This window comes from Jaculus jaculus, unplaced genomic scaffold, assembly GCF_020740685.1.
Source record: "Jaculus jaculus isolate mJacJac1 unplaced genomic scaffold, mJacJac1.mat.Y.cur mat_scaffold_45_1_1178333_arrow_ctg1, whole genome shotgun sequence".
In the NCBI taxonomy this organism is placed as follows: Eukaryota; Metazoa; Chordata; class Mammalia; order Rodentia; family Dipodidae; genus Jaculus; species Jaculus jaculus.
The window spans coordinates 158,231-302,409 of record NW_025423498.1 but is presented as its reverse complement, the minus strand read 5'-3'; the positions used below and the strand labels follow the sequence as shown (position 1 = coordinate 302,409).

Here is a 144,179-nt window from a genome sequence, read left to right as displayed (position 1 = left end):
ACATTTTCTGGACCCTCCCATTGTGAGAGCAAAGATGAGTTTACATGGCAAATCCACTCCAGCATTCCAAGTTCTCTGAGCTTTTTAATCCCTTCATCAACATTAAGCCAAGGGATATCATCAGGCAGCTTGAGCTCATTCATAGTAGGCCATTTTTGGATATATTCTTCAACCAACCAATCAAATAAACTCTTGACATCCCTTCCAACTGCATGAGCTGCAGTGTTAAATCTACAATCTCTGCTCATGAGCCTATTTCAGTAAATTCATCCTGGTCTAATCTTATGTTCCTTCCTCCATCCTCCCATACCATTAAAACCCATTCCCACACATATTCCCCATGCTTATGCCTGTACAATTTAGAAAAATACTGAAGTTCTTTAGGGGTGTACCTCACCTCCTCTTGTGTCACATTTTCTATATCTTTAAGGGCCTGTCCAGTATTTTGTCTGGTTATAAGCCTAGAGGCATAGATGGGTGGAAACTGAGAAGCACCAGCACCTCCTGCTAATTCCTCAGACAAAGAGGGATGAGTTCCCTCAGGCAAGGATGGGGAGGGTAACACTTATGGGTGTGGACGTGGGGATACAACTGCTGCTGAGGGAGGGGAGGTCATAGCTTCAACCAAAACAATATCTTCAGAATCTGACACTTTGATGTCTCCAGGTTTTTCAGGGTCTTCTCACACATCACCATCCCAAGTCACAAGATCCCACTCTTTTACAATGAATGCCCTCACTTTAACTTCTGATAGCTAGTGAGGCTGGGACTTGAGTTTACTTTGCAAGGTAGCCAATCTCACAATGAGACCTTGGGTTTGGTTTTCTGCAATCTGAGCCCTGTTCTGGCTAGAGAGGAGACTCTCTTCCAGGGCACCCTTAGAAATCTTGAGATCATGTACATGGGTCTTAAGCTTAGAATTTTCCTTTTTGAGTTTCTGCTGTTCCCTCACTAGTTTGTCCAGAGATGCTAAAAGCAACCAACCAGCCTTATCATTGGTCTTACTTTTCCACAAATATTCAAATGTGTTAAGTACAGAGTCACTAAATTCCTTGCTTTTCATAATACATGACTCAGGGTCACCAAATACATGTATCTCATAGAGTTCTTTAAATAGTGCACAACATTGATTATTACTGCCTTCCCTATTTCCAGGAAAAGTGCTCTCCTTACCACCAGTAGGGCATTTCATAGCATTGAAGTTGGAAATCAACCCCAAGTAGCACCAAGCCCACTAGAGAAATCCGTCCTTACAATTCTGTTTCTCTAGAACCACACCTGGTACCAAAATCTGTATTATTCAGGGTTCTGTAGAGGAACAGAACTGCTAGAATGAATTATTCTAAAAAGGGAATTTATTGGATTAGTTTATGGTAGTCCAATAGCAGATGCAGGCTCAAGAACCAAGGAACCTGGTATCTGCTCAGTCCACCTAGGCCAGATGCCTCAGCAGTCCCTATCTGGCACTCGAGATGGTGCCAGAAGGCCTGGAGGCTTCCTGAGGAACTGCTGGGTTTCATTCCATGTGGGTTTTCAGTTAACTCTGGTCTTCAGTCCGTGCTGGTCTTCAATCCATGCTGGAAGGCAGCAAGCAGCTCCAGCGGCCAAGTGGGAAGAAGAAAGGGGCTCTTTTCACCCAGAGCTTCCTTATATGAAGTCCCCCTCTGAGCGGGGCCACTCGCTCTGGGGAAGGGCTTACTCTGGGGAAAGGACTTCCTCCTACAGTTAATCCTTCCTGAAAGCAACCTCAAGGATCCACATAAAAGGGATTTCTGTAGGTTACTAAACAGATCAAGTTGACAACACCTTAACTATCACACCCACTGCGATATTACAATGCTCCATTATGACATCAAAATGACTCACTGTCTCATGATAATCCCCAGCTGTGACATCACAAGTTTCTGATATGACATAATAAAACCAACTTGTTCATCACAATCCCCCACTGTGACATCACAGTGTCCAATTATCAGTAACCTTCACTGAGATATCACAATACCCAGTATCACAACTCAATGCTCAACTGTGACATCACAAAGGCCCACTGTGATTTCACACATCCCACTGTTCATCACAAAGTCCATGGTGACATCAAAATGCCCCACTGTGATATCACAGGGCCCTATTATGACACCACAAAGAGCCACTGTGACATCACAAAGTCCCATTGTGACTTCACAAGACTACAATATGGCATCACAATGCCCCACTATGATATCACAATATTCCACTATGACATCACAATATCTCTCTGCCTCATCACAATGCCCAACTGGGACATAACAGTGACTGAATCTCATTACAATGCTCCAATATGATATCATAATTCTCAACTTGATCATCATTGTGTCCCATTCAGATACCACAATGCCTCCATGATTTCACAATGCTCCACTTTGATACCACAATACACCACTCACATCACAAAGCCCAACAATTATATATCAATGTCCCAATGTGATATCACTTCCCCACTGTCACACCACAATATCCTACTATGACATCAAAATGCCCTACTGTGACATCAATAAGCACCACAGTTTCTTCTAATGCCCCATGTTGGTATCACAGTGCTCCACTGAAACATCATGGTGTTCTACTGTGACATCATCATGCTCAACTGTAACGTCACAATAACCCAATGTTATAACACAATGTCCAATGTGATATCACAATACAATAACGTGACATTTAAAATCCCCATTCTAAATCACAATTCTCCACTATGATATCACAATGGTCCACTCTGTAATGGTCCAACTGTGACAACACAGAACCCCACTGTGACATCACCATGACCCACTGTGATATCAATATGTTCCACGTGCCATCACAATACCCTAGTGCCAGATGATAATGTCCAACTGTGACATCACAGTGACTCACTGTCTCATAACAATGCACAGCTATGACATCACAATGCTCCAATATGATATAATAATACCATCACCATTCCCCCTGTGATATAACAATGACTCATTGCCTCATCACAATCCTCAACTGTTACATCACAGTAATCTGTTGTGACATCACAAAGCACCACTATGATTTCACAAAGCCACATTGTGACCTCATAAAGCCTTGTTGTGACATCACAGTGCCCCACTGTCATATCAAAATGCTGCACTGTGATATAACAATGCTTCATTGTTATATCACAAAAGCCTAATGTGACATCACAAAGCCTCATTGTAATTTCACAATTCATCACTCATATGCCAATGCTCAACTTTGACATCACAACACTCTATTGTTGACATCAAAAATCCCTACTCTAATGTCACAGTGATGTTTGTGACACCATAAAGCTCTATTGTGACATCAAAGTTCCCCACTGTGACACCACAATGGTCCACTGAGATATCACAATGCTCCACTGTGACATCATAATGACTCACTTTTTCATAATAACAACTATGAAATCACAAAGTTCCATTATGACATAAAAACAACTTGTTCATCACAATGCCCCAATATAACATAACAATGCTATACTGTGACATCATATCATCCCACTGAGACATCACAGTATTCCACTGTGATATAACAGTGCTCCACCATTATGTCACAATACCCAATGTTGCATCACAATGCTCAGCTGTGTTATCACAATAACTTATTGTGACATCACAAAGCCCCATTCTGATTTCAGAGTGATGCACTCTGCTAACACAAAGCCCATTGTGAAATAACAGTGTCCCACTGTGACATCATAATGCTGAACTGTGATAAAGCAATGCTTCACTGTAGCATCACAGTCTCCTAGTGTCACATGTCAAAACCCCACTTGGATTTTACAATGTCACACTGAGACACCATAAATACCATTTGTGACATCACAGGGCCCCAATGTTGCATAACTGCTTCATTGTAACACTGCAATACCCTAATGTGACATCACAAAGCACCACTGTGATATTACAATGTTCCACTGTGACATCACAATGAATCACTGTCATGATAATTCCCAGCTATGACTTCACAATGCTCCCATATGACAAAATAAAACCACATTGTTCATTGCAATGCCACAATGTGACATCAAAATGCCCCACTGTGATATCACAGTGACACAGTGTGATATAACAGTGGTCAACAATGTTTATACCATTGTCACATCAAAATGCTCAAATGGTGCTGGAGAGATGGCTTAGCAGTTAAGCACTTGCCTGTGAAGCCTAAGGACCCCAGTTCAAGGCTTAATTCCCCAGGAACCACGTTATCCAGATGCACAAGGGGGTGCACACGTCTAGAGTTCATCTGCAGTGGCTGAAGGCCCTGGAATGCCCATTCTCTCTTTCTCTGCCTCTTTTTCTCTCTGTCTGTCACTTGCAAATAAATAATATTTCAAAATGTTCAAATGTGACATCACAATACACTGTTGTGACATTACAAACCTCACTCAGTGATGCATAGTGAAACCACAGAGCCACATTAGGATATCACAGTGCCCCATTGGGACATTAAAATGCCCCACTGAGAAACAAAAATACTCCAGTATGATATCACAGTACTCTAATGTGACACCACAAAGCCTTACTGTGATTTCACAATGCCTCACTGTGATATCACAATGCTCCACTATTCATAACAATGTGCAAACTGTGACATTACCATTACCCAGTGTGATATCACAGTGGTCTACTGTGACATCACAATGCCCAAATCTCTCATAGTGTCCCATTGTGTTATCACAGGGCTGAGCTATAGCATCGTAATGTTCCACTGTGACAATGGTCTATTGTGACATCAAAAAGCTTCACTGAGATTTCACAATGCCCCACTGAGATATCACAATGACTCACTGTCTTATGATAATTCCCAGCTATGACATCACAATACTCCCATAAGATATAATAAAACCAACTTGTTCATCCCATGCCCCGCTGTAACAAAACAATGCCCCACTATGACATGACATTTCCCCATTGTAACATCAGGTGTCCCACCATGATGTAAAAATGCTTCATTATGACATCAAAATACCAATGTCACATCACAATGCTCAGCTGTAAGTTTACAATATCCTATTGTGACAACACAAAGGCCCACTCTGATTTTACAATGCCACAGTGTGACACGGCAAAGCCCAATAGTGACAACACAGTGCCCCACTGTGACATCAAAATTCCCCACTGTGATGTCACATTCTCCCCTGTGAGACCACAACTTTCCTATCACTCATAATGTTGCACTGTGATATCACACTACTAAACTGTAATATCATGTCCCACTATGACATCATAATGCCCTGTTGTGACATCAAAAACCCCACTGAGATTTCAAAATGCCCCACTGTGTGATTACAATGCTTCACTGTGACATCACAATGATTCACTTTCTTAAAAAAATGACCAGCTATGACATCACAATGCTCTAATACTACATAATAATATCAACTCGTTCATCAAAATGACCCAATGTTACATCACAATGTCCAACTCTTACTTCACATAGCCTCAATATGACATAGGATACTCCACTGTGGCATCACAATACCTAACATAACATTGCAGTTCTCACCTGTGACATCGCAATAGGCTATAGTGGCATAAGAATGCTCAACTCTGATTTTACAAAGACACATTGTGATACCACTAAGCCCACTTGTGATATTACCATACGCCACTGTGTCATCACAATGCCCCACAGAGACATTAAAATACCCTATTGTGACATCACATAGGCCCAAAGTGATTTTACAATACCTCACTGTTCATCATAAAGCCCCTCCAGCCCCTCTATGACATCACAATTCTCCACTGTGACATCACACAGGTCCACTGTGACATTGCAATGCCCCATCTCTCATCATAATGTCCCACAGTGATATCATAATGCTGTACTGTAACATCAAGAAGCACCACTGTGATTTCATAATGCCCCATTGTGATATCAAAATGACCAACTGACTCATGATAAATTCCAACTATGATATCACAATTTTCCAATATGACATAATAAAACCAACTTGTTCATCACAATTCTCCACTGTGACATCACAATATCCAATTGTGAGTAACAAAGTTCCTTTGTGATATCACAATGCCCACTATCATATCTCAATGCTCAACTGTGATGTCACAATTAACCTCTGTGATATAACAATGCTCCACTGTAAAGATAGAAAAATCCTAATGTGACATCACAAAGCCCCACTGTGATTTCACAGTGTACCACTGTGACATCACAATGACTTACTGTCTCATGATAATGCCAACACAATGCTTCCATATGCCATAATGAAAGCAACTGGTTCATCACAATCCCTACTGTGACATAGCATTGCTCCATTGTGACAGCTGTGTCACACCGTGATGTAACAAAATCCACTGTGACATCAAAATACCCCACAGTCATATCACAATGCTCAATGGTGATATCACAATACCCTATTGTGACATCACAGTGCCCCACCCTGGTTTCACAATGTCCCACTGTGACAACAAAAAGCACCCATGTGACATCACAATGCCACACTGTGACCTCACAATTCCCCACTTTGATATAAGAATGCTCCACTGTGACATCACAATAACTATTGTGACATCACAAAGCCCAACTGATTTCACAATGCAGCAATGTGACATGACAGTGACCAATTGTCTCATGTTCATGCCCAGCTATAACATCAAAATGCTCCTTTATGACATAATAAAATAAACTTGTTCATCAAAATGCCCAATTGTAACATAATAATATCCCACTGATACATCACTTTCCCCACTGATACACTTCCCACTATAACACAGTGCTCCACTGTGACAACAAAATACCCACTGTCACATCACAATGCTCACCTGTAATGTCACAATACCCTATTGTGACATCCCAAAGCGCTACTATGATTTCACAGTCCCCTATTGTGACACCAAAAAGCTGCATTTTGACCTCACAGTGCCCCACTGGGACATTGCAGTGCCCCAATGTGATATAGCAATGTTCCCCTGTCACATCACAATACCCTAATGTGAAATCGCAAAGCCCCACTGTAATTTTACAATGTACCACTGTGATATCACAATGCTCCACTGTTCTTCACAAAAGCTTTTTGTGAAATCAAAATTCTCCACTGTGATACCACAGAGGTCCGTTGTGACATCCCAATGCCCAGTCTCTCATCATAATGTCTCACTGTGACATCACAAGGCCCTATTGTAACATCAAAAGTGGCCACTGATATTTCATGACGCCCCTCTGTGATATCACAGTGCTCCATTGTTTATCTCAAAGCTTCTCTGTGACAACTCAACTAACTACTCTGATAACACAGTGGTCTACTGTGACATCACATTTCCCTACTCTCACCATAATGTCCCACTGTGACATCACAGAGCTGAACTGGAACATCATAATTCCCACTGTGATACCACAATGCTGTATTGTGACAATAAAATTGCCAGTGAGATTTCACAATGCCCCACTGTGATATCAACATGCTCCACTGTGACATCACAATGACTCATGTTCTCATGGTAATTCCAAGTTATGGCATCAAATGTGCCCATATGACATAATAAAACTTATTCCACAAAATGTCCAACTGCAACATAACAATGCCTCACTGAGACATCACATTTCATTGCCCCACTTTTGCATTACAGTGTTCCAAGATAATATAACAATGCTTCACTGTGACATCACAATTAACTTCTGTGATATAACAATGCTCCACTATGATGATACAATATCCTAATGTGACATCACAAAGCCCCACTGTGACTTCACAGTGCCCTATTGTGATATGACAATGATCCAGTATTCATCACAAAACCTCTCCATGACATCACAATTAACCACTCTGATATCACTCTGATCCATTGTGACATCACAATCCACCAATTTGATAGCACAATGCCCCACTTTCCCATCCTAATGTCTCACTGTGACCTCACCGAGCTAAACTGTAACATCATAGTGTTCCAGTGTAACGTCACAATGCCCTATTGTGACATCACAAAGCCTCACTCTAATTCAGAATGCACAAGTGTGACATCAAAATGAAACACTGTCTCATGATAATTGCCAGCTATGACATCACAATGCTCCTACAGAACATAATAAAACTAACTTGTTTATCAAAATTCCCAACTGTAACACAAAATTGCCCCACTGTGACATCACATTTCCCCACTGTGACATTACAGTGTCCCACTCTGATATAACAGTGCTCTAATGTGATGGTGCAATATCCTAATGTGACATGACAAATCCCCACTGTGATTCCACAGTGCCCCACTGTGATATAACAATATTCCACTGTTCATCACAAAACCCTTTTGTGACATCACAGTGCCCCACTGTCAAATCACAATGGCTCACTGTGATATCACTATGCTCATCTGTGACAGCACAATGGCCCACTGTATCACCAGAAAGCCCACTGTCAAATCACAGTGCCTCACTGTCTCCTCACAATTCCCAACAGTGAAATGCCAAAGCCCAAGTGTTACATCACAATGCTCACTGTCTGAACAAAATGCACCAAAGTGACATAAAAAATTCCCACTTTTACATACCTAAGTCCCAGGAAGAAATAACAGTACTCCAAAATAATTTAAATAATCTCATAGTGACATCACAATGCCCCACTGTGACATTATATTATCCCACTATTATGTAACACACTTATGGAATTTTGTTATCTGGATTTTGCAAGACCCCTTCTCCCCCAAGATGCTCCACTGTGACATCACAATGCCCCACTCTCATCATAATGTCTAACTCTGTCATCACAGAGCTGAATTGTAACATCATAATATCCCAATATGACTTCACAGTGTCCCACTGTGATATAACAATGCTCCACTATGATATCACAATTCTCCACTGTACATCACAGAGCCCCTCTGTGATAAGACATTTACGGTGATATCACTGAGGTCCAGTGAGACATCACAATGCCACATTCTCTCATGATAATGTCCCATTTTGACATCACAGAGCTGAACTATAAAATCATAATGTCCCACTGTGACATAACAAGGCACAACTGTGACATCACAAAACCCGAGTGTGACTTCACAATGTTAGACTGTGATCTCACAATAACTCACTTTATCATGATAATGCCCCACTGTGGCATCACATTGCCACACTGACATCACAGTGTCTCACAGTGATATAATAATTCTCCACTATGATATCACTGTACCCAATATCAAATCACAATGCTCAACTGTGACATTACAGTATCCTGTTATGATACCGCAGAGCCCCAATCTATTATCACAGTGTTGCAATATAACAACACAAAACACAATTTTGACACTACAGTGCCCCACTGTGACATAAACATGCCCCACTGTGATATCACAGAGGTCCATTGTGACATCACAATCCACCAATCTCTCATCATAATGTCCCATTGTGACATTATAGAGTTGAGCTGTGAGGTCATAATTTCCCACTGTAATATCACATGGCCCTATTCTGATATCAAAATCCCCCATTGAGATTTAACAATACCCCACTGTGATAATTATAATGACTCATTTTATCATGTAATGCCCAGCTATGATAACACAAGGCTTCAATATGACATAATAAAACCAATTGTTCATCACAGTGCCCCACTGTAATATAACAATGCCCCACTGTGACATCATATTGCAGCAATGTGACATCACAGTATCCCACTGTGATATAACAATGCTCCAAGATGACATCACAATACCCAAAGTCACATCATAGTGGCCAACTTTGAGTTCATAATATTCTATTCTGTCATCACAGATCCCCACTCTGATTTCACTGTGACACCACAAAGCCCTATTATGACACCATAGTGCCACACTGTGACACCTCAATGCCCCACTGTAATATAACAATGCTTCCCTGTGACATCACAATACCATAATGTGACATCACAAAGCCCCACTCTGATATCATAATGACACACTGTCTCATGATAATGCCCAGCTATAACATCAAAACGCTCCCTTATGACATAAAAACACCAACTTGTTCATCACAATATCACATTTTTTTTCTCTGCAATGCTCAGCCATTTTACTGGAATCATAAAAAAGTAGTTGTTTTGTTTTTCTTTCGGTTTAAACATTCCTGAGCGGATGGGGTCGTGCTGTGCTGTGCTGTGGTGTCTGAGTGGCAATGCTGGTCAAGGTCCTTCAGACCACATACTGGTATGGGTCTGTCTTCCCCTGGTCAGGTGTGGCAAAGAGGCTGGTCCAGCCTAGAGAGAAGGGGTGGCAAAAAACGGCTTTCATGTTCATCCACTTTGTTTTTTTAGCCCATCTTCTCTCTTCCTTTTTCAATTGTTCTATTCCCATCTCGTCCATGCAGATGGAGTGCACCTGGGTCCCGAACATCACTGATGTGAATATGAGGAAGAGCAGTGCCTCAAAGCACAGCAGGATGAGCAGGATGACCGTGGTAGGTGGAGAGAAAGAGCTGCATTTTGTCCAGTCTTCTTCAAAGCAATGCAGGAAGTGGAATCCCATCATGATGAGGGCGTGCAAGGACATGAGAGCTATGTACATTGTAAACAGGACGAAGTACTTCTGGTTCTTCTCACCAACACAGTTGTTGACCCAGGGACAGTGGTGGTCCATCTTGCAAATGCACCACTTGCAAACACTGCAGTGGTGGGCTCGATCAGGCTTGATGCTGCAGTACTTGGGGCACTTGTATACCACCTGTCCGGGCTTCAGCTGAAGGCTCTCGATGAACTCTTTATTGGCATTTCCTTTGGGCACTGCCCCGGGGTCCATCAGCATGGCCCAGCAGTGGGAGGCCAGGGCCAAGAAGGCCAGCAGGTTGAACACAATCCCATTGATGATGCTGTACACGTAGTCTTGGGATGGAATCAGCATGACAAAGAGGACCACAAACTCTGCATAGAGAACCAGAAGCCAGATGACAACAGCACAGGCAATGCCACAGCCATCCCGGATAAACCACATGGTTCCCGCACGGCCTTGGTAGGGAGGTGGGATGCACTTTTCTGGCTGGAGGTATTCTGGTTTCTGCTCAATATCTCAGAAGTGGTGGGTGGGGATAAGCATCACAAGCTATTTTGTCCATACTGGCATCTTGCAGACATCCCTTCTGGATATCCAAAGCCCACACTACCATGTAGCCACCACAGGAAGTTGTTGGTTCTCTTTTGGGCAGCTGTCCACAGTCCCCAGAGATTCCCTGCACTCAGAGCTTCCAGAAGCCCGGGAGCCACCGGTTTATCATGCCCCTCGCTGGCATGGGCTACCAAGCCTCTGTCCCTGGGACAATGCTCCGGCCACCGAAGCATGGGGCTTCGGCAAGGTCTTGGGTCACCATGAAGCCAGAGGCAGCTCATAGTCCCAGAACCCCGGGGAAACCCCTGATGTAGTCCCCAACCCGGGGTCGGGCCTCGAGCTGCGGCGATGGCTCAGGTACGATGCCCCGCGACTTGTCCAACTTGGCCAGACAACCAGCGGCCCACAGGAGAGACCCATGGAGCTCCAGTGTGGCGGCTTCCATGGCTGTCCAATGTCACATTTTGATATCACAATGCCCCACTGTAACATCATAGTGTTCCACTTTGATATAACAATGCTGTACTCTGACATACCAATACCTAATTTTCTGGAACAGTTATGGGCTCTAGGCCACTGGAGACTAAAGTAGGCCTGAGCTGTCAGGCATGGCTAAGTGCCCCAGGCCACATGAGGTTGAAGCTGACCTTGAAAAGGCTATAGAAGAAATTAGTAAAAAAAATTACTCCAGACTTCCCTATGCCCTTTATCCACCCCTACCAACTTACACACATTCTGATACAGGCTGCTCCCCTCTGGACTCATGTGACATGGGCCAAAAAAATCCCGTCATGATAAATTCCCCTGACTAGGACATTTCTCCAACTGCCCCCTCACTGATAATCACACAACTATGCAAGCTCTAAATAACAATACAAATACATATGATCAGAGAGTCACATCTTTTCCCGTTAATGTCCAACCAACTCGAGCTCAGCCCCTATAATGCTATCCAGATCAGTCTAATGACCTAAAAGAACTCAGACAGGCAGTTAGGGAGGATGGGATCCATGTGCCATGGGTTAAGCCCTTCCTCCAGAGCCTAGGGGCTCCCTTAAGAGCCCCCAGGACTGGGGTGATATCTGATGGTCTTTGCTGCCTAGCCTCCTATTCCTTCAATGGGAAGCCCCCTATCCATAGGAATGCCTCCAACAAATAAGAAGGAATCAAAACCAACAAAACATCCCATGGGTCCTTGATGAGCTGTTTGAACAGGGTTATTTTTTTCATAGGCATCCAGCAGGCCCAGCAGCCCCCAGGGTACTATGACCAAGTCCACCTCTGTGCTCTTAAAGCATGGGATAGAATAACAGCCCCTTATAGCACCCAAGATAATACCTTTTCCTTACTGTTCCTCTGTCAAAAACTAGAGGAAACCCTTTCTGACTTTATATTAAGAACAACAACGAACCTAGAAAGAAAAAAGAAAAATGTGAAAAATTAAAAAAATATATTAGATCCCTGGGATGTACGCTGGGTATGGGTGACAAGAAAACTTTAGGTTCTTGGCCTCTCACTATCTCCCTCTGCCAGCCTTCATATCTGTAGACAGCTTGTCCCCACTTCTTGCAGGATTCTTGTTCACCACTACATTCTTTCACAGGTAAAACAAGTCATGGCAAAGATACAAGCCACCATAACCTGAGCACAAAACATGCAACATGTGGCCAACCTCCTCTTTACCAATCACCCCAATGCTTCTAACTGCTTCTTTTGTGTATCCACCACCACCCCTCTGCTAACCACAGTCCCTATTAATGCCACCCTTGAATACTCCACATCTGCAATAAAGTATTCCCAACCATGCCTTACTGAAATTCCCCTCTTTGATGCCAGTCAAGGTATGCTCCTTTGACTGTCCAACTCCAAGCTGACCAGAGCTCAATGCCTCCTAAAACTCAATATTTCCATAACCAAGACCACTTGTGTGAAGACACCTCTTCCTATGGTGCCAAGGGTAAATTACACCTTTCATAAATATTTCCTCTCCCAATTATTGTTCCCAAGTCTTAATTGGTCCACATTTGTATCTCTACAAAGAAGAAAAAGTGGCCCACAATCCCTGCCTGTGTCAACAGAGGGAGATTTTCATCCCCCTACTGGTGGACCTAGGTGTGACACTATCCCTTGGTGTGTCTGATGCTGCAGGAGCTGCTCTTTTTCAAACCAACCACCTTGCAGGGGACTTCTGAGACAAGTTTGACCAGGCCATGGTACCCACTACCAAAAGCCTTGAGTCTGTTCAGAGACAATTAAGCTCTCTCATGGGTGTGGTACTCCAAAACTTTAGAGCCTAAAACCTCATCACTGCTGAACATGGGGGTGGGGCATGTGTGGTTTTGGGAGAATTTTTTCTTTTGTCAATGAATAAAATGTTGTTAATGAAAATGTTAAAATCTTCAAAAAACTCTGCAAGGAGACACTTGGCTGCTATAAATCTGATGACCCCGCCACCTGGTTCTCTAACTCCTTAGTCACTTGGCTCCTCCCCTTCCTTAGCCCCCTTCTGGCTATAGGAGCTCTGTTCCTTGTGGCCTCCTGCTTTATCAAATTTCTCAGATGACAAATAACTAACATTGCTATGGTGGCTACCCACCAGGCTCTCATGCATCACCTAGATCTGTCTGAACCTGTGATAAAGTACAAGGACCTCACTCAATGTGATGACATTGCTCCATTATAAAACCAAAGAGGGAGCTGTCAGGCACATGCATGGGCCCCAGGCCATATGCAGGCCATTTTGTGTCTGGGCAGAGCACGTTGTAAGGAGACCAATACTTCCTTTGGCTCTTACATTCTTTCCGCCACCTCTTCCACAATAGACCCTGAGCACTGGAAGCAGTGATAGAGATATTGCAGTACTGACTGAGCACTCCTGTCACTTTTTTCTAGCACCATGATGCCTTCTGAGTCATACCAAGTTCACTGCCATCTAAAAAGAGAAGATTCTCTATGAAAAATGAGAGTAGCATTAATAAAAGGGTATTAACATTAAGAGAAGACCTTACTGGGAAGTATGATAAGCACAGTATATACATTCAGCCAGACAGCAGCAGACGTTACACCCCCAGGACTCATGACTAAACCTGTTTTAAGTTTTTAGTATCTGGGAAGTATTCCCTCCCATGGAGCAGACCTCCAGTCCAATTAGAGGGCAGTTGGTTTCAACAATGATAGATATGCCACTATTGCACCCGTTGGCTTATTTGGTGTGGCTGGCAAAATGTAAGGCTTGAAGTGTCCACTGTTGAGTATCTTCATTGGTGATTTCTCTTCCTCCCATTGAATTTCATGAAGAATGGCTTCTTCCAGCTTTCTGTCAGCTGGTCCACATGGAGGAGGTTATCAGCTCAGTTCCAGCAGGATATCTCAGTGGGCTTATAGCCCAAGTATGTGTCAGCAATAGGGTCTTACAATCTATTCCTGGTGGGAAACCAAGGGCCTAAGCAATGGCCTATAATGTTTTGGGGGCATCAGTGACCTCTCTGGCCAACAACTCACTGGAAGGTATCCCATCCCTGGTACTAAAAATTTTCTAGCAACTATCTACAGCTCCTGAGTGTTCCATTATCTAAAACAGCAGGTTTCCATATGCTTTACTTATATCCTCTTAGATTTTGATAAGCCCTCCCTCCACATTTCCTTTACTCAATCTGTTCTGCTGACCTGATTTTGGGTCTTTTCACCCCCATTAATCTATTCTTCTACTTACAAATATTAAACACCATCCTATTAAGTACATCCCTCCCTCCCTTTCTCTTCCCTTTATATCTCTTTTCTAGCTTACTGGCCTTTGCTACTGAGTTTTCTTCCTACTCACACAGAAGTCCAATCATCTGTAGCTAGGCTCCACATATGAGAGATAATATGCACTGCTTGGCTTTCTGGGTCTGGGTTACCTCACTTAGAATAATCCTTTCCAGATCCATCCATTTTCCTTCAAATTTCATAATTTCATATTTCTTTACCACTGAGTAGAATTCCAGTGAATAAATGTGCCATATCTTCATTATCCACTCATCAGTTGAAGGACATCTAGGCTGATTCCATTTCCCAGCTGTTGTGAATTGAGCAGCAATATGCATGTTTGAGCAACTCTCTAACATAATGAGTTGAATGCCTAGTAGTGCTGTAGCTGTGTCATATTGCAGAGCTACTTTTAGCTGTCTTAGGAACCTCCACACTTATTTCCACAGGGGCTGGACCAGATTTCATTCCCACCAACAGTGTAGAAGGGTCCCTCTTTTTCCACATCCTCACTAGTATTGTTGGTCATTTGTTTTCTTGATGGTAGCCAATCTGACAGGAGTGAGATGGAATCTCAACATAGTTTTAATTTGCTTATCCCTTATGAGTAGGGATGTAGAACATTTTTTAGATGCTTGTATGCCATACGTATTTTTTTTTTCTTTTGAGAGCTCTCTATTTAGTTCCATAGCCCATTTTTCAACTGGCTTGTTTGATTTGTTATTATTTAATTTTTTGAGTTCTTTGTATATCCTAGATATTAATCCTCTATCAGATGTATAGCTGGCAAAGATGTTTTCCCATTCCGTAGGTTGCTTCTTTCCTTTATTCAGAGTCCTTTGCCATACAAAATCTTTGTAATTTCTTGAGGGCCCAGTGGTTAACTTGTGGTTTTATTGCCTTAGAGATTGGGGTTGTATTCAGAAAGTCTTTGCCAAGACCAGTATGTTGAAAGGTTTCCCCTACTTTTTCCTCTAGCAGTTTCAGAGTATCAGGTCTGATGTTAAGGTCTTTAATCCATTTGGACTTAATTCCTGTGCATGGAGAGAGAAAAGAATCTATTTTCATCCTTCTACAGATACATATCCAGTTTTCTCAGTACAATTAGCTGAAAAGGCTGTCTTTTCTCCAATAAGTATTTTTGGCATTTTTATTGAATATCAGGTGGCAATAGCTACCCAGACTTACATCTGGGTCCTCTATTCTGTTCCATTTATCTACATGTCTGCTTTTGTGCCAGTACCATGCTGCTTTTGCTACTATGGCTCTGTGTAGCATAGGTTAAAATCAGGTATGGTGATACCACCAGCCTTATTTTTTTTGCTCAGTATTGTTTTATATATTCGAAATTTTTTGTGATTACAAATGTATGTTTGGATGATTTTTTCTATTTCTGTGAAGAATGCTGTTGAAATTTTGATGGGGATTAAATGTGTAGATTGCTTTTGGTAAGATTGCCATTTTCACAATATTGATTCTCCCAATCCAGGAACAATGAATGTTTTTCCATTTCCTAGTGTCTTCTGCAATTTCTTGCTTGAATGTTTTAAAGTTCTCATTGTAGAGATCCTTCACTTCCTTGGTGAGGTTTACTCCGAGGTACTTTGTTATTATTTTTTATGCAATTGTGAATGGGAGCGATTCTCTGACTTCATCCTCTGTGTGTTTGTTGTGAGCATGTAGGAAGGCTACTGATTTATGTGTATTTATTTTGTATTCTGATACATAGATATCGATGTTTATCAGCTCTAACAGTTTTCTGGTAGAGTTTTTAGGGTCCTTTATCTATAGAATCATGTCATCTGCAAATAATGATAACTTGATCTCTTCCATTCCAATTTGTATCCTTTTTATGTGTGCCACTTGTCTTATTGCTACAGCTAAGACTTCCAGTACTATATTAAATAAAAGTGGGGTCAGTGGACACCTTTGTCTTGTTCCTGATTTTAGTGGAAAAGCTTCTAGGTCATTCCCTATTTTGTAATATGTTGGCTGTAGGCTTGTCATAAATAGCCTTTATTATATTGAGATATGTTCCTTCAATTCCCAGTGTCTGTAGGACTTTTATCATGAAGGGATGTTGGATTTTGTCAAATGCTTTTTCTGGATCTAATGAGATGATCATGTGATTTTCATCCTTCAGTCCAATTTATAATGTATTATATTTATCGATTTGTATATGTTGAAACATCCCTGTGATAAAGCCTACTTGGTCAGGGTGAATGATCTTCCTGATATATTCTTGTATTCTGTTTGCCTTTATTTTGTTGAGAATTTTTGCATCTATGTTCATGAGGGAGATTGGTCTGTAATTTTCTTTTTTGTTTTATCTTTGCCTGGTTTTGGTATCAGGGTGATGCTGGCTTTGTAGCAGGAGTTTGGATTCCTTTTTTTGTTATTTTATGAAAAACTTAAGAAGCAATGGTGTTAGTTCTTCCTTGAAGGTCTGGTAAAATTCACCAGTGAATCCATCTGGGCCTGGACTCTTAGTTGTATGATTTTTGTTGACTGCTTGGATCTCTGTACTTGTTATAGGTCTATTTAAGTGATTAATCTCATCTTGATTTAATTTAGGTAGGTTATATAAATCAAGGAAATCATCCATTTCTTTCAGATTTTCATACTTACTGGAGTAAATGTTTTTATATTATGTCCCTATGATTTTTTTAATTTCTCTGGTATCTGTTGTGATTCCTTTTTCATCTCTAGTCTTATTTGTATCTCTTCTTTCTTTCTTTTGGTCAGATTTGCTAAGGGTTTGTCAATCTTGTTTATCCTTTCAATGAACTAACTCTGTCTTTCATTGATTCTTTGGATTGCTTTTTAGTTTCTATTCCATTAATTTCTGCCTGAATCTTTATTACCTCTTCCCATCTACTGATTTTTGGTTTGCCTTGTTCTTCTTTTTCCAAGGCTTTAAGGTGAAGTATTAGGCCATTTACTTAAGACCTCTTTAATTACTTAATATAGGTACTTAGAGCTATAAATTTACCACTGTACTGCCTTCATTGTGTCCCAAAGGTTTTGGTATAATGTGTTCTTAGTATCATTTAACTCTATGAATTTTTTTATTTCCTTCTTGATCTTTTCATTGACCCATTCATCATCTAGTAATTTCCATGGTTTTGTGTATGCTCTATAGTTTTTCTTGCTATTGATTTGTAGTTTGATCCCATTTTGGTCAGATATGCAAGAAATTATTTCAATTTTCCTGTATTTGTTAAGATTTACTTTGTTTCCTAACATATGGTCTATTTTAGAGAATGTTCCATGTGCTGCTGAAAAGAATGTGTATTCTGCAGCATTTGGAAGAAATGTCCTGTATATATCTGTTAGGTCCATTTCCTCTATGACCTCATTTAATCCACATGCTTCTCTGTTTATTTTTTGCTGGGATGACTTGTCAATTGGTGAGAGTAGGGTGTTGAAGTCACCCACTACAACTGTGTTTGGTAATATCTGTGACCTTATTTCTAATAGCATTTATTTGATGAAGTTGGGAGCCCCCATGTTAGGTGCATATATGTTTAGGATTGTAATGTCTTCCTGTTGGACTGTGCCTTTAATCAATATAATGTGACCTTCCTTATCTTTCCTAACTAATGTTGAACTGAAGTCGACCTTGTCAGATATTAGGATAGGAACCCCTGCTTCTTTTCTAGGCCCATTTGCATGAAACACCGTTTTCCAACCTTGCACTCTAAAATAGTGTTCATCCTTTGTAGAAAGGTGAGTTTCTTGGAGGCAATACAAGGATCCTGCTTTTTAACCTGGTCTGCAAATATATGTCTTTTGGTTGGGGCATTGAGGCTGTTGATATTAAAAGATGTTATTGAAAGATGTGTATTTACTTTTGCCAATTTTTGCAGTTCTTCCAGTTTTACTTTTGCTCTCTTGTGTTAAATAGTATTTGAGTATTGTTTGTTTTTCCAGGTCCTTTATATGTGTGCTTTTCTTTCTCTTCAGCATGGAGGATTCTTTCAAATATTTTCTATAGAGCTGGTTTTGTGTTCAAATATTCCTTTAGCCTGCTTTTTTTGTAGAATGTCCTTATTTCTCTGTCTGTTTGAATGGATAGCTTTGCAGGATAAAGTAACCTTGGTTGATAGTTGATATCTTTGAGAACTTGGAATACATCACTCCATGTCCTTCTGGCTTTTAAAAGTTTGTGTTAAGTAATCTGCTGTGATCTTGATGGACTTGTCTTTGTAGGTAACTTGATTTTTATCTCAACTTCTTTCAATCTTTTGTCTTTGGTTTCTATGTTTGGTAGTTTAGTTGTAGTATGGCAAGGAGAGTTTCTTTCCAGGTTTTGTTTGTTTGGTGTTCTAAGGGCTTCCTGTATCTGTATTGGCACCTCTATCCCAATTTGGGGGTAGTTTTCTTCTATGATTTTGTGAAAAACGCCTACTATGCCTTTGGAGTGAAATTCTTCTCCTGCTTCTATACCCTGAATTCTTATGTTTGATCTTTCAATAGTGTCCCTGACATCTTGAAATTCACATTCATACTTTCCTATTAGTTTGTCTTTGTCTTTGTTGGGCTGTATTAGATCTGCCACATGGTCTTCCAGTTTAGATATTCTGTCCTCTCCTTCATCCACTCTACTAGTGAGATTTTCTACAGAGTTTTATTTCATTAACTGTGTTCTTCATTGCTAGTAATTCACTGACTTTTCTTTATTATTTCCATTTCCTTATTTATGTCTTGCATTGTGCTACAGAGGTTATTAAATTGGTGTCCTGTGTCTCCTTTGACTCCTTTGATTTCCTCTTTCATTCCTTTGATTTCCTCTTTGACTTCTTTGAGAATTAATCATTCTTTTGAAAAATTTCTGAGGCATTTCCTCTTACTCATTCTCACTGGAGGCCATTTCTGATGCATTAATACTTTTCAGTGGATTTAAATTGTCTTGATATTTGGTGTTTCTTGTGTTATAATGTACATATTTTTGCATCTTGGATTAATTCAATGCTTGGATTTCCTAGTTAGCTGCAGTATTATTAGATGTATCAAACAATCTGATATTGTATATCTTCAGGGTAGGAGCTTAAGGTGCTAGGTGAGACCCTTCCCTAATGTACAACAGAAGAGCAAACAAAGCCACTATAAATCAAGAAGCATTAAATAAAAAGCCCCAAATATAGTTTGTTTAAGAATGGTAAGCTGGGCATGGTGGTGCATGCCTTTAATCCCAGCACTCGGGAGGCAGAGGTAGGAGGATCACCATGAGTTCAAGGTCACCCTGAGAATACAGAGTGAATCCCAGGTCAGCCTAGAGTTAAACCCTACCTCAAAAAAAAAAAAAAAAGGCAAATCCAACCACCCATGAGATTTAACATATAATTCATCCTTTTATGGAAGATGCAATTAGAACTTAGAGTTCAGGCCTATATATCAGGCTTATTTGGCGGGTACTGACCTGGTGTAATCCCAGTTACCTTTTAGGATGATTTTGGTGTCAGTTATACTGTGTTTCTGCTTGGGTCCCTCTTTGGTGCACTGTGGGTTCAAGTAGGCTGCCTAGGTCATTGGATTGCTGCTCTGGTCACCAGTTCTGGGTGCTGTGATCTCCTTTCCCCTGGTCTCTGGTGCTTGCTGGTGCTTGAGCTGGTGTGAGGGGAGGGAAGACTGTGGATGGTGGCTCTAATTCTCCCACTGGTCCATGTGATCCTCTATCTCACGATCTGCTCCTCTGTTGTTTGCTGCAGTTCTCCACATTTCTTGAGTTTGAGAAGAGCTTACATGTAACTGGAAAATCCCCTCACCTGGCTTTTCTTGTGGCTCAAGCCGAGCCTTACAACTGTGGCCCCACAGATGTGGTGCCAGTGCTGTCAGAGCCACTTCATCCTGTATATGTGGACTCTGGGTTCCCTGGATCTCTCCTACTTTTCTGCTGCTGTTGGCATTTTCTTATACACCTTACTTTTTAGCAGAAGAGTGTATTATACTGTGGATTTTTGGCTTTTTCTTCCCTAGGTGGCTTCTTTGGCATGGTTCCTACACTGCCATTTTAACTGAAAGTATGTTCTTCCCTTTACTAACCACCCCAATGCTTTTATCTGCTTCTGTTGTGCATCCACCACCCATCCCATGCTAACCATGGTTCCTATGAATGCCACCACTGAATATCCTATATCTACAATGAACTATTCCCAACCCAGTATAAAACTAATGACCCCACAACCTGGTTCTCTAACCCCTTACTCACTTGGCTCCACCCCTGCCTTGGCCCCCTCCTGATTACAGAAACCCTTTTATCTTGTGGCCCACTGCCTTATCACAGTTCTCAGAAAACAAATAACTAACATTGCTAAGGTTGCTACCAATCAGGCTCTCATGTATGTCCTAGCTCTGTCTGAACCTGTGATAAACTACAAGGACCTCACTGAATGTGATGATACTGCACCATTATAAAAAAGGGGGAAGGTATCAGGCACAATTATGGGCCCTGGACCGTTGGAGGCTAAAGTAGGCCTCAGATGTCAGGCACAGCTAAGGGTCCCAGGTTGCAGTGTACCTACACCCTGATAATCTTGCCTTGGGACTGGCAGGAGTGGGACCACTCCCTCCCTTTGCCTGGGGCACCTGGATATCCTGATAAGACTTGGGTTTTGGTTTTCCGGTGGCCATGTGACATTTCACTGCTCACCCAGAAGGTCCCTATATGTTAATAAGGTATCAGCCAGCAGCCTTCACACAGCCAATCCTCCTGTGACCCATACCATATAACTTTACCCACCATTAGATGAACACTTATAAGCAATACCCCCCCCCAAAAAATAAATGAGCTGCCCTCTGACACAGTCTCCTGATTGTCTCATCACATCACAGTAATGGTCACTCAAGACCCTGCTCCACAGTTGCCCGGACAACCCTGGGAAACCAATGTGCAGTGGCCTCAGGGCAACCAGCAACCACACCAAATGTCATATCAAAAAGCTAAACTGTGGCATCACAAAATCATTCTCTACACCAAAAAGACCTATTGTGATATCAAAGTGCTCCATTGTGATATTACAACACTCCACTGTGATATAACAAAGCTCCACTGTGACATAACAATATTCTAATGTGACATCACAAAACCACACTGTGATTTCACAATGCTTCACTCCTCACTCCTTCATCATAATGTCCCACTGTAACATCACAGAACTGAACTATAACATCATAATGTTCCCATGTGATATCATAATATCCTGTTGTGACATCAAAAAGCCCCATTTCCCTTGGCTTCCCACTAGGAATAGATGGTAAAACCGTATTGCTGAAGACTCCACATACTTGGGCTGCAAGGCCACTGAGAAATCCTGCTGATAACCTCCTCCATGTAGACCAGCTGACAGAAAGCTGGAAGAAGCCATTCTACATGTAGTTCAATGGGAGAAAGAGATACCATCAGTGAAGATACTCAACAGTGGACACTGCAACCCTTATAATTGGCCAGGCAGGACAAATGAGCCAATGGGTACAACAGCGGCACGCCTGTCATGGTGGAAACCAACTGCCCTCCAATTGGATTGGAGGCCTGCTCCATGGGAGGGAATACATCCCTGATACTGAATACCTAAAACAGGGGTAGTCATGAGCCCTAGGGGTGTATATACCCCTAGTATATACTATGCTTATCAAACTGCCCAGTTAGCACTCTCTTAATATGTATACCCTTATATTAACGCTACTTTTACTTTGGGTAGAGAATCTTCTCTTTTCAGATGCAGGGACCTTGGGATGACTCAGAAGGTATCATAGTGCTGGAAAGAAGTTACTGGAGTACTGAGTAACATCTTGATCACACCTTCCAAGGTTCAAGGTCTAATGCAGAAGAGGTGGTGGAAAGCATGTAAAAGCCAAAGGAAGCATAGGACTCCTTACAACATGCTCCTCCAGACACAAAATGGCCTGGATATCCATGACCTCACAGGGCCTGACACTAACTACACAAGACCATCATAAGAAGAGGAAAAGATCATGACATCAAAATAAAAGAGAGACTGATTGAGGTGGGGAGGGGATATGATGGAGAATGGAATTTCAAAGGGGAAAGTATGGGGGAGGGAGGGTATTACCATGGGATATTTTTTTATAATTATGGAAAATGTTAATAAAAATTGAGGGGAAAAAAAAGCCCCACTGGATTTTATAGTGCCCCATTGTGATATTCCCATGTTGCACTGTGACATCACAATAACTCACTGCCCCATGATAACACCTAGCTATGATATAAGATTCAGATATGACATAACAAAATCAACTTGTTCATCACAATGCCCCACTGTGACATCAAAATGCCCCACCATAGCATCACATTATCCCACTGTGACACATCAATGCTCTACTCTGATATTGCGATACCCAATGCCACCTCAATGTGCTCAGCTGTGATGTCACAATACCATATTGTGACTTCACAAAGCCCCACTCTAATTTCACAATGATGTACTGAGATATCACAAAACCCCATTATGACATCACAGAGCCCTACTGTGACATTACAGTGCCCTACTGTGTTATAATAATGCTCTCCTGTGATATCACAATACTCTAATCATCACAGAGATGAACTGTAACATCATAATGTCCCAATGTGGCATCACAATATTCTATTGATTTCACAAATCCCCACTGTATTTCCACAATGCCACACTGCCAACACAAAGCCCTACTGTGATACTACAATGCCTTACTGTGATATAACAATGCTTCACTCTGAAATCACAATACCCTAATGTGACATCACAAATCCCCACCATGATTTCACAATACCCCACTGTACTATACCAATGCTCCACCATGAAATCACAATGGCTCACTGTCTCATGATAGTGCCCAGCTATGACATCAAAATGCTCCCATGTGACATAGTAAACCAACTTGTTCATCACATTGTCCCATTTTTACATCACAATGCCCCACTGTGACATCACATTGTCCCAATTTGATATAACAATGCTCCACTGTGACATCACAATACACCATGTCACATCACAATGCCCAGCTGTAAAGTAACAATACCTATTGTGACATCGCAAAGTCCCACTCTAATTTCACGATGATCCATTGTGACACCACATCATGACTCACTGCCTTATGGTAATGCCCAGCCATGACATCACAATGCTCCCATATGACATAATAAAACCATTTTTCATCACAATTCCCACTGTAACATAACAATATCCCACTGTAATAGCACCATAATTTTCAGTGATATCACAATACCCTATAGGCACAACAGAAATCTCAACAATAACATCACAATTACCCACCTTTCTCACCACAATACCCAACTGTGTGATTCCAATGCCTAACTGTCACAGCACAATGACCAACTGACTGAACAAAATACCCATAGTGATATAACAAATGCATAATTTACTTCACAAAGCCCCACTCTTAAAATCACAGTGTTCCACTGTGACTGAACATTAGCTCCCTGTGACATCACAATGCACCACTGTGACATCACAGTGACACACTGTGTTATAACAATGCTCCTCTGTGCCATCACAATACCCAATGTCACATTACAATGCTTAACTGTGACATCATAAGACCCTATTGTGACATCACAAAGCTGCATTCTGAATTAACAATACCACAGTGCGACACCACAAAGCCCAATTTTAACAACATATTAATCCACTGTGACATCACAATGCCCCACTGTGATATAACAATGATGCACTGTGACATATCAATACCCAATGTGACATCAGAGAGCCTATCATTTCACTATGCCCAAATGTGATATCACACTGCTCCACTCTTCATCACAAAGTTCCTCTATGACATCACCACTCCTCATTGTGATGTCACAGTGGTCTACTGGGACATCACAATGACACACTCTCTCATCATAATGTGTCTCTGTGACATCACAGAGCTGAATTATAACATCATAATGTCCCAGAGTGACATCACAATGCCATATTGTGATATCAAAAAGCTCCACTGATACTTCACAATGCCCCACTATGATACCAAAATGCTCTACAGTGACATCACAATGACTCACTGTTTCATAATAATGACAGTCATTACATCACAATGCCCCCATATGACACATATTAAAACCAAATTGTTTATCACAATTCCTCACTGTGACATCATAATGCCCCACTGTGACATCCCAATGCCCAACTGTGATATAACAATGCCCTATTGTGACATCACAATATTCTAATATGACACCACAAAATCCCACTATGATTTTATAATGCCCCACTGTGATATTGCAATGCTCCACTATTCATCATAAAGCCACTCTATGACATCACCATTAACCACTAAGATATCACAGTGGTCTATTTGATATCACATTGCCTCACTTTACCATCATAATTTCCCACTATGACATCACCAAGCTGAACTGTAACATCATAATGTTCCAGTATAACATCACAATGCCCAATTGTGACATCACAAAGCCCCACTGTGATTTCAAAATGTCCCACTGTGACATCACAATGATTCATTGTCTCATGATAATGCCCAGCTAATACAACACAAAGCACCTACATGACATAACAAAATTAACTTGTTCATCAAAATTCACCACAGTAACATAGCAATGTCCCACTTTGACTTCATATTACCCCATTGTGACATCACAGTGCTCCACTGAGATATACAATACTCCACTGCCACATCCATCACAATGCTCAACTGTGACATCACAATACCAAATTGTGCAAACACAAAACCCCTCTATGTTTTTACAATGTGACACTGTGACACCAAAAAGCCCATTATGATATCACTGGGCTCCACTGTGACATCAAAATGCCCTAATGCACTATAACAATATTCCACTATGACCTCACAATTCTCTAATATGACATCAAAAAGCTCAATTATGATTTCACAATGTAGCAGTGTGACATTACAAACCCCAATATTGCTATCAAAGTACCCCACTGTGACATCATAATGCAAAACTCTTATATAAGAGTTCTCTATTATGAGATCATAAGGCCCTAATATGACATCAAAAAAAACCCCACTAGAATTTCACAATGCCCTACTTTGATATCACAATGTCCACTGTTCATCACAAAGCCCCTCTGTGACTCACAGTAAAGGATTGTGATATCACAGTGGTCTACTGTGACATCACATTGCTTCACTCTCTCATCATAATATCCCACTGTGACATCACCAAGCTTAACTGTAACATAATGTCCCAGTGGGACATCACAATGCCCTATTGAGACATCTCAAATCCTCAATGTGAATTCACAATATGCCACTGTGACATCACAATGACTCACCATCTCATGATAATGAGCAGGTATGACATCAAAATGCTCCCATATAACATTATAAAACCAGCTTTCTCATCAAATGCCCCATTGTAACGTAACAATGCCGTACTGTGGCACCACATTGTCCCAATGTGACATCACAGTTTCCCACTGTGCTACAACAATGCTCCATTGTAATGTCACAATATCCAATGTCACATGACAATGCTGAGCTGTGATGTCATAGTATCCTACTGTGATATCACAAAGCCCCATTCTGATTTTACAATGTTTCACCACAGCACAGTGATACAAAAAAGCCCCATTGTGACATCACAGTGCCACTTTCTGACATCACAATGACCCACTGTGATATGACAATGCTCCATTGTGATGTCACAATAACTTAATGTGACATCACAAAGGTCCACTGTGGTTTTACAAGGTCCCACTATGATATCACAATGCTCTGTTGTTTATCACAATTTTCTCTATGACATCAAAATTCCCAACTGATATTCCACAATTCAATACTGTTATATCCCAATACTACACTGTGACATCACATTGTCCATCAGTCTCATCACAATGCCCCACTGTGATATCACAGTATCCCACAGAGACATTACAAAGCTGAGATGTGATTTTACAAAGCCCCACTATGACATCACAGTCCATGGTTACATCAAAATGCCCCTCTGTGTTATCACAAAGCCCACTGTGTAATCATTGTTACCCACTGTAACATCACAGGGCCCCATTGTGACATCACAAAGCTACAATATGGCATCACAATGCCCCACTATGGTATCTCAATATTTCACTGTGACATTACAGTATCTCACTGTCTCATCACAATGCCCAACTGGGACATCACATTGACTATCTCATTACAATGCCCAGCTATAGCATCACAATGCTACAATGTGATATCAAAATTCTCAGCTTGTTCATCATTGTGCCCTACTCTGATACCATAATGCAACCCTCCCCCCCTGTGATTTCACAAGGCCCGACTTTGATCCCACAATGCATCACTGACATCACAAAGCCCAGCTATTTTATAACAATGTGCCACTGTGATATCATATTGCCCTACTGTGACATCACAATACCTTACTGTGATGTCACAGCATCCCGCTATGACATCACAATATCCTACTCCCACATCACAAATCCAACTGTGATGTCACAATACACTAATGTGACATTTCAAAGCTCTACTAAATTACAGTTCCCCACTGTGATATCAAAATGGTCCACTGTAACATCACAATGCCTCACTCTCTCCACTCTCTTGTCATAATGTCCAACTGTGACATCAAAGACCCTCATTGTGACATCACAGTGCCAGGAGCATGGTTACATAAAATGGGGCAATATGCTGCCATATTAGGACACTGTGATGTCACAATGGGGCTTTGTGGAATCATAGGCTTTGTGATGTCACAACAGGTTATTGTTAACAATGATAACAATAACAATGAAAGGTGATGTCACAGTGGGATATTATGATGAGAGAGTGAAGCAATGTGATGTCACAGTTGAGGATTAGAATGAGACAGTGAGTCATTGTGATATCACAGTAGCCATTGTGACAAACAAGTAGAGTATTAATATATCACATTGGAGCATTGTGATGTCATAGCTGGACATTGTTATGAGACAGTGAGTCATGCATATAGGAGTGGTAAATATTTTTAACCTCAATTATTAAAACAACCTCATCAATGAAATATAGCTGTCTGCATAAGGGCTATTTCGAGATCCCTATTTCATGACATCAGTTTCTGAGCTCCATCATGCCTACTGTGAGACTCATGAATTCATTGCTGAAGCCATTGCACTACATCTCCACACACATTACTTTACAACATAGGCTAAGTACTGTTTATTGGAATCAAAATGCTTACAAGCTTTAGTTATGTATATCTACCTAGGAGAATTAAAGGAGATCAATGATTTCCTTCTCTTGGGCCAAGCAATAGCAGACTGAGATCTTAATGAAAGTTAGCACTTTTATTCTAGTCCAAGAAGATGTTGGTGGTTGTGTAAAATGACCCTGAAGGTGAACAGATTCTTCACAATTTATACTCTGCAGCAAGAGGGAAAAGGCTAAGATATGCTTGTTCCCTCTGGTGGTGAAAATTGGGAATTTACAAATATACAAAAGATGTGTTCATAGAAATACAAAAGATAAAAAAAATGCAGCAGTTTAAATATTTGCTTAACCTAGACTTATGCTTGACACTGCATGTGTGCATGCTTCGAAAACAAGTCTGCCCTTGATAACAGAGCTGCAGTTCTTTTCTCCAAGCATCTGCTCTTTTTCATCCAGGGCCAACTTGGCTTGTACTAGCTCACTCACAGGTCCTGACACCACACTTTCACAACTTTGATTACACCAGGACCTGGGAGGTGCTGTGCAAAGCTCCTGGAAGCCTTTCCTCAGGCTTACTCTCCAACTGAAAGACTGTGAAAAGTAAAGGAGTAGCAAAATATAAAAGGCAAACACCCTGATAACAATGAAAGGAAATGTTTAGATTGGACAATATCATTAGAATATTTATATATTGACTGTATAATTAACATGTACTTTTCATATGAGGGTTTAAATTACTTCTGGGATATTTATTTTTTCTATGCATGGTCTCAATCTAGCCCAGGCTGACCTGGAATTCACTATGTAGTCTCAGGGTGGCCTCGAACGCATAGTGATCCTCCCACTTCTGCCTTTCAAGTGCTGGGATTAAAGGTAGCACCATCACACCCAGCTATGAATTTTTTATAATGTATTTTTTATTTCTTTGAGAGAAAGAGAGGCAGGTACAGAGAAGAGGGAATGGGTACACCAAGGCCTCTAGCCACTGCAAACAAACTCCAGATGCATGTGCCCCCTTGTGCATCTGCCTTATGTGGGTCCTGGGAAATTGAACCATGGTCCTTAGGCTTCACAGGCAAACACCTTAATCACTAAGCCATTTCCCCAGCCCTACTTCTAGGATTTTCAGCATGCACTAATACAGTATATTTATAACTATCCTAATTGATGCTAGCTTGTACAGCAGAACTTGTTTAAAACAGGGAAATGGGCCTACAAACACAAACTCCATAACTAAAATTCATTTTAAGGATGCATAAAATAAAGACTAAGATTTTTAGCTTCAAATGTAACAGTTTAAATTTAAATATGTAGTTGATTTGTAGTTTTCAAACAGATAAAAATCCCATGTTTCCTTCAAAAAATCCTAAGAGTTGGTTCTTGTCCCTTCACAATCTACATCCTGACCTAACATTCTTTACAGGCTGATTTCTCCAGATTCATCCTATTTCCTTCAGCTTACAATTACTTTGTTGAAATAGAACTCATAACACATTATGGAATTGATGAGCACTGAAGAACCCTCATCCTGTCATCAGTCACTTTCTACTTCACTTCCCACTCCTCAATCACTCAGCAATTTTGTCTCTAAACGTTTGCCTGTTCTGAACATTTCATATACATGGATTTATACAGTGTTGGGCCTTTTGTGGTTGGCTCTTTTAAATTTTATTTATTTATTTGTGAGCGATAGACACATAGAGAAATACAGATAGAGGGAGAGACAGAATGGGTGCGCCAGGGCTTCCAGCCTCTGCAAACGAACTCCAGACGCATGCGCCCCCTTGTGCATCTGGCTAACGTGGGACCTGGGGAACCGAGCCTCAAACCGGGGTCCTTAGGCTTCACAGGCAAGCGCTTAACCGCTAAGCCATCTCTCCAGCCCTGGTTGGCTCTTTTAAAAATAATGACTGGGTCCATCTGTATTGTAGCATGTACCAACCAGTACACCATCCCTATTATGGCTGAATGAGAAATCATTTCATGGATACACCACCCTTTGTTTATGTACTCATTAGCTGGTGGACATGTGGTAGTTTTCAATTTTGTCTTTTATGAAGAATGCATTGGTGAGCATTTGGAGGAATCTTTGTGTAAAGATAGTTTTCAGTTCCTTGGGCATATATGTCAGGAGAGGAATTGCTGTTACTCTGCTTCTACCTTTTCAGTTTTATTTAGCATAGTTTGTATCCTAGTACCCCAGACTATTTATGACTATATGTTTACTAGACATTCGTAGAAATAATTTAAAGTTAGAATATTGCTATCTTCTTTTTTTTAAAAAATTATTTATTTATTTGAGAGCGACAGACACAGAGAGAAAGACAGATAGAGGGAGAGAGAGAGAATGGGTGCACCAGGGCTTCCAGCCTCTGCAAACGAACTCCAGACGCGTGCGCCCCCTTGTGCATCTGGCTAACGTGGGACCTGAGGAACCGAGCCTCTAACCGGGGTCCTTAGGCTTCACAGGCAAGAGCTTAACCGCTAAGCCATCTCTCCAGCCCGCTATCTTCTTTTAGAGAACATTTTCCCCTATTTCTTATAGGTGCTATGGCCTTGAACAGTCTAGAAAAACAAAAAGCTAAATTAAGACTAAAAACATAATAGGACATTCAAATAATTTGAAGTTGAGCTGAAAGTGTGTGTGTGAATGTGTGTGTGCATGTGTTAAGATTGTTGTACTCCCAGTTCTCTCTTACTCTTTTTAAAAAATATTTTTGCTCATTTTATTTATTTACTTGAGAGCTACAGACAGAGTAAAAGAGGCATAGAGAGAAAGAGAGAGAGAGAGAGACTGGGTTGCCAGGGCCTCCAGCCACTACAAACTCCAGACACATGTGCCCCCTTGTGCATCTGGCTAACTTGGGTCCTGGGAATGGAGCCTCGAACCAGGGTTCTTAGGCTTAACAGGGAAGTGCTTAACCGCTAAGCCATTTCTCCAGCCCTCTCTTACTCTTAACCTGTAGCCTTTTGAAAGTCTTTCTAAAATCAATGCCTACCAAATCAGAGAGCCAGAGCCCCAGAGGCCCCCAACACTTCATCACTGGAGCAGACCAAATATGAACCCAACATGGCTCAGGGAAATTTTGCGGAAGAGGGGGCGGAAAGAATGTCAGAGCCACATGTTGGGTCATGATTTGCAGAGACATTTATCATACCAATAACTGGGGGCTAACGCCACAATGCACGACCCATTTTCATTAACAAGGAGGGTCTAATGGGAAGGGGTACATCACAGATGAGCCTAAATAATGGTACCAAACTGCCTGTATTTACTGAAAAGAAAACTAATAAATTAAATTAAAAAAAAAACAGAACATATGAGTTGATTAAACAGGAAAAATAAATAAATAAATAAATAAATAAATAAATAAATAAATAAATAAATAAAAAGTCTTTCTACAGAGTCATTAGTCCAGGGTTTCAGCCCTTGTGGGGCCCAAGTGCTCATCTTGCAATCTGTCACTGCTCTCTCTCTCCCTCTCAGCCTCTCACTTCAACTAAGAAAAGCACTCCTGGGACAAAGTGGCCCAATTTGCCAGGCTTGCCATTCTGCTTTTCTGTCCTTCTCCATGGACACTGCCATTCTTACACATTGCTCTCTGTGTGATTAGTTCTTCTCAACAACTTTCTAAAATATACCAAAGTTTTATGTGATTTTACAGACTATTCTCAGTGAGAATGTTATTCTAAACTTTTAGTCCCCATTTACAAGAATAGCTTTCTTGCCTTTGACTGAGTTACACTATGAAGCCATCATTGAGTAAGTGTTAAAAATAAAACTGTACTAAACTGCTATTTACTGTCATTCAGTGTTATCATTTCTCCATTGAAATATACAAAAGGAAAATTCTGAAATTTTAGCAGAAGAGGAAAAGATTCTAGAACAGACAGCTCAATCCAGGCACAGTGGTGTACACCTATAGTCTTAGCACTGAGGAGGCTGAGCTAGTTGAAATGCCTTGAATTTGAGACCAACCTGTGCTACAGAGTGAGTGGCAGGTCAGCTTGGGCTCAGAGTTAGATTATGACTCAAAACAAAAGAAGAACCAAACGAACATTAATATTGATTGATTGATTAGTCTACTCAGAAACCAAATGTTAATTTATGTCAAGTATGTGGAGGGCAGTGTATGAACCAAATTTTATGCTAGATGATCATGTAACACAATGAAGACTTTGAGAGGTTTTGTAAATTGGATTACATTTAAGACCTTTTTAATGTTAAGGGCCTTGCTTTGGATCTGAGGTATCTTCCACTGTCTCAGACCTCGGGGAAGTGGTGGAACCTTCAGAGGTATGACCTGGTGGAGGAAGGCTGGGCAGTGGAGGATTGTCTTTGAAGGGGATGGTGAGACTCTGACTCCACTACCTCCTTTTAATAGACACCAGCAGACAAGAAGCTTTGCTAACTATGTTAACTATGATGCTCTTTCTCCTGCACAGCAGGCCCTGGGACCACAGCCCAAACTAACTGTGGGTTGAAACCCCTGAATTCATGAGCAAAAATAAATCTCAGTAGGGATAAATCTGAATAGTAGAGTGTTTCCCTAGCAATTCCAAGTAGTGAAAAAATTCTTCCCTTTACATTGATTTTCTCAGGTACTTTGTCAAAGTGACAGAAATCTAATAGTCATTAATTAAAGGCAACCACTGGAATAAAATGATGCAGACCACATTTAACATAAAAAATTCATCATAACAATAAAAATTCATAATAATACATCATATGTAAATAGAATGCTTTTCACTTAAAATTGTGCATATTCCTTTTTAGACACTTGAAGCTCTTCTGATTTTTGTTTACCTGGGGAAAGTATTTCTTTCTTTGGGACAGAATGAATGACAAGGTACTTTTATGAATCTTGTTAAAGCAGATATACCAATTGTGAGAAAGATGAAAAAAGTAAATATAATTTAAAAATTGGAATGGAATGAACATTTTTAATTTTTTTTTATTTATTTATTTGAGAGCGACAGACACAGAGAGAAAGACAGATAGAGGGAGAGAGAGAGAATGGGCGTGCCAGGGCTTCCAGCCTCTGCAAACGAACTCCAGACGCGTGCGCCCCCTTGTGCATCTGGCTAACGTGGGACCTGGGGAACCGAGCCTCGAACGGGGGTCCTTAGGCTTCACAGGCAAGCGCTTAACTGCTAAGCCATCTCTCCAGCCCTGGAATGAACATTTTTGCCTTAAAAATATATCACCCAAGTTAAACAAATAGAATCACATAACTCTTCTCTATCAAGAGGCTGTGCACCACCTCCAAACAAACCTTTAAAGAGTCCCCTGTTTGGTGTTTCTACAGGAGTGAAGCGTTCACCCAATGTCTCCTTTATCAAAACAAAATGTAATTGTTAAAGCTTCTGGGAAAAAGGAAACTGTAATTATCAAAGTTACCACTGTAAGCTCTTTAATGTGACACCATGAACGTTGAGCATCACAACAATTAACAAGCATATTTCAAATGATCAGCTCTGGTATTCCCTGACTGGCTCAGTAAGTTTCTAATATGAACTTGCTATTTACAACTCTTACTCCATTACCTTTTGTACTTCAGGCAAAGATGGCATTTCTGCTGAGACGATATGGAGACTTAATTTTTTGTTTTGGAGGTAGGGCCTCTGTATCCTAGGCTGGCCTTGAAATCAAGATCCCCTTGCCTTAAGGCCTCTTAAAAGCTGGTATTACAGACATGTACTACCATCATCAGTGAGATTTTGATTTTCAAGACAAAGTTTTCATTTAATTCTATAAGAATTGGTAACAGGATAAGTAATTAGGCCTTCTTACACTAGAAATTACATTTTATACATGTAGTTCAAGAAGTTCAGTGCAAAAATGACAATGTGTATCATAATCTTTAACTGAATCAGAAAATTAGTGACTTAGAGACATCAATTTCCCTTTGCATAGACACATGCTGTAGAGAGAATTATAGGAATTTTGAAAACCTGCCAGGAAGATAGGAGGATTTTGCTCTCCACTATCAGATTTCTTGAAATTAATGCCATCAGTCAATACTCTTCAGAAGTAGAAATGATAAAACCAGTGTGGAGAGAGCAAAGATGGCTGGCATGACAGTTTGTTGACAATACAAGAGGGAAGAAGAGAAAGATGTTAGTGCCACAGCCTTCATGGCCCATGAGCTGTGGGATTGGAGCTCTACCCATTAACAGAAGCAGACAGAGGCTCTGTTGACTCTAGGCAGGAGCTCTGCTGCGTCTGTGCTTCATTAAAGTAGGATGAGAGCTTGTGTTTTCGTGCTTTCTTCCTTATGGCTAGTCCCTGAAAGGCAGCCAAGGATGTCCACAGTCTCCCCTTTTATACGCCATATTAAAGTATGACCTGGCCAGACTGCAATGGAAGAAGAAAACTCTCACTTGGAAGAGATCACCTATACAGTGATGTAGGCTGAAGGCCTTACATTGTCACTTCTTCAGAACTTCTTTAGATTATAGTAATCCTAGAAAAAAAACTTCACAAGTTCAATAAATCAATCTTATTAAAATTCACCACAGAATTTGCTGAACCCATTATTATAGTGAACATACACTTGAGTTTACACCAGAGAAAATGTTGTGTTTCCAGTTATTTTAAACTGTATTTCAGATTTAAACTGTGCCTATTAAATTCATAGACCCACAAAGACAATGGCAACATCACCGCCATCTTCCTTCTGCTGCCAGAAGAGTAACACGGCATAAACGAGGAATGGTGTGCTAGGACAAAGGTTTCAATTGCTTCGCTTTAAAAGTATGTGTTGCTTTTAAATCCATTAATAAGCTTACAATTTATAAGACACATGGAATTTTAAATGAGATACTTAAAGATTACTTAGCATGTCGTAGAATGAGTGTAAACTTTGGAGAGTGTAGTCTTGGGCTTTATTGTCACTTCAGCCTTTACTGGAGGAGAAATCTTAGGTAAGTCAGTTTGTCTGGAAATACTTTTTATTTGTTTGACTTTAAAAGGAGGAAACAATGGTACTCATCTCTCCTACAGTTAGGAAATCACTGACTGTTCTACTGGGTGTTTAATGGAATCTTACTGAGGTTTCCAGCTGCAGTTTTCTCACAGTGAACGAAGCCTAGCATTTCTCCCTAGGAATGTGTCTTGTAGAATATTGAGCCCAGGTTTTAATTGTTTTTCTTCCTTCTGGTGAGCTTTAAGACTCCTTTATTTGTTCTGGACCAAAGATTTTATTGGAAAAATACTTTCCCAATATTTTAATTTGGTTTGTGGCAGACCTTGACTTCTTATATATTTTTTTGAAAAACAGAAGTTTTACACTTTGCTGAAGTTATTACCAATTTACATATTCATTTACAGGTGATGCCTTTGATGATACAGCTAAGAAATCCATGTCAAACCCAAGGAACAAAGACTCTTCTGTTTCCTTTTAGAAGTTTTCTAGTTTTGGAGTTTATATGAAGGACTCAGCAGGAATCATGAGAGAAGGTCATCATGTTTTTCCTTTTTTCTCCTCAATATCCAATGATCTGGAATCAATTTGCAGGGAGTTCTTTCTTCACTGCATTGTCTTGTTCAAACCCAGCTGTTCATATGCATGCAGTCACCTCTAATGACTTCACTGTTCACCTGATACTCATACCATATCTTCTTGATACCATAACAACTTTATAATAATTCTTAAAACAAGTTAACATTATTTAGTTTTCTCTTTTTAGAGTTATTTTGTCATTTTAATATGCTTTAATTTCCATATGCATTTTAGAAGAAACCCGTCAAGTCTCACAAAAATACTACTTTAATTCTGATATGATTGCCTTAAATCTAGCAAATACTGAGTTTTCTAACCAATGAACAAGGTCCATCTGTATTTGAGTTTAAAACATTTTTCATCAATATATATTAACTTTGCAGTGTAAAGGTCTTCACTTTAAAAAAATCAGTTATATTCAAAATATTCTAAGTTTTGTTGCTACTACAAATACTATTGCTTTTAAAGTATAAATTTTCAAATGTTTATTACTAGTACATAAAAATAGAAATACTTTTTGTATGTTGATTTTATATCCTGTACCTGTGTGAAGCTCATTCTACTGGACTTTGGGATTAATTTTAAGATTTCCTAAACATAAATGGCATATATATATATAGCAATTTTACTTTACTCTTCTCAAAAGGGACTTTTTTAATGCACTAACTTTAGTAAAACACTGAATATTACATTGAACTCTATCTATTTTGGGATTACAGTATTTCACTGCTAATGTTAAGTGTGTGCTTTATATAATTCTTTAAATTTTCTTCTATTCTTTGTTTTTTGAATTTTTTTCTTAAAAAAGATTGGGTATTGAATTTTGTCAATTGCTTTTCATTTCTTCTTATTTTCTCAGGACCATGCATTACACTGAATTTCAGATGTTAGGTTAACTTTGCTTTTCTGAGACAACCTTACTTTGAGATAATGAGTTATCCTTTTGACATATTGCTGAACTCAATTTGCTAACTATTGTTGTATATATATTTGTAACACTGGTGTCTGTGTGGCTTTCTGTGACTAGGAGCATGAGTGTGCATATGTGAGAGCTTGTGAATGTGCATGTGTGGAGTGAGAAGACATCTCTGAGTGTTGATCCCTGCTTGCCACCTTGTGTTGAGCAGGGTCTCTGGTTATTTATTACCATGTCCCCAGGGTGGTTGGCCTGGGATCTTCAGGGTTCTCTGGTCTCTCTGCCTCCCATGTCCTGTAGTTTCCTGGGGTCACAGTGGCTTGCACTTCTGCATACACCTTGATGGCAAAGAATTTTGCTATCTCACCCAGGCCTATGACCTAACCGGGTTTGGTTTCTGTAGTTCTTTCGTCTACTGTCACTCCTGATGAATGAGAACATGTGTGGGTGGCTGCCTAGGCTCATGCTGATGAGGCTCAGTTAACTGATAAAACTTTCCCAGTAAGGACACTGGCTGTTCCCAGAGAGGACCCTGACTGGGAACACTATGCTCCTGCTAACTCCCAGGAAGGGCGGCCCATGATAGAAATATTCTTTGCCTCTTGGCTGGCCTCAAAAACACATCCCATAAGTTTGTTAATTTTGACAAATTCCGTACCCTTCCCCAGAAGCCTCATGAAAAGGCACCGGAGTTTATGTGATGCCTAACTGAGGCACTCAACAAATACGCTTGCCTCAGCCCTGCTTCCCAAGAGGGCATGATAGTTCTCAATACCCATTTCCTGTCCCAACCTGCCTGTAACATCAGGAAAAACTAAAAATGTTAAATGCTTAGAAGAGGGCCACCAAACCCCTCAGAGAGATCTGGTTGACCTGGCATTTAAATTTTTTAATAACAGAGAGGACCAGGAACAGACTGAGAGAGTGGCCAGAGACAGGCAGCAATTCCAGCTCCTGGCTGTGGCCCTGAGGCCTCCTCCAAAGAACTCGCTCACCACCAACACCCTGCTTCAAGTATGGCCACACTGAGAAAACCTGCCGCAGTGCACACTCACCTCCAGGACCCTGTCCTCATTATGAAATTGCTAGAGGTTGATTGTCCTTCTGTGCTTTGACAATATAGGCTAGCCCCTTTCTCTCGTCCACCACAAGATGCAATTGCTGGTCTTCTGAGCCTGGTGGCTGAAGATTGACGGTGGCCTGGGAACACAGCACCACCAACACTCTCCATATCACAACAGAGGAGCCCAGGGTCACAGTCCTGCTGGCAGTAAGGCCTATCTCATTTGTGATCCACACAGAGTCCAGTTGGTCAGTCCTACTATCCTACTCTGGTAAGACATTTTCCTTGCAGATCTCCGTGTTGGGTATTGACTGCCTATCCCACTCCCCATACATCACTCTCCCCTTGACCTGTGTGGCCTGGGACAGTCCCCTTTCCTATTCATTTCTTTTTTTCAACCTTTAAATTTATATACCATATATATATATATATATATATATATATATATATATATATATATATATATATACACACACACACACACACACACACACACATACATGACTTCTATACTTAGAGGAAACAATCCATGGTATTTCCCTCCCCTCCACTGCTTTGCTCTTTATAGCTCTGCTCTCTGTCATATCCTGTATGTCTATCCATTAGTCTTTCTTTTAATTTGATGTCATCATTTTATTTCTCCTATTATAAGGGTCCTGTGTAGGTATTGCGAGGCACTGGGAAGTCTTGGATATCAAGGCCAATTTCTGTCCAGACAGTTGTATTTAAGGAGAAGTATTCTTCCTTTGGCTCTCACATTCTTTCCTCCACCTTTCCACAATGGTCCTGAGCCTTGGAGTGTGTGTGATGTTTCAGTGCTGGACACTCCTCCCTCCCTTCTCAGCACTATGTTGACTTTTGGATCATCCCAGTGGTCATTGCCATCTGAAAAGAGAAGCTTCGCTAAACAGAAGTGAGGTTAGCATTATTATATAAATATGAACATTAAAATGTAGTGCTTTCAGGGCAATTTGGTAAGAGTAATATATGCATTTATCCAGACAAAAGCAGGCTTTATACTCCTAAGGATCATGATTTCCCCTGCCATAGGCTTTTGATTAGGTTTTCAGTACCAGGCATGTATTCCCTCATATAAAGTGGGCCTTCAGTTCAATTAGAGAGCAGTTTGTTTCCCCCAGAGCAGACATGCCACTATTGCACTTGTTCAGTCATTTGGCCTATCTGGCCAAACTTGAGGCTTCCAGTGTCCAAGTTTTTTCAACACTGATGACTTTTGTCATACATAAGGCTACATACAGTGCAGATTTTTCAAGCTTTCAGCTGGCTGGGCTACAGGGAGAAGGTTTACTGCTCAGCAACAGCTTGATTTTTCCGTGACTCTGCCACTCATGCATGTGAAGTCTTCAGCAATAGGGTCTTACCATCTCTTTCTTGGGAAACCAAGGGTCTTGGCAATAGCCTATAATGTTTTGGAGGCAACAGGGACCTCCCTGGCCAACAGATCACTGTAAGGTATCCCATCTCTGGCACTTAAAATTGTCTAGTAACAATCTATGGTGTCTGGATGTGCCATTATTCAAGAAAGTAGATTTTCATATGTCTTATTTAGAATATCTTGAATTTTTATTGACCATCCCCCTACCTTTCTTTTATACAATCTCTTCCCCTAACCTAGCTTAGGCCTTTCCCCTCCCTGTAACCTGTTTTTCTACTTACATATATATTATACCATCCTCTAAAGTCCTTCCCTCACCTCCCTCCCTAATAGCCTTTTATTCTACCTTATGGGCCTCTGCTACTGATTTTGGTTCCAGCTCACACACAGTCTATTCATTTGTGGATAGGATCCTAATATAAGAAAGAAGATGCAATGTTTGAATTTTTGGGCCTGGGTTACATCACTTAGTATAATCCTTTCAAGATCCATCTATTTCCCTATGAATTTTATAATTTCATATTTCTTTAATGCTGAATAGAACTCCATTGTGTAAGTGTACCACATCTATATTATGCATTCATCTGTGGATGGGCATCTAGGCTGGTTCCATTTCCCAGCTATTGTGAATAGAGCAGCAATAAACATACTTGTGCAAATATCTCTAAGGTAGTGAGAAGAGTCATTAGGATCTATGCCTAGGAGTGCTATAGCTGGGTCATATAGTAAATCTATTTTTAGCTGTCTCAAGACCCTCCACTCTCCTGTCCACAATGGCTGTACCAGATTACATCCCCACCAACAATGTAGAATGGTCACCATTTTACCACATTCTCACTAACATTTATTGACATTTGTTTTCTTGATGGTAGCCATTCTGAAAGGAGAGAGATGAAATCTCAACATAGTTTTAATTTGCATTTTCCTGATGGCTAAGGATGTTATGTTTTTAAGTGTTTATATGCCATCTGTATTTCTTCTGATGAGAACTCTCCATTTAGTTCCATAGCCCACTCTTTAATTGGGTTGTTTGATTTCTTATTGTTCTGTTTTTTTGAGTTCTTTGTATATTCTGGATATTAATCCTCTGTCAGATGTGCAGCTGTCAAAGATTTTCTCCCATTCTTTAGGTTGTCATTTTGCTCTATTCACAGTGTCTTTGCTGTACAAAACTTCTTAATTTTATGAGATCTCAGTGGTTGATTAGTGGTTTTATTTTCTGAGCAATTGGGGTTATATTCAGAAAGTCATTACCTATGCCAATATGTTGAAGAGTTTCCCCTACCTTTTCCTCTAACAATTTCAGAGTTTCAGGTCTGATATTAAGGTCCCTGATCCACTTGTATTTGATTCTTGTCCATGGAAAAAGACGACGATCTCTTTTCATCTTTGTACATATTGATATCTAGTTTTCCCAGCACCACTTCTTGAAGAAGCTGTTTTTCCTCCAATGAATATTTTTGACATTTTTCTCAAAATTCAGGTGGCTGTAGCTGCCTAGATTAACATCTGGGTCCTCTAGTCTGTTCCATTGATCTACATGCCTGTTTTTGTACCAATACCATGCTGCTTTTGTTATGATGGCATTGTAAGATAGCTTAAAATCTGGTGTAGTGAAACTACCAGCTATATTCAAGCAAATTGGCCTAGCAAACAAGCAGGGATTGCTATCCTAATATCAGACAGAATAGACTTCAAACTAACATTAGTGAGGAAAGATAAAGAAGGTCATGTTAGATTGGTTAAAGTAACACTCCAACACAAGGACATTACAATCCTAAACAGATATGCACCTGACATGGAGGCTCCCAGTTACATTACACAAACACTATTAGACTCAAAGTCACAGTGAGGATTTCTGATGTTACATTAAGGTAGTGTGATGTCACAGTTGAGCATTCTTATATTGCAGTGGGGAAGTGTGAGGTCACAGGGGAGATTTGTGATGAACAGTGGAGTAGTGTGATATCACATTGGGGCATTGTGAAAAAAGTGGTGCTTTGTTGTGTCATATTAGGGTATTATAATGTCACAGTGGGACACTGTGAGGTCACAAATGGGCTTTGTCCTGACACAGTGCAGCATTTTGAAAACAGAGTGGGGCTATGGGATGTCAAAAAGCATATTGTGATGCCACAGTGGAGCATTGTGATAGGAGAGGATGACATTGTGATGTTGCTGTGGAGCATTCTTATATCACAGTGGGGCACTGTAATGACACTGTGGGGCACTGTGGTGTCACAATGGAGCTTTGTGATGAAAAAGTTGATTTTATTATGTCATATGGAAGTATTGTGATGTCATATGTGGCTATTATTTTGAGACAGTGAGTCATTGTGATGTCATAGTTGGGCATTGTGAAATCACAGTGAGGGTTTGTTATGTTGCAATAAGGCATTGTAGTGTCACTCTGGGAAATTATACTGCTGTAATTCAGGTCTGTGATGTCACATTGGGACATTATCATGAGATATTAGAGCATTGTGATGTCACAGTTGACCACTGTGATATCACAGTGTGGAATTGTGATGTCACAGAGGGGCTTTCTGATGAAGAGTGGAGTACTGGGTTATCACAGTGGGTTTTTTTTATGTTACATTAGGGTACTGTTTTGTCACAGTTGAGCATTGTTATATCACAGTGGGGCACTGTAATGTCAGAGTAGGGGATAGTGATGTCACAACGGGAGATTGTGCTGTCTCACTGGGGCTTTGTGGTATCTCAGTGTGGCATTGTGAAATCAGGGCGGGATGTTGTATTGTATTGTAACATCACACCTATGCATTGTGATGTGACATTGGGTATTGTGATGATTCAGTGGAGCATTTTTACATAACAATGGGACACTGTGAGTCACAGTGGTGCACTCTGATGTCACATTGTTATGCTATAGTGTGCATTTTTATGAACAAGCTAGTTTTATTATGTGATATGGAAGCATTGTGATGTCATAGTTGGGCATTGAAATGAGACAGTGAGTCATTGTGTTATCTCAGTGTGGTTCCTCAACAATTTAATGATCAGTAAAAGAAGAGAAGGAAAGAGAGAGAGGGAGGGAGAAGAGAAGGAAAGAAAAAAATACTTTTGAGTTTCATCAAATCACAACTGATATGATCCTTAGCGGTCCCATTTTTTAAATTTTTAGATATTTATTTATTAGAGTCAGAGAGGAGAGAGAAAGAGTGAATGGGTATGCCAGGGCCTCCAACCACTAAAAATAGTGTCCAGACGCATGTGCCACCTTGTGCATCTGGCTTACGAGGGTCCTGGAGAATCAAACCTGGATGCTTAGGCTTCGAAGGCATGTGCCTTAACTGCTAAGCCATCCCTCCAGCCCATGGTCCCATTTTTTTAAGCAGGGAAGATAATGTCTCCACAGAGATTGTTGAGAGAGGACTGCAAATAATACATGTAAAAATGCATGCGTTTTAAAAATTCTTTTTTTAAATTTTTATTTATTTATTTGAGAGCGACAGACAGAGAGAAAGACTCAGATAGAGAGAATGGGCGTGCCAGGGCCTCCAGCCATTGAAAACGAACTCCAGATGCATGCACCCCCTGTGCATCTGGCTAACATGGGTCCTGGAGAATTGAGGCTCAAACCAGGGTCCTTAGGCTTCACAGGCAAGTGTTTAACTGCTAAGCCATCTCTCCAGCCCAAAAGTGTATGCTTTAAATAGAATTATATTGCTCTACAAATAAGTGACACCAAAGAAACTGGTCTCTGTTCCTCAATTTCCTTCTCTGTAAAATTAAGGGTTGAATTAATATCCTTAATCTGCAAGGTTTTTTTGTTGTTTGTTTGTTTTATGAGGTAGGGTCTCAGTTTAGCTCAGGCTGACCTGGAATTCTCTATGCAGTCTCAGGGTGGCCTCGAACTCACAGTGATCCTCCTACTTCTGCTTCCAGAGAGCTGGGATTAAAGGCATGCACCACCATGCCTGGCTCAGCAAGTTTTTTTAATTTGCTGGTATTTGATGAAAAAACCTGAAATATCTTCCTCAGTTTACAAAATATTTTTTTATAATTTATTTGTAAACAGAGAGAGGGAATGGGTACACTAGGGTCTCTTGCTGCTGCAAATGACTCCAAGTACAAGTGCCATTTGGTGCACCTGATTTTACATGGACACTGTGGCATCCAACTCAGACTGTTAGGTCTTGCAAGCAAATGTTTTTAACCACTGAGACATATCTCCATCCCTTGTTTTTGTGCCTCTACAGATTATATATTCTTATTTTCTTAATTAATTGACATTCATATTAATAATTATGCAGGCACAGATGAGGCAACAATATATTCAATACATAGGAAAAAGATTTGAGTGACTCTTGTATGACATTAAAAGTATTTAGACATTGGAGAAATATGTAGTGGTTAAAATGCTTGTATGCAGCTCAATAAATGCCTTAGTGGTTAAGTTACTTGCCCGTGAAGCCTGAGGACCCAGGTTTGATTCTCCAGATCCCATATAAGCTAGAGGCATAGGTTGGCACATACATCTCGTGTTTGTTTGCAGTAGCTTAGAGGCCCTGGCAGGCCCATTCTCTTTCTCTCTCTCTCCTTCTAATAAATGCATAAAAATCAAAATATATGAAAAAAATAAAAAACCTTGCATGCAAGCCTGTCAACCCCAGTTTGATCCCCCATGTTAAGCTGGACACAAAGTGGTTTGCAACCACTGCAATGAATTCCAGAATCATGTGCCACCTTGTGTATTTGGCTTATATGTGTACTAGGGAATTGAATCTGAGTCCTTAAGCTTCACAGGCAAGCACCTTAAACACTAAGGCATTTACACTTCCCACTGCCCATTTTGTAAGTTCTTGAGCTCTGAGCCACATCTTATCACCAGCAGCATATTAGTAGGAGTTAATTCCCTTAGTAAAGAAAAAAATTGTTCACTACAAGTGGTCATAAAAAGGGGATGTTTGTTTTGTCTTTACAATATACTAAGTTGCATTGAAAATGTGTTTCCAATACATAACCATGCTAACAAACAACCATTATTTTAAGTGTGGAAATCCAAATATGGGTTAGTGCTAGATATGGTTTAGAAAAAAATGATGTAAATTTATGAAGAACCTGCAAAGAAAAGAAGCTTGGTAAATGTAGTAAGTACAAGACTAGAAATCAGATTCAAGACCACCTGAATAAGAATTTTAAAGGAGAGTCCTTATTAGCTGGCCAGTGACTGTTACCTCACAACAGATGACTGAGGAGAAGAGCAGCCCTGTCCTACCTTTACAGTGAATTATTATAGGCAAAAACCACATTCCTGTACAAAGATCAGGAAACAAAACCACACCCTTTTGCAATGGTCAGGGAAAGTCCCCAGCATTCCCCATAATCCTATTTTGCAATGTAAGCAAGCACAAAAAGTGGAATTTGTCAGTTTGCATAGGGTTGGAACAAATATCAGAAATATTTAATAACACTACATCTTCATTGTTGTTTATATGGCTCTGTATTGAGCTTTAATCTAGATGGGGTCTTCTTTTATTATAATGAAAATGGCTGGGTGTCTTAAAATTATTTTCTTCAGGTTAAGCTATCTGGGTGATTTATAAACAGGATGAAGTGATATATAGAAAATGTAACTAAAAGAAGCAATACAAAAGAGATAAGAGGCTGACTTGTATGGCCAAAATAAAATGTCTATAATAGGAGTACAGAGAAGCCCGGCTGTCTATATGAAGCAGGGAACTGGGAAACAGTGCCTTCTTCAGAGTAAGTACTATTTTGGACACTCTCCTACCATTCTTTGATAAGTAGGGTTGCTCTTGGTAGCTTAGGCTAGCCTTGAAATCCTGATCCTCTTACGTTAACCTCCAAAGCACTGAAATGGCCAGCTTGTACCACTATGCTTGGCTCTTCCACTTCTGTGGCTTCTCCCCAACTATTGCTTTGGGTTTCTTTCCTCGCTTAAATTAACGTGTGGACCTGAGTTTTGTTTAATTTGTTTTGCAAAACAAATAAAGACATAAAGGAGAAATGAGGCAATTCAGTAGTCATAGATAAAAAACTTCAGTCTTTACATAATGGACAGAACAGCTAGATAACAGTCCAACAGTGTTGAGCACTAGATCGAATAGATGCCTGCAAAGCATTGTGTCCACTATTAGCAGAATGCACACACTTCTCAAGTTCACATGTAACAGTCCCACCTACAGGGTATGTGTTAGATCTTAACCAAACATCCATTAATTTTATAAGATGGAAATAATAATACATGTTCTCCAAATGCATTAAAATGAAATTAGGAATCAATAATGACAGACTGGCAAATCATAAGTATTTAGAGACTAACAGTGAAAAAAAAAAAAAACAGGCAGTGGATGAAAACTCCAAAGAAAAAGTAGAAAATGCTTCTAGGTGGATAAAAATATATCAGAATTTATGGGATTCAATTAACACCATGACATGCCACCTTATAAAACTGGAGAATGATGAGGGAGGTAAATCCACTTAGACAATAATTTAAGAAACTGTTAACAGTAACAAGTTAACATGGATGTAAGGTAATTGAGAACTTCATATTCTGCTTTGGAAAACAAGGAGATCTTCAAAATACTTAGTATATGTGGTGTTACTTGCTGTCACTGTGTGGGTGGATCCTAAGGTCCAGGGTGCAGGGGCAGATTTGGAATTGCAACCTAAGATATGCAGAGTGTTTCAGTTCTGTCTGGGGGTACCTGGAGTGTGCTTGCTTTTGGTGGTGGTTGCTTTTCTCACTGTATGCATCTGTGAAAGGGACCAGCTTCTTCTTCAATTCTAGAACTTGCTGTTGATCAGTAGGCTTCAAATAAACCCCATTCCTCCCATAACTTTGGATTGGAAGTTCATCCAGCAACTGAGTCTGACTAATGGAGTATAGTTAACATATCACCCAACAATTCTACTTATACATATAAAGTAAAGAAAACCAATAGAATATGTTCACACAAAACCTTGTGCCAAAACAAAACTTGCTCATAGCATAATACCCACAAAGTACTATGGTGTTTTGAATGTCACTCTGAAATAAATAAATAAAGATAAAATAAATAAATAAAAATTTAACTTTGTCCAGTCTGGTAGCTCATGCATATCTTTAAACCTACACTTGGGAGACTGAGGTAGGCAGATCACCATGAGTTCAATGCCACCATACATTGCAGGTCAGCCTGGGCTAGAGGAAAACCTTACCCTCAAAAAAACAAACAATCCCTCAAGACATAAAATGGCCTTGATATCCATGACCTCATAGGGCCTGACACTACCTACACAAAACCATCATAAGAGGAGGGAAAGATCACAACATCAAAATAAAAGACAGACTTATTGAGATGGGGAGGGGATATGACGGGGAATGGAATTTCAAAGGGAAAAAAGGGAGGAGGGAGAGAATTACCATGGGATATTTTTTATAATCATGGAAAATGTTTTAAAAATTGAGAAAAAGTAAAGTAAGATTAAAAACAAACAAACAAAAATAATCAAAGAAAACCATAGAACCATAAGACATGTGAAATAGCCAAAGTGATTGTGAATAAGAACCAGCTAGGGGAATCACACTACTTCCTGATTTAAATTATACAAAAAGTTTAAATGGAACACTCAGGAGCCATACATTTTTAGTAGAAAATTTTCAGTGCCAGGGATGAGATACCTTCCAGCAAGTTATTGGCCATGAAGGTCCATGATGCCCTTAAAACATTATTAGCCATTGCCAAGGCCCTTGGTTTCCCACCAGGAATAGAGGTTAAGACCCTATTGCTGAGGACTCCACATACTTGGGCTGCAAGGTCACTGAGATATCATCCTAGAGTTGAGCTGGAAACCTCCTCCATGTAAGCCAGCTGACAGAAACCTGGAAGAAGCTTTCTGTACATGCACTTCAATGGGAAAGAGAAATCACCAATGAAGATAATCAACATTGGACACAGCAAGCCTTATATTTGGCCAGCCACACCAAATGAGCCAATGGAGGAAATAGTGGCATTTCTGTTGTGGGAGAACCAACCACCCTTTAATTTGACTGGAAGCCTGCTCCAAGGGAGGGAATGCATCCCTGATACTGAAAACCTACAACAGGGGTAGTCATGAGACCTAGCTTTGTAACTTCTGCTGCTGTCTTGTTAAATGTCTACATTATGCTCACCAAACTGCCCAGTAAGCACTTTTCTTAATGTTCATATCCATATATTCATGCAACTCTCACTTTGGATTAGAGAACCTTCTTTTCAGATGGCAGTGACATGGGGATGACTCAGGAGGCAACATGTTGCTGAGAAGAAGTGACAGAGGAGTGTTCAGCACTGAAATATCTCTATCACACCTTCCAAGGATCAGGGTCCATTGCAGAAGAGGTAGGGGGAAGAATGTAAGAGACAAATGAAGGGTAGGACTCCTTACAATGTGCTCTTCCAGACACAAAATGGTCTGGATATCCATGACTTCACAGTTCCTGACACTACTTACACAAGACTATAATAATAGGAAGAAAAGATCATGACATCAAAATAAAACAGAGATTGATTGAGAGGGGGAGGGGATATAAGGAGAGCGATGGGGGAGGGGATATGATGGAGAATGGGCTTTCAAAGGGGAAAGTGGGGGGGGAGGGAATTACCATGAAATATTGTTTACAATCATGGAAGTTGTCAATAAACAACAAAATAAGAAAATACAAAAATTCCAGCCTGGCAGATCAGCACTCATGAGTCATCCCAGCACTTGGGAGGCACAGGCAGGAAGATAAAGACTTTAAGGGGCCATCCTCAGTCACACAGTGAGGCCAACTGGGGCAATGTGAGATCTTGTCTCCCAAAACAAAGCCAACAAACAACAATAGAGAGAAAAAAGAATCTATAGTAGCACATTATGGTACCTGCATAGGAACACTCAGTTCATGGACCAATGGAAGAAAATAGAGATACCAGGAGTAAATTCACTCATTCATTGCCAAATTATTCTCAACCAAGTTGCCAAGGACACATGTCAGAAAACTGCTGTGTTTTCAATGAATGGTTTTACACACAGGATGTATCTACATGTAAAAGAATAAAATTGGTCCTGAACTCACCCCATATATAAAACACAACTTAAAATCAATTAGAGCAAGGTGTAGTGGCACATATCTTTTATTCCTGCACTTGAGAGACAGAGGTAGGATGACTGACATCAGCATGAAACCAGGATGATACTACATGGTAAATTTCAGGTCAGCCTGAGCTACAGCAAGACCTTTTTTAAAAAATTAATTAAAGCCTGAAACATAAGAATGGAAACTGCATAATTACCAGAAGAAAACATTTGTGAAGTTTTGGGTATGTGGACAATGATTGTTTTAAAGATTGGACAAAAAGTACAACAAAAGCAAAAACATAAAACAAAACAAAACAAAATTAAAAAAAACCTAATGGGATTTTGCTCACTAAAGAGCTTCTGTACAATGATTAGAAATTACCATCATAGTTAAAAGGCAATATTTATTTTTTCTTTTAAGATTTAGAGAGACCTTATTAGATTAAGAAAAGGAAGTACAAACAGCGCTGGCTATGTGGATGGGAGGAGTGGGTAGAGAGTCCCGAAAGCAATATTCTTAATGGAAGCAAAACTGCAAGTCATATACCTAATAAAGATAAACAGCTCAAGCACATGAGGAATGGATACACTGAATAGCCAGCAGCAAAAATCCAAATGGAAAATGGGCTTGAAAGACTTCTCAGTGGTTAAAGCCATTGCTTGCAAAGCCTACTGGCCCAGGTTCAGTTCCCCAGTTCCATGAAGCCATACAGGCATTCACTTGCAGTCACAAGAGACCTTGAAACATATACATAACTAGATAAATAAAATATTTTACCTGTGGAAAATATGACTAATATGCAATATGTTTATACAGTAAAGGTCACTAATGATAAAAATAATTGAAGAACACTGAAAAGTATAAAAATAAAGGTAAAAACATCTCTTGTACCAGTTACGGTCCTTAAACTTATTTTTACTTACTGTGAGAGATGTTTGCAATCTGGTGCTGGGAACATGAGGTATAGTACTCTTGGTCTCTTGATACAAGTACAAACATTAAAGGGGTATGGGATGTGAGGAACAACTGTCAGAACATTTAATAAGAGTAGTCTGATCATAGAAAGAGCATGGAGTGTAAAGTGACATCACTCCATCCCCCTCCCCACCCAGTATGCAGCCTGGACATGGGCACTTCAAGCACACAAGAGGGGAAAGAGGAGCAGCACAGAGTAGAAGAGGAACTTGTAATGTTCTAAGAATGTGAAGCTATCAACTAGCTTTTGTTTCTTTCTTATTCCACAGTCTGCAAGAAATACTATGGTAGTAATAGCAAAAATCCACAAAAGGTGGTTTGAACTCACTAAGAAAGAAAAAATTCTCCAAGCAAAGGATTGCAATGCTTTTCCCTCCTTTCACTCTTTCCTTTTCTGTCCTCACACAACTTGAGCCCAGAAGCAGTTGTAATCACAAAAGTTTGTGCTAGAGAAGGTTAAATAAAGCTCCAAATTTCTGACTATTGGAGTCAAACTTACAGCCTTAGAAAATCAGAAAGTGCCAGGAAAGAAAAAGCTGAGATAAAGTAACCCTAAGAATTTGTTTAAAGACTCTTGGGCTTATCTCTGGATTGAGCATGCATGAATCTGATCAGAACAGAATACAAAAAAAAAAAAAAAACCTTAAAGAATGTAAATAACAGGTAACCCACTGTCCATGTCCCAGAAAGAAGATATGGTGTGCACTCAGAATATATGCAAAGTCTAACAGATGCTGGAAGCACAGATCACAAAGTGTGAGATGAAACTTATCTATTCCAAGCTAGCTTAATTATTTGCTAAACAACAAGAATACCAACAAATCCAATTGTCCACAGGATTCACAAAAAGATCCATGTCTCATTCAGGATACATAAAATTCATCCCAAAATTCCATGGCTAAGGAGAGACAGGGAAATCTCAATAGAAAAAACAAGGAATACCAACCAAAAGGCAGCAAAGGTAGCAGCTGGAGGCAGAAGGGAGGCCACTAGGTTGCTGAAGAGACAGATTTCCTGGTTGAAGAAGTGTGCAGGCCTGTAAGGAAGGTTGTAAAAAGTGCTGCCAGTGGTAAAGCTGTCCAGCACAGCAAAGTCTATCAGTGGCCCACAAATGTAGAATGAACATTAGGCCAACTCACCAAGCTGGGGCAACCATTTAAATACATTGTGACCTATGTGCAAAAGAATGGAGGTGGATTACACACAGCAAGTTCCTGCTTCTGGGACACACACTACTGATGGGTTGTGCTCTGTGCAATGGGCGACCAAGACCATGGACCTTACCATCAGTGTCTTTGGATTGTCCTTCTGACCTCCGTGTCAGCTCATCGCCTCCTTTCATTTAACATCTCTATTTTATTTTCTTTTTAAAAATATTTTTATTAATTTATTTAAGGGAGACAGAGAGAATGGGTGTGCCACAGCCTCCAGCCTCTGAAAAGGAACTCCAGATGTAAATGCCACCTTGTGCATCTCGCTTATAGTCCGGGGAATTGAACCTTGGTCCCTTGGCTTTGCAGGCAAGCACCTTAACCACTAAACCATCCCTGCAGCCTCTATTTCATTTTCTTAACCACAGGATGTGAGAGTGGTCAACCCATTTGTCCTGTGAGTATATGTTCTGTGGCATTCTCAAAATGTGGAGGAATAAACCAAATGACTGCACTATAATATGTGCTGCATACTTTTAGTCAGACGAGCAACTCTGCAGGAATCTGAACGTGCATTGCCTCTTGTTTCTTTTCAAAGGTAGCATAAATTGAAATCTGTTAGTGGGAAACTTTCAGTACTTTAAAATAACTCAAATACATCAATTTGCCATATATTATACTTTTGTTACTATAACAAATGATTTCAATTTTTAAAAGATGTTTCTTGAAATGGGGAGATTGCTCGGTGGTTAAAGGTAGTTACCTGTGCACTCTATAGGCTCAGGTTTGATTCTTCCATTTATCCATTCCTGTTATTCACTCATGTCAGTTTCATAATCAATACTTGACAAAAGGGTTTTGCCTCACATTTGGAACCTATCTGAAAATGCATGTGCAACTTGTGGTATTTCATGCCCCACCATACGCAGAGAAAGGAATGTGATGCACTCTGGGGATAGATTAGCTATCTTCTCCTGAAGAGATTATATTAATACCAAGGCCTGAAAGCCCAACTCCTTGTGAGTCTGATGCAGGAGGATCATAAGTTCAAGTCCTGCAAGGGGTATAGATCACATTAAGATCCAGTCTGGACATATTAGCAAGACTCTATATCAAAATTAAGAGGTATTTAAAAGGCAGCAGATGTTGCTCAGTGGTGCAGTACTAGCCTAACACACATGAAGCCCTAGGTTCAATCCCTAGTAATACACACACACACACACACACACACACACACACACACACACACACACGGAGAGAGAGAGAGAGAGAGAGAGAGAGAGAGAGAGAGAGAGAGAGACAGAGAGAGAGAGAGAGAGAGAGAGAGAGAGAGAGAGAGGGAGAGGGAGAGAGAGAGAGAGAGAGAGAGAGAGAGAGAGAGAGAGAGAGAGAAGAATTGTTTCTCTAATAAAGGCACATAACTAAAACAAGCATCAGGCCACCAAGAATTACACAGTAGACTACACCATGGTAACGCTGGTGCTTTTATAGCACTGAGGTCTCCTGGTCCCTTGCCAGGTCATAGTCCTCATTCTATAAACTATCCCACTACTTCCTTCCCTGCAAGGCTCTGTCACTGCACCTCCTTATACAGTCTCTGGGATGTGCAACCTGTGGACCACAGGATTTTAAAGCTTTCTCTACTCATGCTTTGTACTGTGAGGTGGGAGCAGCCTCAGCAATGTTTCCACTCCCTCTTGGATCTCCAAAGCTGTGACAACTGCCTGAAACTCATGGGGCTTTGATGGGGTGAAATCCAAGGACAATAGTGATGAATATAATCTCTCACTTGGCAAAGATAATTTAGAAGCCATGTTCCAGTCCTAATGTTTAGAACAATTACCAGCAAATTTACTTAGGCTCACACCCTGTCCTCATTCAGTTCATTATATTAGTTCCATTGAATTCTAGCTGGCATTACTTGGCCTTCCCTGTCTTGACTGCAGAGCCCTGTATCTTCAAACCTGCCTCACTCTCAACTTTGCACCCAATTCTCCCTTCTTGCCTGGGTTACTCTGATTTTGAATACTACTCTATATAATGATCACACCTCTCTTTTTTTTGCATGGGAACTCCAGCCTCAATACCTTGTAATGTCCCTGCTTCAATTTCACTCTCCCAAATGAGTTGTGATGATTTGAAATATATATGTATGTTTAGCTTCCTCTGCACAACCATCTCCTCAGTGCCTCTCCCTTCATTCTTCCCTGGGCCTGTTATTCATCCTCCCACCTCTGTCTTGGCAGCAGCTCTTGGAGCACCACTCTTCTCCTTGCAAACCTCATTTCCAAGTAGTCCAATTGCTAAAACAATTACTTTGTTTTGCTGCCTATTTTCTTCCCATCTATTTTTTTTCTATTCCATATTTTAACAAAGAAAGCAGCAAAGCCATCCATAAAAGACACAAATGCTACCCAGTGTTCCCTATTGATATTCTACTATTTTATGAGAAGGAATTTAATGAATGGATGTCGTGGTATGGGGAAAATGTATGATGTCCTTTTCAATGTTAAATGGCTTATAAGGGACACAATTTAGATTTGAACATGCGCCTACATGATTCTCAAGCTTCTATAGTCTTTCCATCAAAATACTTCCCCCAACATTATTTATATCAACAATATTAAATTTGGTCCACAGAAATATTACATTTAATTTTAAGTAAACCTGTCTAGAATCCCAGTTAGAAGACTTGGTGCAACATTGAGAGCTTGACCTTTACAACCATTCATTATAGTCTGGATATCTAGAAATGGAAAGAGCATGACAGATCACTTGCTTCATTTAAGTGGGGAATCCAGACACCTAGTGTTTGCACAGCTTCCACTGTGACCATCTGTGGGCTGGCTATCCTCTTACATGTATCCAGCTTTGTGAGTGCTAAGGATGCTCACACTACCATCAGGTCAGGATTTTACTCAGCAACCCCACGTCATGAGTAAAGCCTCTGAAGTGAAGATGCAGTGGTGGCCCATCTTCTGAAGAGACTCTTAGGACTAATCCCTCCCACAAACATGTCTCTTCACCTCTGCATAACATGATGCCAAAGCTAGATATTCATCATCACCAGGATTCTATTTCTGTAGTAATTCTCTCATGTCTTCCAGACAGTCTCTTCTACTGTATGCATAGACACCTTCCAATCACTTCCTCTGTGCCCCTTAAAGCTCACCATCATTAATACATTGCCTACATCTCAAATGGTCCACTCCCTTCACTTTGTGCTATAATCCCACCCTAATAACACTTCTGGGTACAACTCTTTCCAAATCCCAGAGGGCCCAGTAAGAACTAGACATCTAGTTTAAAAACATTCCTTCTTGTTTTCCTCCCATATTTTTTTACTTCCATATTTTTAACAGAGAAGGCAAGCAAAATATAAAATATACCAAATGCTGTGCCAGTGTTCCATATTAATATTCTCCTATTATACAAGAAAATATTTACTTCCTTGAAAAGAAACAAGTAGCCAATACATCAGAACTTCTCATCTTTCCTTCTTGGAGTGGACCTAACTGCTTGTACCTAACTTTTCTACCCCTGTGTCTAATTAAATGTGTGCGGGATCCAAGTGGGTTCATTCCCTTTGCTCTCTGATTCTCTCTTCCACCTCTGTGAACACTTTGCCTCCGTAATTTCATATTACTCCTGTATCACATCTGGCTTCTGGATCCTCATACAATAGAGTCTAGGACCTCTTGTGTTTGAAACAATTGCCCAGACCACACCTCTTTAGTAACACCCCCATCTCACAACAATACACTTGAGTTATATGAACTTACAGACTCTATACCTAGTTTTCCTTAATACTTCATTTCATTACTTCTAAAACTACACAAAGCCTCTGGTCACATGTTGATGGTCTGTTTTGAAATAGAGTGGGGTCTGTCCTGCTTTTCTGTCTACAAGGTACTTTGTTCAGATAGGCATTATGACACAGTGCCTGTTTTTAGCTCAGCACATTAAGCCATGTCTCCAGCCCCTAATATTCCATATCAATAATACATGTGCATGTAAAAATGAAACTGACTAAAGAAAGAACTATGCCTAAGATTATCTTATATGCCTGTGGGAAAAATCTCAAATAAAAAAGTACATTATAATACAGTTCCATGAGGCAAAAAAAAAAAAAAAATCAAACAGAGAAAACACATGTGGTCATATGCTTATGAGTAACTGGAAAGGTTGTGGAAAGTTATACTTCAGATTGGGCATAGTTTTTATATTGAAATTAACTTGATTACATCTTTAAAAACTTTAAATAAAATTACACAAAATGAGAAGAAAATATATCATGCTTCAATATAGCAGAATAACTATGGAATTTTCATTTATATTTCAAGCATCTTTATTAATAATACCACCTCGTGTCCTTAATAAATAAATAAGTGAACTGAAGATTATTTGGTTATTGTGGTGGTTTGATTCAGGTAACCACATAAACATGTGTTCTGAATGCTAAGTTCACAGCAGGCGACAAGTTTTGAACAGAGCTTCCTGTAGGTGACATATTGTTGGGGTCATGCTTATTGTTGGGGGATATTAAAGCCAGCTTCTGCTTGCCAGCATTTCCCACATGCTGCTCCTACTGTTGTCCACTCTCTGTTCATGCCATTGCTTTGCCTGCCATCATGGAGATTTTCCTCAACTCTGTAAGACAAACCAACCTTTTCCTCCCACAAGCCGCTCTTGGTCAGGTGTTTTCTGCCAACAATGTGAAGCTAGCTGCAAATGTAAAATTGGCACAGAAAATGAAGTCATGTTGCTAGAAACCTGATTATGACTTTGGTTATTTGAACTAATTTAAGAGAGGAATGTTGAAAGATATGAAACCTTGATCTAAAAGATGCCTTGCAGTGCTGTAAGTACAGCTTGATGAACCATTCCAATCACATTTGAAAGACATGATTGCAGTAAGACCTATGGACTGTGAGATTTGGTTTATAAGGCTTGGCTTATGAGAAAGAGCTTTGCCTAGACTGGACTCCAGAAGCAGTATGAGAGGCTTACTGTTATACTCATGTCCTGAGAATTTATGTGGGATTGCATTGCATAGAAATGGCCAGGTGTGAGCAGAGGGATATGGCACAGAAGGAAGGGCAATCTTTTGGCTGAAACTACTGCCTGTTCAGTTGCAATTATATCAGAGATTATAACTATTGAGATTGGGTCAGCTGACCTGCATTGGGACAAGATGAAGAGTGCAGACTCTTTTGAAGGGATCGGAATGCTGAAGGATTGTCTTGCTTTTCAGAGTCTGCTTTATTCCCTCCTTGATTAATAAGTTGGTAGTGTACCTGGCACTATGGGGTATAACAAATGCAGGAAAGAGAGGGTCATTGAACTTGCAATACAGTTTTGTTTTATGGAACTGGCCATGGGCATTATGGAGCAGGCTTATTGGATGACCTGTGTGAAGACCCAATGGAGCCATGAGAATGAATATTGGGCCATGGAGACCCAATGGAGACGCCACAGCTATGGGATGGTGGCAAAGGAGAGCTTCCAGCACTGGATGAAGTTTTCCAGGACTGTGAGTAGCCTAACTGGAGGGGCAGAATTGGAACTCCAATAAGCTATCACTGGTTAGAATTTTTGAACTTGGAGACTAGAGTTGTCAGACTTGGACCTACAGAATTTTATGTTTGTCCTATTTGTTTTAAACTGTGTATACTTTGATATGCCCAATGCCATGTTTTGCAGTGTGAATGTCTATTCTGTTCCATTTGTTATATTATTATTATTAATTATTATTATTAGTTATTATTATTATGGCTTAGTTACATGACCATGGATTGTGGGGATGCTTGAATATCATTAAGATTGATAAAAACTTTGGTAACTTTTAAAGTTGGACTGAATACATTGCATGTTACATTATGTATGGTTATCTGTTTAGGGGGGTCAGGGGCAGAATGTGGTGGTTTGATTCAGGTGTCCCCATCAACTTATATTTTCAGATTTCTAGGTCCTCATCTGATGAAAATTTGGGAATTGGGTCCTCCTAGAGATGATGTATTGTTGGGGACAGGCATATGGGTGTTATACCCAGCTGCCCCTTGTTTGGTGAGCTCTCATGCTCCAGTTGTCCACCTGATATTGGCCTGGTGGCACTGTCCACACCATCCTCATGCTATCATTTCCCTCTGCCATCACAACTTTTCCCTTGAGTCTGGAAGCCAAACAAACCCTTTCCTCCCTCAAGCTGCTCTTGATTAGGTATTTTCTGCCAGCAGTGTGAGAGAGTGGGATATTGTGATGCCACAGTTGGGCAATGTGATGTGACAATGTGGCATTGTAATGCAACACTGGGCATTTTGATGTGACAGATGGGAATTTTGATGTAAGAGTGGGACATTGTCACGAGGCAGTGGGGTATACTGATGTCACAGTGGAGTATTGTTATATTACAGTAAGGAATTGTGCTGTCACAATGGTGTATTGTGATGAGAGAGTGAGGCATTGTGTTGTCACAACTGTACATTGTGATGTGATAGTAGGGTATACTGCTGCCACAGTGCAGTATTGCTTTATCACAGTGGAGCATTGTGCTGTCACAATGGGGTATTGTGGTGTCCCAGTGGGACATTATGATGTGACAAGTAGGCAATTGTGACAGTGGATATTGTGATATCACAGTGGAGCATTATGATGTGAGAGACGGGTATTGACATATCACAGTGTGGCATTGTGGTGTCCCAGTGGAACATTGTGATATCACACTGGGGCATTGTGATGCCACAGTGTGGTATTGTGATATTGCTGTAGAGCATTACAATCAAGAATGTGAGTTTTATACTGTCACACTGGGGCATTGTGATGTCACTATGGGGTATAGTGAGCATTATGATCAAGAAGTTGTGTATTATAATGTCACATTGGAGAATTGTGATGTCATAGTTGAGCATTGTCATGAGATAGTGATTCACTGTGATGTCAGACTTGGGGATTGTGCTATGGCAGTAGGGTATTGTGATGCCACAGGGGAACATTGTGTTATCACAGTGGGGAATTATGGTGTCATATTCGAGTAATGTGATATCACAGTGGGGCTTTGTGAAATTACAGTTGGGCTTTATGTCACAGTGTGGTATTGTGGTATCACAGTGGGGCATTGTGATAAAAACAGGACATCATGATGTTACAGTTGGGCAATGTGATGTGAATTATGAACACTGTGATATCACAGTGTGGCATTGGGATATCACACTTTAGAATTGTGATATAACTGTTGGGGATTGTGATGCTATAGTGGAAAATTGTGATGTGAAAGTTGGCCTTAGTGATGTCACTGTGGAACATTGTGATATGACAGAGAGGTACTGGGATCTTACATTGGAGTATTGTGATGTCAAAGTGGTGTGCCATTGTGTCATAGTTTGGCACTGTGCTTTCAAACTTGGCGTTATGATGTCTTTATGGATCATTTTGATATGACAGTAGGGAATTGTGTCAGAGAAGGTCTCTGTTACATCACAGTGGGGCATTACGATGTCATTTTGGGGCATTGTGGTGTGACAGTGAGCCATTGTGATGTCACAGTTCTATACTATATTGTCACAGTGGTGCTTTGTTATGTCGCAGTGGCACAATGTGATATCACAGTTGAGCATTGTGATGGGACAGTGTGGTATTATGATGTCACATTGGAGCATTGTTATATCACAATGTGGCATTGTGGTATCATAATGGGTTACTGTGATATCACAATGGGGTTTATGAGGTTACAGTAGGGCATTGTGAAATCAGAGTGGGGCTTTGTGTTGTCACAATAAGTTACTGTGATGTCACAGTTGAGCATTGTGATATGACACTGAGGTATTGTGATGTCATAGTGCTGCTTTGTTATATCTGTGTGTTGCACAATGATGTCACAATGGGGAAATGTGATGTCACAGTGGGGAATTTTGGTCAGACATTTGGACAGTGTGATGTGGCAGTTGGGCATTGGGATTTCACCCATTGGCTTTATGAGGATACAGTGGGACCTTGTGATGTCACAGTTGAGCAATGTGGTTTGACAGTGAGCCATTGTGATGCCACAGCTGTGTACTATATTGTCAAAATGTGGCTTTGTGATTTCACCGTGGCATATTGTAACTTCACAGTTGAGCACTGTGATGTGGAAGTGTGGTATTGTGATGACACACATAAGCATTGTTATATCACAATGGAGCTTTGTGTTGTCACAGTGGGGAATTGTGAAATTAGAGTGAGGTTTTTGTGATGTTACAATAGGGTACTGTGATGTCTCAATTGAGCATTATTATGTAACAGTCGGGTCTTGTGATGTCACAGTGGGGTATTGTTATAGCAAAGTGGGGCACTCATGGTGATGTCACAGGGGAGGCAATATGATGTCACAGTGGGTCGTTGTGATGTCACAATGAGGCTATATAATTCACAGGGGAGCATTGTGAGGTAAAAGTGGGGATTTGTGATGTCACAGTGGTACATTATGATGAGAGAGTAGGGCTTGTGAAGTCACAGTGGACCATTGTGATATCACAGTGGGGAATTGTGATGTCACAGTGGAGCTTTGTGATGAAACAGGTGGACATTTTGTTGTCACAGTGGGGCTTTTTTTTTACAGTGAAGTACTTAGATGTCACAGTGAACTGTGAGATCACAATGGGGCATTGTGATGAGAGAGTTGAGCATTGCTTGTTCACAGTGGAGCACTATGAAGTCACAGTGGGATGTTGTGATGTCACAGTGGGGCTTTGTGATCGTACAGTGGAGCATTGTGATGTCACACTGTTGTATGGTGAATCCACTTTAAGGCATTGTTATGAATCAGTTGAGTACTATGATGACATATTGGTGCACTGTGATATCATAGTCTAGCACTGTGATGAGATGAGACAGTGGGTCATTGTGATGTTATAATTGGACAGTATACTGTGACAGTGGGGTATTGTGATGTCATATCAGAGAATTGTGGTATTATAGTGGGCCATTGTGATTCACAGTGGGGTATCGTGATGTCACTGATGGCCATTTGGTTTGATAATTTGACATTGACATATCATAGTGAAGTGTTGTGATGTTAAATATGAGGCATTCTTATGAGACTGTGGGGCATATTTATGTCATTGTGGACCATCATGAAGAGACAGTGGTGCAATGCTATGACAGAGTGAGACATGGCGATGTCACAGTGGGGCATTATGATACAGAAAGTGTGTATTTTGATGTCATATTGGAGCATTGGGATGTCATAGTATGTTATATCATGAAACAGTGAGTCATTGTGATGTCACAGTTGGAATATTGTGATATCATAGTGGGGCATTATGAAATAAGAACAGGTTTGTGATGTCAAAATATGGCGTTGTGATGTCACAGGGTGTATTAAAATTTTACAATGTGGCATGGTGATGTCACAGTAGAGTACTATGATTACACTGTGGGGCATTATGATTTTAGAGTGAGACTTTTTGATATCACAGTAGGGTCTTATTATGAGAGTATGTGGCATTATGATGTCACAGTTACCATTGCCATATGGTAGTGGGGCATTGTGATATCACAGGGGGCACTTTAATGAGCAAGTTGAGAATTATGATATAATATTAAAGCATTTTGATGTCATAGTTGGGCGTTGTAATGACACTGTGAGTCATTGTAATATCCTAGTTGGCATTGGGATGTGGCAGTGAGGAACTGTGATGTCACAATAGAACACTGTGATATCAAGGTGGGGCATCATGATGTCATATTGTTGCATGGTGATGTCACCTGGATGTAGCAGATAGCTTCAAGTTTGCTGAGATGAACTTATATACCAGACAGTTATGGAGGAAAGGATTTGTAGAAGCCTAGAGATCCAGGAGATGCTCCATAATGGCAGAAGAAGCTGTCCTGCTTTTACAGTACCCAGTACAGAAAGAGAAGACCACACCAAAAGCCACAGAGCACACTTCAGAAAGGCCATCTAGGCATTTTGCATATCTTTAGATTGGAATCTCAAACCCTCCACCACACCCAAAAGCTGCACCCTAAAATCCACCCAGTAACACTGCCTACAGCTATGTGGCTATTTATGCAAACCACAAACTAATAAAAACTGAATGTATTGGGGGCCATGTATTCAAACTACCACATTCTGCTTCTGAACCCAGTAGATTCATATCCACCACACATTGTAAGTTGTACTCAGTCCAATTGTAAAGGTTTCCACGGTCTTTACAAACTTGAGATAGTGAGTTTGTAAAGTCAAACAAGTTAAAATTTTTTGACATATAAAGGCAGAGTAAACATTTTCAACTGGTATAAGGCACACCAAGGAGAAACTAGAACAATGCAAACTCAACCACCATCAAGCAATTATTAAGCTTCTGCAGTTCAAGTTCAATATAACCAGAGACTAACAGTCTCCATGTTTTCCAATTTCTCCCCTTCAGCTCGAAAGAGTAGCCAAGGAACACTTTCATCATAGGCCAACAGTGCACTCCATGGCAGCCGTTGCAGTCCTGGCATACCCAAATCATCTTTGGGTCTCCATGCAAACCATGGTCCATCTTCCAAAGGCTCTTTCAGTCTGTCAGAGCATCATGCCCTACTTTATGCCACATCTCACCAGTGGCTCCTGGAACCATGTGTAATTCATGACCACTTCATGCATTTTTTCATGCTTCCAAAACTAATAGCAGGTGTGCAAGACACAGCCTTATTCTTAATTCAGAGATGAAATAAATAATAACCTTGAAAAGCAGGTTCTTTCTCCAGTCAACTCTTTCCAAAAGTTTGCATTTCTAATAGTCTTTCCTCAGGTATGTTTTCCATTGTTTTAATGTAAAGAAGTTGGGTCATCTTCCTTAAGATTCTTAATGTGTTGACAATAGCAGCTTTACTAACCTAAAACAAACCTCAGTGCCTCCAATTTTAACTTGCTTGGAGTTGTCTTACTTAAAATCGTAAATCTCTCAGTCTAATATCTTTAGCCAAGCACATCAATCCATTGCAAATTTAACCCTCTGGGCCCAGCCAGCTCTTATGTCAGTATCCCAGTTCCAACAAAGTCCTCTGCAGTCTTTCTTTCCCCTTAGAAACCTCATAAGCTAAGCCTAGAAATTCAATATTGACTAAAATTAACATTCTCAAACTTATCAGAATAGTCCATAGAACTTGGCTTACCACTCCAGAATGTGTCTTCAGTTGAAGGACCAAGTCCATGCCCATTCCTCCAAACCAAAGCTTCTAAAAGACCAAAATCCACAAGGTCAGGTTCAGCACACCCCACTCCTGGCACCAGCTTCTGTAGACAGAATTTGCAGACAACTTCAGGTTCACTGAGATAAAGTTCCAGACCAGACACAGTTATGAAGGAATGGATTTATTGAAGCTTAGAGAGCCAGAAGAAGTTCCATAAAGGCAGAAGAAGCTGGCCTGTTTTCACAGGACCAAACAGTGAGAGAAGTCCCAAGCCAAGAGCCACACAGCACACTTCAGAAACTCCAGCTAGTCATTTTGCATATCTTTAGGTTGGAATCTCAAACCCATCACCACACCTTAGGGCTGGACCCTAAAATTTACCCAGTGACACCACCTCCAGAGAGATGGCTGCAGCTGCAAACTACAAACTATTTAAACCCTAAAATATGTTGGGGGCTATCTATTCAAACTACCACAGTGGAGCACTATGATATCACATTAGGGCATTGTGAAATCACACTGGTGCTTTGTGACATCACAATGGGGCATTGTGATGTCACAGTGTGGCATTGCAATATCACAGTTTGGAATTTGTGGTATAACACTTGGGGATTGTGATGTTATACTGGAAAAATTGTGATACAGTGGGGCTTAGTGATGCACTGTGGATCATTGTGATATGACAGTGGGGTGGTATTGCGATACTACAATGGAGCATTGTTATATCAAATGGGGGAATGTGATGCCACAGTGGGACACTGCGATACCACAATGGGATTTTTGAAATCATAGTCAGGCTTTGTGATATCACAACAGGTTATTGTGATATCACAGTTGAGGATTGGAAAGAGACAGTGAGTCATTGTAATATCACAGTGGGCTTTGTGACAAACAAGTTGGGTATTATTGTATCACATTGGAGCATTGTGTTGTCATAGCTGGACATTGTTATGAGACAGTGAGTCATTGTGATGTCACAATTGGACATTATGATGTGGCAGTGGGGTGTTGTGATGTTACATGGAACATTTTTTTAAATTCACATATTTTATATACACATATAATTAATGTTTGGGAAAACCAGTTTTCAAAGAAAGTACAAATGACTTAACATTTTTTTCAGTCAAGTCTGGTAGTAAAAAAAGAATCAGAAAAATGATAGAGCACCTTTTGGCTACTGCACTGGGCAGTATTAAAAACATTTTCAAGGCTATATGGAACATAGTGTAAGTTGAAATACTATTTGCCTCCAATTTTCTTCTCTGTCTTTCCAGTCCAATTAGCTTGCTTCTTGGAAGATTTTAGTATTGTGTACCTTAGTAGCACAAATGAGTGGGTATTTATTTTAAATCATTTACTAATTAGTTTTATAAACTTTTGCACCTCAGTTTTCTTTTATGACACATATACATAATTAAGAAACTTTTAAGGTATTGTTTACAGACACTGGGCACATTAACACATGCCTGTAATTCCAGCACTTGGGTAAAGAGACAGAAGTTCAAGGTCATCCTGGGTTACAAAGCAAGTTTCAGGCCAGCTGGGCTACATGAAACCCTGTCTCAAAAAACAAGTTTACAGAAACAAAAGAATTTTTAGAAAAATGAGCTACTTTAGAGAGGAAAAAGTATCTATATACATATGGGGGGGGGAGTGTTTCTAGGGGTCATGCATAAATCTCAAGAAGTGACTCTCACTACTTTCTTGACATTTCCCAAAGGTGCCCCTATATTGTTCTCAGACAGTGAAGAAGAAGTGATCATTTTGGAACAGATAACCCAAAGAAAATAAGATAACAGGTTTCTGGGTGTTTTTTAAACACATACATGTATTTACATACATATACTTAGGTGTTTGGAAATCTGTCCTTTGGTTTTGCTCTGATCTTAATCCTGTTATCACATTCGCTATCTATTCAGCTATTCTTTCTGCTTTCTTTACCCTGTCTCGGTGATCCAAAGTTCAGCAAGCATGTAGTGAGCTACTAACTTCACTTTATCCACAGAACTCAGACTACCAATGAAAAACCAGAAAAAAGCACCAAGTAAAAGTCTAGTGAAAAAGAAGAAAAAGAAGAGGACTGCTAATTAAAGCCCAAAGTTGTATGTGTATATAATTGTTAAAAGTATATTTATTCAGTATCAACAACTCTGGGTATTTTTTATTCAAAAGTCAGTTATAATAATGGTTGAATCTTTAATAATCTGCCTGCTTTTTTTTTTTAATTTGTTGCTTTCCATATGTTCTGTAACCTGTTAAATTTGTAAAGGTTGATGAGGAATGAAAGATTTCCATTAAAAATTACTTCCATTAGCTACTGCCACATGTGTAAGAAACAGTTTGCTCCACTGCACTGAAAACTAGCTTGTCTCAGCCTTTGCTTACTTTATGACCAAGTCAACAAGTTTGTCTAGTTGTTTCCCTGAACTATTTTAACATTAGAGGAAGGTTTCCTACTCCTCACTGAATAATACAAAACAAGTTGGCTTTTCTAAATGACACACTGAAGTCACAATTTTATCTCAAATTAACTTTGACTTAAAGCTCTCCAAATCAGTTTATTCTTAATTATTCTGACAGCTGGCATCATTAATACCTTAACAAAGACACTTAAAATTAGCCAATATCTAAGATACATATATAAACGACACACAAATTTAAAACCATTAAAAGTAAAAGATTACCATAATTTGAGTGTGGCTATAACATTGACATTCAGAAATAATTGTGGAATCAAAACCCAAGATAATAACTATACAACCTTGGCTTTGGATTATTTTCATTTTAGCAGTCTTTCACTCTTACACATTTAGTGTCTCTGGTGGGTTGAGGAGAGAAACACCGTGATACTTTGAGTTCTTGTACTTTTCTCTTATTGATTGTTGTGCATGCTGTGGTGCTTTGAGGTAGGCCTGGTAAAGGTCCATGAGACAAGGCTTAAGACTTTCTTTCCAGGGTACATCCAGTTTTTTGTACAAGTGATTCAGGCCAGCTTTGTCCTGTGACTCTGTAGAGTGCTTGGTGAAAGGCAGCTCCAGCAATAAGTGATGGCAAATACTTCAGTTATGGGTCAGCATCTATCAAATTTAATTCTCCCAAAAACAATGCTAAACTTTCAACTTTGCAGTTTGCAGGCTGCTGATGCAGAAAATATTGGGTAAGAAACTGACTTACTGTTGGTGCAGCTAAGTCAAAAGCAAGGACTTTCAAAACTAAGTGCTCCATTCTCAGCACTTGTTTCTTGGTATAGGTATCATCTGTAATGTACACGAACTCTGCTACTTCTGGGGGGTATATTTGTTCAAACTTTGAAGTCAGCAGCATAGCAGCAGTGCCTACAAGCTGAAGCTTGACTCTCAACACAGACATGGACGAGAGGAACCGATCAATGTAGTTCACAGCCAAATTCAGGGTCTCTTTCTGGAGTTTACATTCTTCTCCCACTTCAACTAGCCAGTCCACAAGTTATGGCCTGCATACTGTTAGTGATGTCTGGTTGCTTCTTCATATACCCAACTTTAGGTTTACATTTGAGCTCCATCCAGTGGACCATTTTGGAACTACAGTGGGGAATTGTGATTTAGAGTGGGGCTTTTAAATGTCACATTAGTGTATTGTGACATCACAGTGGGCATTGTGATGTGGGAGTAGGATATTGTGATGTCACTGTGGGATGTTGTGACATCACTGTGAGGTATTGTGAAATCACAGTATGGCAATATGATATCACGGGGGGAGGGTGATGTCCCAGTTGGGCATTGTGATGAGACAGTGAGATATGGTGATGTCCCAGTGGAATATTGTGATATCATAGTGGGGCATTGTGATGTCATTTTGTAGCACTGTGATGTCAATGGGGCGGTGGGGCATTGTAAAATCAGAGTGGGGCTTTCTGATGTCACAAGAAGATACTGTGACATCACAGCTCAGCATTGTCATGTGACATTGGATATTGTGACAGCACAGTGGAGCATTGTTATAGCACAGTGGGAAACTGATGTCACATTGGGGCAATGTGATGTCACAGTGGGCATCGTTATGTTGCAATGGGCATTTGATGAGAAATCTGGTTTTATAATGCTTTAGAGGAGCATTTTGATGTCATACCTGCTCATTATCATGAGACAGTGAGTCATTGTGATGTCACAGTGGCATATTGTGAAATCACAGTTGGCTTTGGGATGTCCCAATAGGGCATTGTGATGTACCACTGGGATATTATGATGTTACAGTTCAGTTCAGTGATGTCACAGTGGGACATTATGTTGAGAGAGTGAAGCAATGTGATGTCACAGTAGACCACTATGATATCACAATAGTTTACTGTGAGTCACAGAGCAACTTTGTGATAAACAATGGACATTAGGATATCACAGTGGGGCATTGTGAAATCCTAGTGGGGCTTTGTGATGTCATGTTAGGGTACTGTGATCTCATAGTAGAGCATTGTTATATAAGAGTTGTGCATTATGATGTCACAGTGGGGGTACTGTGATATCAAAATTGGACTTTGTGATGTCACACTGCTGCTTTGTGAAATGCAGATTGAGTTTTGTGATGTCATATTATGACATTGTGATGTCAAGTAAGGTATTTCTATAGTGCATTAGGGCATTTTGATGTCACAGTGGGTCACAGTGATATCACAATGTGCTTTTTGGTGTCACAGGGGCACATTGTGAACATATAGAGGGGCTTTGTGTTTTCACAATATGGTATTGTAAAGTCACAGCTTAGCATTGTGATGGATGTGAGTGTAGTATTGTATGTCACAGTGGAATACTGTGATGTCACAATGGGGCAATGTGTTGTCAAAGTGGGAATTGTCTGTTACTGTGGTAAACTTTGATGAATAAGTTTGTTTCGTTATGTCATATAGGTGCATTGTGTTTTATTAGCTGGACATTATTATGAGACAGTGAGTCATTGTGATATCACAGTGGGACATTTTGAAATCACAGTGGGGCTTTGTGATGTCACAAAAGGGCATTGTGATGTCATACTGGATTATGATATTACAGTTCAGTTTGGTGATGTCACAGTGGGATATTATGATGGGAAAGTGGGGCATTGTGATATCAAGTAGACCACTGTGATATCCCAGTAGTTAATGGTGATGTCACAGAATAGCTTTGTGATCAATAGTGGAGCATTGTGATATCACAGTGGGGCATTGTGAAATAATAGTGGGGCTTTGTGGTATAATATTAGTATATTGTGATGTCACAATAGAGCATTGTTATAGCACAGTTGGGCATTGGGATGTAACAGTGGGCACTGTGATGTCACAGTGAGGCATTGTGGTTAACAAGGTGGTTTTACTATATGTCATATGGGGGCATTGTGATGTCATAGCTGTGAATTTTCATGAAACAGTGAGTCATTGTGATGTCATTGTGGAGCATTTTGCTAGCACATTGGGACATTGTGAAATATCAGTGGGAATTTTGATGTCACAATATAGCATTGTGGTGTCACTCTGGGACATTATGGTGTTATAGTTCAGCTCTGCGATGTACAGAGACAGTTTGATGAGAGAGTGTGTCATTGTGATGTAAAAGTAGACCACTGTGATTTCACAGTGAGGAATTGTGATGTCATAGAAGAACTTTGTGATGAAGAGTGGAGCATTGTGATATCACAGTTGGGCATGATGAAATCATAGTGAGGCTCTCTAATGTCACACTGGGTATTGTTATGTCACTGTGGAGCATTGTTATATCACAGTCCGGCAGTATGATGTCACAGTGAAGTAATATGTTGTTACAATTGGGCTTTGTGGTGTCACTCTGTGGCATTGTTAATTCAGACTGTGCCTTTGTTATGTCATAATAGGGTGTTATGATGTCACAGTGGGGCATTGTTTTATGACAGTGGGTCACAGTAATATCACCGTGGTGCATTATGATGTCACAGAGAGGTTACGTTCAGTCATAGTGGAGCAATGTGATTTAAGAGTGGGGCTTTGTGAAGTAAAGTGTACATTTATTATATCACTATTGGGGTATTTTGCTCAGTTGGTTTGTCATTGTAGTGTGACAGCTGGACTTTGGAATCTCATAGTTGGGTACTGTGGTGAGAAAGGTGGGTAATTGTGATGTTACTGTTGAGATTTCTGTTGTGACAGTAGGGTACTGTGATATCACAGAAAATCATGGTGATATTACAGTGGGGCATTGTTATGTTACAGTGGGAATTGTGATGAAAAATGGCTTTATTATGTCATATGGGAGCATTGTGATGTCAAAGCTGGGCATTACCATAAGAGAGTGAGTCATGATGTGTCACAATGAGTCATTGTGAAATTAAGGTAGGGTTTTCTGATATCACAACAAGGGTATTGTGACTTCACAGCTGAGCAATGTGATGTGACATAATGTATTGTGATGTCACAGTACAGCATTATTATATCAAATTGAGACAATGTGATGTCACAGTGGGGCACTGTGATGTCAAAATGGGACAATGTGATGAACAATGATGTGGTGTCACAATGAGTCATTGTGAAATTAGGGTAGGGCTTTCTGATATCACAACTAGGGTATTGTGACTTCACAGCTGAGCAATGTGATGTGACATAGTGTATTGTGATGTCACAGTACAGCATTATTATATCAAAGTGAGACAATATGATGTCACAGTGGGGCACTATGATGTCAAAATGGGACAATGTAATGAAAAAATTAGTTTATTATGTCACATGGGAGCATTTTGATGTCATAGCTGGGCACTATCATGAGACGGTGAGTCATTGTGATTTTATGGTGGTGCATTGTTATAGCACAGTGGGGCATTGTGAAATGACAGTGGAGCTTTGTGATATCACTTTAGGGTATTATGATTTCAGAGTGAAGCATTGTTATATCTCAGTGGGGAATTGTGGTATCAGATGAGGGCTTTGTGGTGGCATAGTGTGGTATTGTGAAAACACAATGGGGATTTGTGATGTCACATGGGAACATTATGATGTTACAGTTCAGCTCTATGATGTCACATTGGGACATTATGTTGAGGAAGTGGGACATTGTGAAATCACAGTGTGAATATGTGACATCAAATTAGAATATTGTTATGTCACAGTGGAGCTTTTTTACATCACAGTAGAGTGTCATAATATTGCAGCTGAGCACTGTGATGTCATAATGGGTCTTTGTGTTATCGCAATGTGTAATTGTGAAATCAGAGTGCGACTTTGTGATGCCACAGGTTAGCATTTTGTTGTGACATTGGGTGTGGTTGCTGGTTGCCCTGTGGCCACTGTGCATCAGTTTCCCAGGGTTGTCCAGGCATCTGTGGAGCAGGGTCTTGAGTGACCATGATTGTGATGGGAAGAAACACGGGAGACTGGGTCAGAGGACAGCTCATTTATTTGTTGGGAGAATAGGCTTATAAGTGTTCATGTAGTGTTGGTAAAAATTATGGGGTATGGGTCACTGGGGGACTGGCTGTGTGAAGGCTGCTGGCTGATGTATCTTTAACATATAGGGAACTTCCAGCTGAACAGTAATAGGTCACATGGCCACAGGTAAACCAAAACCTAAGTCTTATCAGGATGTCCAGGTGCCCCAGGCAAAGGGAGGGAGAGGGCCCCACTCCTATGGTCCCAAGGCGAGATTAACAGGGTCTAGGCCTGCTGCAACCTCCTGTGGCCTGGGGCCCTTAGCTGTACCTAACAGCTCAGGCATACTTTAGCCGCCAGTGTCCTGGAGGTGATACATGAGAGCCTGATTGGTAGCGACCTTAGTAATGTTAGTTATTTGTTGTCTGAGAAATGTGATAAGGCAGGGAGCCACAAGTAACAGGGTTCCTGTAGTCAGGAGGGGGCCAAGGAAGGGGATGAGCCAAATGAGTAAGGGGTTAGAGAACCAGGTGGTGGGATCATTGGATTTATAATGGGTTCAGAAAAGTTCACTGTAGATGTGGGGTATTCAAGGGTGGCATTAATAGGGAACATAGTTCATAGGGGATGGGTGGTAGATGCACAAAAGAAGCAGATAGAAGCATTGGGGTGGTTGGTAAAGGGGAAAAGAGTGGCCATCTATTGGATGTATTGTGCTCAGGCTATGACGGCTTGTCTCTTTTCTGACTTGTTTTTCCTGTGAAAGAATGTGGTAAGAACCAGGTGAGAAATGGAGCCAAGCTCTCTAGAGATATGAAGGTTGGCAGAGGGAGACAGTGCAAGGCCATGAGCCTAAAGTTTTCCTGTCACCCCCATCCACCAGTGTTCATCCCAGGGGTCTAGTACATTTGTTTTGTTTTTTTTTTTTTTCTAGATTCATTCTTGTTCTTAATATAAAGTCAGAGAGTGTTTCCTCTGGTTTTTGACAGAGGAACAGCGAGGAGGAGGTATTATCTTGGGGGCTAGAGGAGAGTATATTCTATCCCATGCTTGAAGAGCACAGAGGTGGACTTGGTCATAGTACCCTGGGGGTTGTTGGGTCTGCTCGACTCCTGTGAAGAAATAACTCTGTTCAAACAGCTCATCAAAGCCCTAGGGGGTGTTTTGTTGGTTTTGATTCCTTCTTATTTGTTGGAGACATTCATCTCTATAGAGGGCTTCCCATTGAAGGAATAGGGGGCTAGGCAGCAAAGACCAGAAGATATCACAGCAGTCCTGGGAGTTGTTAAGGGAGCCCCATAGGCTCTCAAGGAGTGACTTACTCCATGGATTATGCATCCCATCCTCCCTGACTGCCCATCTGAGTTATTTAAGGTCATTGGCCTGATATGAATAATATTTTAGGGGCTGAGCCCCAGTTGGTTGGACATTAACAGAAAAAGTTGTGATTCCCTGATTGTATGTGTTTGTATGGTTATCCAGAGCTCACATAGTTGTGTGATTGTCAGTGAGGGGGTGGATAGAGAAGGGTCCTGGTCAAGGGAATTTATCATAATGGGATTCTTTTGGCCTGTGTAACATGAGTCCAGAGGGGGACAGCTTGGTTCAGGATATAGGTAAGGTTGTAGGAGTAGATAAATGTGGGTGAGCATAGGGGCGTCTAGAGTAATTTTCTTACTAATTTCTTCCATAGCCTTTACAAGGGAACTCAATTCTGCCACTGGCTGGTCCTTGGGTTCTGCCTCATTGGAGTCATCATCTGATTTTGGCATGGTGATGGTCTTAGAAGGACCAATACAGTGTCTAATAGCCACTACAATTGGAAGGAAAGGGGGAGGAGGGTTCCTTCCTGAACTTCCCATCTCCTGGCTAGATAAGCTATGTCAGGGTCATATGGATCCCCAGAAATCATGCAGGGGGAAATCTAGAGGACTTATTCCTAAAAGGAGATGGCTTCCTTCTGGGAACACTTAAAGACTCTAGCCTTGTGATGTGCTGGTAAACCTCAAATTTGTGACTCTTTTTGGTGGGAGGTGATATTACTCATTATAGAAAAAGAGTAAAGACACCAAGACCAAAGGGAAATATTCCTGAGGGCTGGATAGCACCATGGAGAATTCCCTAAAGGTCCAGACACAAGCCCGCCTGCAAGTTTAAGAGGCCAATGACCATCCTACAGGCTTTTAAGAGGTTGTTGTATTACCAGTTTCTTGTTCAGGAGAGAAATAGGGGATTGTTACCAACACCCATGTGGGATGTGGGAGTCCAGAAAGAGGTCTAGGGGCCTTTAATCAATCCCAAAGAGTGGCCTCATCCAAGAGACATAAGGTCCCCTTTCACTTTATTTGGTCTCTAGTGATAGTGCAAACTGAAAGTAAAGGAGGAAAGGGGAAAACCTGCCAGCCCTCAGTGGTGGAGGCAATGCCACAGAGGCTGATGCCCCTTGGTGGGGGGCACTCACCTATCCTGGTGCATCAGAGTGTCCCTGTTCAGGTAGCAGTTGTGGTTCCTGCTCACCCTGGGGCCACTCACTATGTATTTGTTTCCTAGGCTTTGCAGGCAACTGTGGAACAAGGTCTTGAGTGGCCATGAGTGGGCAGGAAGAAACACTGGGGGACTGTGTCAGAGAACAGCTCATTTATTTGTTGTGGGAATGGGCTTATTGTCATGAGCATGAAAGGACCAGCATATGGTCCAGGGACAGTTTAGATAAATAAGTTTGTTTTTCTTTGTGTGTGAGAGTAAAATTGCAAAGTCAACCTTTGTAAGCAAAAATCTAAGAGTAAGCTGAGTACAATGACATAGTAAGAGATTACCAGAAGGTGTGTGTGCAACCCTAGATAAGTAGTGGAAAATACAAAAAACCCAGCTGCTCAGCAGCCGTTGTCCCAGTCCTCCCGACACTATGACTGACTGAACGGCTGCTCAGCAGTCCATACTGAGACCTCCGCGAGACGCATCACCGATCCGAATTCATCTGCCCGACATGCTGTCCGAACGACCGAGACGACCGAGACTCGCCTTGAAACACCGCAAACCGAGGAAAAAGTCGGAGCATGGACCCGCGCCACCAGGTTGTAAAGTCAGAAATCTCGCAGACCGAGTCTCGCGTTGAGAACGAGTCTTGCGATACTGCGTCCCAAGTCTCGCGATATCAGGTTGTATACATGTTAGACTCGTTAGAAATATTCTTGTGTTAGTAGTGATGAATACAATTTGGATATATATTATATTAGCTATAATATTAGTTGTGATAGTTTGGACTTGCTTGTGTGTGACTTTCATCCCAGTAAACTCCTTTGCGAGTACACCAGCATCTGAGTATTATTGACCTTCGTGGGTGGAATCCTCTCAACCAATCATCTTTGAGAGTGCTCGCAACAGCTTATAAGAGCTGTGTGAAGGCTGCTGACTGATAAATCACTACCATATAAGGACCTTCCAGGTGTGTGGTAGAAGGTCACATGGCCACCAGGAAACCCAAACCTAAGTCAGGATGTCCAGGTCCTCCAGGGGAAAGGAGGGAGTGGCCCCACTCTTGCCATTCTCAAGGCGAGATTATTGGGGTGTAGGTCTGCTGTAACCTGAGGCCCTTATCCATGCCTGACAGCTCAGGCCTACTTTAGTCTCCAGTGGCCTGAGGCCCATTACTGTGCCCAATAATTGGGTATTGTTAAGTCAGAGTGGTGTATTGTTATGTCAAAGTTGGATATGGTGATATCACAGTGGGGCATTATGATGTCAAAATGGGACATTGTGATGAACAAGTTGGTGTCGTGACATAAGAGAGCATTTTGATGTTATATCTGGGCATTATCATGAGACAGTGAGTCATTGTGATGTCACTGTGGAGCACTGTGATATCGCAGTGAGGCATTGTGAAATCACAGTGATGTCACATTAGGGTATTGTGATGTCACAGTGAAGCATTGTTATATTACAGTGGGGCATTGTGGTGTCATAGTGTGGCACTGTGGTGTCACAGTGAAATCAGAGTGGGGATTTGTGGTGTCACAATAGAATATTGTGAGGTCACAGTTGACCATTATGATGTGACATTGGGTATTTTGATGTCATCCTGGATCATTGTTATGTCACAGTTGAACATTATGATCTTACAGCTCAACTTTATAATGTCACATTGGGACATTATGATGAGAGACTGGTGCATTGTGGTGTCACAATGGACCTCTATGATATCACAATGGTGCATTTTTATGTCACAGTGGGGTACTTTGATTTCAAAACTGTCTTTTGTGTTATTACACTGTAGCATTGTGAAATTAGATTAGGGCTTTATGAGGTCATAATAGGGTATTGTGATGTCACAGTTGAGCATTGTAATTTGACACTGGGCATTGTAATGTCATAGTGGAGCATTTTAATATCACAGTGGGACACTGTGATGTCACAGTGGGGCATTTTAATGAGAAAGATAGTCACTGTGATGTTGGTCTATCATTGTGAATTCACACTCGGGTTTTGTGATGTCACAGTTGTGCCTTGTTATGTCACAGTGGGACATTATGATTTTATAGTTAAGCTCTGTGACATCACAATGAGGCATTATCATGACAGAATATGGCATTGTAATGTCTCACTGTACCTCAGTGATATCACAGTGAGGAACTGTGATATTACAGAGGGGCTCTGTGATGAACAGTGGAACACTGTGAAATTACAGTGCGGCATGGTGGAATCAGCGTGGGGCTTTGTCATGTCACATTAGGATATTGTATCATCACAGTAGAGCATTTTTATATCACAGAGGTTAATTGTGATGTCACAGTGGAACACTGTCATATCAGAGTGTGACACTGTAATGTGACAGTGGGGAAATGTGATGTCACAGTGGGGCATTTTTGTGTTACAGTTGAGAATTTAAAAAAAAAAATTTTTTTTTTATTTATTTGAGAGCGACAGACACAGAGAGAAAGACAGACAGAGGGAGAGAGAGAGAATGGGCGTGCCAGGTTTCCAGCCTCTGCAAACGAACTCCAGACGTGTGCGCCCCTTTGTGCATCTGGCTAACGTGGGACCTGGGGAACCGAGCCTCGAACCAGGGTCCTTAGGCTTCACAGGCAAGCGCTTAACCGCTAAGCCATCTCTCCAGCCCAAGTTGAGGATTTTGATGAACAATTTGGTTTTATTGTGTTGTGGAGGAGCATTGTGATGTCATAGCTGGTCATTGTCAAGAGACAGTGAGTCATTTTGATGTGAAATCACAGTGGGGCTTTGTGTTGTCACAATAGGACACAAAAGGACATCGTGATGCTATACTCAGTGAGGTAACAGTGAGATATTGTAATGGGAGAGTGGGGTATTAGACTATCAAAGTACATCACTGTGATATCAGAGTGGTTAATTGTGATGTCACAGAGAGGCTTTTTGATAAACAGTGGAGCATTGTGATATCACAGTAGGGCACTGTGAAATCACAGTGGGGCTTTGTGATGTCACATTAGGATATTGTGTCATCATAGTGGAACTTTGTTATATCACAGAGGTTAATTGTGATGTCACAGTAGAGTACTGTTATAGTATCTTGGGACAATGTAATGTGAAAGTAGGACAACATGATATCTCAGTGAAGCTTTCTTATGTTACAGGTGGGCATTTTGATGAACAAGTTTGTTTTATTATGTCATATGGAAGTATTCTGATCTCATAGCTGGGAACTATCATGAGAATGTGAGTCATTGAGATGTCACAGTGGTAAATGTTGATATCAGAGTGGAGCATTGTGAAATCTCACTGGCACTTCTTAATGTCATGATACAGCATTCTGATGTCACAGTGGGACACTATGATGTTACAGTTAATATCTGTAATACTGTGACATTATGGCAAAAGAGTGGGGAATTGTGATGTCACAGTAGACCACTGTGTAATCAGAGTGGTTAATTGAGTTGTTACAGAGAAACTTTGTGATGAACAATGGAGCATTGTGATATCACACAGGGGCATCGTGAAATATCAATGGGCCTTTTGATGTCAATATAGGGCCGTGTGATGTCACTGTGGGATATTATGATGAGATAGTGGGCATTGGGATGTCACAATAGACCTCTGTGGTATCACAATGGGGAATTTTGATTTCATAGAGGGTTTTGTGAAGAACAGTGGTGCACTGTGATATCATAGTGGTACATTGTAATATTACAGTGGGGCTTTGTGATTTCACATTAGGGTATTGTGATGTCACTGTGGAGCATTGATATATCACATTGGGGCACTGTGATGTCCCAGTGGGGCACTGTGAGTTCAAAATGTAGCTTTTGGTGTCACAGTAGGGCATTTTGAAATCATAATAGAGTTTTGTGATGTCACAAGAATGTATTCTGACACAGATGAGCATTGTTACAGTGGGCTATTTTGTTGTCACAGTGGAGCACTGTAATATCACAGTAGGTAATGTAATGTAACAGTAGGGAAATGTGATGTCACAATGGGGCATTATTATGTTATAGTTAGGCATTTTGATGAACAAGTTGGTTTTATTATGTCATATAGGAGCATTGTGATGTTATAGCTGGGCATTAACATGAGGCAATGAGTCATTGTCATGTTACAGTGGTGTATTTTGAAATCACAGTCAAGCTTTGTGATGTCACAATAGGTTATTGTGATGTCACAGTGGAGCATTCTTATATCATAGCGGGGAATTCTGATGTCACAGTGTGGCATTGTGATGTCACCTTGGTGCTTTTTGTTGTTACAGTGGGGCATTGTGAAATTGGGGTGGAGCACTGTAATGTCACAGTAGGATATTGTGACATCACAGTTGAGCATTGTGATGTGACTGTGGGTTATTTTGATGTCATGTCATAGTGGATTTTGTTTCATCACAGTGTGATACTGTGCTGTCACAATTGGGCAATGTTATATTACAGTGGGACATTGTGATGACATAGATGGTTTTATTAGGGCATATGGGAGCATTGTGTTGGCATACCTGGGCATTATCATGAGGGAGTAAGTCACTGTGATGTACAGTGGTGCACACGGGGGCTTTCTGATATCACAATATGGTATTGTGATATTATACTGGAACAGTATGATGTTAAGTTTCAGCTTGCTGAGGACACAATGGGAGAATGGGGAATTGTGATGTCAAAGAGGACCACTGTGATATCATAGTGGCTAATTGTGATGTGACAGGGAGACTTTTTGATGAACAGTGGGACATTGTGAAATCACATTGGGGCTTTGTGATCTCACATTAAGATTTTGTATCTTCACAGTGGAGCATTGTTAAATCACAGATGTTAATTGTGACATCACAGTTGATCATTGAGATGTGATAGTAGATATTGTGATGTTGCAGTGGAACTTGGTTACTCACAATTGGACACTGTGATGGCACAGTGGGAAATTGTGATGAACAAGTTGGTTTTATTATGTCATATTGGAAAATTGTGATGTCATAGTTGGTATTTATCATAAGACATTTAGTTATTTTGGTATCACAGTGGAGCATTGTAATATCACAGTGGAGCATTATGAAATGTCAGTGGTGCTTTTTGATGTCACAATACAGCATTATGATGTTACTGTGGGACATTATGATGAGAGGTTGTGACATTGTAATGTCACAGTGGACCTGTGTGATATCACAGTAGGGATACCATTGTGTGATGAAGAGTGGAGTATTGTGAAATCACAGTGGGCCTTTGTGATGTCACAATAGGGCATTGTGATGTCACAGTAGAGCATTCTTATATCACAGTGGGGAACTCTGATGTCACAGCGTGGCATATGTTGACACATTGGTACTTTTTGTTGTCATAGCGGGGCATTGTGAAATCAAGGTGAGGCATTGTGGTGTCACAGTTGAGCATTGTGATGTGACAGTGGAGTATTTTGATGCCACAGTGGAGTTTGTTACATCATAGTGGGACACAGTGCTGTCACAGTGGGGCAATTTTGTTTGGCATTGTGATGAACCACTTGGTTTTATTATGTAATATGGGAACAATGATGGCATACCTGGGCATCTTCATAAGACAATGAGTCATTGTGATGTCACAGTGAAGCATTGTGGAAACATAGAGGGGCTTTATAATGTCACATTAGGGTATTGTGATGTCACTGTGGAGCATTGTTATATTACAGTGAGGCATTGTGATGACACAGTGAGGTATTGTAATATCTCAATTGGGCTTAGTGGTATCACAATGTGTCATTGTAAAATCAGAGTTGGTATTTGTGATGTCACTATAGCATATTGTGATGTCACAGCTGAGAAATGCGATGTGACATTAGGTATTGTGATGTCCCAGTGGAGCATGCTATGTCACAGTGTGGCTATGTGAAGTAACACTTGGACATTGTGATGTAACAGTGGGGCATTATGATGAACAAGTTGGTATTATTATATAGTATTGGAGCATTGTGATGTCATAGCTGGTAATTCTCTTGAGAAAGTGAATCCTTGTGATGTTACAGTGAAGCCTTGTAATGCCACAGTGGGGTATTTTGAAATCTCAGTGCGGCTTTTGATGTATCAACAGGGCATTATGATGTCACAGTAGGACATTATGATATTACAGTTTAGCAGTGTGATATCACAGTGTAACATTATAATGAAAGTTTGGGAACTTGTAACATCACAGTGGGGAATTTGATGTCACAGTGGGGCACTGTGATTCCACAATTGGGCTTTGTGGTGTCACAGTATGGCATTGTAAAATCAGAGTGGGGCTTTGCTATGTCACAATACAATATTGTAAAGTCACAGTAGAGCATTGTGATGTGACATTGGTATTGTGACATCATAGTGGAGCATTTTTATATCATATTGGGGCATTGGTAAATGTCATGAGACATTATGATGAGAGAGTAGGGCATTGTGATGTCACAGTAGAACACTGTGATAGTACAGTAAAAAAAAAAAAAAGAGGACCTCAATAAACAGATGGCTAAGTTCAATTAAAACATAAAGAAAAGCAAGATGAATTCCTAGAAGCATTAAGAGAATCAGAAAATGACAAAAAAAGGGAAATCAACAGAGGAATGAAAATAATACATAAAATACAGTAGAAAATATAAACCAAATACAACAAGCCCAAAATTCTATAGAAGCTCTCAAGAATAGAGTCAGCCATATGGAGGACAGAAAGTCAGAAACTGGAAGACAAAGCAGAAGAAACAGTTTTTGAGTCCAAAAGTTTCCATAAGTTCAATTTTTTTTTTTGAACAGAACATGAGGAAACTGTGGGATACCCATAAATGACCAAACATTTGGTTCACAGGAATACCATAAGGGGAAGAAATTCAGACCAAAGGCATGGGAAACTTATTCAACAAAATTATCAAAGAAAACTCTCTTCAAAGAAAGTCCCATCAAGATATAAGAAGCTAGCAGAACTCCAAACAGAGTGGACCAGAGAAGAAATTCTCCAAGGTATATTATCATTAAGACTCTAAACATTGATACCAAAGAGTAAGTCCTACAAGTAGCTAGGGAGAAACAACACATTACATATAAAGGTAACCCCATCAGAATTACTTCAGACATCTCAATGGAAACCCTGAAAGCTATAAGGGTCTGGAATGGAATACTGCAAAATCTAAGAACCTATGGTTTCCAACCCAAACTACTCTACACTGCAAAAGTATCTTTCATAATAGATGGTGAAAGAAAAAACTTTCCATGATAAAACTCAGCTTTACGACTATATGAACACAAAGACAAATCTTCAAAGACTACTCCACGGAATTCTTCACACAGATTAATCAAATAATCAACATCAAGTGTCTACAAGAAGCAGATTACAATAGCCAAACTCATAGAAGTCACAAAAACTACCAAGTCCAAGAAAACACCAAACCACATAAACCATCATGATGTGGCAGGGATTAAATCAAACCTCACAGTTGTTACCCTAAATATCGATGGCCTTAATTCACCCATCAAGAGACATAAGATAACAGGGTGGATCCAAAAAGTAGACCCCTCAATCTGATTTCTTCAAAAATCCCACCTCACCACTAAAGACAGACACCTCCTCAGGGTGAAAGGGTGGAAAATGTTATTCCAAGAAAATATAAATAAGAAACAAGCAGGCACACCTATACTAATATTGGATAAAATAGACATCAAACAAAAAGTAATTAAAAAAAGGACAAAGAAGGCCATTTTGTACTTATCAAGGGAACAATCCAACAAGAGGATATCAATCATCAATCTTTATGCACCAAATATAGGTGCGCAACAATTCAAAAACAAAACCTACTTGAAACCAAACTGAAAAAAACCACCAACACCCACATAGTTTGGGACTTCAATATTCCACTATTAACAATAGATATATCATCCAAACAGAATTAACAAGAAAGTGAGAGAGCTCAACAAAACCATAAAACAATTAGACCTAGTGGACATCTACAGAACATTCTATCCAAAACTAACAGACTACACATTTTTCTCAGCAGCCCATGGAACCATCTCTAAAATCGATCGTGTGCTGGGTCATAAAGGTTGCTTCCATATATTTAAGAAAATCAACATAATTTCCTGCAAAATATCAGTTTGCATGCTGTATTTCTAGAAATTAACAACAAAAGATGTGCCAGGAATCCCATAAGCTTCTTAAAATTGAACCACAAACTCTGAAACAATAAATGGGTAGTGGACAAAATAAAAACTATTAAATTGTGGAATTTCTAGAAATGAATGGCAATGAGAACACATCATACAAAAATTAATGGGACAAAATTAGGGTGGTCCACAGGGGAAAATTCATTATGCTAAATTTCTTCATAACAAAGACAGAGCGATCTCAAATCAATAACCTAACAATCCACCTTAAAAAAAAAAAAAAGTGTAGGAATTCTGGCCAAGATGGCGACTGCCTAGCTGGGCTGCAGATACTGGGGAAAGGCAAGAAATTAAGGGTTATCAGGGTCTTCTTGCCAGTGGGAGGGCACAGAGTGGGGAAAAACAGGGAATCACTGATCCCCTCTCGGGTGGGTAGTCTACCCCACCATACAGCCACTGCGCCCCATGCCCCAAGTGGCTGTGCTCTGATCGCGCGCCCACCAGCCCATCGCAGGCCCGCCAGGCCACTGGGCTGACCGTGCAGGGACATCCACCATTGTGCTATGCTCATGCGCACTGGCCACACTGTGCCCGGTTCACACACCCTCTGCTTTAATTACACCTCTGCTGTAATTAGGCGGCTGCCAGACCCACTGCTGCTGTGCTCCAATTGCTTGCCTGCTGGCCAGCCTCTGCTGTGTCCCAATCCCGTGCCTGCATCAGCTGCCTCTGCACTATAATTGCACATGCAGCGTTCCCAGTCCCACAGCAAGGGCCACTCAAGCTTACACTGAGTCACTAGCACCAGCTCAGGTGCCATCCCAACCTGTCCATCGCCACCAATCCCCCACTCCCCTGAGGTGGGAGAGTGCAGACTGTTTGCAGGTCCCAGTGTTCCCAGCCAGAGTTTGGGCAGCCTCAGGGCTTGCTACCTCAGTCCCCTTTCAAGCTCAAAGGCAGGAAGATTTGGTGCATTACTGGGTGAGAATTCAGGCAACTTTGGCGCCCCTGTCAGGCAGTAGATAGGCAGCTTTGGCAAGATAGAGCAAAACCCAGGCTGCTTGCAACTGCCCAGGGTGCCTTGGATTCTCATTGAGCTAGAGCCCAGGCTGCTCCACCCACCTACCTGCCCATACACTGACATGGGTAGACCACAGTGCAAAAGAAATAACATGAAAAATAAAATGCAAGAAAATCCAGAAAGATCACCCAGTCCAACAAGGATTACATCTAACCAAAACATACAAGGGTGTTTAAGATCAGAACATGAAGTGGAAGCTATGAGCAATGCAACCCTGACCAACCTGCTGCTAGAACTTGCAGGAAAGCTAAAAAGGACACATAATCATGTGGATGCTACCATCACTAAGCTAGAGCAATATGATAAGACACTGGAAGGAATTCAAAGAGAGCTAAGAGAGTTGAGGGAGAGTGAGAAAAAAGAGGACCTTAAAAATCAGCTGGGCACACTAAATGAAAACATAAAGAAATGCAAGGACGATTTCCAAGAATCATCAAGAAATTCAAAAGATGAGATGAAAAGGGAGCTGAACAGAGTGATCGAAGTGATACATAGGAAAGTAGTAGAAAATGCAAACTTAATTGAACAAGTCCAAAACACCCTAGAGGCTCTCAAGAATAGAGTCAGCGAAATGGAGGATAGAAACTCTGATCTGGAAAACAGGATGGAAGAAACAGTTCGAGAGTCCAAAAATTTCAGTGAGTTCAAAAGTTCCTGTGAACAGAACATGAGGGAATTGTGGGATACACTTAAACGTGCTAATATCAGAATCATTGGAATATCAGAAGGAGAAGATTTTCAGACCAAAGGCATGGAGAACTTATTTAACACAATAATTGAAGAAAACTTACCCGTCTCTTAAAAGAAAGGCCCATCAAGATACAAGAAGTAAACAGAACTCCTAACCGACTAGACCAAAGGAGAAATACCCCAAGACATATTATCATTAAGACTCTAAACATTGACACCAAAGAGAAAATCCTAAAAGTAGCTAGGGAAAAACAGCACACCACTTTCAAAGGAAACCCCATCAGAATTACTTCAGACTTCTCAATGGAAACCCTGAAAGCTAGAAGGGCCTGGAATGAAACTCTCCAAACTCTAAGAAACTATGGCTTCCAACCCAAACTAGTCTACCCAGCAAAAGTTTCCCTTATAATAGATGGTGAAAGGAAAACTTTCCATGACAAAACTCAGCTCTACAATTATATGAACACAAAACCAAACCTACAGAAAGTATACCAGGAAATTCTCCACAGAGAAGAAACAAATAACCAAACTCAAATGCCTACAAGAAGCAGATCACAGCAACCAAACCCAGAGTAGACAGAAAAAATTTCAAATTACATGTAAATGCCAACACACCTCTACCACCACAACATGGCAGGGATCAAATCAAATCTCCCAGTCATCACCCTAAATATTAATGGCCTTAATTCACTCATCAAGAGACACAAGCTAACAGGATGGATAAAAAAAATTAGACCCCTCAATCTGCTGCCTTCAAGAAACTCACCTTACCACTAAAGACAGAAACCTCCTCTGTGTGAAAGGGTGGAAAACAAGCAAATGGGAAGAAGAAACAAGCAGGTGTAGTTATATTAACATTGAGTAAAATTGACTTCAAACCAAAAACAATCAAAAAAGACAATGAAGCTGGGTGTGGTGGTACACGCCGTTAATCTCACCACTTAGGAGGCAGAGGCAGGAGGATCGCCATGAGTTTGAGGCCACCCTGAGACTCCATAGTGAATTCCAGGTCAGCCTGGGTGAGAGTGATACCCTACCTCGAAAAACCAAAAAAAAAAAAAAAAAAAAGACAAAGAAGGCTACTTCCTACTTATAAAGGGAATAATTTGTCAAGAGGATATTACAATCATAAATCTGTATGCACCAAACACAGGGGCACCACAGTTCATAAAACAAAACCTACTTGACAATAAAACAGAAATAACCACCAACACCAACATAGCTGGGGACTTCAACACACCATTATCAGTAATAGACTGATCATCCAAACAGAAGGACAACAGGGAAGTCAGAAAGCTCAACAAAACCATAGAGCACTTAGACCTAACAGACATCGACAGAACTTTCCATCCCAAATCCACAGACTACACATTTTTCTCAGCAGCCCATGGAACATTCTCTAAAATATATCATATACTGAGTCACAAAGACTGCCTCCACATATTTAGGAAAATTGACATAATTCCCTGCATGATATCAGATCATAATGCTATATTCCTAGAAATTAACAACAAAAAAACCAACAAGAACCCCAACGGCAACTGGAAACTGAATAGCACACTCTTAAACAATAAATGGACAGTGGATGAAATAAAAAAGGAAATTGCAAAATTCCTGGAATTGAATGACAATAAGAACACATCATACCAAAACTTATGGGACACAATGAAGGTAGTCCTCAGGGGAAAATTCATAGCACTTCATGCCTTCATAAAAAAGACAGAAAGATCCCAAATCAATAGCCTGACCATCCACCTAAAGGCACTGGAAAAACAAGAAAAATCTAGCCCAAAGAACTACAGAAGAAAAGAAATAATTAAAATCAGAGCAGAAATTAATGAATTGGAAACCAAGGAAACAATTAAGGCAATTGACAAAACAAAGAGCTGGTTCTTTGAAAAAATAAACAAGATTGACAAACCTCTGGCCTAGCTAAAATAGGAGAGACTCCAAATTAACAAAACTCAAAATGAAAAAGGAGAGATCACAACAGACATAAGTGAAATTGGGAGAATCAACAGGACTTATTTGAAAAACCTCTACTCCACAAAACTGGAAAATGTGGAGGAGATGGATAAATTCCTGGTCGCATGTCATCTACCAAAGCTAAACTCAGAGCAGATTAATCACCTCAATGAACCCATCACACTCACGTAGACTGAAAAAGTAATAAAAAACCTCCCAAAAAAGAAGAGTCCAGGACCAGATGGATTCCCAGCTGAATTCTATCAACCCTTCATGGAAGAACTCAAACCAATCTTTCTAAAACTGTGCCACACAATTGAAGAACAGGGAAAGCTACCCAACTCTTTCTATGAAGCTAGTAGCACCCTAATCCCAAAACCAGGCAGAGATGCCACAAGAAAAGAAAACTACCGGCCTATTTCCCTAATGAACATAGATGCAAAGATCCTGAACAAAATACTCGCAAACTGAATCTAACAACACATCAAAAGCATTATCCACCTTGACCAAGTGGGATTTATCCCAGGAACACAAGGGTGGTGCAACATATGAAAATCTGTCAATGTAATACACCACATAAACAAGCTTAAACATAAAAACCACATGATCATTTCAATAGATGCAGAAAAGGCCTTTGACAAGATACAACATGACTTCATGATCAAAATATTGGAGAGAATCAGCATGGCCGGTCCACATCTTAACATATAAAGGCACTATACAAAGCTCCAAAGGCCCAAATAATACTTAATGGAGAGAGACTGGAGAAATTCCCATTGAGATCAGGAACAAGACAGGGATGTCCTCTCTCACCTCTGCTTTTCAACATAGTTCTGGAAGTCCTAGCTCAAGCAATAAGACAGGAGAGGGAAATAAAAGGGATACAATTTGGAAAGGAAGAAGTTAAGATCGCTCCATTTGCTGATGACATGATTGTATGTGTACGAGACCTGAGAGACTTCATCCCAAAATTCCTGAAGGTGATTAACTCCTATAGCAATGTAGCAGGATACAAAATCAAGGCACAAAAATCAGTAGCATTTCTGTATGCAAATGACAAAGATACAGAAAAAGAAATAAAGGACATAATCCCATTTTCAATAGCAACAAAAAAAAAATATAATACCTTGGAATAACGTTAACCAAGGAAGTAAAAGATGTATACAACAAAAATACAAAAACTCTCAAAAAAGAAATTGAGGAGGACTTGAGAAGATGGAAAGGCCTCCCATGCTCCTGGATAGGCAGAAATAACATTGTGAAGAAGACAATCCTACCATAGGCAATGTATAGATTTAACACAATTCCAATTAAAATCCCTACAGTGTTCTTCACAGAGACAGAAAAAATGATCTCAAATTTCATATGGAAAAACAGACGGCCTTGCATATCCAAACATATCCTTAGCACAGGAAATACCTCTGGTATTGGCATCACCATACCCGATATAAAGCTATACTACAAAGCCATAGTAACAAAAACAGCATGATACTGGCATAAAAACAGGAGTATAGACCAATGGAATACACTTGAGGACCCGGACGTTGGGCCAAGCAACTATAGCTACTTGATATTTGACAAAGCCTGAACAATATAGGCTGGAAAAAAGATAGCATCTTCAACAAATTGTGCTGGACAAACTGGATAACCACATGCAGGAAACTAAAACATGATCCACACATTTCACCATGCACTACACACAAATCCAAATGGATCAAAGACCTCAATATAAGACCAGAAACTCGAATACTACTGGAAGAAAATTTAGGAAGTACTTTCCATGATATAGGAATGGAAAAAGACTTCCTGAACAAAACCCTAGTGGCTCAACTTCTTAAACAGTCATGCAACCAATGGGATCATATGAAGCTGAAGAGTTTCTTTATAGTCAAGCATATAATAAGCAAAGCCAATAGAATACCCACAGAATGGAAGAAAATATTTGTGGGTTATGCAACTGATAGAGGCCTAATCTCTAGAATCTACAAAGAATTCAAAAGTCTAAACAATAAGAAGACAAATACTCCACTCACAAAACAGGGTGCAGAGTTGAATAGGTAATTCACAGAGGAAGATATGGGAAAAACACACTTAAGAAAATGTTCATCATCCCTAATCATCAGAGAAATGCAAATTAAAAGAACTATGAGATTCCACCTTACCCCAATAAGGATAGCCAACATCAAATAATTAAATGAAAATAAATGCTTGTGAGGATGTGGAGAAACAGGAACACTCATTCACTGTTGGTGGGAATGTAGGATGGTACAACCACTTTGGAAAGCAATATGGAGACTCCTGAAAAAGCTGACTATAGAATTACCAACAGACCCAGTTATACCCTTACTGGGCATCTACCCTAAACCTTCAAATCACAGGCCAGAGAGATTTGCTCAACCATGTTTGTAGTGGCTCAATTTGTAATAGCTAAAAGCTGTAATCAACCCACATGTCCATTATTAGAAGATTGGATAACGAAGATGTGGTATATCTATACAATGGAATTCTATACAGCAGTAAGAAAAAATGACACAAAGAAACTTGAGGAAATATGGTTGAACCTGGAACATATCAGTCGCAGTAAATTTACCCAATCACAGAAAAAAAATCGACACATAGTCTCACTCATCTACAACACCTAACCTGAATCTACCCAAGATACCTTACACACCCAGCAAGCACCTCATGGACTAGACAATAGGATAGATGGGGAGGGCGGGGAGGGCATCGAAGTGTGGAAAACAGTAATCTGGACCCAAACGGCAATGGTACCATAAAATTCTACTTTCTAAAAGCCAGACCAAATGGCTGAACCTTCACTAGACCCTTACAGGAAACACCTGAACCACAAGACACTGGAGAGGGTAGGATCAAGACTAACCTAAATCTTCTACATCTTCCCTCCATCCCTCTCCTCCTCTCTCCCCCTCCTCTCTACCTCTTGTATATTAGTTATGTTTTTCCTCAATTTCTTAGTAGGCACTGACCTGTGACTCCAACTACCAGCTTGGGGCTACCATCCACAATGAGCTTTTGATCAGAGAAACCTACAAGGTTTCCCAAAACAATGACAGACTTCTGTCAGAGTACTTGATGACCCACCAAAGACCAGTGTTAAGACCGTATTGCTGAATACTCTATACACAGCTGACACATAAAATGGAATGGCATGGCTGAAAGCCAGGAGAGAGTCAGTACACAGACAGTCAGCGTGTCTAGTGCCAGAAGGTGCTACATGGGCAACTGGGGGAAATGACCAATATCTGACCAAGCAACTCATTGTCTAACCTAATTAGCAACAAATAAACTGATGTGATGCCCACACAAGTGCAATAGTGGCACCCAGCTATGGTGGGGAACCAACTGCTATTGATTTGGCTAACTGATCCCCTCAGTGGTGTGAGACCCATAGCTGTAGCTGGGAAACATGTCAGAACCATACCCAAACATAAGCCCACTCTCCAATATCAAGCTACCAGCAATCATGGGCTACAAGAAGGCCTACACCTATCAAACTCTCTATCAAAAAAGTAATTGTTATCTCAGTTTTATGGGTGCTAACTTACTCTCCGTTGGAGAATCTGCTTCTGTTTTTCAGATAGATGCAGATCCTCCGGACAGAGCTGCCCCAACATACCTCAAAAGGGCCCCGAATGAAACTATGGACCATTGGCGAAAGAAGCAAGGGTTATGTTTTCCTGATGAACCAGATACCAGCACAAACGGGAAGGAGACCAACACAGAGAAAAATCAATTCCTACCAAATAAGAGAGCCACAGCCTCAGAGGCCCCCAACACCTCAGCACTGAAGCAGACCAAAAATGAACCCAACATGGCTTAGGGAAATTTTGCAGAAGTGGGGGCGAAAAGAATGTCAGAGTCACATGTTGGGTCATGACATACAGAGACATTTATCGTACCAATAACTGTGGGCTAACTCCACAATGCACGACCCATTTACATCAACAAGGAGGGTCCAATGGTAGGGTGTTGATCATGGATGAGCCTAAACAATGGTACCAAACTGCCTGTATTTGCTGAAAAAAAAAAACTAATAAATTAAATTTTAAAAAACCCTGTAAAGACTAGAAAAATGCATCCCAAAAATGCACAGATGGAAAGAACTAATTAAGATCAGAGCAGAAATTAATTAATTGGAAACTAAGAAAATAATTAAGAAAATGTAAAAGAAAGAGCTGGGTCTTTGACAAAATAGACTAGATTGATAAACCCCTGGTCAATTTGACCAAACAAAAGAGACACTTCAAAAAAAATTAGATATGATAAAGGAGAGATCACAACTGACATAAGTGAAAATCATCAGGACTTATTTCATAAACCTCTACTCCATATACCTGGATAATATGGATGAAATGTATGAATTTCTGGACACATACATCCTACCAAAGCTAAGCTCAGAGCACATTAATCTCCTAAACATACCTATATCACCCATTGAGACTGAAAAGGTAATCAAAAACCTCCACAGAAAGAAGAATACAGGACCAGATGGCTTCTCAGCTGAATTCTATCAAACCTTCATGGAAGAACTGAAACCTATTTTTTTCTCAAACTGTACCACACAATTGGAGAACAGGGAAAGATCCCCAACTCCTTCTGTGAAGCTACTATCACCCTAATACCAAACAAAGCAGAGATTCCACAAGAAAACTATAAGCCTATTTCCCTTACAAACTTAGACTCAAAGATCCTGAACAAAATCCTCACAAACCAAATCCAACAACACATCAAAATCATTATCACCCACTGATCAAGTAGGCTTCATCCCAGAAACACAGGGATTGTTCCACACATGGAAATTTTTTTAAAAAAATTGTTGCTTATTTTTATTTATTTACTTGAGAGCATCAGAAAGAGAGAGGCAGATAGAGAGAGAATGGGTGCTCCAGGTCCTCCAGCCACTGTAAAATAATTCCAGACATGTGTGTCCCCTTGTGCATCTAGCTAACGTGGGTCCTGGGGAATCTAGTATCAAACCAGGGGTCTTAGGCTTCACAGGCAAGTACTTAATGGCTAATCCATCTCTCCGGTCCCAACATGTGGAAATCTGTCAATGTAATACACCACATAAAAAAGTGTAAACACAAAAACCACATGTTAATTTTGATAGAGGCAGAAAAGCCCTCTAACAAAATACATCTCTTCATGATAAAAACATTGGAAAGAATGGGCATAGACAGTTTATATCTCAACATGATAAAGGCTATATATAATGTTCCCAATGTCTAAATAATACATAATGGGGGAGAGATTAAAGAAATTCCCATTGAAATTAGGAAGAAAATGGGCCTGTCCACTCTCATCTCTGTTCTTCAGCATAGTAATGGAAGTCATAGTTCAAGCAATGACTGGAGAAAGAAATAAAAGGGCCACAAATTGTAAAGGAAGAAGTTAAGTTAGTCCTATTCAAAGATGACATGCTTCTACACATAAGAGGCCTGAGAACCTCTATCTCAAAACTCTTCAAGGTGATTAACCCCTTCAACCTTGTAGCAGGATACAAAATCAACGCACAAAAAACAGTAGCCTTTCTATATGTAAAAGATACAGATACAGAGAAAGAAATTAGTGATAATGTCCTATTCTCAAAATAAAAAAGCACATATATTGGAATAACATTAACCAAGGATGTGAAGGACCTATACAATGAAAACATAAGAACACTCAAAAAAGAAATTTATGAGGATTTGAGAAAATGGAAAGACCTCCCATGCTCCTGGATAGGCAGAATTAACATTGTGAAAATGGCATCTTACCATAGGCATTATACATATGGGATCTGAAGCTATATTACAAAGCCATTATAATAAAAACAGCATGGTACTGGCATAAAATCAGGATTGTAGACCAATGGAACAGAATTGAGGATCTGGACTTTGAGTGAAGTAACTGCAGCTATTTGATATTGTACAAAAGACCTAACAATTTAAGCTGGGAACAAGACAGCATCTTCAACCAATGGTGCTGAAAAACTGCATAACCATATGCAGAAAAATGAAAATTGATCCACACATCTTGCTATGTACAAAAATCAAATCCAAATGGATAAAAGACCTCAAAAGAAGACCATAAACTCAGATACTCCTGGAAGAAAAAATAAGAAATTTCCATGATACAGGAATGGGCAAAGACTTCCTGAATAAATCTCCAGTAGCTCAGGAACATAAACAATCACTCAACTATTGGGATCTCATTAAGCTGAAAAGTTTCTTCACAAACAAACATACAATAGGCAGAGCCAATAGATTACCAACAGAATGGGAGAAAATTTTTGCTGGCTATACCACTGACAGAGGCCTAATTTCTAGAATCTACAAAGACTCAAAATTGTAACCATAAAAAGTCAAATAAACCCCCTCACAAAATGAGGCAAAGAACTGGACAGGCAGTTCTCAGAGGAAGAATATAAATGGCAAACACACACTTAAGAAAATGTTCATAATCCCTAATCACTAGGGAAGTGCAAATTAAAACATTTATGAGATTCCACCTTACCCCAGTAAGGATAGCACACATTAAAAAATCAAGTGAGGGCTGGAGAGATGGCTTAGTGGCTAAGCACTTGCCTGTGAAGACTAAGGACCCTGGTTCGAGGCTCAGTTCCCCAGGTCCCACGTTAGCCAGATGCACAAGGGGGCGCATGCGTCTGGAGTTCGTTTGCAGAGGCTGGAAGCCCTGGCGCGCCCATTCTCTCTCTCTCTCTCCCTCTATCTGTCTTTCTCTCTGTGTCTGTCGCTCTCAAATAAATAAATTTAAAAAAAATTTTAAAAAATCAAGTGAAAACAAATGTTGGTGAGGATGTGGAGAAGTAGGAACCCTCATTCACTGCTGGGGGAAATGTAAGATGGTACCACCACTATGAAAAGCAATATGGAGACTCCTAAAAAGGTTGACTATAGAGTTACCAAAAGGCCCAGTTATTCCATACTGGGCATTTACCCTAAAAACTCCACACCTCAATTCAGACGCTTTTGCTCAACCATGTTTATAAGTATTTAATTCATTATAGCTAAGAGCTGGAATCAACCCAGATGTCCATAACTAGACAAACACATAACAAAGATGTGGTATATCAACGTGATGGAATTCTACACAGCAGTAAGGAAAATGACAAAATTAAATTTAAAGAAAAAAAAATGGCTGAACCTGGAACAGATCATTCTCAGCAAACTCACCCAATCACAGAAAGACAATTGTCACAAGTAGTCTTTGTGGTGTCACACAGAGACATTGTGAAATTAGAGTGGGTCTTGGTGATATCACCTTTGAGCATTGTGATGTGAGATTAGGTATTGGGATGTCACAGTGGAGCATTTTTATGTCACAGTGGGAAACTTTGGTGTCACATTGGGCAATATTATGTCACAGTTGCACCGTGGCATGTCACAGTGAGGCATTGTGATGAGCAAGTTGGTTATGTCATATGGGTATATTGTGATGCCATATTTGGGCATTATTAAGAGATAGTGAGTCATTGTGATGTCACATTGGGGCATTGTGAAATCCCAGTGGGGCTTTGTGATATCACAATAGGGCATTGTTATTTCACAGTGGGACATTGTGATGCTATAGTACATCTCTGTGATATGAAAGTGTGCAATCAGAATGTAATTAGTGATATAATATTAGGATCTTGTGATATCCCAGTGGAGCATTGTTATATCATGGTTGGACATTGCAATGTCAAAGTGGGGCACTGTGATGTCACAATGGGGCTTTGTGGTATAGCACTGTGGCATTGTTAAATCAGAATGGGGCTTTGAGATCTCAAAATAGGGCATTGCAACATCATATTTGAGCATTGTGATGTGACATTGGGTATTGTTATGTAATAGTTGAACATTGTTATATCTCAATGGGGCACAGTGATGTCACAGTGGGGCATTATGTTACAGTGTGGTATTTTGATGAACAAGTTAGTTTTATTATGTCATAAGGGTGATGTGATGTCATAGCAGAGAATTAGTCATTGTGATATCACAGTGTGGCATTTTGAAATCACAGTGGTACTTTGTAATTATGCAATAGGACATTGTGCTGTCACACTGGGACATTTATGATATTACAGTTCAGCTCTGTGATGCCACAGTGAGACATTTTTATGAGTGTGTAGTATTGTGATGGTACAGTACACCACTGTAATATCACAATGGGGAGTTGTGATGTCACACAGGGGTTTTGTGATGAACAGTGGAGCATTGAAGTAACATACTGGGGCATTGTACAATCAAAGTGGGGCTTTTTTGTTACATTAGGGTTTTGTGATGTCACAGTGGACTGTTATATGACAGTGGGGCATTGTGATGTCAGAGTGGGACACTGTGATGTCACAATAGGGCTTTGTGGTGTCACAGTGCGGCATTGTGAAATCAGAGTGGGGCTTTGTTTTGTCAAAATATGGTGTTGTGAGATCATAACTGATCATTGTGATGTGACATTGGGTATTGTGATGTCTTAGTGGAGCATTTTTATATCACAGTGTGACAATGTGATATGTCTGAGGGGCAATGTGATGTCACAATGGGGCATTGTTCTTGTTAAAGTGGGGCATTGTGATGAACAAGTTGGTTTAATTATGTCATATTGAAGCATTATGATGTCACAATATTCATGATCATGAGACAGTGAGTCATTGTGATGTCACATTATAGCATTATGATATCACAGTGGGACATTTGGATGATCAAGTTTGCTTTATTATGTCATATAGGAGCATTGTAATATTATAGCTAGGCTTTATCATGAGACAGTGAGTCATTGTGATGTCACAGTAGAGCATTGTGATATCACAGTGGGGCATTATGAAATCTCAGTAGGGCTCTTTGATGTCACAATAGGACATTGTAATGTCACACTGGGACATTATGATGTTACAGTTCAGCTCTGAGATGTCACAGTAGGATATTATGATGATATAATGGGGCATTTATATCAGAGTGGGTAATTTTGATATCAGAGAGGGTCTTAGTAATGAGAAGTGGAGCATTTTGATATTCCAGTGGGGCATTTTGAAATCAAAGTGGAGCCTTTTGATGTCAAAGTAAGGTTATGTACATTCATAGTGCAGCACTATGTTTACATTGTGGGGCATTGTGAAGTATAAGAGGGGATTTGTGATGTCACCACAGTGCATTTTGATCAAACAGTGAGCATTGTTACGTGACAGTGGAGCCTTGTGATATTACAGTGGAGCATTGTGAAATCTCAGTGGGGCTTTCTCATGTCACAACAGGGCATTTTGTTGTCACAGTAGGACATTATATTTGTTGTCACAGTAGTATATTATCATATGAGAGTGGGGCATTGTGATATCACAGTAGAACACTGTGAGATTACAGTGGGGAATTGTCATCATATGGGAGCATTGTGATGTCATATCTGGGCATTGTGAGACAGTCACAGTTATGTCACAGTGGAGCATTGTGATATCAGAGTAGGGCATTGTTAAATCTCAGTGGGACTTTCTCATGTCACAGTGGGGCATTTCGATGTCACAGTAGGACATTATGTTACAGTTAATCTCTGTGATGTCATAGTAGTAGCAGTATTATGATATAAGGATGGGGCATTGTGATATAGTAGAACACTGTGAGATCACAGTGGGGAATTTTCATGGAGGGGCTTTGTCATGAATAGTGGAGCACTGTAATATCACTGTGGGGCATAGTGAAACCACAGTGGGGCTCAGTGGTGTCACAGAAGAGCATTGTTATATCACAGTTAGGCACTCTTATGTCATAATGGGGCTTTGTGTATCACAGTGAGTGTGAAATCAGAGCAAGGCTTTCTGAGGTCACAATAGGGTATTGTGATGTCACAGTTGGGCATTGCTACATCACAGTTGGACACTGTGATTGCATGGTCTGGCAATGTGATGTTTCATTAGGACATTTTAATGAACAAGTTGGTTTTATTATGACATATTGAAGAGTTGTGATGTCCTAGCTGGAAATTATCATGAGACAGTGAATCATTGTGATATAATGGTGGATAATTGTGATATCACAGTGTGGCTTTGTGATGTCACAGTTGAGCATTGTTATATCACAGTGGGGCATTGTGATGTCACATTGGGGCACTGTGATGTCACAATGGGACATTGTGTAATCATAGTGGGACTTTGTGATATCACAATAAGGCATAGTGACATCACAATTGAGCATGGTCATGTGACAGCGGAGTAATGTGATTTCACAGTACAGAATTGTTATAACAGTGGGACACTGTGATGGCAGGGTAGGGCACTGTAATGTCACAGTGAGGTTATGGAAACTCATAGTGGAACACTGTGATTTCATCTTGAAGCATTATGAAGTAAAGCGGAGGTTTGTGATGTCAATATAGTGCCTTTTGATCAGACTGAGCATTGTGATACAGCATCTGGGCATTGGAATTTCACTGTTGAGTATTGTGATGAGACAATGAATCATTATGATGATACAGTGGGTCATTGTGATGTCATAGATGAGCACTGTGATGTCTCAGTGGGACAGAGTGAAAATCAAGTGGGGCTTTGTGATGTCACAATATGGTATTGTGATGTCAATGTTGAGCATAATGATGTGGCAGTGATGTATTTTGATGAACGAGGTAGCTTTATTATGCCATATGAGAGCATTATGATGTTATTTCTGGGAATTATCATGAGAAGTGAGACATTGGGATGTCACAGTGAAATATTGTGAAATCTCAGTGGGGATTTTGGTATCACAATAGGGAGTTGTGATATGGCAGTGGGAGATTTTGATAATACAGTTCAGCTCTGTCATATCACAGTGGGACATTATGATGAGACAGTGGAGCATTGTGATATCACAGTAAGGTATTGTGCTATAACAGTGGGGCACTGTCATGTCACAAAGGGGCTTTGTGTTTTAAAAGTGGCACACTGTGATGTCGCAGTGAATCTTTGTGGTGTCACAGTGGGGAACTGTGGAGTAAGGCAAGGGCTTTGTGTTGTCATAATCAGGTATTTTGATGTTGCAGTTGATCATGGTAGGTAGGTAATTGTGATGTCACAGTGAGGTGTGATGGAGAATTGTTACATCCCAGTGGGGCATTTTGATGTCAACGTGATGCACTGTGATGTCACAATGGGGCTTTCTGGTATCCAACTAGCACTGCGAAATCAAAGTGGGCTTTGCAATGTCACATAGGGTTTGTAATGTGACAGTTGGGCATGGTGATGTGACATTGGGCATTGTGATGTCACACTGGAGCATCATTAGAACACATTGTGATGTTACAGTGGATCAATGAGATGTCACAGTGTGGCATGGTGATCTCACTGTTGGGCATAGTGATGAAGATGTTTCATCATGTCATATGTGAGCATTGTGATATCACACCTGGGTATTGCCATGAGACAGTGAATGTGACATCACAGTGGGAAATTTTATGTCACATTAGGGTATTGTGATATCACCTTGACCATTTTTTATGTCAAATTGGGTTATTGTGATGTCACTGTGGAGCATTGTGATGTCACAATTGGAGTTTATGTTGTGACATTGGGGCACTGTGAATTCAAAGTCAGGTTTTGTCATATCATAATATGGTAGAGAGGTGTCCCATTTGAACATGGTGATGTGATAGTGGTATATTGCAATGTCACAGTATTGTCATTCAACAATGGAGCATTTTTATATCACAGAAGGAAACTGTGATGTCACAGTAGGACAATGTGATGTCACAGTAGGGTTTTGTGAAAACACAGTGGGGTTTTTTGATATCACAATAGGGAATTGCATTATCAGAGTGTGACATTATGATGTTACAGTTCAGCTGTATGATGTCACAATGGGACATTATGACAAGGAAGTAGTATATTGTGGCGTCAAAGTGGGTAATTGTGGTGTCACAGTGGTGCTTTGTGCTTAACAGTGTAGCATTGTGATATCCCCGTGGGTAATTCTGAAAACAATGTGGGACTTTGTAATGTTACATTAGGGTATTTTGATGTCACAGTTGGATATTTTTATATCAGGTTGGGACATTGTGATGTCATAGTGGGGCACAGTGATGTCACAATGGTGTTGAGAGTGGAGCTTTGTGATGTCAGAATAAGGTATTGTGATTCACAGTTGAACACTGTGATAAGACACGAGGCTTTTTTTAAAAATTTTTTTAAAATTTATTTGAGAGCGACAGACACAGAGAGAAAGACAGATAGAGGGAGAGAGAGAGAATGGGCGCGCCAGGGCTTCCAGCCTCTGCAAATGAACTCCAGACGCATGCGCCCCCTTATGCATCTGGCTAACGTGGGACCTGGGGAACCGAGCCTCGAACCGGGGTCCTTAGGCTTCACAGGCAAGCGTTTAACCGCTAAGCCATCTCTCCAGCCCAAGACATGAGGTTTTTGATGTCACAGTGGGGCATTGTTACATTACAGTGGACCATTGTGAAATCTTAGTAAGACTTTTTGATGTCACAATAGGAAATTGTGATGTCACACTGGTGTATAATAATGCTACAGTTCAGCTCTATAATGTCCCAGTGAGACATTAATATGAGAGAGGTGGGCTTTGTGGTACAACAGTGGGGCAATATTATGTCACAGTGGGGTATTTTGATGACTAAGTTAATTTGATTATATCATTTGGGAGCATTGTGATGTCATAGCTGGGAATTGTCATTAGACAGTGAGTCATTGTGGTATAATAGTGGAACACTGTGATATCACAGTGGGGCATTGTGAAATGAAGGTGGTGCTTTGGATGTCACATTAGGTTACTGTGATATCACAATAGAGCATTGTTATTGGGGCTTTCTGATGTCACTACAGGGCCTTGTGATACCACAGTAGGACAATATGATGTTACATTTCAGCTCTGTGATGTCACAGTGGGACATTACAATAATTCAGTGTGTCATTATGATGTCAAATATGAACATTGTGATGTCTCAGTGAGGTACTGTGGTTAACAATTTAATATTATTGTGTCACATGGGAGACTATGATGTCATACCTGGGCATTAACATGAGACCATAAATCATTGTGATATCACAGTGGAGCATTGTGATATCACAGTGGGGCATTGTGAAATCTCAGTAAGGCTTTTTGATATCACAATAGGGCATTATGGTATTGCAGTGGGACATTATAATGTTGCAGTTAAGCTCTGTGATGTCACAGTGGGTCATTATGATAAGCAAATGGGGCATTCTTATGTCACAGTATGTCATTGTGATATCACAGAGGGGATTTGTGATGTCACATTATGTGACACTAGACCACTGTGATATCACAGAGAGAAATTGTGATGTCACAAAGGGGCTTTGTGATGAACAGTGGAGCACTGTGATATCACAGTGGGACATTTTAAAATCACATTGGGGCTTTGGATTCTGTGATGTCACATTAGGATATTATGATGTGACCTTGGAGCATTGTTATATCACAGTTGGGCATTGTGTTGTCACAGTGGAGCACTGTGTTTTCACTATGAGGCTTTGTGGTATCACAGTATTCTATTGTGAAATCAAAGTGGGATCCTGTGTTATCACAATAGGGTATTATGACCTCACAGCTTTGCATGTGATATGACAGTTGGGTATTGTGATATCACATTGGAGCACTTTTATATCATAGTGGAATACTGTGAGGTCACAGTGGGGCAATGTGATGTAAAATGGGGCTAGGTGATGAACAAATTCATGTTATTATGTCATAAAAGAACATTGTGATGTCATAGCTGGACATTATCATGAAATAGTAAATGAGTCATTATGATATCACAGTGGATCATTGTGATATCACAGTGGAGCATTGTGTAACTTTAGTGGGGCTTTCTGATATCACAGTAGGGCATTGTGATGTCACACTGAGACATTATGATGTTACATTTCAGCTCTGTCATGTCCCAGGGTGACATTATGATGAGAGATTAGGTTATTATGATGTCAAAGTGGACCTCTGTGATGTCACAGTGAGGAGTTGTGATGTCATAAATGGACTTTGTGATTCAGAATGTAGCATTGTGATATCATAGTGAAATCACAATGGGGATTTGTGATGTCATGTTAGAGTCATGTGATGTCACAGTGGAGCACTGTTATATCAAAATGGGACATTGGAATGTCACATGGGGCAATATGATGTCACAGTGGAGCTTTGTGGTATCATTGGGCAGCATTATAAAATCAGAGTGAGGCCCCACTGCGACATCACAATCCAGCACTGTTCTATTACCCATGTGACATTATAGTATGCCACTGCCATATAAAAATGTCCAACTGTGATATCACAAAGATCTACTGTGATATCACATTGACCCACTCTCTCATCATAATGCCCCACTGTGACAGCACAGAGCTGACCTGTAACATCATAATGTCACACTGTGACATCACAATGCCATACTTCTACTGTGATATATTAAATATCCACTGTTGCATCACAATACCTAATGTCACATCACAATGCTCAGCTATGATGTCACAATATCTAATGGTGACATCACAAACACTACAGTAGACCACTGTGACATCACAGTGGGGCATTGTGATATCATGGGGTAGCATTGTGACATCACAATAGAGTATTGTAATGTCACAGTGGCACATTATAATGTTACAATGGGGCTCTATGTCATAGTTGGATAGTATAATGAGGGAGTGGGGTATTGTGAAGTCACAGTGTACCATTATAATAACACAGTGGATAAGTTATGTCACATTAGGATTTTGTGATGAAACAGTTGAGCATTGTGTTATCACAGTGTGGCATTTTGAAATCACAGTCAGCTTTGTGATGTCATATTAGGGTATTGTGATGTCACAGTGGACATCGTGTTGTAACACTGGGAATGATGATGACACAGTGGAATACTGTGATGTTTCATTGGAGCACTGTTATATCAACATGGAGCATTTTAAGAGACTGTGGCACTTGATGTCACAGTAGAGCATTGTGATGTTACAGTGGGACATTGTGGTGTGACAGTGGGGAATTGTGATGTGATAGTTGTTTATGGTGATATCACATTGTTGCATTGTGATGTGATAGTTGGGCATTGCGATGTCACAGTCAGGTATTGTGATGAGACAATGAGGCATTGTGATGTCAGTCACAGCTGTTGTGATGTGAGAGGGGTCATTGTGATGTCATAATGTACCATTGTGATATAATAGTGTGGAATTATGATGATACAGTAGGGCTTTGTGATGTCACAGTGGACTTTGATGTCAAAGTGGAGTTTTGTGAAATCCCAGCTGGGCTTTGTGATATCACAGTAACCAACTGTGTAGCACTGTGAAAAGACAGTTGGGTATGTGTTACAAATGTCCAGCATTATGATATTACTGATGGGCATTGTGATATCACAGTGTGGTATTTGGATATCACAGTTCAAATTGTGGTGCAAGTTGAGAATTATAATGTTATTGTGGAAAATTTTGATGTGACAGTGGGACTTAGTGATGCCACTGTGGAGCATTTTGATATGACAGTGGTGTGTTGAGATATTACAGTTGAGTACTGTTATATCATAGTTAAACATTGTAATTTCAAACTTCGTCATTATGATGCCTTGATGGAATGTTGTGATATGACAGTGGGGTAATTGTGTGTCACAGAGGGGCACTGTGATATCACAGTGATGCATTGTGATGCCACAGTTGTATACTATATTGTCACTATGGGGCTTTATGCTTTCACAGTGGCATATTGTGATTTCACAATTGAGCATTGTGATGTGACAGTGTGGCATTTTGATGTCACAGTGGAGTATTTTTTATTAGTGTGGTGCATTGTGACATAACAGTGGGACCTTGTGAATTCAGAGTTGGGCTTTGTGATATCACAATAGGTTATTGTGATGTCATAGTTGAACATTGTGATGTGATGGGTAGTGTGATTTCACACTGAGGTATAAAAACAGTGGAGCACTGTGATTCCAGATGGGGCATTGCAAAGTAAAACGGGATTTTTGATGTCACTATAGGGCATTTTCGTCAGACACTGGGCATTGTCATGTGACAACTGGGCATTGGGATTTCACTGTCAGGTATTGTGATGAGACGGTGTGGCATTGTGTTGTAATATTGGGGTTTGTAATGATACTGAGGGTCATTGTGATGTCACAGTTTAGCTTTGTGATGTGACAGTGGGACATTCTGATGAACACATTTGATATTATGTCATATCTGAGCATGGTGAAGTCATAGTTGGACATTGTCATGAGACAGAGTCACTGTGACATCACAGTTTGACATTGTGATGTGGCAGTGGGGTATTGTGCAACATTGTGGTAGGACAGTGAGGCATTATGATGTCACAGTGCTGCTTTGTGATATCACACTAGAGCATTATGATATCACAGTGAGGCATTGTGAAGTCACAGTGAGGTTTTGTAATGTCACACTAGGACATTGTGATGTCATTATGGGACATTATGATGTTACAAATAGGGCTCTGTGATGCCACAGTAGGACATTATGATGAGAGAGTGGGGCATTTTGATGTCATAGTGGACCATTGTGATGTCACACTGGGGTTTATGATCAAACAGTGGAACATTGTGATATCACAGTGGTGCCTTGTCAAATCACAGTGGGGCTTTGTGATGTCACATTAGGGTATTGTGATGTCACAGTGGGCATTGTGTTGTAACACTGAGTTATTGTAATGTTACAGTTGGGCATGATGATGTAACTGTGGAACATTGTGATGTGTCAGTGTAGTGTTATATGAGCATGGTGCATTTTTAAGAGACTGTAGTGCTTGTTGATGTCACAATAGTGCATTGTTATGTCTCAGGGATATTATGATGTGACAATGGGGAATTGTGATGTGATAGTTGTGTATGTTGATATCACATTCGTGTACTGTGATATGATAGTGGGGCATTGTGATGTCACAGTTGGTCATTGTGATGTGACAGAAGGGTATAGTGGTTTCACAGTGGTTCATTGTGATGTGACAAGTGGACCATTATGATGAGACAGTAGAGCATTGTGATTAAAGAGTGGGACACTGTGATGTGACAGATGGGTATTGTGATGTCACAGTATGGTATTGGCATATTAAAGTTTGAAATTATCCCATTGGGGATTATGATGTTATTGTGGGGAATTTTGATGTGACATTGGGCCTTTGCACTGACCAACTAGGGCACTGTGATGTCACAATGGAGCATTGTGATGTCACAGTGTATTGTGATATGACAGTGGGGTTTTGTGATATTGTAGTGGAGTGTGGTGATATCACAGAGAGGCATTATTGATGTCATATGGGGTACTGTGATGTTACAGTGGGACACTGAGATGGCATGATGGTACATTTTTCTGCCAATGTTGGTCATTGTGATTTGATAGGTGGGCATTACAAAGATTTAATTGGGTATTGTGATATGATAGTAAGATTCTTTTTTGAGGTAGTGGGCCTTTATGATGAGATACTGGGGCACTGTAATATCCCCGTTGAGCAGTATGATGTGATAATAGGTTGTAGTGATGTCACAGTGGAACACTGGGATATCATAGTGGGACCTTGTAACTTCATAGCATTGTATTGTGATTTCACATTAGGATATTGTGACATCTCAATACAGCATTTGATGAAGCACTTGAGTACTATAATGTCATAATGTGATAGTCCACCATTGTGATGAGACAGTGGGTCATTCTGATGCCACAGTTTGGCACTGTGATGTTATAGTTAACCATTGTTTTCTTTTCTTTTCTTTTTCTTTCTTTTTTTTTTTTTTGAAGCAATCCCAGTAGGCTGGCCTTTTTATGAGTGAGTTGACATTCCAGGGCCTCCAGCCTCTGAAATCAAACTCCAGACTGTGTTCCCCCTTGTGTGCATGTATGACCTTGTGCACTTGCATCCCTGTGTGTCTGCCTTACATTGGACATGGAGAGTCAAATATGAGTCCTTAAGTTTTACAGGCAAGTGCCTTAACCACTAAGCCATTTCTCAAGTCCCCATTGTGGTTTCACAGTGGGGTATTATGATGTCACACATGGCTATTTGGTTTGACAGTTTGACACTGTGATAGCACAGTGAGACACTGTTATGTCACAGGGTGGCCTTGTGATTTGACCATTGGGCATTGTTATGTCACAGTAGAGCATTGTGATACTATGGGGAATTCTTAGTCACTGTAAGTCATTTTGATGTGACATTGGCCACGAGATGTCACAATTGGGCAGTATGATGTGACAGTAGGGTATTGTGGTGTTGGAGTGGAGCCCCACATTGAGGCTTTGTGATGTCACAAGGGGCTTTGTGATGTCACAGTAGGTATTGTGATGCAACACTTTGGCATTGTTGCATATGGTGATATCATAGATGGGCACTGTTATGTGACACTTGGGCATTGTGATGTCAGAGAGACTACAGTGATTTCACAAAGGGATATTGTGATAAAACAGTGGAGTACTATGATGTTATATTGATATTGTGATGTCACAGTGGTGCATTGTGATGGGACAGGGCAGTGGGGTGTTGTGATGCCACAGCTTGGCATTGTGAACTGACAAGGGGATTACCATGTCACAGTGGAGCATTATGATATAATAGTTGGGCATTGTGATGTCAGTGTTGTGAAACAGTTGGCCATAGTTGGGTATTGTTTTATATAACAGTGGGGTATTTTGATGTCACAGAAAGGTATTGAAGGTATTGTGATATCACTGTGGGGCATTCTTATGTCACATTTGGGCATTGTGATGTGACGGTATGGTATAATGATTTCACAGTGGGACATTTTGATCTTACAGTGGCATATTGTGAGAGCAACATTGTGATGTTATAATGAATCATAGTAATGTCACAGTGGGCAATGTGAAGAGAGAATGGGACATTGGTATATCACACTTGGGCATTGTGAAGTGCCAATGAAGTATTGTGATGTCACAGTTTGACATTGTCATGTGACAGTTGATTACTATCATGTCATAGTGTGGAACTGTGATGAGATAGTGGGTACTGTGATGTTTCATCAGATCATTGTGATATCACATTGGGGCATTGTGACGTCACATTTGGACTGTGTGAAATTACAGTGGGCCAATGTGATGTCACAGTGGTCTTTGTGTTGTTAAAGAAGGGTATTGTGATATGACAATGAGGTTTTGTGAGCCCATAGTTTTGGTCATTATAATTGGACAGTTTGGCATTGGGATGTCATAGTTTTTCATGGTGATGTCACTGTATGGCATTGTGATGTGTGAATGGGGTATTGTAACATCATAGTGAAATCACAATGAGGTATTGTGATTTTTTGTGATCTTTAATCCCAGCACTCAGGAGACAGAGGTGCAAGGATCACCATGAGTTCAATGCCATCCTGGGATTTACATAGTGAATTCCAGGTTAGCCTGGGCTAGAGCAAGACCATATCTTGGAAAACAAAACAAAGCAGAAAATCTGGATCACTTTACCTAGATAATGGAACTTTTATAGTGAAGAACAAGAGACTTTTAAATCTAGGCATTTAAAGTATATACATGGAAACATCAAGTAGTTCAAAGCAGAGAACTCTCTGCTACAGGCCTCAGATGTTTTTGGATGCCATCCTTGCTCTACAGGTTGGTGGAAACTAAGATGGTTGTTTGAACATTCCAATAAACATTTTACCTGATACTAATAAGAATGTTAGATCAAGCAGGAAGGTGGGCTGTGAATACCTACTTATGGGACTGAAGGTTATCTAACAAAATTTGGTTACCAACCTCCAGCATACGAGCTTTCCACACCACAGTCTTTCCAATCATTCAATCAGCTATGTAGGATGTTTAACACAGACATGGCTTTTTCTTTCTGGAATCTTGTTCACAAATCCAGAGCCTCAAACATCCTAAGGCAGGTGTGTAAAAAGCAGCCCAGAGTCAGCTTCTTAAATCCTTTTATAGTGCAAAACCATAGAAATCACATGGTAGGGGTTTTCAGTGTCAAGCAAGCATGGCGACAGAAGCAGACTAGTAGTTACAATTAAACTACTTTCCCAGAATACTATGAATACACAATCTTGGGAACAGTAACCAGGGAGGAATTTGTGGCCCCAGCTCAGACAAAGAAACAGAAACTTAATCATTACATAACAATAGATCTTGCTGTTAAAATGGAGTCAGGTTGGCTCTTCACAAACCCATGGTCTCTTATATACTGAGCAAGAACTTTTGCACCAAGCTACATCATTAGCTGTTTTTATTTTCACTTAGAGATTAGATCTCACTATGTATCAGACTCAGGATGGTCCTACCTCAGCCTCCTCTATTGGATTTACAAGTGTGCACCACAATGCTCAGCTCTCTCTTACACATGATGGTGGTCAGTCATTTAATGTGAGGGTTATAGAAGTTAATATGTACTATAGTTTATGTTATTGTGGTAATGTAAACATAATGTCAAAATCATCCTTTAAAGAATGTTAAGTAGAAACTTGTGTGGCTTCAAATATTTAAGCATCACACCCATCTATTGTCATACCTTTTTTAGATTCCCAAAAGGACCTCTACAATTTCTCCACACCGTTGCCAGCACTTCATTTATTTATTTACTTTTATTTTTAAAATATTTTATTTATTTATATACTTATTTATTTGTTTATGAGAGATAGAAGGAGGGATAGAGAGAGAGAGAATAAGACTTTAAGGGCCTCTATCCACTGCAAACAAACTCCAGACGCATTTGCTACCTTGTGCATCAGCTTACATGGGTACTAATTAATCAAGCCTGGATCCTTTAGATTCACAGGCAAGGAACTTAATCACGAAGCAATATCTTTCGCTTTATTTATTTACTTATTTAGTTTGGTTTTTCAAGGTAGGGTCTCATTGTAGCCCAGGCTGACATAGAATTCAATATGCAATCCCAAGCCAGCCTCAAATCACAGTGATTCTCCTACCTTAGCTTTCCAAGTGATAGTATTAAAGGAATGCACTACAATGCCTAACATTTTTTTCTATTTTATTGTGTCCTTTTCTAATGAATAGACACAAGGAGTCCTGAAGAATGTATCTGTATATCTTACATACACAACAAGAGATTTGTTTCCATGGTGATTCTAAATGTTGCCAAGTTCATAACCAAGGAAGAATCATCACACCAAGGGAGCATTTTGGGAGTCAGGAGCCTGCTCTGGAGATTGGACAAGAACCTTGATCATGTTCCTGTCCTGTTCTGTACCTTTCCTTCAATTTGTACCTGGATGTGTGGATCCCAATAGTCTGAACCCAGGAGTGGCTATCAGCAGGTTCACCATGCAACAACATTCACACCTTAGGTGTTTGTTTTGTGAGATTTTTCTGAGGAGGCTTAAATAAACATCTACTCACTTCATATAGGGTTACAAATCACAGGAAGAAAGTAAACCTTCCATAGAAGTGGAGCTTGTTGCAACAGTGATTTAAGTTAGGGATGTTTATTTAGGAGCATGAGAGAGGGGTAATTAACAGGGGCACAAACAACTGATGGGCAGATACATCTTAGAAGAAAATATCTCTTTCTTAAATAACCCTTTGTGTGTGTGTATGTGAGTGTTTTGTGTTGAATATGTGTGTATGTGTATGTGTGTATGAGTGTGTGTGCATTTTCCCTTACAGGGCATTATGTTCTTCTCTGCTATAATTTCTACTCTTCTCTGTTGGCCAGAGCTGAAAGTAGGGTGTCCCACTTTATAGTTCTTCCACCCATTCTCATTTTGAATTGGATTCTCTTGAAATGCAGGAGCTTTTTAGTAAGCCTAGGGAAATTCCATGAGCTGTTCTCCCCTTTGTAGGACTGAGGTTATCAAATTTTATGGACATTCTCAGCTGTTTATGTGGGATCCGGAAATTCAAACTTGACCTGTTGTACGGCCTACTATATCCTCATGTTTGTAGAGAAAATGCACATAAATTTTCATTTCTCAGCTTTAAACTGTGTGTAAATTCTTGTTGGGGCTTTGTGAGGCCTCTCTTTTAGTAACAATAACCATCTATGAGTCCTTAAAGAGGTGGAGAGCTTTGGAACCAGGCTCTCCTCCTTGGTGGAAAGTTACAGGCCACAGTCACTGATAGTTCAACAGACAGTGGTTCTGCTATGTATGGAGGACAGCAGTCCATGCTACTTTTTTTTTCTTTTGTAAGCTGTGCCACGCAGGCCCTTACTCACATTTTTTCTTATCTTTCATTTTAAACTGTCAGCTTGAATTACCATCACTTTACACCCAATTCAATGAACCTATTTTGAATGATTTCTATCATTTCATTCTTTCTCTTGTCTCAATAAAAGGTCTCTATGAAAAGTCCTTCTAGAAATTTCCAGAGAACACCCTTAGACCATCTCAGTAACTGTCATTGTCTTAGATCCTTTCTCCCCAGTCCTCAGCTTCTGCCTTCATTATGGCTGCAGTTCTTCATCGTGTAGCTCCTTGAAAGAGTTGGGCCTCTTCATCACTGCCCCCTGCTCCTGCTTCTAATCCCCTTTACCAATCACACACTGAGGTTGAGACCCATATGCCATTTAGAGAAATGATGCATTTGCTTTCAAAGAGCAAGTACAATGACTAATTAAGTCTTTCAGAGTTGTTCTTTCTTTTTATTGTTATTTTTTGAGACAATATCAAGTAGCTCAGTCTGTCTAAAACATACTATGTAGGCAAGGACAGACTTGAAATTTTGATGTTCCTGTTATCATCTCCTTATTTCTGTTTATGTGATTAGTGGATATTGAACTCGGGGTCATGCATGTTAGGCAAACCCTCTGTTGACTGAACCACATTCTCAGCCCTGTCTGATTCTTTTTCAGTTTTCCCTTGGCTGAAATCTCTGAACTTGATATTACACTAGAATAATTCCCTTACATAACACACATACACATTTATTCTTTTGAGATATTTAGATTTAACTTTATGCTTTCATACCATAAGCATATTATATGTTATGTTTGGGGCTAAAGTTTCTAGATAGATGAAAATAGAAAAAAACACATTCAATATGGATTTAACTAAACACACACACACACACACACACACACACACACACACACACACACACACACACAAAGCCAAGTCCGGAAGCTGGTGTGATGGATGAGTAGATAGAGATCCCATAGATAGCAGTAGTAAACCTCTACCATCTCAGAGTGCCTACTGGAAAAGGGTTACAGATACATGAGAATCCTCTGAAAGCTCATAAATAAGCTAGCCTCAAAAACACAGCGGTGAACAATGAGGCCCTGCTACAGACAAGATCAAAGGCAAGAACTGCCAGGGAAAATTGTCCTCTAACTTCCACAAACACATCATGGTACATGCACACCCGATGCACTTAGCAATTTCACAGGAATGATTATGTACATAATCTTCACAGCTGTGAAAAGCATGAATGTAATTGTTTAGCTCTAATTCCTTAGCAATTGGCACATACTACAAATTGTTGCCTGGTGTGTAAATAAATGACATAACTAGTATGTTAGTGAACCTTTTGATAGTCACACTTCAGAGCTGCAGAATTTAGTACTGCAAAAATCACATAAAAATATTGGTGGGCTGGAGAGATGGCTTAGGGGTTAAGCGCTTGCCGGTGAAGCCTGTGAATCCTGATTCGAGGCTCGATTCCCCAGGACCCATGTTAGCCAGATGCACAAGGGGGCACACACGTCTGGAGTTCGTTTGCAGTGGCTGGAAGCCCTGGTGTGCCCATTCTCTCTCTCTCTCTCTCTCTGCCTGCCTGTCTTTCTCTCTCTCTCTCAAATAAATAAATAAAAATAAACAAAAAGTATATTGGTAATATTTTAAGTAAATTTAAGTTTTTTGTGTTGGATGAAATTCACAGTTATCGTGGTCTACAGTTGGAATGTCTCAAAGAGGGAAAAAACAGCTTGCTGAAAACAACAGAGCTCTAACTGCCATCATAGATGTACAGAAAATGATGAAGTAGAGCTGGGCGTGGTGGCGCACGCCTTTAATCCTAGCACTCGGGAGGCAGAGGTAGGAGAATCGCTGTGAGTTTGAGCCCACCCTGTCATTACATAGTTAATTCCAGGAGAGCCTGAGCTAGAGTGAAACCCCACCTCAAAAAACAAAGAAAGAAAGAAAGAAAGAAAGAAAGAAAGAAAGAAAGAAAGAAAGAAAGAAAGAAAGAAAAAAGAAAATGTAAAGTAGAAGGCATTGGAATGGTGAGGTTGTAGGTAGACTTAGTTCCTTTGTTCCTTTGTGTTTATTTCATATTACAGTGAATAAAATTTGGAGTGTTCAATGCCCAAGAAAATCTGCACCCTTGAATTCAGAGGTAGAATCTTAATTCCCAATGACAAAGTAAAGTGTCTGAACAAGAGTGAGAACAAAAGAAGTGAGCTTGATGAAAACTCATGAATTGCACCAAGGGAAGGTTCATACCCCTTCATCACACCTATATATGCAGTGTGGGTTTGTGCACTAAATTGTCCCTTAGGCTACTTGCTGAGAGCATTCATTATTTGATAACAAATGAGGGAGCCTACACCTTATGTTTTTCTCAAACATATATGTTTTTACTAAGTGTCATACACCCAAGTCCCCCATATTCATTCTGTTGTAAAATGAGTATATCTACATGTAGGATTCAGTTAATTAACACAGTCAAAAAGTAACAACAACTAATTAAAAGTCACAAAATTACAGAAATAAACTGTGATTAACAGTTAATAGCCAGATATAGTAGATCACACGTTCAATCTCAGTGTTTGGAAACTTGCAGCATGTTGATTGCAGTGATTCCAGGTCAGAGCTTGACTGAGACTCTGCCTCAGAGAGTGGCCACTCTGCACAAGGAAGTGGCTCATAAGGGGCCACAGGTGTGTAATTGCAGAAAGAGCAAAAGGAAGCTTAGTGAAATTATGGTCTATTGTAATTTTTCCATCTTATTTTGTGTATAAATGTGTTTTGCTTTATTGTTTTGATTTTTTATTTTAAATGTCAATATCTTTATTAGCATAATTCCTTCAACTTTTCAATGTTTTTTTTTTTTCTTTAGGTCAAGTTTCACTCTAGCTCAGATTGACCTGGAATTCACTATGTAGTCTCAGAGTGGCCTCGAACTCACAGTGATTCTCCTACCTCTGACTCCCAAGTGCTGGGATTACAGGTGTGCACCAATATACCTGGCTTCAATCTATTTTTTATTGACAACTTCTATACTTAAAGACAGTAAACGATATTAATTCTCTCCCCTCTCCCACTTTCCCCCTCACAACTCCACCCTCCATCATATCCCCTGCCTCTCTCCATTAGTCTCCCTTTTATTTTGATGTCGTCGCAGCCAATTTCTGTCTGAACAGTTGCTTTGTAAGGAGTGGTGTCTTTCCTTTGGCTTTTACATTCTTTCCACCACCTTTTCTGCAGTGGATCCTGAGCCTTGGAGTTTATGAAAGAGATGTTTCAGTGGAGGACACTCCTCTGTCACTTCTGCTCAGTACTATGTTGCCTTTTGGGTCATCCCTGCAGTGAGTGCCATCTGAAAAGTGAAGCTTCTCTAAGTAGAAGTGAGAGCAGCATTAATATATGAATGTGAACATTACGTGTAGTGCTTTCAGGACAGTTTGGTGCAAATAATACATGCACTTAGCCAGACTAAAGCAGGCTTTATACCCCTAAGCCTCATGACCTCCCCTGCCACAGGCTTTTGATTAGGTTTTCAGTACCAGGCACATATTCCCTCCCATAGAGTGGGTCTCTAGTCCAATAAGAGAGCAGTTGGTTTCCTGCAGAGCCGACATGCCACTATTGCACCCATTCAGGCACTTGGCAAACAGGCTATGAAAAGAAAAACATTGTAGGAATGTGTTTCATGTCAGAAAACAAAAAGTAGATTGAGTGATATCCATCACTCTTTGTAACTTCACTCTTATGGCTCTAGGTACTTAAATGGAAAATGAGTAAGGGGGAAATTTTAAGGAGCTAATTGTTCAAAAGGAAAAGTTATGAAATGCAGACAGAATCTATGCAAGGAAAGTAGAATTAAAAAGTAAAAAGGAGATTAGTTTCAACAAAATGGTAGAATGGAGAAATCTTACTGAGTCTTTTATTATATGCAACTAACATGTTTAAAAATGTGCAAATATTCAGATATTCAACCAAATTTCTAACAAATTTCCAATAGTTATTTTTTTCCCTCCAACCCACACAAGTTGCTTTTCAAGTTTCTATTGGCCCTTCTCAGTCACATTAGTAATGGCATGTAAGTTTCCACAATACTATGTTCTTCACTGACCTGCACAGAATATGGTAGAATTGGAAGCATCCTGACTTCTTACAGGGCACAACCTAGAGATTCACCCAGCAAGTTGTCACAACCAAAAATGATGGTGGGCATTTCTACATGCCTCCAAGAGGCAGAGAAGATAACAAAATAATTTTTACATCAAGTGACAATGTCAAGATTATCTTCTTACACACAAAGGACCAAAAGAAATAGAGTAACGGGGCATGATAGATCAAGCTTGTAAATCCATGACACCGGAGCCTGGGCTGTGAATATTCCTGCAGCTGTGAGAGTAGCCTAGCCTACACCATGAGTTACATGTCAACTTGGCTTACAGAATAAGACCCTGCTTAAAACAAACAGAGGCTGGGGAAATGAAATGCACTTGCATGCAAAATATGCTGCCTAGGTTCAATTCTCCAGCACTGATGAATACCTGGATGCAATCTGAACTTCAGCTTCATCAGAAAGACAAAAGGGGGAGGCAAGGCCAGGCAAGGTGGAAGGCTACCCCATATAAGTGAAGGCAAAGCCAGGAAGAAGGCAAGAGTGTTGGAAATGCAGACCTAGAGGAAGACAAGGCTAGGTGAAACATGAGGGGATCAAGGTTAGGGAACAGCACGGCCATGTGAGCAGTGGACAAGGCCATGCCTAGACAGGCCAAAGGAAGGCAGGGGGTAAAGCAGAAGCAGGGTAGGCAGTTAAAAAAAAAACAAGGGGGCTGGAGATATGGCATAGCGGTTAAGCGCTTGCCTGTGAAGCCTAAGGACCCCGGTTCGAGGCTTGGTTCCCCAGGTCCCACGTTAGCCAGATGCACAAGGGGGCGCACGCGTCTGGAGTTTGTTTGCAGAGGCTGGAAGCCCTGGCGCGCCCATTCTCTCTCTCTCCCTCTACCTGTCTTTCTCTCTGTGTCTGTCACTCTCAAATAAAAAAAAAAAAAAAAACAAGGATAAAACACCTCTAAAGTGGCAAGTAGAATTGATCTCCCATTCACCCAACATAATTACAAAGCTATAGCAATTTTGGGACATGCATAGACCAATATTCCCCGAAGGAATCTCCCAAACTCTCTTGGAGAAGTTATCTGCAACTCACGGACTTAACATCTACAAAGAACAACCACAAAAAATCAAAACAATCCAGGAAATGCAAATGATGGGAAAGGGCCAATGGCACTCAGGGAAAGAGAACCTATGATCACTAAACAATCACATAATTAACCTCAAAACACACCCTCAAAAATGCAAAATGAAACAAAGATGTTGACCATTATTAATGATTATATGAATTCAAATTGTATTCTACTGAAGCTGATTCCTCTGCAGAGCTCTGGGAGACTTACATGGCCAAGGACTCACAAAGATATGGATCAACAGGACCTGAAAAGCTTATACTTAGTGGTCTTAGGTTTACAAAATTTACCACTGGTCTTAGTCTATGCAAGAACAGTCCAGATCATCAGGACTCAGAAGGTGACCTCTACAACCATTCCAACTGGAAATGTTCTGTTGCTGGAGACCTGCTCCACAGAAATCTTTGTGCTGGACACACAGGGGGAAGGTTCTGGAAGACATATGGCAAGGGTGGAGTGTGGCCTCACCAGCACTGGGCACCATGTTCATCCAGAGTACTTACCTGTGAGGAACAATTAAATTGTCCTTAGGTCACATTCTCAAGTGTCATTCTGTCTTCTGCTTGGGGATGAGGCTAGGCCTCAGACTCTCAGTCTCCCTCTCTAGGGAAACAAGCAGTGCTGAAGGTCCCTGACAGTTGGTAAGCACATGGGCTCCTGCTTTTGTTTCTGAAGACAAAAACCTCTGAAGTGTGGAGTGTGGGGTTCACAGGGACCCCTGCTTTCTTCACTGTGTGCATATGATATGTGCACCTTACCTCTTGTGGAAATGCCCCTCAGCCAATCCCCTCTCTGCTCCCAATCACTCCATCTGCTTGCAGAGACAGCCTCTGAAATGTCAGGTGTGAAGTGCTCCACAGTTTTAAGCAGGGAAAGTAACTCATGTCCTGGAAAGAAGGAGGTAAGATCAGTTATTAGCCAGGCATCAGGCTCACACCTTTAAACCCAGTAGTATGCAGGCTGAGGCAGGAGAATCACTGTTTGAGCCCAGCCTAGCAGACAGAGTGAGTTACAGGACAGCTTGGGATCCATTGACTCACTATCTAAACCAAACAAACAAACATAAAGCTAAGGAGGCCACTCAGAGACCAGGCGAGTGCTCCCCTGCTCCCTGCCTGTGTGCATTTAGTCCCTGGGATAAAACACTGGCCCACATACACTCAGATTTGCAATCAGTCAAATTTGGCACTGATCTCACTCCATGCCAGCAATCCTGTGCCACTCTTAGTAGGGACGATGGAGCTGACTGCATACCAGCCCCTGGCACTGACAAGGTGACCCAGGCTCCAGGTAAGTGCACCACACCCCTTATGCACACACTCAGTCTCATGTGTACAACCTCAACTTGTGCACACGGAGACAGGGGTTCACGCCTATGAGGCACTGGCTTCATGCTCTGGCCTGCACAAGAGCTTTGCCCTGTGTTGGGAATCCAAAGCCAGTCACTTTCCCCAGTCTAGATCTACATGAAGACTACATATTCCAGGTGAATACCCATTCCAGTTAGCCATCTCAGATATGTGGACTGACCACCAGCCCACAATCACCTGAATCAAGATACACCAAGCCATGCAACATGAGCTCTGCAAGAGGAGTTGTTGCTGCATTGTCAGCAAGACAAAGAACTATCTGTAGATGGGCAATCCCCAATGCAAAACAAATGACACAAGAAACCAAGGCAAGATATACCCAACAAGAATGCCTAGTCCCACAGTGGAATACTCCAGTAAAACCTAGTTAGATGAGCTGGCAAAGTGGCTTAGTACTTAAAGCACTTGTCTGTGAAACCTAAGGACCCAGCTTCAATTCACTAGGACCCATATGCACCACATGGACAAAGTGGTGTATACCTGTAGAGTATGTTTCCAGTGGCGGGAGGCTCTGTTGTGCCCACTCTCCACCCCACCCCCAATCAAATAAAAAAGTAAAACAAAAAATTCAATAACTACTTAGAAAAAAGTCCAAAGTATACAAAAGGGAATTTACCAAAAGCATACTTAACAAGTTTACTGAAGCCATGAACAAATGGATGAATGAAATGAAAGAGGAACAGCAAATACACCTCAACAGACAGCTGAGTAAAATGGAACACGATCAAGAAGACCTGAATAAAAGACTGAATAAGATGAATGAGTACCAATGAATGGGAATAAAAAAAAATGAACTCACATAGGACATGATCACATGCAGGAATGAATTTGAAGTAAAATGATGAAAGTCAAACCAAGAAATGAAAATGGAGCTAATAAAGAAATTGATATATTGAAGGAAAAACTTAGAATGAAGCTGAGTATGGTGGCTCACACATTTAAACCCAGAACTCAAAAGGCAGGGGTAGGAGGACTGCCAGGAGTCACCCTGAGATTACATAGTTAATTACAGATAACCTGGGATAATGCAAGACTCTACATAAAGAGAGAGAGAGAGAGAGAGAGAGAGAGAGAGAGAGAGAGAGAGAGAAGGAAGGAAGGAAGGAAGGAAGGAAGGAAGGAAGGAAGAAAAGAAGGAAGGAAAAGGGAGGGAAAGAGAGAGAGAAAGGAAGGCAGAGAGGAAAAAAAGAAGGAAGAAAGGAAGGAATGAAGGGAGGGAGGGAGGAAGAAAAAAGGAAGAAATAACACATCTTAAAGGCTTCCAAGTATCAGTAAATGCTGGATATGGTGGAGGAAATGAGGAACCCTCATCCACTGTTGGTAGGAGTGCAAAATTCTTCACAAACTAGGAAAATCAGTATGGACATTTCTAAAAATCAAAATATATCTACTGTTTGACCTAGTTATATAACTTATGGACACAGCCAAAATACTATAGTCTTTCCCATAGAGACACCTGTTTAACCACATTATTTGCTACTCTAGACATAACATTTAGGAAATAGAATCAACCCAGATGCCGATCAGCTGATGATTAGAAAATGAAGATGTGGTACATATACACCACAGAGTTTTACTCAGTGGTAAGAAAAAATAAATTATGATATTGGCAATAAAATACAAGGATCTTGAGAAAGTTCTACTAAGTGAGGTTATATAGGCTTAGAAAGAAATATGTCCCATGTTCTTGCTTATATGCAGATCCCAACATGGAAGTTTGGTTTATTTAGAACTTCTAGTAAGCTTCAGTAATACTGGTAAGGAAGCTAGAATAAAGTTTCTAAAGAGAAAAAGCACGGAGGGAACAGAGGAGGTTATTACTAGGGAGGCAATTAAAGGGAAAGAATAAAAGTGTTGGGTGAACATGGAGGTGAATGGGTAAAGGAGGGAGGGAGGAGAAATCCACAAAACTAATGATGAAACCTTCCTCAGATAAGTAAAAGAATGTTATTTAAAAAAAGAGAAGGATAGTTGGGCACAAGTACCTAAAACCACAGGCTCTCGCTGGTAAATACCAATGCCAAAATGGGAATACTCAACATAAAGAACAAAGGTCAGAGAGGCCCATGAGGTCACAAAATTAATACAGACCATTGCAAAAGCACTTGGGTTACCCACCAGAAAGGCCTATTGCTTAAGATACCATAGGCTACAGTTACTTGAAATGAATGGATGAAAGTCACTAAATAGTGTGAACGAGTAATGAATCCTATAAACTACAAAATCATCTGGCTAAGGTAATGTGTCTACACTAGTGTAACATTGACACACAGGCTATGTGGGTAATCAACTGCTCTCTGACCAGATATGAGGGAAGATCAGTGGAAGGCAATTCATATTTGAATTGAGAGTCAAGTCAGAGCCTATAGCTTGGAAAGTCAGAGACCCTAGAGGGAAGATCTCACTGTACTTTGGCTAAAAGGAGAAGTGATGCCCATCAAAAGTCACCAAAGTGCCTACACTTATACCCTATGATCCATTCTGATCTCAAACTTACCTTTTTACAGATGGCAGCAAATAAAAGGGAAACCCAGGACTTACTATTGTGACAAGAAAAGAAAGCCAATTACTTAGCACAAGATGAGTCATCTCTATCACATTTGACAGGGCCCAGGAAACATTACAGAGGAAGTGATGGATGAAGTATGAGTGCTGTTCTCACTGCTAGCCCAGAACCTCCTACAGGGATATGGATGTATATGGTGAGGATTCTCAAAACTCATCAACACAGGAAATCAGGGGCTGCTGTGAGTTTAACAGTAAAGGAGACTTGTATCAAGCCCTCCACAGCTCAGGTAACATTGCAGAAGAGGGGACAGAAGGAATGTAAAAGCCACAGGGTGGGAAAAGTTTGTTTTTTTGTTTTTTTTTTTTTTTTTTTGAGGCATTGTGCCTCCTCACTACAGAAACTAAATGGTGCATTAATGACCCCAAAATAATGTCTGATAATCTCACTGAGCAGGGACCTCAGTGAAATGGGACTGTGCAGGGAACATAATTATATAATTCATGGGAAATAAGCACTTTGCAATATGTTTTTTTATTTTATTTTTTTTTACTGTAAAACTTACTTTTTATTGAAAAGTCATCTTGCGCTCATGCTAGCTGTTTTCTGTTTTGCCACACATTAATGTTAAAGATTAAATTACTGCTTATGTGCAAGTAGTGTGTTTTCCCCATGTGGGAACACTGATTATAAAAAGGATGACATACCACATGAATTAAGTGGTTTTTTTTTATAATTTCATACATTGCATATTTATTTATTTATTTATTTTTAATTTAATTTATTAGTTTTCTTTTCAGTAAATACAGGCAGTTTGGTACCATTATTTAGGCTCATCTGTGATCTACCCCCTACCACTAGACCCTCCTTGTTAATGAAAATGGGTCCTGCATTGTGGAGTTAGCCCCCAGTTATTGGTATGATAAATGTCTCTGCAAATCATGACCCAACATGTGACTCTGAAAGGGGCCCAACTGAAACTAAGGACAACTGGCGAAATAAGCAAGGGTGATGTTTTCCGGTGAACCGGATACCAGCACAAAGGGGAAGGAGATCAACGCAGAGAAAAATCAACTCCTACCAAATCAGAGAGCCAGAGCCTCAGAGGCCCCCAACACCTCAGCACTGAAGCGGACCAAAAATGAACCCAACATGGCTCAGGGTTTTTTTGTTTTTTTTTTTTAATTGAAACCTAGCAAATTGTCTAGTTACATTTCCCCACAAAACCACAGACTGGGTAATAACTAAGTCTCTAGGCAACATATTCAAAGCTGTAATTAAAAATTAAAAAAAATCCACTCCCCAAAAAATGATAATGAAAGAAAAACCAAACCCCAGTCTTCAGGTTCAATGAAGAGAACCCAGCTACACATGAACTAATCAAGAGCAGTGTTCTGCTTGGCTCAGGAGGCTGGAGACATCCTAACAACTCCAGTCAGAGCATTAACTTCAGGTTGTCTGCTTCCAGTTTCCAATTCTTGAATAAAGATCCTAGTTTTTCTATTATAAAACCCCTCTTATAAGTTGTTTTATTTACAAAGGCAACTCTGAAAAGTTCACTGAAGTTAACTGGACAATAAACCAGGCAGAAATCGCTTTACAAAAAACAGAAGAAGCCCAAGATGCCACTCTCTCCAGAGAAACCATAGCTCAGTTTTATCGAGAGTAAAGAAAGACAACTTTCGCTCACACTTGAAGGAACTCTGCCTTTAACTTGGAATCTGTACTCAGACTCCACATGCAAGGAGGACACTATTATGCTAATACAATTGATTTGCTGCTGCATTTCCCTACTGTGTGTCTAATACTAACATCATAAACAGAGGAGTACAAGTAGTATTTGGAACAATCCTTATAGTGTTACAGTGTCAGGCACAACCTTTTATTTCTCTTCACACCACTGGTTCTCTTTGTGCACTTGGGCCTCTTCCTCTTTGGTAAAGTCATTTTTGATATTGAAGGTTTTGCGGATCTCCTCAGGAGTCTTCCCCTTAATCATATTGGCAGCAGTCTTACATGTAACATCCAGCAAACCCTTGATGTCTAAGTAGTTTGCAGCCAGAATAAGTTCAAAAAGTGTTCCTTGGTCAACTTTCAGGAATTTTTGGTCCCACCCAGGGATATCATCAGTCCGCTTCTCTTTGGTGGGTGCACCACTGACTGACCTTTTTTAGTATTGCTGCATTAACATTTGGTAGGGGAACTGGGTCATCATCTCCTTCATCATCCATTCCTAAATCTTCCAACATGGTTTTGATGGTCACAGACTGCTTGGCAATTTCTACATCAACTTCAAATGTCTCTCCATCGGAACTTTGCAACTTAATTGAAGGCATGGCGTTAGGGGTCAGCACTGCGGGCCGAGGCCCACGGAATGGCATCCGCACACGGGAGAAAAAGAGGGAGGACAAGGCCACCGCAATATATTTTTATATTAAAGAGCTCAATTAAAAATATGAAAAGAGAGCAGGGAATGGGATGGAAGAGAGGAGGGGTGGGAGAAGGCTTAATTAAAATTTTTAGATGTTTTGAGGGCTGGAGAAATTGCTTATTGGTGAAAGTATTTGCCTGTGAAGCCAAAGAACTCATGTTTGAATCTCCACGGGCCACATAGGCAGATGCAGTTGCTCAAGTGTGCAGTGCTGCACATGCCCACAAGGGGGTGCACGTGTCTGGAACTTGTTCACAGTGAATGAATCCCTGACACACCCATTCTCCCTGCCTATCTTTCACCTTTCTCTCTCAACAAATTTAAAAGGTTTTTGAGTAAGCCATGTAGAAACCTACTTCCCCACTAGCACATAAATATATGAAGAGAGAGAGAGAGAGAATATGAGTAATTTGGATGGGGTAGAAGTTTCCTGTGAAGGTAGACAAATGATGTGCTTAAAAGCCAAAGGTTATTATTAGAAAACTTTCAGTACCAAGGGTTGGATAATTTCTAGTGAGGTTTTCACTAAGGAGGCCCCTGATGCCCCCACAAACACTACAGACTATGGCCAAGGTCTTTGGTTGCCCACCAGAATTAGATGGCAAGATCCTACTGCTGAAGACTCCATATGCCTGTGCTGAAGGTAATTGAGAAATGTAGCTGCAGGTGATCTGAAAGCCTTTTCTATGTTGACTAGCTGTCTAGATGCTGAAAAGAGCTATGCACCTTGTTTGGTGAGAAGTCATTGATGTTATCAACCAACAATGTACTCTGCAAGCTTGATGGCTGGCCAGCCAGGCCAAATGTACAACTGGTGCAATGGTGGCATGCCTGTTATGGGTGAACGAAGTGCTCTCTGATTGGATTTGAAGATTGTTCCAAGGGAAAGTATTGGTGGGTAGTACTGAAAACTTAATAAAAATCTATTGCTAGGCAGGACACAAACCCTTGAGGGAAAATTACTACTGTTATCAGGTTAAATGGATATATTTTACCCACCAATATGCCCTCTAGATATATACCTTTATGACCACATATTAGTGCTACTCTCACATTTGGTTAGAGACACTTTTCTTTTCAAGACCACTGGGTTGATTCAGATCTTGCCACCATGTTGAGAAGAATTGACAGTGGAGTGTTCAGTACTAAATGGAACATATCTACTATACCCTCCAAGGCTGAGGGACCACTGCAGAAAATATGGCAGAAAGAATTTAAGAGCCAACTGCCTACTATGCTGCCTTCTGGAATGAAAGTGGTCATAATGTTCATGGCCTCACAGTGGTTGATGCTGCCTACGTAAGACCTGAAAAATAAGAGGAAAAAATTACTGCATTAAAATAGAAGAGAGTTGTAGGAAAGGAAAAGAAATTCAGTAGACAGGATATTTGGAAACGTGAAAAGAAAGGGTTGTGAGAGGAAGCTGTGACCATATTGTCTACTTGTATGGAAATTGTCAATAAAAATTTTTAAATGCAATAAATATAGGGAATATGCATAATGGATGAAAATGCCCACCTATTAAAAATTTGAACATGATATATAAAGAACTCAAAACACAGCAATACAAAATCAAACAAGGGATATAAATGGTATATGGAATTGAACAGAGGGTTCTCAAAAGAAGACGTACAGATGGCCAATAAATATTTCAAAAAAGTATTATACATTTTAGCCATCAGGGAAATGCAAATTAAAATGACTTGTGGTCTGGAGAGAGTTGTGACTGACTGCTCTCTGACTCCATTTGAGGTTTACTACATGAAAGTGAATCTATGCCTGATAATAAAACCCTATTCAAGTAATCTATGATTTGGGGCTGGAGAGAAGGGTTAGAAGTTAAGGCACTTGCATGTGAAGCCTGGGGATTCAGGTTTGATTCCCCATACCAATGTAAGCCAGATTCACTAGGTGGTTCCTGCTTTGGGAGTATTTTTTTGCAGTGGCTACAGGCTTCCCCCCACCCCATCTATCTCTGTTTATCCATCTGCCTTTCTCTTTTTCAAATAACCAAATTAAGCATTTAAAAAGTTTATGGTTGGAAAGACATAGTCCCTGAAGGAAGCTATTAGGGTGATGTGACTAAATGAATATGTTATACCTACCAAATTTCTCTCTTGGTGACTATTGAGGAGGCACTAAAGTCATCAGAGTTCTGAGAAAAAGTGACTGCTGTGATGGAGAGATGGCTTAGCGGTTAAGGGGCTTGCCTGTAAACCAAAAGACAAAGGTTCAAGTCCCTAGAACTCATATAAGCCAGATGTACAAGGTAGTGTTTGCATCTGGAATTTGCTTGCAGCAGCTGGAGGCACAGGTGTGCCCATTCTCTCTCTCTCTCTTGTTCTCTCTCTATTTCTTTATCTGTCATAAATAAATAAATAATAAATAAATAAATATATTTTAAAAATAAAAAGTGACTGCTGAGTTCTCAACACTAAATTAGACATCAATGGCACCTAATGCAAAGCTCAGGAACAACACAGAAGAGGTGCTAAAAGGGCTTTGGAAAGCTATCTTCTGGACACCTTGCACTCTGCATTCATGAGCATACTTTTTTTCTTTATTTAATTTTTTTTTATTGACAACTTCTATAACTATAGACAATAAACCTTGGTAATTCCCTCTCCTCTCACATTACCCTTCGCAACTCCACTCTCCATCATATCCCTTCCCCCTCTGAATCAGTCTCTCTTATTTTTTTTTAATTTTTATTAACATTTTCCATGATTATAAAATATATCCCATGGTAATTCCCTCCCTCCCCACCCCCACACTTTCCCGTTTGAAATTCCATTCTCCATCATATTACCTCCCCATTACAATCACTGTAATTACATATATACAATATCAACCTATTAAGTATCCTCCTCCCTTCCTTTCTCCACCCTTTATGTCTCCTTTTCAACTTACTGGCCTCTGCTACTAAGTATTTTCATTCTCACGCAGAAGCCCAGTCATCTGTAGCTAGGATCCACATATGAGAGAGAACATGTGGCACTTGGCTTTCTGGGCCTGGGTTACCTGACTTAGTATAATACTTTCCAGGTCCATCCATTTTTCTGCAAATTTCATAACTTCATTTTTCTTTACCGCTGAGTAGAACTCCATTGTATAAATGTACCACATCTTCATTATCCACTCATCTGTTGAGGGACATCTAGGCTGGTTCCATTTCCCAGCTATTATAAATTGAGCAGCAATAAACATGGTTGAGCATGTACTTCTAAGGAAATGAGATGAGTCCTTTGGATATATGACTAGGAGCGCTATAGCTGGGTCATATGGTAGATCAATCTCTAGCTGCTTTAGGAACCTCCACACTGTTTTCCACAATGGCTGGACCAGATTGCATTCCCACCAGCAGTGCAGAAGGGTTCCTTTTTTTCCACATCCCCACCCACATTTATGACCATTTGTTTTCATGATGGTGGCCAATCTGACAGGAGTGAGATGGAATTTCAATGTAGTTTTAATCTGCATTTCCCTGATGACTAGTGACGTAGAACATTTTTTTAGATGCTTATATGCCATTCGTATTTCTTCCTTTGAGAACTCTCTATTTAGCTCCATAGCCCATTTTTTGATTGGCTTGTTTGATTCCTTATTATCTAACTTTTTGAGTTCTTTGTATATCCTAGATATTAATCCTCTATCAGATATATAGCTGGCGAAGATTTTTTCCCATTCTGTAGGTTGCCTCTTTGCTTTTTTCACTGTGTCCTTTGTGGTGCAAAATCTTTGTAATTTCATTAGGTCCCAGTGGTTAATCTGTGGTTTTATTGCCTGAGCAATTGGGGTTGTATTCAGAAAGTCTTTGCCAAGACCAATATGTTGAAGGGTTTCCCCTACTTTTTCCTCTAGCAGTTTCAAAGTTTCCGGTCTGATGTTAAGGTCTTTAATCCATTTGGACTTAATTCTTGTGCATGGCGAGAGAGAAGAATCTATTTTCATCCTTCTGCAGATATTTATCCAGTTTTCAAAACACCATTTGCTGAAGAGGCTGTCTCTTCTCCAATGAGTATTTTTGGCATTTTTATTGAATACCAGATGGCTATAGCTACTTGGGCTTACATCTGGGTCCTCTATTCTGTTCCACTGATCTACATGTCTGTTTTTGTGCCAGTACCATGCTGTTTTTGTTACTATGGCTCTGTAGTATAGGTTAAAATCAGGTATGGTGATACCACCAGCCTCTTTTTTGTTGCTCAGTATTATTTTAGATATTCGAGGTTTTTTGTGATTCCAAATGAATTTTTGGATTGTTTTTTCTATTTCCATGAAGAAAGCCTTTGGAATTTTGATAGGGATTGCATTAAATGTGTAGATTGCTTTAGGTAAGATTGCCATTTTCACAATATTGATTCTTCCAATCCAGGAACAAGGGATGTTTCTCCACTTTCTAGTGTCTTCTGCAATTTCTCGCTTGAGTGTTTTAAAGTTCTCATTGTATAGATTCTTTACTTCCTTGGTTAGGTTTATTCCAAGGTATTTTATTTTATTTTTTTTGATGCAATTGTGAATGGGAGTGATTCTCTGATTTCATCCTCTGTGTGTTTGTTGTTAGCATATATGAAGGCTACTGATTTCTGTGTATTTATTTTGTATCCTGCTACATTGCTGCAGGTTTTGATCAGCTCTAACATTTTGCTAGTCGAGTCTTTAGGGTCCTTTATGTATAGAATCATGTCATCTGCAAATAATGATAACTTGATCTCTTCCTTTCCAATTTGTATCCCTTTTATGTGTGTCTCTTGCCTTATTGCTATGGCTAAGACTTCCAAAACTATACTAAATAAAAGTGGGGACAGTGGACACCCTTGTCTTGTTCCTGATTTTAGTGGAAAAGCTTCCAGTTTTTCCCCATTTAGTAATATGTTGGCTGTAGGCTTGTCATAAATAGCCTTTATTATATTGAGATATGTTCCTTCTATTCCCAGTCTCTGTAGGACTTTTATCATGAAGGGATGTTGGATTTTGTCAAATGCTTTCTCTGCATCTAATGAGATGATCATGTGATTTTTGTCCTTCAACCCGTTTATGTAATGTATTACATTTATAGATTTGCGTATGTTGAACCATCCCTGCATCTCTGGGATAAAGCCTACTTGGTCAGGGTGAATGATCTTTTTGATATACTCTTGTATTCTGTTTGTCAATATTTTGTTGAGAATTTTTGCATCTATGTTCATGAGGGAGATTGGTCTGTAATTTTCTTTTTTTGTTCTATCTTTGCCTGGTTTTGGTATCAGGGTGATGCTGGTCTCATAGAAGGAGTTTGGTAGAATTCCTTCTTTTTCTATTTCCTGGAAAAGCTTAAGAAGCAATGGTGTTAGCTCTTCCTTAAAAGTCTGGTAAAATTCAGCAGAGAATCCATCCAGGCCTGGGCTTTTTTTAGTTGGGAGATTATTGATAACTGTTCGGATCTCCATGTTTGTTATAGGTCTATTTAAGTGATTAATCTCATTTTGATTTAATTTAGGTAGGTCATATAGATCAAGGAAATCATCCATTTCTTTCAGATTTTCATACTTTGTGGAGTATATGCTTTTATAGTATATCCCTATGATTTTTTGAATTTCTCTGGAATCTGTTGTGATGTTACCTTGTTCATCTCTGATTTTATTAATTTGGGTCTCTTCTCTCTTTCTTTTGGTCAGATTTGCTAAGGGTTTATCAATCTTGTTTATCCTTTCAAAGAACCAACTCTTTGTTTCATTAATTCTTTGGATTGTACTTTTTGTTTCTATTTCATTAATTTCTGCCCTAATCTTTATTATTTCTTCCTGTCTACTAGTTTTTGTTTTGCCTTGTTCTTCTTTTTCCAAGGCTTTAAGGCGAAGCATTAGGTCGTTTACTTGCGACCTTTCTAATTTCTTAATATAGGCACTTAAGGCTATAAATTTACCTCTTAGAACTGCCTTCATTGTGTCCCAGAGATTTTGGTATGTTGTGTTCTCATTATCATTTGACTCTATAAATTTTTTGATTTCCTTTTTGATTTCTTCATTGACCCACTCATCATTTAGTAGTGTATTGTTTAGTTTCCATGATTTTGTGTATGCTCTATAGCCTTTCTTGCTACTGATTTGTAGTTTAATTCCATTGTGGTCAGATAGAATGCAAGGAATTATTTCAATTTTCCTGAATTTGTTAAGATTTGCTTTGTGTCCTAATATATGGTCTATTTTAGAGAATGTTCCATGTGCTGCTGAAAAGAATGTATATTCTGCAGCCTTTGGATGAAATGTCCTATATATATCTGTTAGGTCCATTCCTTCTATGACCTCATCTAGTCCAGATGCCTCTCTGTTTATTCTTTCCCTGGATGACCTGTCAATTGATGAGAGTGGGGTGTTAAAGTCACCCACCACCACTGTGTTTGGTGTTATCTGTGACCTTAGTCCTAATAGTGTTTGTTTGACGAATTTGGGAGCCCCCATGTTAGGTGCATATATGTTTAGGATTGTAATATCCTCCTGTTGGAGTGTGCCCTTAATCAATATAACGTGACCTTCCTTATCTTTCTTGACTAACGTCGGACTAAAGTCTACCCTGTCTGATATTAGGATAGCAACTCCTGCTTGTTTTCTAGGCCCATTTGCTTGAAACACTGTCTTCCAACCTTTCACCCTAAGATAATGTCTATCCTTTGTAGAAAGGTGAGTTTCTTGGAGACAACAAATTGTAGGATCCTGCTTTTTAACCCAGTCTGCAAATCTATGTCTTTTCGTTGGGGCATTGAGACCGTTGATATTAAGAGATATTATTGAAAGGTGTGTATTTATGTTTGCCATTTTTGTGTGTGTGTGTGTGTTACTGGTTCTACCTGTGCTCTCTTCTGTTAACTGGTATTTGAGTATAGCTTGTTTTTTCTAGGTTCCTTATATGTGTGCTTTTCCTTTTGTTCAGCATGGAGGATTCTATCAAGTATTTTCTGTAGAGCTGTTTTTGTCTTCAAATACTCCTTTAACCTGCTTTTGTCATGGAATGTCTTTATTTCTCCATCTATTGGAATGGATAACTTTGCAGGATAAAGTAACCTTGGTTGACAGTTGTTATCTTTCAGAACTTGGAATATATCACTCCAAGCCCTTCTTGCTTTAAAAGTTTGTGTTGAATAATCTGCTGTAATCCTGATGGGCTTGCTTTTGTAGGTAACTTGATTTTTCTCTCTAACTGCTTTCAATATTTTTTCTTTGGTTTGTGTGTTTGGAAGTTTGATTATAATATGGCGAGGAGAGGTTCTTTCTGGGTTTTGTCTGGCTGGGGTTCTAAAGGCTTCCTGTATCTATATTGGCACCTCTTTCCCAATTTGGGAAAAATTTTCCTCTATGATTTTGTTGTAGATGCCTACTATGCCTCTGGAGTGGAGTTCTTCTCCTTGTACTATGCCCTGAATTCTTATATTGGATCTTTTCATAGTGTCTTGAATATCTTGAAATTCCCACTCATACTTTTCTATAAGTTTGTCTTTCTCTTTGTTGGACTGCATTAGGTCTGCCACCTGGTCTTCTAGCTTAGATATTCTGTCCTCTCCCTCATCCATCCTACTGGTGAGATTTTCTACAGAGTTTTTTATTTCATTAACTGTGTTCTTCATTGCTAGTAATTCTGACTGGTTTTTCTTTATTATTTCTATTTCCCTATTTATGTCTTGTATTGCCTTCTTTATTTCATTAAATTGGTGTCCTGCCTCTTCTTTGATTCCTTTGATTTCCTCTTTGATTTCTTCTTTGATTGTTTTCATGTGTTCTTTGACCTCTTTGAACATATTTATAATTATTCTTTTGAACTCTTTCTCAGGCATTTCTTCTAACTCTTTCTCACTGGAGGACATTTCTGATGCATTAATACTTTTAGGTGGATTTATATCATCTTGCTTTTTAGTGTTTCTTGTGTTATAATGTATATATTTTTGCATCTTGGATTAAGTTAATGCTTGGATTTTCTAGCTAGCTGTGTATTCTTAGCTGTATCAATTGATTTGATGTAATATATTTTCAGGGTAGGACCTTAAGGTATTAGGTGTGGCTCTTAAGACTCTCAGAGTATCTACAAAGATGTTCTTAGGGGTTGAGTTTCCCTGCTATAGGAGTATTCAAGCAGGCTGAGTGGAATAAAATACAGGTAGATTCTAAAATTTAACTAAACACTGTACACATTCAATCAAAAAGAGCCCCGAGTATGTATGCAAGAGTAGTTATTATAATGACCAGATCTATCAACAAAGAGGTTTAGATTTCTGGTCTGTTGAAGGATCCAAGTCAGCTTGTGACCAAGTGAGACCCTTCCCTGGTGCAATCCCAGTTACCTTGGGTGATTTTGGTCTCAGTCAAGTTGCTGCCTGGGTCATCGGGCTGCTGTTCTGATTTCTGGAGCTGGGCACTTGCTTTTCCTACGGGGCAAACCGAGCCGCTGCTGCTGCCTCTGCTGCTCCTATAGCTGCCACTACCGGAGCCTCCACCGCTGCTGAAGCTGCCGCTGCCGTGACCACCGCCGCTGCTCCCCCCGAAGCTGCTGCTGCGGGATCTGCCGCCGCTGCCGCTCCTGGGTCCGCTGCTGCTGGGGCCGCTGGTACCAGTGCTGGAGCCGCTGAAGTTGCTGCCGAACTCTGCTCCTGCTTGGGTCCCGCTATCAGCCCAAGTTGGTGTGGCCGGGTCCCGGGCCGCTGCTGTGTTCGCTGGAGCTGGGTTCAGGCATTGGGGGAGGGGAGGGAGCCGCGGCTACTCTGGTTGTCTCGCTGCTCCACGTGTTCTTCTACCTCGCGGTCTGCTCCTCCGCTGCTCACTGCCGCTCTCCCCTCACGTTTCTGAGTTGCGGAGAGCGCGGTGTGAGGGGAAAATCCCGCACCTGGCTTTTCCTGCGGCTCGAGCCGAGAGTCTGGCGGCTTTCTGCTGCGCCGCGTCTGCGGCGGTTGGCCGAGCTGCCGGAGCCGCTTTCCCCGCCTGTGCAGGCTCTGGATGCTCTATAACTCTTCTACTTCTCCGCTGCCGCCTCAATTTCCTATACACCTCACTTTTTAGTAAAAGTGTGTATTTTGCTGAGTTTTTTTGGTCTTTTTCCCCCCTAGGCTGCTTTGGCGTGGTACCTACGCCGCCATCTTAACCAGAAGTCCCCATGAGCATACTTTTTATTCATGACTTCACAGCAGGTGTCATCACTTGCACAAGACTGCCATGATATTGGACACATCAACATTTCCAGGTGAATGATGAAGGAGGTCAAAAGGACATCAAAATAGAAGAGGGACAAGCTTGATAAGAAGTACTTCAGTGGAAGGACAATACAAAAGAAAGAATTAAAGATGAAAAGAGAAGAGAATTATGATCAAAGTACACTATGGACCGGCATGGAAACTGTCAATAAAAGTATTTTGAAAAGGTACAAATAAAGGGATTGAGAAGATGGCACAGCCACTAAAGTTGCTTGGCTACAAACCATGTTCAGTTCTCAAATCATGCATATGTAAGCAGATGAAAACACTGACAAAATAAATTCTCACATTCGTTTACAGCAGCAAGAGAACTTCTGCACTCATACTTCTCCTACACATATAAATAATCAATAAAAACACACATAAAGTAATAAATAATCCTTAATGTACAAGAAAATTAATGAGGTCAGAAATCTAGTTACATGCTGGAGAGATTGCTTAATGGTTAAGGCCTGCGAAGCCAAAGGACCCAGGTTCGATTCCCCAGGAACTATGTAAGCCAGATGCAAAAGGGACACACATATCTGGTGTTCGTGTGCAGTGGCTAGAGGTCCTGGTGTGCCCATTCTCTCTGTGTGTCTGTCTCTCTTCTGTCTCCCTGCTTGCAAATAGATAAATAATTTTAAAAAAATCAACACCTTTAATCACAGAAATAGGAAGGCAAAGGTTCAAGGATCCCTGGAATTCAAGGCCAGCCCTAGACTAGAGAGTAAGTTCCACATCAGATTCTGTTAGAATGAGTCCCTAGCTAGAAAACAAATAGAGAAATGTACACACATAGTAAGCTCTGCATGAATGTACCTACAACTGAATGAACTTCCTGTAAGTGAGCAAAAAATCTTAATAAAGATGTGCCCAATGAATCAGAAATCAAACCACTGAAAACTTGCCCATGACAAATAATGATTCACCTGTAAGGCCAATGCCTGTGAATAAAGCAAGACCCTTTCTAAGAAAAAAACAAACAAACAAACTACCTCTAGCATTAATATTATTAGAGGCATTACCTGTTTGTTGACACATCTTAAAGAACTGCAGTAGGTAACATAATCATTTTTCCTTTAATTGGGGACTTGTATGAATGACTAAATGGAGGATAATTATCTCTTACTTCCAACCAGTGTAATTGACCTGCCAGTGAAGAGTCTGGAATAATTTAATAGTTGAGAGTATCTTCTGGATCTAAAACTTTTTAATTCCCTATCAAAACTTTATCCTCATAGACTAATCAATAAAAAACAGAATTAATAATTTTGGTTGAAGTAGCTTAGGAGAACAAAAACTCCTCTGAATGAATTTAACAGACCTATTACTGTTATAAATTGACCCAATAAAATTGATCAAACCAAGTAACCCCATGATAAGAGCACTAGCCCATTATAGACTCCAGCAATAGGGTTTATGACCTCAAGGCTGGATTAGGGCATCCCAAAGGCATCTGTCCTCACTAACTCATACATGAGAATAAACATGACTGGTTTTAATGAACCGGCATTTAGCTATAATGTCATTGACAGAAACTAACCATGCCCTCCCTGATCTGAGGGAAATCTAAAGTAGTGTCTGGTTTTGATGTAGAATAAACTTCAGACCTGTAAAGAGTATTTTTTTTTTATTTGAGAGTGACAGACACAGAGAGAAAGGCAGATAGAGGGAGAGAGAGAATGGGCGTGCCAGGGCTTCCAGCCTCTGCAAATGAACTCCAGACGCATGTGCCCCCTTATGCATCTGGCTAACGTGGGACCTGGGGAACCAAGCCTCGAACCGGGGTCCTTAGGCTTCACAGGCAAGCGCTTAACCACTAAGCCATCTCTCCAGCCCCTGTAAAGAGTATTTTTATTGATGAACATGTAAATATTATTCTTTATAAATGTCCAAACTACTACTATATTTTTAGGTACTTTTATAATTCCCTTATTCAAGAATGATTAATCTTAGATTTCATAAATAAAACGTTAATCTTGTTATTTCTATTTTTATGAATTTAAGCATTATACCCAAGGTTCCAATATAATCAATTAAGGAATAAAATATTTTAAAATTTTTTCTACCCCTAGCATTAACTCTTTGAATATGATATGTATTATTACATATTGTGACATTTTATAATACCCCTTATATGCAGAAATATGTTTGAAAAAGAAGAGTCACTTTGATCAGGCCATAGAAGCACATGCCTTTAGGACCAGCACTATGGAGGTTTAACCTGGTTGGTCACCATGAGTTTGAGGCCAGCCTGAGGTACAGTGAGAGTCTGCCTCAATAATAAATTCAGAGTTACTCTGATAGAAGAAACCACAGAGGATTAAGCCTTTTTATTACTAGAATGTTAGGATTTGAACCTATTCTTAAATATGTCTATACTACAAAGGCTGCTATAAGTGGAATCAGATAATTAAGCTGACAGGCCCATCCACTGAAACTGTTGGTTTGTATCCTTCCTGTACACAGAAAATTTTTGAGTAATGTCTACTTTAATAACAGTAATCTAAGGGTCCCTAATCACCATCTTAGTTATCATGCTTTAGTTATATTAGCAGGCCTTGAAATGCACAAGTTAGTAATTATCACAATTCTAATAAAAATATCAAAGTCCATCCCCACATTAGTAGCAGGGGAGTATTTTCAGACACAAGCAACCACCTCAATCCTTCTCTTACCAGCCATTTGAATCACATTATACATTCAAGGCCAGGGACATTTACATAAATAAGAAAAATTATACCCCTGATCATAACATTATCACTAGTAATGAAACTGGGCCTGTCACCATTCTACTTCTGAAAACCAGAAGCACTCAAGAGGTATCATTAACACATTTTAAAACTATTACCAGCATCACAGAAACTAATACCTTCTAAACCCTACAATTTATCTAAATTATTGGTAGCTGAGGAAGATGAAGACAAACACAATCATGAAAAATCCCATTTTTAAATTATTTTTATTTTTATTTATTTATTTGAGAGCAACAAACAGAGAAAGAGGTTGAGAGAGAGAGAGAGAGAGAGAGAGAGAGAGAGGGAGAGAGGGAGGGAGAATGGGTGCACCAGGGCCTCCAGCCACTGCAAAGGGACTCCAGACACCTGTACCCCCTTGTGCATCTGGCTAACGTGGGTTCTGGGGAATCGAGCCTCAAACCAGGGTCCCTAGGCTTCACAGGCAAATGCTTAACTACTAAGCCATCTCTCCAGCCCTGTGTTTGTTTGTCCTAGCTTTTCAACCACCCCTGCCCCCTGCTCCCAACATGGCCTTGTTTTCCCACTGCCTGGGTGACCTAGTGTAACCAGACCCTTCTCCTGCTCTTGATTGGCCCCTGGCCTGGCCTGTCTTGGCTTTTCTTCCCTTTTGCCTACCTGGCCTTGCTTTCCACCTGGACTGACATTCAGCCTGGCCTGACCTTGCCTTCCTCCCTTCCTTGCCTGGCCATACCTACCCCTGCTTGGCCTCATCTTGTCTTCCCCAGCCCTAGCCTGCCTTCTCTTACTCTCCCTCAGGCCTGTGCTGCCTTACCCCTGCCTTCTGTCTGGACTTCATTCTCTTGGCCTTCCTCATTACATGGTGTCAGGTCCTCTGTTTCCCTGCTTTGCCTCAAGTGTGGTCTTGTCTGGCCTGGCCTTCTCCTGAATGGATTTGCCTTCTGCCCTTCTTTTTCTCGTCTGGCCTGCTCTGCTGTCCCTTCAACTTTGCACTTGCCCATCATTCTCCCTTGTCTGACTGTTCCTTCCTCCTGCCTTTCTCATGCCTCCTTCCAACTGCCCTCACCTTCCTTCTGGCTTGGCTTAGCCTTGGTTCCCCCAGTCCTGGCCTGGATAATCCCTTGCCTTCCCCTTGGCCTGGCCTTTTCTGGTCTGTTTTTTAATTTTCTCCTTCCTTGTCTAGCTTCTTGCCTATCTTTCACCTTGCCTGTTCTTGTTTGGCCTTATCTTTTCCCTTGCCATGTCTAGCATTGCTTTCTCCCTTTTGTTGCATTTCACCTGTCCTGGTCTCACATTTTCAGGTTCAAGTGTGACCTTGTTTTCACCCTTGCCTTGCACTCCATATTTTGTGGCCATTGCTCGCTGGAGCTTGCCCGACATCCTTTGCTGTCCACCTTGCCTGGTCTCTCCTTTCCTTTCCTTTTTCCTTTCCTTTTTCCTTTCCCTTTTCCTTTCCTTTCCCTTTTCCTTTCCTTTTTCTTTTCCTTTCCTTTTTCTTTTCCTTTCCTCTTTCCTTTCCTTTCCTCTTTCCTTTCCTTTCCTTTCCTCTTTCCTTTCCTTTCCTCTTTCCTTTCCTTTCCTCTCTCCTCTCTCCTCTCCTCTCTCTCCTCTCCCCTCTCCCCTCTCCCCTCCCCTCTCTCCCTTCTCCCCTCTCCCCCCTCTCCTCTCCTCTCCTCTCCTCTCCTCTCCTCTCCTCTCCTCTCCTCTCCTCTCCTCTCCTCTCCTCTCCTCTCCTCTCCTTTCCTTTCCTTTCCTTTCCTTCCTGTGTCCTGGCCTGGCATGGTTTTCACACTTACTGGGCCAGCATGGTTTTCACACTTACTGGGCCAGGCCTTGCCTGTTCCTTTGCTCCCTCCTTTGCCTTCCTTTTGCCTGACTTGGTCCATCCTTCTTACTTGCCTAGTCTGGCTTTGTTTATCCCTGTCTGTTGTCCCTGGCCTTGCCCAGTTCTCACTCTTGCTTTACCTGGCAGTTGTCTTTACTATAAGATTGTTTTCCCATGACCTTGCCTTCTTACTTCCTGTCTGATGATTTTGTACCTCAATACATGGTGGAGTTATCTTAGCTCTTTTTTTTTTTTAAGGTAGGGTTTCACTGTAGCCCAGGCTGTCCTATAACTCACTCTGTCACCCAGGTTGGGATCAAACAGTGATTCTCCTGCCTCAGCCTGCATACTACTGGGTTTAAAGGTGTGATCTGCTTTCTGGCTAATGACTGATATTACTTCCTTCTTTCCAAGACATGAGCTACTACTCCTACTCAAAGCTGTGGAGCCCTCTGCACCTTACATTTCAGAGGCTGTCTCTGCAAGTGGATGGAGTAATTGGGAGAGAAAGTGGGTTGGATGAGGGGTACTTCCATGAGATGGAAGGTACACATCATATGCACACAGTGAAGAAAGTAGGGGGCTCCCTGCACCCCACACTCCACACTTCAGAGGTTTCTGTCTTCAGAAACAGAAGCAGCAGCTCATGTGGTTCCCAAGTGGTAGGGAGCCTCAGCACTACTTGTTTCCTGGGGCATTGGGCAATATGGGTGGGGATCTGCTGCCTAGAAAAGGACACTGAGATAGTCCAAGGCCTAGCCTCACTCCTCAGCAGAAGACAATGACACTTGAGAATGTGACCTAAAGATAATTTAGTTCCTTCTCACAGGTATGTAATCTGGATTAACATGGTGCTCTCTGCTGGTGAGGCCACACTCCACCCTTGAAATCTGTATTCTAGCACCTTTCCCCTGTGTATCCAGCATCCACAAAGTATCTGTGGAGCAGGTCTCCAGCCACAGAGCATGTCCAGTTGGAATGGTTGTGGAGGTCCTGAGTCTGTTCTTGTAAAGACAAAGACCAGTGGTAATTTTTGTAAAACGAAGACCATTAAGTACAATCTTTTCAGGTTCTGTTGATCCATTTCTTTGTCAGTTCTTGGCCATCTAAGTCTTCCAGTGGTCTGCAGAGGAATCAGCTTCAGTAGCATGAAATTTGAATTCCTATAATCATTATTAAGGGTGAACATTTGTGTTTCATTTTGCATTTTTGAGGGTGTGTTTTGAGGTCAATCAGTTGATTGTTTGGTGGTCATAGGTTTTCTTTCCTGAATGCCATATTCCCTTTCCCATCACTTCATTTTTTGGATTTGTCTTACATTTTTGTGGTTGTTCTTTGTAGATGTTAATTCTGTGGGTTCCAGATTACTTCTCTGAGAGTGCTGAGGAGATTCCTTTGGGGAATATTGGTCTATGCAAGTCCCAAAATTACTACTGATTTGTAATGATCTTGCATGAATGGCAGATCAATTGTACTTGCCACGTTAGAGGTGTTTGATCCTTATTGTTTTATTTAAACTGCCTATCCTGGTTTTGCTTTACTCCCTGCCTTCCTTTGGCCTGTCTAGGCATGGCCATTGCTTACATGGCCCTGCTGTTCCCTAACCTTGATCTCTCATGTTTCACCTAGCCTTGTCTTCCTCTAGGTCTGCATTCCTCTTCCCTTGCCTTCTTCCTGGCTTTGTCTTCACTTACATGGGATAGTCTTCCACCTTGCCTGGCCTTGCCTCCCTTCCTTGTCTTTCTGCTGAAGTTGAGCTTCAGTTTCCACCCGGGTATTCATGCATGCTGAAGAATTGAACCTAAGGAGAGGTTTTACAAGCAAGTGCATTTCATTTCCCCAGCCTCTGTTTTAAGCAGGGTCTTATTCTATAGTCCAAGTGGACATGTAACTCATGGTGTGGGCTAGACTAGCCTTACAGCTGCAGGAATAGTCACAGCCCAGGGTCCTATGTCATAGATTTACCAGCTTGATCTAACATGCCCCATTTACTCTATCTCTTTTGGTCATTTGTGTATAAGAAGATAAACTTGACATGGTCACTTGATGTAAAATGTATTTTGTTGGGCTGGAGAGATGGCTTAGCGGTTAAGCGCTTGACTGTGAAGCCTAAGGACCCCGGTTCGAGGCTCGGTTCCCCAGGTCCCACGTTAGCCAGATGCACAAGGGGGCGCACGTGTCTGGAGTTCGTTTGCAGAGGCTGGAAGCCCTGGCGCGCCCATTCTCTCTCTTCCTCTATCTGTCTTTCTCTCTATGTCTGTCGCTCTCAAATAAATAAATAAAAATTTTAAAAAAAAAAAGTATTTTGTTATCATCTCTGTCTCTTGGAGGCATGTAGCAATGCCCACCATCATTTGTGGTTGTGACAACTTGTTGTGGGAGACTCTGAGTAGTGCCTGGTAAGAAGTCAGGATGCTACCAATGCTGCCCTATTCTGTGCAGGACAATCAAGAACAAAGTATTGTGGAGACCTAAATACCATACTAATGTGAATGAGAAGGGCCAAGAGAAACTTGAAAAGCAGCTTCTGTGGACTGGAGGATAAAAAAAAGTAACTATTACATATTTGTTAGAAATTTGGTTGAATATCTGAATCTTTTGCACATTTTTAAACATGTGAATTGCATATAGTAAAAGACTAGAGTAAGATTTCTCAATTCTACCATTGTGTTGAAACTAATTTAGTTTTTACTTTCAAATTCTACTTTCCTTGCATTTATTCTGCCTGCGTTTTATAACTTTTCCTTTTCAGCAATTAGCTCTTTAAAATTTTCCCCTTTCTTATTTTCCATTTAAATATATAGAGCCATAAGAGTGATGTTATAAAGAGTGATGGATATCACTCAATCTACTTTTTGTTTTATGACATGAAATACATACCTACAATGTTTTTCCTTTTCATAGCCTGTTTGCTACATGTGTTTCTTAGTATCCACTCATTTACCTGTTTGGCTACATAGTGTTTCCTTTTTTGAAAAAAAAAATATTTTTTTGCAAGGAGAGAGAGAGAGAGAGAGAGAATGGAAATGTCAAGGACTCTAGCCACTGCATACAAACACTAGACACATGTGCCCCTTGTACATTTGGCTTACATGGGTCTTGGGGAATTGAACCTGGGTCATTTTGCTTAACCGCTAAGCCATCTCTCCAGTCTAGTTTGGTATTTCTTCATAGGTGAGTGATATTTCATTTCTGGGATTATTCATTATTGTTGAACAAAAGTGTGTTAATTTTTTTAGAAAAATATTTTGGGTATGAAAACAAAAATGTTAACCTGATTCTCATTCTGAAATTGCTCATGATTTTTTTCAGAACTTCATGACTTAACAGAAGTGAAATCAAATGGAATCATGTGATTATTTAACTCAAGAACTGACACTATGCTCATTCACAGGTTGGCTTTAGGAGTGCTGTGTAAGTCATCCACAATCCACCTCTTTTTCAGACTAGGTCTTTATTTTCATTTGAGCTCACCAACTCACCAAGTAGTAGGTTGGCGAGCCAGTGAGCTCCAGAAATCCTTCTGTCTCCTCATACCTGAAGGTCACAGAAAAGCACAATGTGTGTATTTTCCTTACATTCTAGACTTACCACAGAGGTGCTTTCTCTAACTCTAGACCCGTTACCTGTGTAATTACTCTAAATTTGGTGTAGCCAAAGATGTAAAACTCTTCACTATTCATTTCTCATCTGAATATTTTCTCTTTGCTATTCTTCCTTAAGTCACCAACATTTGTCCTTTTAATCTTCTTCCATGTGGAAACTCAGGGTGGACATAATGGGTGTTCCTTCTAAATTTCCCTACGTAAGCTTCTAGATCTACTTTCCATGCACTTGCAGCTTTACTTTAACCTCTCTTCAAAAGCTTCAATTTCTCTGAAATCAACTTCATGAACTTCCTTCCATGTACTTGCAGCTCTACTATAGCCTTTACCTAAAACAATCAATTTCTCTTAAATTAATGTCATAGACAATGTTGTGTTTTCCACATGAGTGTGTGTTTCCTGCCTCCCAAATATCTATGATTCTGCTCTAGCCTCCTTTCCTAGACTGTGATCTCCCTTAAATAAATCCTATAATTTGTGATTTCTCCCATAAATAAACTTAAGAGTTCATAATTTGTCCTTCTTGATTCAGCCTTTATTTATTCTTCATTGAATATAGGAAAGAATGCAAAACGTGGGACTTATAATATGTGGTGAAAAATTCTCTAAAATAGACCATATATTAAGAACACAAAGCAAATCTTAAGAAACACAGGAAAACTGAAGTAATGCCTTGCATTCTGTCTAACCACAATGGAATCAAACTACAAATCAATAGCAAGAAAAGCTATAGAGCATACACAAAATCATGGAAACTAAACAATGCAATACCAAATGATGAATGGGTCAATGATGAAATCAAGAAGGAAAACAAGAAATTCATAGAGTCCAATGATAATGAGAACAAACATACCAAAACCTTTGGGAGACAATGAAGATACTCCTAAGAGGGAAATTGTAGCTTTAAGTGACTATATTAAGAAATTATAAAAGTCTCAAGTAAACAACCTAATGCTTCACCTTAAAGCCATGAAAAAGAAGAACAAGGCAAACCAAAAATCAGTAGATGGGAAGAAATAATAAAGATTGGGGCAGAAATTAATGAAATAAAAACCAAAAAAAAAAAAAATAACTCAAAGAATCAATCAAACAAAGAGTCGGTTCCTTGAAAGGATAAACAAGATTGACAAACCCTTAACAAATCTGATGAAAAGGAAGAGAGAAGAGACACAAATTAATAAAATTAGAGATGAAAAATGCAGCATCACAACAGATACCAGAGAAATTTAAAAAAATCATAGGGACATACTATAAGAACATATACTCAACTAAGTTTAAAAATATGAAAGAAATAGATGATTTCCTTGATTTATATGACCTACCTAAATTAAATCAAGATTGATCACTTAAATATACCTATAATAAGTATAGAGATCCAAGCAGTTATCAAAATATCCCAACTAAAAAATGTCTAGGCCCAGATGGATTCACTGGTGAATCTTCCCAGAACTTCTGGAATGAATTAATACCAATGCTTAAGCTTTTCCATACAATAGAAAAAGAAGGAGTCCTACCAAAGTCCTTCTAGGTAGCTAGCATCACCCCGATACCAAAACCAGGCAAAGATAGAACAAAAAGAAAAAGAAAAAGAAAATTACAAATCAATCTCCCTCATGAACAGAGATGCAAAAATTCTCAACAAAATATTGACAAACAGAATACAGGAATATATCAGAATGATCATTCACTCCGTCCAAGTAGGCTTTATCCCAGAGATGCAGGGATGTTTAAACATATGCAAATCAATAATTGACTGAAAGACAAAAATCATTAGAAACAGAGAAAACATTTGACAAAACCCAATGTCCCTTCATGGTAAAAGTCCTACAGAGAGTGGGAATAGAAGGAACATATCTTGACATAATAAAGGCTATTTATGACAAGCCTAGAGCCAACAAAATACTAAATGTGGGAAAAATGGAAGCTTTTCCACTAAAATCAGGAACAAGTCAAAGGTGTCCACTGTCCCCACTTTTATTTAACATAATACTAGAAGTGTTAGCCACAGCAATAAGACAAGAGATACACATAAAGGGTAACAAATGGGAAAAGAAGAAATCAAGTTATTATTTGCAGGTGACATGATTCTATACATAAAGGACCATAAAGACTCTACCAGCAAACTGTTACAGCTGATCAAAACCTATAGCCATGTAGCAGGATACAAAATAAATACACAGAAATCATCATCCTTCCTATTTGCTAACAACAAACACACAGAGGATGAAATCAGAGAATCACTCCCATTCACAATTGCATCAAAAAAAGTTCCTTGGAATAAACCTAACCAAGGAAGTGAATGATCTCTACAATGAAAACTTTCTTTTTTTGGTCATTTTTATTTATTTATTTCAGAGTGACAGAAAGAGAGAGAGAGAGAGAGAGAGAGAGAGAGAGAGAGAGAGAGAAAGAGGCAGAGAAAGAAAGAGAGTGGGCATGCCAGGGCCTCCAGCCACTGCAAACAAACTCCAAATGTGTACACCCCCTTGTGCATCTGGCTAACGTGGGTCCTGGGGAATCCAGCCTTGAACCAGGGTTCTTAGGCTTCACAGGCAAGCGCTTAACTGCTAAGCCATCTCGCCAGCCCTACAATGAAAATTTTAAAACACTCAAGCGAGAAATTGCAGAAGACACTAGGAAATACAAAGTCATCCCTTGTTCTTGAATCAGTAGAATCAATATTGTGAAAATGGCAATCTTACCAAAAGCAATCTAGAAATTTAATGCAATCCCCATCATAATTCCAAAAGGATTCTTCACAGAAATAGAAAAAAGTCCAAAAATTCATGTAGAATCACAAAAAAACTCAAATAGCTAAAGCAATACTGAGCAACAAAAATAAGGCTGTTGATATCACCATACCTGACTTTAACCTATGATGCAGAGCCATAGTAACAAAAACAGCATGATGCTGGCACAAAAGCAGACATGTAAATCAATGGAACAGATTTGAAGACCCAGATATATACCCAGTCTGGGTAGCTATATCCACCTGTTACTTGACAAAAATGCCAAAAAATACTCATTGGAGAAAAGACAGCTTCTTCAACAAATGGTGCTGGGGAAACTGGATATATATCTATAAAAGGGTGATAATAGATTCTTTTCTCTCTCCATGCACAAGAATTAAGTCCATGCAGGGTGTGGTGGTGCACGCCTTTAATCCCAGCACTCAGGAGGCAGAGGTAGGAGGATTGCTGTGAGTTTGAGGCCACCCTGAGACTACAGAGTGATTTCCAGGTCAGCCTGAGCTAGAGTGAGACCCTACCTCGAAAAAGAAAAAAAAAAAAAAAAAAGAAAAGAAAAGAAAAGAAAAAAGAGAATTAAGTCCAAATGGATTAAAGACCTTAACATCAGACCTGAAACCCTAAAACTGCTGGAGGAAAAGGTAGGGGAACCCTTCAACAAATTGCTCTTGGCAAAGACTTGCTGAGTATAACCCCAGTTGTTCAGGCAATAAAACCACACATTGATTGCTGAGACCTCATGAAATTACAAAGATTTTGTACAGCAAAGGACACTGTCCATAAAGCAAAGAGGCAACCTACAGAATGGGAAAAAATCTTTGCCAGCTATACATCTGATAGAGGATTAATATCTAGGATATACAAAGAACTCAAAAAGTTAAATAATAAGAAGTTAAACAAGCCAATTAAAACATGGGCTATGGAAATAAATGGAGAGTCCACAAAAGAAGAAATATGGGTGGCATATAAGCATCTAAAAAATGTTCTACATCCCTAGTGATCAGGGAAATGCAGATTAAAACTATATTGAGATTCCATCTCAGTCCTGTCAGATTGGCTACCATCATGAAAACAAATGACCATGAATGCTGGTAAGGAAGTGGAAAAAGAGGAACCCTTCTACACTGTTGGTGGGAATGCAATCTGGTCAAGCCATTGTGGAAATCAGTGTGGAGGTTCCTAAGACAGCTAAAAATAGATCTACCATATGACCCAGCTATAGCACTCCTAGGCAGATAACCTAAGGACTCATTTCATTACCTTAGAGATACTTGCTCAACCATGTTTATTGCTGCTCAATTCACAATAGCTGGGAAATGGAACCAGCCTAGATGTCCCTCAACTGATAAGTGGATAATGCAGATATGGCACATTTATACAATGGAGTTCTACTCAGCGGTAAAGAAAAAAGAAGTTATGAAATTTATAGGAAAATGGATGGATCTGGAAAGGATTATACAAAGCAAGGTAACCCAGGCCCTGAAAACCAAACATCACACAGTCTCTCTTATATGTGGATCCTACCTACAGATGACTGGAATTCTGCGTGAGTAGAAAGAAAACTCAGTAGCAAAGGCCAGTAAGCTAGAAAAGAGATAAATGTAATATATTACATAAATGGACTGAAGGACAAAAATTGCATGATCATCTCATTAGATGCAGAAGAAGCATTTGACAAAATCCAACATCCCTTCATGATAAAAGTCCTACAGAGAGTGGGAATAGAAGGAATATATCTCAATATAATAAGCACTATTTATGACAAGCCTACAGCCAACATATTACTAAATGGGGAAAAATGAAAGCTTTTCCACTAAAATCAGGAACAAGTCAAAGGTGTCCACTGTCCCCACTTTTATTTAATATAATACTGGATGTCTTAGACAGATCAATAAGAAAAGAGACACAGATAAAAGGGTTACAAATGGGAAAAGAAGCGATCATGTTATCATTATTTGCAGATGACATGATTCTATATATAAAGGACCCTAAAGACTCTACCAGCAAACTATTAGAGCTGATAAACTCCTATATCCATGTAGCAGGATATAAAATAAACACACAGAAATCAGTAGCCTTCCTATATGCTAACAACATACAAACAAAGGGTGAAATCAGACAAGCACTTCCATTCATAATTTCATCAAAAGGAAAAAAAAGTACCTTGGACTAAACCTAACTAAAGAGATGAAGGATCTCTACAATGGAAACTTTAAAACACTCAAGCAAGAAATCACAGAAGACACTAGAAAATGGAAAGACATCCCTTGTTCTTTGAACAGAAGAATCAATATTGTGGAAATGGCAATGTTGCCAAAAGCAATCAACACATTCAATGCAATCCCCATCAAAATTTGAATGGCAGTCTTCACAGAAATAGAAAAAAAAAATGAAAAAATCATTTGGAAGCCCAAAATATCTCGAATATCCAAAACAATATACAGCAACAAAAATAAGGCTGGTGATATCACCAAACCTGATTTTAACCTATTCTACAGAGCCATAGTAACAAAAACCACACAGTACTGGCACAAAAGCAAACAGGTAGATCAATGGAACAGAATAGTGGACCCAGATGTAAGTCCAGGTAGTTATAGCCACCTGATATTCAATAAAAATGGCAAAAATACTCATTGAAGAGAAGACAGCCTCTTCAGCAAATGGTGCTGGGAAAACTGGATATTTATCTGTAGAAGAATGAAAATAGATTCTTCTCTCTCTCCATGCACAAGAATTAAGCCCAAATGGATTAAAGACCTTAACATCAGACCTGAAACTCTGAAACTGCTAGAGGAAAAAGTAGGGGAAACCCTTCAACATATTGGCCTTCGCAAAGAATTTCTGAATATAACCCCAACTGCTCATGCAATAAAACCACAGATTAGCCACTGGGACCTCATGAAATTACAAAGATTTTGTATGGCAAAAGGACACTGTGAATAAAGCAAAGAGACAACCTACTAATGGGAAAAAAACCTTTGCTAGCTACCCATCTGATAGAGGATTAATATCTAGGATATGCAAAGAACTCAAAAAATTAAATAATAAGAAATCAAATCACCCAATTAAAAAATTGGCTGTGGAAATAAATAAAGAGTTCTCTAAAGAAGAAATACAGATGACGTATAAACATCTAAAAATATGTTCTATATCCCTAGTCATCAGGGAAATGCAGATTAAAACTACATTGAGATTCCATCTCACTCCTGTCAGATTGGTTACCATCATGTAAACAAATAACTATAAATGCTGACAAGGATGCAGAAAAAGAGGAACCCTTCTACATTGTTGGGGATGCAATCTGTTCCAGCCATTGTGGAAATCAGTGTGGATGTTCCTAAGACAGCTAAAAATAGATCTATCCTATGACCTAGCTATGGCACTGCTAGGTATATATCCTAAGGACTCATCTCATTTCCTTACAGATACTTGCTCAACCATGTTTTTTGCCACTCTATTCACAATAGCTGGGAAATGGAAGCAGCCTAGATATCTCTCAACTGATGAGTGGATAATGAAGATATGGCAAAGTTACACAATGGCATTCTACTCACTGATAAAGAAAAATGAAGTTATGAAATTCTCTGGAAAATCAATGGACCTGGAGAGGATTATATTGTGAGGTAACCCAGGCCCAGAAAGCTATATGTTGAATGTTCTCTCTCATATGTGGATCCTAGCTATAGATGATTGGACTTCTGTGTGAGTAGGAAAAAATCTCAGTAGCAGAGGCCAGTAAGGAAGAAAGGAGATATAAAGGGAATAGAAAGGAAGGAAGGGGAGTACTTAATAGGATGGTATTGTATATATGTAAGTCGAAGAATAGATTAATGGGGTTGAAAAGGCCCAAAGTGAGGTCAGGAGAAGAGAATGAGTAATGGAAGGAAGAGCTAATCAAAATCTAAAAGGATATAAATAAATCATATGGAAACCTACTGTTTTGGACAACGGAACAGCCAGAGATTGTTACTAGAAATTTTTCAAATCCAGGTATGGGATACCTTCCAGTAAGTTTTTGGCCAGGGAGGTCCCTGATGTATCCAAAAGATTACAGGCCATTCCCAAGGCCCCTGGTTTCCCACCAGGAATAGATGGTAAGACCCTATTGCCAAAGACTCCACATACTTGGGCTGCACGGCCACTGAGAAATCCTGCTGGAGCTGAACTGATAAACTCCTCCATGTAGAACAGCTGACACAAAGCTGGAAGAAGTCATTCTGCATGCACTTCAATGAGAGAGAGAGAGATCACCAGTGAAGATACTCAGCAGTGGACACTGCATGCCTTATGTTTGCCCAACTAGGCCAAATTAGCCAACGGGTAAAATGGTGGCATGTCTGTCATGGTGGATACCAATTGCCCTTTAATTGGACTGGAGGCCTGCTCCATGGGAGGGAATACATCTCTGATACTGAAAACCTACAATAGGGGTAACCATGAGCCCTAGGGGTATAACATCTGCTGCTGTCTGGCTAAATGTTTATACTATGCTTATCAAACTGCCCAGTAATCGCTTCTCTTAAAGTTCATAACCATATATTAATGCTACTCTCACTTTTGGTGGAGAACCTTCTCTTTTCAGATGGCAGTGACCTTGGGATGACTCAGAAGACCTTGTGTAAAGCAAAGTCGAAGTTGTCCTCAGACCTCCACATGTACTCTGTGGCATCATGTGCTCATTCACATACAAGATACTTGAATCATATTACTTGTCTCCTTAATGTCCTCATCTTCTAAATTCCTATAGACACCCTAACTACCACATTAACCAACCAATCTAAATCTCATTCAAACAAGAGACTAGGCACCTCTGTGCCTGTAATTCCCTGTTCTTCCTTTCCATTCAGTAACTAAACTCTTCTTCCTTTCCTGAAGTGTCAGGATTTTCCCCACACCAGCCTGCCCCTCCCAACCTGTCATCTCTTCACAAGTCTAATGACATCTCTAAAAGTCTCTACCTGCCTATCACCATGAGAACCTTAGACAGACAACTATTCTCAAATTAGAGTCAGTTTATTAAACTCAGGACACTTCCAATTTTGTTAATAACACTTAGTAATGCTCTATATCCATTTGTTACATCCTAAAAGCATTTAGTATTCTGAGTTATGGCCAGAGGCTAGCAAAGCCAAGACTTCATCTACTGTCCTTCCTGCTTTTTCCTTCTAGCATTTAGTACCTAACAGTGTAGGTTTTTATACCTTCTCTTCCCATCCACAGGACAATGAAGAAAATACTGAGAGATGCTGACAATCTTGGGTGATGCTGGAGCTGGGTGTTGGCCTCAGCAGGGCCTGTCACCTGGTGTCCTCACAGCACTGCCCCTTGGGCCCTCCTACCCGCTGCTGAGTGGCTTCACTCACGTGGACAGCCAAGGCTACCTGCCTGCTCGCCATCCTGCTGGATAGAGGCTCAGGAAAATGAACTGTGCTGCTACCCCCACACATTTCCCCACTATCTTTGGTTGAGCCACAGCACTGTGATGTCACAGTCACAGGCCATTCCATCTGCTAGTGGCATGGGGGAGGCTGGAGCCATCCACTCTGCAGGAGGGGAGGGTGCTTTCATAAGGAATAGGGTGCAGTACTTTGGCACTTTGGAGCAGAAACACTGTAGGTCATGGAGTTTGTGTGCCCCCCCGACCACCCACCCAGAGAGCAGATGCAGGGGTTCCTGCTACCTGGAATGCAGCTGTATTGGAGCAGGGGCTTTGTAGCTCACAGACCTTGTGCACCCCGTTACTCAGAGAGCAGATATAGAGATTACTAGAGTCTGAGGAGGCCTCCTGGGACAGGGTGACTCTGGGCCAGAAGATCTCACAAGCCCACTGTGTATGACTGACAACACTCGGGTCAACCCACATGGATTGGCTGCACTCAGGCCTGTGTTCTGAGGCCCTGACCTGCTTTCCTTGCCTGCCCTTCTGTTTCAGTCAGGTTTGCATTGCTGGCAGAAATCACCCATCAAAAAGCAGTTTGAGGAGGAAAAAAAAATTATTTTGGCTTACAGGCTCAAGAGGAAGCTCCACGATGATAGGGTGAAAGGATAGCATGAGCAGAGAGTGGATATCACTTCCTTGCCAAATCAGGTGGACAACTGGAACAAGAGAGTGCACCAAACACTGGCAAAGGGAAACTGGCTATAATACACATAAGCCCAGCAATACACTGCATCTAAGAGGTGTTAGTTCCCAAATCTCCATCAGCTGGGAACCTAGCATTTAGAACACTTAGGTCTATGGGGGACATATGAATCAAACCATCATATCTTCCTTCTTCCTTTCCTTCCTACCATTCTACCCTTCCTCATCTTTTTTCTCCTTTCCTTCCTGCCTGCCTTCCTTCCTTCCTTCCTTCCTTCCTTCCTTCCTTCCTTCCTTTCTTTCTTCCTTCCATTCTTCCATTGTTTTCCCTTTTTGTTTCATCCCTTCCTTCCCTCCTTCTCTCCCTCCTTCCTTTCTACCTTATTTCCATTCTTCTCCTTTCTTTCCCACTCTTTTTCCTTTTCTTCTATTCTTCTCCTCCCTTCCCCCTCTTTTTTCTCCTTTCCTTCCTTTCTTTTCATACTTTCTTCTTCCTTTCTTTCCTTCCATCTTCCTAGTCTCCTTCCTTCCCACCTCTTTTTCCTTCATTCCATTCTTCATCCTTTCCCCTCTTCTTCTCCCTGCCTTCATTTCTTCTTCCCATTATTCTCTTTCCTTTCCCCTCTTTTTTCCTGCTTGCCTTTCTTTTCCTCCTCTTTCCCCTATTTTGCTCCCTTCCTTCCTTCCCTCTTTGTTGGAGACCACTGTCTTCTCTCCATGTTACTGACAACATAATTGTATAAATGTAAATGTGTGTGCCAATGCAGTTTGAGGAATGCAGCTGCTCCCACTCAAATTATACAAAAAATAAGTGAAATCCTAACCACAGTCTCCCATGCTCTGTTTACGATAGCCAGATATCTTCCTAGAAAACAGACCTGTTATCTTTTAACCACATGTCAAAAAGTCAAGTATTCTCAAGACAATTTGTATTATGTCAAAGTCATTATTCATGATGCATCCATAAGCTATTTGTGATATATGCATAAACCTAAGATTAAAAACATGGTAGGCTAAGATTCAGTGCCTCTCATCCCAGTTGTGACAGAGAGCCCATCGGTTCGCCCTCTTCTGCGTGTCTAATGGGTGTTGTGAGTTTCTTTGTCTATGCATTGCAGTCCCACTTCTAGAACATGAACCCTGTGTCACTGGCCACAGCACCACTTTCCTTCCCCTCCTTTATTTCTCCCTCCCCTCTCCTTTTTGCTCTTGTATTTTGAGACAGGATCTCTATATAGTCTAGACTTGCCTTGAACTCTTGACTCTCCCACCTCAGCCTACCACTGAGGTAACATGGGTGTATAACACTCAGTTTTTAGGGGGAAGGTTTGTTTGTGTGTGTGTGGTTTGTGTGAAAGGGGATACATATTTATGTGTAGTTTTACACTTTTTGTGCACACACGTGTGTAGCCAGAGGACAATGCCAGGCTCCTTCTTCAATTGCTCTGCACTTTATCTTTTTTTGAGACAAACTATTTCACTGAGACCTGAAACTCACCAATTCAACTAGATTATCTAACCAGCAGCAAGTCCCAGGAAACCTCCTGCCTCTACCTCATCTGTGCTAGGATTATGGGTACAAGCCAGCACCCCTAGTTTTTACCTG

General features: G+C 40.3%; 4 pseudogenes; 1 reads left to right on the top strand and 3 right to left on the bottom strand.

Annotated features, from left to right (window-relative positions):
- Positions 1–10,133: 10,133 nt before the first annotated feature.
- On the bottom strand, positions 10,134–11,190 carry LOC123457414 (annotated as a pseudogene).
- Positions 11,191–27,340: 16,150 nt separating this feature from the next.
- On the top strand, positions 27,341–50,154 carry LOC123457412 (annotated as a pseudogene).
- A 13,780-nt stretch (positions 50,155–63,934) lies between these two features.
- On the bottom strand, positions 63,935–64,703 carry LOC123457411 (annotated as a pseudogene).
- Positions 64,704–115,810: 51,107 nt separating this feature from the next.
- Positions 115,811–116,306, bottom strand: LOC123457416 (annotated as a pseudogene).
- Between the last annotated feature and the right edge of the window lie 27,873 nt (positions 116,307–144,179).